Genomic DNA, 113,938 nt, shown 5'->3' with positions numbered 1-113,938 from the left:
TGCATGAAATGCAAGAACCTTTTACAGCAAAGATCACATTTTCTGCTCTTTGCAAAAATTTGGTCTAGTCCCACATTAGTTTGTGATTCTTTCCAGTAACCTCCTGCTTTATATTCCCTGTAATGCTTGTGCTTTTGGCCTCAGTCCAGTGGCAAAATGAGGTATTACTGGGCGTGTGTGCAATATAGGCTGGGCTATGCTAATATGAGCAGGAAGTGCCCGGTGGAGCAGGCATCTCCCTGCCAAGCCCAGGAGAGCAGCCTTGCCTCTCCTAGGGGGAGCTTTTCTGGCCACAGTCAGAAGGCATGAAGTCCTTAGTAACCCTACTGCTAGCAAAGTTGGTTTACTCCTCAATGTTTTGTCTTCTAAATGACAGTAAAAAGCTTATTTATGTAGAAAATGCAGAACATAACTCCTGCTGAAAACATACATAGATTCTCTCTGTAGGCTGAAGCCTCAGACTTCAGTGTAACAAGCTCAAAGTGCAGTCAAGGACTGCAAGCTACTGGCTCCATGTGGGAAGTGCCAAAAACACGTGCGACAATTGTTCTTCTTCAAAGCTACTCCTTTCTGCTCTTGGTAGTCCACCCAGCAAAGGCTTTCTCAATGAAGACAGTTCACCAAATAACTTTTGATCTTGGAATAAAGTCATGCATGTTGTGTACGATACAAAGTGCTCAAACATAAAGTGATAACAGTATGGAAGAGTTTTAAATGTCAAGGCATTTAAATGTCTTGTCCAATATGGAGCAAGGACACAGTGGCTTTCCTCTAAGTTTTTTGCATCTCTGTATGGCAAAGAAATTTAAGTTAAAATGTAAGATCCATCCCATGGCTGAAGTGTCTTTCCAAACACTATTCTGTAGTAGGTAATAAAAATAAGTATATTTTAAAAATATTTCCATTTTATTTATATAAATTAATTTACATTTTATTGCTTAGATTAAGATGAACAAAACTGAAGAATTGTCCATTCAAAACAACTTTAAAAAAATGGTACTTTATTTCCAAATGTAATAGGGAGAAAAGCACAAGGACAAACGCATCACAGTTCATTCTACTGACTGACATTCAGGTGGTGTCCAGTGTTGTGTCTCTTAGGAGTGCAAAGGGAAAAAAGAAAAAAAAATGGCAGGAAAAGTTTGTTTAAGACAGACCCTCACTTTTAACTGTTCCAGACATACTTATTCTTTGCCCTGCCCATCCTTTAACCATGTACACTTTTTACAGAACAGAAGAGACACAAGACAGTTTTATCTTACTGGAATAAACCTCTAAATATCAATGCCATTTTATTATTATTATTTTATGTGGGATTTGTGTTTCGGGTTTTGTGTGTGTGTGTCCCTGCTTTTAGCTTGAATGTGCAGTTCAAGGAATTCATAATCAAGGCTGTTATGGCTGCCAAGTGTTTCACGACATAGACCTTTCCCTACTTTCAACAATCAGAAGTGGACAAGAATCCTTCTAGTTACAGCAAGAGCTACTCAGCTGTGAGGGGCTGCTTAGTTTTGGTAAAACGTTCAGTACCTCTAACTATGATCTCATTTACTGGGGAAAATAAAGATCAAAATACATGTCTAAACATATATATGAATGTACAAAAATTTGCCCAAATATTGGTACTTATCTAAAAGAGACGGGTCCAATTTAAAAAGAAATAAATAATTATCATGGTTTGCTAGAAGCTCTGAATATTCCAAAACAGTTAAAAAAAAAAACACATTATGAAACCAAAGAACTGTCATTAAACACACAAGAACATACTCTCCAGTTTTCAAACCTCTCACATCAAAATGCTGGAGCTGTTTGAAAAAGTCTGTAATTGAGATTTTCCCACCTCATATTTGCAGAGTCAGTAAATCTGGACAGCTTTCAGCAATCCCAGATTAGTATCTGAACTCCTAGGATCAGCCGTATCAACAGACTTCTGTCCCTCACCAATAACAAGGGTGATAATTTCTCTCTATAGGTGTGTGCATGCGTGAGTGCAAACATCTTGCAAATAACACTCGAAAATAAGCCCTGTTAGACACACACGGAACTGCACATGCAAAGTCTTTGGCGTGTCCATGCTAAAGTGGAATTTGTGCAGAATTTTGTTGTACTCCAACAATTCATTTGATGAGTAAAAAATTGCATTATCTTTAATGCTGGAGTTCATAACATTGTCATTAGTCTTGAAAAATCTGGTTCCTTGTTGTAACTTTGCAATTAATAAAGTACTCTTAGTCAGCAATGACACAAAGTAACATCTACAACCCACCAGTCAAAGAAATTAGAATTTTAAAGGGAAAACAGATGTACAGGTATGCATAACAGCAAGTCTATACCTCACTACACAGTAGTCCAACATCTCAAACTTAAAGAAACATCAAAACCCACTTTCCTAAAACCCTTCAATATCCTAACTGAAACACATACAGTGTCACGCACAAAGGATGTTTAAACATTTTCCGATCAGGTGGCTTTCATTAACCCATAAACTCCCAGACTATGCATACTTGTCATACTTCAAACTGTGTCATGATGTACTTGAGCTATCAGGACTATGAGACCCTCTCCTTTCCTGAAACAGGCACATAAAACTTAGTTTTCTGAAACATCGAAGGATAAGCATGAGGAATCCTTGTTTTTATACACTTAAGTCAGTGTATTCACACACACACAGAATTGTAAGGTTAGATTTTTTACAATTAGCTCTTTTAATGATCTTCTATAAGTAAAGCCTATTTTCAAGTGTTTACATAGCTGTTTTTTCTAGGAAGTATATAAAAGTATCATTCTAGTAGTATATGTACAATGCTAAAAAGATAACTATCATAAGTCAAAATTTAGAATACACATAGTATATAAAAGGAAAGAATTATTGCATCATAGATCAAATCTGGTGGGCTTTTCAAATTTGATTTATAATAGGTTCCATAAAAAAGGGTAACCTCTGTGGGAGCAGTCTGTGTTTCATCAGCTACTTTAACATTTAAATACATTGGTTATTTACATACATGACAGATATGTGGAGGTACGAGTTTTGATTTTCTAGCTCTGGCTTCAAAGGATTAAAAAAAAATAAAATCTAACACCTTACACCAACCGAGACCTCAAAAAGAAAAACAATTAAAATTAGAAAACTCTGAAGTAGAAGCACTAATCCCCACCTTACAGGGAAGCAGTTTTTGTAGGAAATCACTAGACGCTTGCATGAGAACTGCTTTTAGTCTTCACATAAACTGGCAGGAAAGTTCAAGAGCTATATTTGAGTTTACCTATGCCCACAGAAGTTAAATGAAGTTATCTGTGCCTTAGGCAGGTATCGATGCCATGATGGAAATAAGGTGACTTGCTCTTTGTAGGTTTTCTCAGGAAGACCAATCATTTACTAAATATCTGCAAAGATCCAATATTAAACAAATTTGGGCTAACTAAGCCTGTACTGCTGCTGATGTACATCATTTTCTTCCCAAGAACATCTAGAATATCTAGTGCATCCAAGTCACTTCCCCATGTTCTCTCATCTACCCAACCCCTACAAAGTACACACTACCATTAATGCAAAGCTACATGCACTTTTCTGGCTGGCTGGCCACTGCCAGAATATATATATGATTGAGCTCTGAATATATACTGAATATATAATGATTGAGCTTTCCTCAACTTTTCTTCAGTGGGAGAACTAATTTCTGTTCATCGTTGTCCTCTATCCTGACCAACAATTTCTATTAACTCGGTTTTGCTACTGCTATCTTTCTGTCAGATACAGATAACAATGGCTAAAGAATTAAGAGGATACTAGATGAAAGACTTAAGAAAAAAAGACAGGCAAAAACCTTGGTCACACAAGGCTTATGTCTTTAGGAAAATTAGAAGAGAAATCCTGTGAAAAATGCCAAGTGTGTTTGACAAAGCATAGCTGGAGGGGAATGGAAGCAAGATTTAAAATAAGGGGTGACAGGTACTAGTTCAAAGAGACCAAACTGTGCAGTTCGTACGTCGCACAACACAGCACGCAAGAATATTATGTAAACTACTGGAATGAAAAGAGATTGCTGATAATGAAATGAAAATGAAATGAAAATGAAATGCTGATAATGAAATGAAACAACACAAAAACAGTGACAAAAATCCACACCTTCAAAAAAACATTTCTGAGTTTTGAGGCTTTGTAAAAAAACAGGTTATCAATCACATGTATGACATAAAATATTAAACTAGGACACCGAAGAAGCATATGTTTAAGTATACAAAATATCTACTACTGAAATTTAAGGAACCTCCCCCCTGTGAAATTCTAGTGCATCAAAACCAAACATCATTCACAAGCTCCAAAGCTCACCAATATATCTTCTGCAGTTGGATGCAATGCATTTATTTTCAGTAATACCTAACTTTAAAAGTACTCCTGATTTCAATCATCAAATACTTAAATGTGGCCCTAAATTGAAAAAGATAGGATTTTTGCCCTTCACAGAACAGATTAAGCTAAAATCTCCATCCCTTCATCATACACGACATTTAGGAGCCACTATGGCAATACTAATACCTCCTTTGCCACAGAGTAATCAGAATTATCATAAGATAAAGGTGAGCATCCAGACAAGTCAGGTCTGAGTCAAATGGCTTCGGCTCGACTTCAACATCTTTGCAAAGGGGCTTTTCAGCACCGTTAATGACGCCAGGCTGCACGAAACTGTGTGAAGCAACACTGACATCGAGTGGCTTCGCCTGGTATTTGTCTTCGATTCCTGCAGGGTCCAAGAGCGCCAACCAGATCTGATACTGTCTCATGGCATGATAGTTTTTGAACTGCATAATATCAACGACATGGTTTAATAACACAGTATGTTAAAAATCAAAGATCTGTTGCAGCAATAAAAGGTTCACTCACTGCATTTCAAATGTATTTACTGGTCAGAAATTTAAGACAGGAGGTCAATGGGTAGATTAGCAAGGTACCGAACCATGAAAGCTCCTAATGCTCAGGTACAGTCTGCTTTGAGCTCATCTAATGAATGAGAAATGCAAGTGCAGAATAGGCAAAAAAAAACAACATCTGATAACACAGCCATTGTCTTAAACTCCGTTCCTGTTGAGTTGCTTACAGCTGTGTGCTAATAAATTGCCACACAGGTGGGAAGTCATATTAAATAATTTTAGCACATCTAAAGTAAGCATAAGAAACCCAATAGCACCCATCTCAGGGAAAAAAATCTGTAAAGAAAAATATCAAATTTTTTTCTAGGTCTTTTATAGCAGCTGTTTGAAGGTTACCTTCAAATTTACCTTTGAATTAGTGAAAAAAAGATTCCCTTTTTCTTTTTAAACTGCAATAAGTGTCACAGAATGGACTGGAAACTGAGATATATGAACTTATACATTTGAGAATGCATCTTCATAGCCAAAATACATAAATATATATATACGTACATTAAACACAGAAATATTTTGTGGTAAGCCTTAGACTTAACACAGAATCATCTGTGTAAGAGCGATGCTGTTTAAGGTCTCAACATCAAAAACGCGTGTTGAAAAAATGTTTAAATCACAAGTTTCTTCAAATAAATAGGTTTCTTTTTACTATTTCACTTATCCAAATGTTAAAACAGAGTGAGTAAAACAGACTTTCTGATTCTGGAGTGAAAAAAACAACCTATAAGCCACACAATAAAAGGAGACTGTTTTAACTTTGGAAACCATTAGATACAAACTCAAGTGACCCCCTTCCCTTGTATACCTTATAGGCTGGTGGGTGCTCGGCAGCCTGTGGAATGGATCTGCAGAAGCAGGTCTTCACTGGTTTCATTTCTAGCCTTAACTGATGGAGAATGACATCGAGAACCTCTGCTCTCTCCAGATCTCCTTTCATTTCAAATTGATGGGTACTGAGCATTTAAGCACATCTTGAAGAAGTATCCATCCTCATGTCTGAGATCTAATCTGTAAACAACGATGCTGAGACCTGACCAACCAAAGGCTGTGGGACACTGAGGCACTGATGCAGCTGGGAAGAACAAACCTGAACTCTCATGACCTCTCCTCCTGGCGACTATGCTAAGGCACATGGAAAATAAGGAGGTGATTGGTGACAGCCAACATGGCTTCATTAAGCACAAATCCTGCCTGACTCATTTGGTGGCCTTCTATGGTGAGGTTACAGCTTTGATGGATAGGGGAAGAGCAACTGACATCATCTACCTGGACTTATCCAAAGCATTTGATACTGTACCACACAACATCCTTGTCTCTAAACTAGAGAGACATGGATTTGATGGATGGACCACTCAGTGGATAAGGAATTGGCTGGATGGTCACACTCAAAGAGTTGTGGTCAACAGTTCAATGTCCACGTGGAGGCCAGTGACAAGTGGTGTTCCTCAGGGGTCAGTACTGGGGCCGGTTCTATTTAACATCTTTGTTGGAGACATGGACAGTGGGATCGAGTGCACCCTCAGCAAGTTTGCAGATGACACCAAGTTGTGCGGTGTTGTGGACACACTGGAGGGAAGGGATGCCATGCAGAGGGACCTTGACAGGCTGGAGAGATGGGCCTGTGAGAACCTCATGAAGTTCAACAAGGCCAAGTGCAAGGTCCTGCACGTGGGTCGGGGCAATCCCAAGCACAAGTACAGGCTGGGCAGAGAATGGATTGAGAGCAGCCCTGAAGAAAAGGACTTGGGAGTTGTCGTGGTTTAGGCCAATCCGGCAACTCAACTCCACACAGCCGCTCTCTCAATCCTCCCCTCAGTAAAGTGGAGAGAAGAAAAATGTAATAAAAGGACTGAGGGTCAAGACAAGAACAGAGAAGGAGCACCCACCGACCATGGTCCCGGGCAAAACAGACTAGACTTTCTCAAAGCAAAACAATTTATTAAGTTACTTGAAAGGATAAAGAGAAAACAAAAACAGTTACTTGAGAGGATAAAAAGAAACAAAGCCAGATCTTATAAACAACACCTCCCCCTTCCCCCCCCCACCTTTCCTTTTCTTCCCAGTTCTACCTCCTCCCCCAGCAGCGCAGATGGAATGGGGGAGTGCAGGTCAGTTCATCCTGTGTTGTTACTGCTGCTCCTTTTCTTAAAGGAGAAGGAGTCTTTACACCCTTTTCCCTTGCTCCGTTGGATCCCCTACTCACAAGAAAAATCCACAGATTTCTCCAAAGTGAGTCCTACCCGCAGCATGCAATCCTTCCCCATCTTATTGCTCCAGTGTGGGCTTTACCACAGTCACGGATTCTTAGGGAGTTGTTGCCACTCGCTCTAGTGTGCGTTGTCACACGGACTCTAGATGCATCTCTACCTTGTCGTGCATCCCATGCTCCACGACCGTCCTCAGGCCCAGGCATCTCTTCTCCAACGTGGGCTTCTCCACGGGCTGCGAGTGGGTCTCTGCTCCACCGGGACCACCATGGCTGCAGGGGTTCCCCTGCAACCGTCTCACCACCAGTTGCAGGGGGAACTCTGCTCTGGCACACCTCATCCCATTTCATCTTCACTGACCTGGTGTCTGTGTGGCCGTTTCTCTCAGATCTTAGTCCTCTCTGGATGAACTCGGCCCAGCGGGCAACCCTGGAGCAAGGTGCTCTCCGAGTTCCCCAGGCAGCACTGCCACCGCCATCTTCAGCTGGTGGCGCTGGCCCGGCACGGGCAGATGCCCAGCAGGGAGCCGGGGAGCGGGGGAAGTGTCCTCCTCCCTTCTCTCCTCACTCCTGGGCAAAGCACCTTTTCCAGTTCCTTTATCCCAACTTAAATAGGGCAATTCGCAGAGGCGTTAATTGGCTCAACCCCGAGGAGAATGGGAGTCCGATCTGGTGGCCAGAACCGGGTCTGACCTGGTTCTGAAACCAGGGAGATCGCAGGGAGCAAATTTCCTCTCCTGCCACCAGAACTCCTTTACATCAACCCATCACAACATGAGCTGGTAATGTGCACTTGCAGCCCAGAAAGCCAACCATATCCTGGGCTGTATCCAAAGAAGCATGGCCAGCATGTCGAGGGAGGTGATTCTGCCCCTCTACTCTGCTCTTGTGAGATCCCACCTGGAATACTGCATTCAGCTCTGGAGTCCTCAACAAAAGAAGGACATGGAGCTGCTGGAGCAAGTCCAGAGGAGGGCCACAAAGATGATCCGAGGGCTGAAGCACCTCTGCTATGAAGACAGGCTGAGAGTTGGGGCTGTTCAGCCTGGAGAAGAGAAGGCTCCAGGGTGATCTTATTGCAGCCTTCCAGTACTTAAAGGGGGCCTGCAGGAAAGCTGGAGAGGGACTATTTACAAGGGCGTGTAGTGATAGGACAAGGGGCAATGGCTTTAAACTGAAAGAGGGGAGATTTAGATGAGATATAAGGAAGAAATTTTTCACTCTGAGGGTGGTGAGGCACTGGAACACGTTGCCCAGAGAAGCTGAGTATGCCCCATCCCTGGAAGTGTTCAAGGCCAGGTTGGATAAGGTGTTGGGCAACCTGGTGTAGTGGAGGGTTTCCCTGCCCATGGCAGGGGGGTTGGAACTAGATGATCTTTGAGGTTCCTTCCAACCCTAACCATTCTATGATTCTGTGATTCTATGACAGGGCTCCATTCTTCCTGGAATTCAAATGCAACCGCCTTGCGAGTTAGACAAACAGCAGATAAGTCTAAAATGTAACTGTGCAAAAAGTACAACCCACTGCTCCCAAACCACCAAAGGGTTCATACATCAAGTTACTTTTTACCTGAATTAATAGAATCTTCTCAACCACAGAACATTTAGGTGCTCACTGAGTATGGTTTGTCTCCTGAGAGAATTATTTAGCATCAACTATCATGAAACAAGCATTCCTGAAGAAGGGATACCTTCAAAGCCAGATCATGATGCTCAGGATGTTGTTCGGGAGCATTTTGCAAATCTGTAAGGATGGAGATTCCACAAGCCCTGGGGACAAACTATTCTTGTGCTTAACCCCCATCACTGCATTTTTTCCTCTCTATGTATTCAAACAGAATTTCCCTTGCTACTGCTCATGAGCATTGCCTCTTGTCCTCCTGCTATTCAACTCTGACAACAGACTGGCTCTGCTTTCTCTATTACCTTCCCTCACTTGTTCCTTCAGACATGAGACTCCCTTGCTTCAGTTAACTTCACTTTCAAGTGGACTGAAAAAATAAGGCAGTCTTATTAGAAAAATAACCACATATGAAGCTAATCGAGATGGTAATTGTCTTTTATATCAATAGACAACATAAATTGATTCCAAGCCTTCAGACATAAAAAGTATATCAAAGGGAAGTGCAACAAACTTCACTTTTAGTAGAGTAGTAGCAATGTGTGACCGAAAAGTAATTCTGTGCCACCATAACTCTACTGGTGATATGATGAAAACAGGAAAACCTTAGCTACCACCAGTATAATGAAAAAAATATAGTTTTACTAGTCATATAATAGATTAACAAAAAAATATCAAGGAAGAGGAAAAGAATGCTGAGATGTGGTATCACTATCCTTTTGCTTCAAAAGTGGTGGAGAAAAAAACACTTTCCTGTAGCATCTTCCGGGTTACCATTTCTTCCCCAAAACATACACTACATTAAACACTGTGGGCAATGTAGAAAATTTTTCACATTTTCTCTTTCGAGCGTTGCATCGTCTTTATGGCAGAGAAATGGATACTAAACCAAAGATTATCCCAATTTACATAGCCTTCCTTCAATAGTAAGTTTTTATTCCAACACTCTTGCAGAGAGATATCACTATCTGAATAATCAGCAATATCCTGCCTCTAGACCCTTTAGCAAATAAAATCCCTTCTTTTACGTCCCGTGATAATCTTATCACACTCCTTTTCCCCTGTGTGAAAGCCTCTAACTGCCTTGTTTCTTCCCACTCTTATGACGCACTGTACTGCTGCTGGGTATTTTATAGAGACACATCATTTGGTGCAAGTGTTAGTTAGAAAAACCTGCAATTTTAGAGTGTCCATATACTTTAGTCATTGGCTTAATTTCAGCCAGGTGAAATGGATACATAATCACTTCACAGAGCAAACTTAAGTTGACAGTGTATTTATAAGGCAGCATATTAATCCAGATCTGTAGGCTGTCACAGTATAAATCACAGTGGTAAAAACATACAACAGAAAATAAGGCCATTCAAAAAGGAAAGTCTATGAAGTACAATAATTAAAATTCAGTGTTTAAATAGCTAGTATCTTGCTGCCCTCAGAGATGGCAAACTGCTAGAATTCCAGGGCCACAGCCACGTGAATTCCATGAAGCCTGTGGGACAGCTAAAAAAGCTCTTAAGAATCCTGATCTAAAAGCATTAACAAATTTACATAGTACTTTGTTTCCTCATTTTAATTTAAAATATCTCAAAAGGTATTCTATGAGACTACTACCTTGCAGTCTGCATACTTTACAGAAAGTTTCACGAGGAACGTACAGTACATAGTAAATAAAGAAGGGGTTACTTTTCAAACCTAAGCCCTAAAAGACTTAAATGCTTTCCATCCCCAAAATTGTTGTTTGCCAAACTGACTTAGTAATCATCATTAAGTGCACATGAAGATCCAGTGTATTGTACACAATGCCATCCTCGTGGCTATGAAGTTAGAGAGAACAAAAGACTTCTGTGCTAATACTAGTCTGAATAGTAACATCAATCTTTTACTAGTTCTAGAAACAAGCCTGAAAGATTTATAGAGGCATAAGAACACTATTTTTCTAAACAACTTCACTACTAAAAATGATAGTAACCTCAGAAAACTCACTCAACAAACAGATATACTCGACTATCTTGCTCACTTCAACAAAAAGTCTCATCCTTGCTCAGGACTTGGTGAACTATATACACACAGAATACTTAAGATTGAAAGAAAGTATTTTAAAGTACCCCATACATGCATCCACAGCTTATAAAAAATAATAATATTAATTCCAAATGCCAACAGTTTAGAAAAAAGTCAAACTAAATCTCCCAATATACTTGCCAAGTGCTCTGAAATCAGGAACCTTCTTGTTATTTCTCCAGCACTTCCTTCCAAAGTGCCAGGAACAGAACCAACCCCATCTGTGTACGGTAAGTCAGAACACAGTGACTCGCATGCCAGGTCCTTAAAAAACCATGCAAATATAAAAAAAAAAAAAAAAAAAAGGAAAAAAAAAAAGATTGCTCATTCAAAGATGCCATCGAGATGAGTCCATATCTTATTCAAAGTTCCCACTATACAGATCCATATTCCCCAATTCCCAAGCTACAGTCCATTTTAATTTCCTTAAAAAACACAGAATAATCGAGATGACAACCGAACAAAATGCAGCTACTTGTGCATTTTATGCAACTATGTACATTTTATACAACTCATTATGTAAGAAAGCAATTCCATGTATGATCAGACTTGCATGGCCTGTATTCCACTATTTGGACATTTTTCCCCGGATTGTTACTGGTCAATAATTACCACAGAAAAATCTCTTCTAGGTGATCTTGAGCAATGCATTCTGTCTTCATACCTCTGCTTCATGTGCTAATTAAGATATACTCCTGTTCTCTTCTGATGTGATTGCTAATGACCTCATTGGTGAAGAAAAGGCTGTCATTTTACTGCTTTCTTAAGTATCAGCTGTTAATATCACATAATAGTAAATTAGGTAGTCTCAGTTTGAAAGCCTTATGGCTTTGAAACCTGTTCCCTTTCCTGGGATTCTAGGGAAATTATTTACATCGCACAATAGAATATGTCTCATTTTTCCTAAGAATATGAAAATGGCACCAACTAGAGGGTGGAGAACGGATGATAAAGATGGGACGATGTGCCTGGCGTGGTCGTGACGTACACTGTTCTGTCCTGCTTGAGGGAGAGGGGAGGAAGGATAAGACCCTCGGCTATGGTTGGCTAAAAAGAAATGGTTAAATCGTTATCATGACTGAATTGTGCACACTTTAATTAAATCAGACTTTTAAGATGTTTGAAAAGCTTGTTTGAAACGTTCTTATCAAGGCAAGAGAAAGACACCACTGCTAATGGACAACTGTTGCAGAACTTCAGTTGTTTTCCAAAATAATCAATACTTGCCCCAGACAGCTCCAAATCTTATGAAATTGTCCCCTCCCTTGTCACAGTGAGGGAGTACAGACAACTGAGATCGTTCCGTGTCAGTGCTCTCTCTTAAATACTCTAAAACTTGTATTTTTAAGATGTATTGCCGAAACAGAAAACCATAGATTGATTATATACAAATTTTTCAAATACATTTTGAAAAAATAATCAGGAAGACTGTGCTTTTCATTGTATATGCATTTAAAAATTTACATATAAACTTTAAAAATATTTTTTTATCATTTTCTCAACCTCATTATCTGTAATCCTATAAACAATGGAAACAAAAAACCCATGTCTTACTGAATTAAAAAAAAAAATGTCTAAAATATTAAACTAATTCTCATAGCAGTTATGGAAAGATTTCTCCTGACCCCAGTGATTGCTTAATTGACTGTGGAGTGTTTTGTTAAGTAAAAATGCACTTGAGCATATGGTTGGATAGTTTGCTGATTCAGGTGCTTAACAGTTGCTTTTGTCTAGTTTCTTATTTTCGCAAATGACGCAAATCATTTTCTTTTTCCTTTTCCCCTCATAGTTCCTTTTGTGTTGCTACTTTTGACATTTATACTTTTTAGCTCTCATGTTGATTTTGCCATCTCTTCCACTGGCTTACAATTCGTTTTCCTCCTCTTATGCAAGATTTCTATGTTCTGACTCTCACACTCCATACAGGCATTTCCCTTCCACCCCATTAAAACCCGTCCCATGTGCTCAAATGCACTGATGCAATTATTTACTTTATTTTTCTATCACAGATCAGTTTTGCACTTTCCCAGTTTATAATTACTTCCCTCAAATGGATTTTTCATTCAGAAATTTGCGATATTTGTAAAATAACATTAGGCAGAACGGTGCATAAAATAAGGCATATATAGCACAGATTTGTTGCTTCAAACTGTAATTACTGCGCATTAATTTTGCCACAGTCGAAATTGTGATAGGATTTCACTGGAGAGAGGGGAAGTTTTCTCCAAGATACAAAAATTAAAAAAAAAAATTAAAACACATCTTCAGACTATTTCTACAGAAAACCTAGTTACCAGCATGAGAGGGAGTAACTTAGATTAATTCAGAACACCTTTTCAGACTTCAAAGAAATCTGGTGTGTTCACTTATACATTTTGAATGAGAAACAAGACTAATTTCACCTACATGTACCGACACCAATTTGTCACATTCAACTACCAGCTTGGTCTCCAAGGACAGAAGAGCTCTGGGCATGCTTCTCTCTTCCATTTCAGATGCTCTCTGGCCATCCATAAAGGGAAGTGGAAAATGTTACAGACAACCTCTAGAGAAGGTAAAGCAGTGAGATGCCTGATGACCTTCCATTGCACAGACTGTAAAGAGCTAAAAAGGAGTAAAGGGAACCTACACTGGGAGACAAAATGTTTGGGCAGCTGTTAGAGTCGATACCTACTTTGCTGCACCATGACTTCATTTTCCAACTCTTTTTGCCTCCTGCTGCCTCAGCCATCTTAGACCCCAGTGTTTGATAAATGAGGGCCCTAACTGCCATCAAAGAATTATTTTATTTGCATGTATAATTAATATCTACCACTTTGATGTTGCCTTTATTTGTACATTTATTTGTAAAGTCTGTTATTTAAAGAGTCAACAGCTTAAAACTATGTCAATATAACATCAAACAGGAAACACTGTGAAACTTGATGCTGTAATGAAGCTGCATTTTGAAAAGGAAAATGAGACAAACATTTCAGTGTGACTTAGAATATCTACATTTAACAATAAAACCTGAATTGGACAGGAATTATTTTTTGCACATGAATTACAGAGAATTTTTAAAGTTTTACAAAATTCACTATGGATATATATTTTCCTGAGGTTTCTAAATGATAAACCTGAGTGTGTGGATGTCTTCCTACATAAAGACAAAGTTTGTGAAAGTGCCCACACGGATATTTGCTCTGTGACAGCACTGGTGTGAACGTCATAATGGATTTTGATTTATGTTCTACCCAAAAGAAAAGTACTGCATACATTACATACACTGGTCGAGCGTAAAAAAACGAAATCTGCATAGGTTCTCTTTAAATTTTTGAAATAATTGGCTTTCATATCATGCATAATTTTACATTATAGACTAGGCAGCTATGAAAATAGTCTGACTCTTCTTGATTTTGGAAATACAATCTAACAGCACATAAAACATTGCTTTCTAACGACCTTAAAGTGAAAGGGCAACTAAGGTCCCCCGACCAACTCTGGTTTTGCCATTTCCATACATTTGGGCACCTCTTGCTGAAATGTTCATATTCAGGAAGATGTCAGAATATTTGGAGCATTACTGAGATATCCCTCACAGTTTGCACAGCAGTAAAAAAGAGATTCATTGTCTCTCAGTCATTCTTCTTGTTCAAAGAGAGAAGATCATGCCAAAAGTCTCCACTGGCTCCATCATGAAGCCAAAAGTCTCCAGAAGTGTTTGCATTCCAGAGATCCTTTATTCTAAACAGAAAATCTATAGAAAGAAAACTGTACATATATATGGAATTTTTATTTACTTATTCTTAAGCCTTACAAGTATCTACTATAGAAGCAGTAGATTTAGAATTATTTCAGAAGAAGTAACTTTGGATTACATGAAGAAGCTTAAGAACATTTAAGCACATCCTTAAATTCAAGCACATTGAGAATCCCACTGAAATTACTGACTAATTATGTACTTACTTTTAGGAATATGTTTCCTGAATCAGTTCTGTCTTTGTAACATCATGATCATTTTAAAAGGGTGAAAAATAACAAAGAACTGTAATTGTTGGAGAGAAATTACATGAATAATCAGATTCTTAGCATAAAAGAATAATAATAATCTTGCTTCCGCATGATATCATCCATAGGAATAAAAAGAAAGGTAGAGTATAAATACGGAGCTTCTAAAGATAAAACAATTCATGCTATCTCAATGTTTTCCATAAGAGTCTCTGTAAATTTAACATTGTTCCTGAAAAAAAAACCCAAACCTCCAAACATTTCAAATCTGATCTGTTTTCTTGATTTTTAAGAATATACGTGTTTCTATATAAAAACATCTATACACCACATTTTAAAAGCCAATTTCAAAACTAAGAAAAAGTAGGACTTATAATGAAAACACTGGAACATATTAGAAGTAATGCTTTATGCACATCCAAACATTTTCTGCAACTTTAAAATTTGAACTCAAAGTCTCTAAATGAAAAAATGTTAATCACAACATCAAATTAAAACACATGGAAGAAGCTAGTCAAAAAGCAATCATATATGAATTGCTTATAGCTTGCCCAATAAAACCCTGAATAATGTTTATGCGATGTCATCTGCTTGATCTATCTGTTGCTGGAATTTAAACAGCCCAAACCACCACCATTACAGAGTTACAAGGAATAATTATGTATATGAATAGATTACTACTTCAGAATTCATTTTCTCTCCATCTGGTGTACATTTTATTTTGACCACAAATGAGGTACTATCCTAGGAAACTAATTAACAATTATTGTAAACAATACCAAAGAGAGCAATCTGATTGATCTACTGAGTGCATTCCTTGCTTGCTCTATGGCACAGCAACAGCAACCAGCCCGTGACCACCATGGGTAGGAGCACAGCACCGTCCCTGTTTCATTTCATCTTATTTTCATTTTCTTCTGAAAATAACAGACACTGGACATACTTTCTGAAGAAAAGCTGTAACACCAATATTTCAAAATCACTTTCCACAAATCTGTACCACAAGTAGTGCTGAATTCTTACTCTGTCAAACATCCTGTAAAGCTTTCATTTTTTTCAAATGGTGTAGAAGCCATAAAGGCGTCCAAGGGCACAATTTAAACTCAAATTTTGTCTTCGAAACTAATATTTAAATGTAAAGATCTTTATGACAGGAATCACCATTATCTGCTCTGTCATACGCAACACTGAGCAAGGAGCAGACAGTAATATTGCTGCAGAAAACAGAAGTTTTCTGAGACCACAAAAGCAACTTAGATTATTTTTAATTTAGGAAGAAGGAATTAATTTATTATTTGTACTGCAGTACAGTACTAACTGGGATTGGATTGCATGGAAAACATCCACACCAATAAATAACTGAGGGCCAGAAAACGAATTTAACATCAGACCCTTCAGCATCCACACTTATTCATTTTTCGCTCACTCCCTGGGTCCTTTGGGCTGCTCCGGGTAACAGAGCAAAGTTTGGAGGAAGGTTCACTCTGAAAACATAGTCAAAAAGCAGTATGGATAAGGTTACATCAGTTCTGTCTTTTTCTGCAAACCCAGTCCTTCAATGCTGTATCCCAGAAGTTTTTCCACCCCCCACAAACCCCTAAAAATCCTCATGCTGCGCTCTAAAGCATGCATACATGTCTTCACTTCCACGCTATGAAAACATTGCCCTGGTGAGTTGGGCAAACAGTCCTCAACTTATTTCAGAAACTTTAAAACGAGAGGAGCACACAAAGAATAACGGCTGTTTCTCAGAGCCGCAGGCACACCACGCAGGCTCCAGCGGGGAGCCAAAGACAACTGCTGGGCCATACAGCGTTAGACAGTGAAGAGCACCACGGACACCAGCCAGCCTGTGCCACTTGGCTTCAAGGCTTGGGGCTGACTACCCACATAACCAGAGGCAGTTTTGATCCTGAACAGCCTAAGGTTGAAGAGACAAGATGAATGGACAAACAGAGTGGCAGCAGAGGAAGACCACAGCAACTCCTGGCAGTGGGCTGCAGAAGCCTGCTGCCCTGCTTTCCTCGTCAAGGTCTAGCTGTGTGATGCATCCAGCCGATTAGCAACTCCTCACTTTGAAATTCAAGATACTGTTATTATTATTCCCTGTCCAACATTCCGTTTAAGTTTTTTAAAAACCTAACTCCGTTTCTATCCGTGGCTAATGTAACAAGAGATTTCAATTGCCTGAGCAGGGAGTTACACTGGATGGTCTCAGGAGATCCCTTCCAACTGAGACGATTCTGCAATTCTCCAGCTCCATGAAATGGATGACTTGTCAGTAATAACGAAGTAAGCACTACCAAGATGCCATAAAGTGATCCTCAAGTTCCTCACTCTTTTTGTATAGTGTTACCTGTGTCTACAGAAATGGGAGGAGAGCAACATTGAGTTGGGAAGTTGTTTATCTGTCATGAAATCCAGCTGTTACTGTTGGCTCGGAGCAGTTCCACTTTCAAAAGGCTCTTAAGAGATCTGGTTTCCCAAGGAGTTGATCATTTTCAACCCTTACTTCCACCACCTACATTGAGATACAAAATGCATTCATATTTGATGTCTTACAAATGCTTCATAAACCTATAAATTATAAAACAGAGTCAGGCCTTTGATTAGACAACTGTATAAGACAACAACAAAATATTAAGTTCTTCAGTAGAAAGTGCTGCAAGTCCTCTTATCTAGGATAATCCAGAATCAGAAAAACAACAAAGCTCTAAATTCCAAATACTTTGGCACTTGAAAATTCATTTACTTCCATAGAAATGTGTGCTCATGCTGAACAGCACACATTCAGGATTTCCTGTTCCTCAGTATTGCACATCCAAATGCTTCCTAGAGATTTATAATTCCATCTCCATTTCTCATCCCACATCTCTGTGTAGCACAATTCTCTTTCCTGTTGTACGATTCATCATATTACAGACAAACCATTTAACCTCTACGCCCTTATCTACCATAGCAAATCGGTGGCCTGTATAACGAGCAGAAAGATGCACCTGTGTTCAGCTGATAGCATTGGAAAGCAACCATTAATTCACAACACCTCATAAAAATTAGCCTGTGTAAGAGCAGATCCTTTACAACTCAGACATAAACAAAAGTAAAGAGTAACTGCAAATAGGTTACCAAATCATGCCTTTGTTTTGAAGACATTTGTCTTTTCCTGTATTCACTGGCATACAGAACATAAGGGCTAGTGCCCTTAAGCGACTTGTGTAGCCAGGACTAAAAAGTCAACTGTGTTCTCTTGAAATCTTGGACTAAGATGTTGCTCCAAGTTGTTACAGAATGTCAAACAACAATGACAGGAAAGATTTAAAAACATATGGATTTTCTTTTCCTCCAAATTTTAGGTTTGAATTACTGCTTCTATTTTTTTTTAAAGTGGCTCATCTGATTTCTATTATGGAATGCTTAAAAAATTTAATACACTGACAAGCTCAGCTTGCACAATGATGCTACAAAAACCACCCCAAAGGTCAAACTAAAGAGAAGAGTATTGTTGGCTGATGAAATATAATTATCGCATTCTATGCTGAAGTGTTTGAAAATAGTCCAATAAGTATAAATGCTGTACATTTTATCTAAATAATAATTATCTTCAAATGGAAATGGTAGAGGAATACACAATGTGATTTTTCTGTTATTATAAAGATTCCCAGTTCCTGTCACCACCACACTGACTTCCCTCAGATGAGAAAGATAGACAGAAAACACCTAAACAAAAACATCCTCTCCCAAGCAGCACAGACAGAAACATGTTTTAAAAAACCCAAACAACAGCGAAGTTCTCTCGTTTGTTGCTTTGCTTCCATGAGTTGTCAGAAGAATTTCAAGGCTAGAGGTATTTCTTGACCTAAAGTCTTAGCGCATTCCGATGCAACTCTCCAAATGAAATAAAGATCTGTGTATTTACTGTTATGATATATTTGAAATATCTATTTTGTTTGAACACATCCACAGAAGGATCAATCATAGCTAAAAGAAAGAATCATAGAATCATAGAATCATAGAATGGTTAGAGTTGGAAGGGACCTCAAAGATCATCTAGTTCCAACACCCTTGCCATAGGCAGGGACACCCTCCACTACACCAGGTTGCCCAAAGCCTCATCCAACCTGGCCTTGAACACTTCCAGGAATGGGGCATACACAGCTTCTCTGGGCAACCTTCTCTGGAAGACTTTCATGTTCTCTTTTAGTACTTCAAGTTACAATAACATATATTAAACAGCAAAAAAACTGCTTGCCACTTTGTCTAGCTTAATTATCAAGCTTAGCTGCTTTTCACTGACTTCATTCTATCCAACCTGGTGAGGTAATTTTAGCTTGCGTGGTATAAATCATTGGCAAGATTAACAATACATATTAAGATGATGTATGTTTTATTGCTGCTCAGCTAAACATGTCAGCTGAAGTAATTATGGCTATGAAGCTGCATTTATTTTTCCATAATGGGCCCTTTAAGTCACACACATTTGGAATGAGGCGTATCCACCTCAGTCTCTTTCAAGAGTAGTTTTTAACTGCATTACATCATTTAATATGGGGTTGAAAGTTCATTATCCAACACACAAACCATTTACTCCCAAAACTCTGTAACTTTAAGAGAATCTAGGGAAAAGCTAGGATTATCAGCTTTACAGAAAGTAAATATATGTGAAAGTGTGTCTTGAGGACTGGATGGCTGAGGGAGATGGCAATGGAATTTAGGACTTTCCATTTCCAAGTCACTCTTTTCATTATGTGCTCTACGAATAATAATCGAGAGTTGTTACTACAAACTATTTGATATTAGGTCCCTGGCCTGAGCCCAGATACTCATGGATGAAGTCCAGATTTTGAAAAAAATCACCATATGTTTGGGACTCTTACTGGCAGTCACAGCAGAGGCAGTAAGAACTGAACGTGCAGAGAAATCATTATTCTGAGATGGAAATGTCCTTTCAAAAGAGGTGAAAGGCATACAAAATGAAGGATTTCTGTGTAATAATAGGTGTAGATTATGTCCAATTAACAAAGTATTTGATGCCACATAACAAAGTCTGCCAGAAACACTCCATAATTGTTGGGACTGGTGCTCCGCTCCATGACGTAGATAGGCTCAGGGTGAATTACAAAAGTTCAAGGCATCCGCTGAGTGAGACAACTAATGCTGTGTGACAAAGTCCATTACTGCTGTCCAGCCAGTCCTATATAGCCTTTGTTTAACAAGGTGCAAGAAGCAGAAAACGCTTTAATGAGATGTGCAGCGGCTGCTAAATTGGAGGGAGGTGCAATCATAAAAAGATCCTTGGAAATATAAACGAAAAATCACAAACTGAAGTTCAAGTGGAAATCGACGGGTGCATTGCTTACCATCTGTCCAAATGTGGTAAGAAGGATAAGAATGGCATGGAAGGCTTGCCTAAAGGAATAAGCATCATGTGAGTTAATCCTGCTGAAACCAACACACCAGCATCGTAAATAGGCTGAATAACCAGAAATACCTTCAAAGCTGCTCTAGCCTGTCAGTTCGCTCTACCAATTAAAGACAAACTGAGTAGAAAACCCCAAACATTTCCCTCACTATGACCTAGGAGCCTGAACCTGAAGAAGCTGTAAAACTCAGTTCAAACTCAGAAAATCCTCAGCTAAAGAATTTCTGAGTAGCATGGTCCCTTTGACCAGCACGGTCACAGGAACAAGGGACCTGCAGCCTGAAGCAAACACCCAGAACAAGCGTTTCTCTTCTGTCCATGTCTACAGAGTTCTCAGTAGCCTTTCCTCCTCTTTTTGCACATACAGGACAGCACTTATAAAGTGAAAGACGGAATAATCTGATCTATCTGAAGTTAGTGCCGCTCTGAGCTAGATGTCAGTTTGGAGGACCACTAGAGATCTCTCCAAAACTAAAATATTCTATGAAAATCATGCTTCATATTTACTCATCTGTTTTGCACTGCATTTTAGTAAAGTGTGATCAAATTTTGACATTTTGCAAACCAACTGTTGGGAGATACTTGCTCAGTTTTATAATAACTTGCTATTGAGGCCACTGATACACTTGTCAAGAATTTTTTGCCCAACTTCAAGACCCACATTCCAACCCCACATTCCACCACCTTGCATTTTGATTTATGCCATTTTAAAAACAGGTTATTATAATTAGGAGATACAAAGTAAAGGATAGTTAATACATAACTCTAATCTTGGTGTACAGTCCTTCAAATACTTGGTTAAACTGTCCTTGAAGCCATTAACTGAACAAACAGAATGTCATGTGTTTTGTGTGCCAGTGATATGTTCAGAACTGACTCCAGAAATCTGCGTAACTATTGTTTTACTTTAGAAAATGAAATGAAATGAAAAAAAATAGTAGTAGCAAATATGTGGAATATGTGGGGTTTTTTAATATGTCGATGTATTTATCTATGTCCTTAGACAGATGAGTAACATGCAGAAACATAGTTCCATAATTTAAAATGTAATTTGAGTTACTTGGTGTAGTTATGGGTTACCTGTTCCCAGGCTTCTGTCTTTCAAAAACAAATGTTTGTGATATGTACTATAAGCAAAATGAGAAGTGAAGTTGCTTTTAAAATTTTTAAGGTTCTTCAGTTAAGATTTACTGACAGTTTTATTCTTGATAATATACTTAATTTGTAGAGTGCTTTAATAAATAATTTGTCAACTTTTATTTGAAAAACTGTAAGCAAGAGCTGTTTCATTGCTGAGTCTACTATTAAAACTGCTCGGTGATTTGCACTGAAACACTGATAGACAACAAAATTAAAGTACATCTAAAATCAGTCAAGTAGAAGACATTTTTATGTGTTAATCTCAGATATTCCGATTGTCTTTTGTCTCTTAAATGGGCTGAGTTTGACAATTTCTAGCTCTCCAGTAAACTGTAACTCAAGTGGCAAGATTAATCGAGTAGAGCGAATGAGGATTAGCTGTCTGATCAAAATACAAGAATTATTCATCAGAAGCGTGAGAGGACCATGTGCTCCTAAACTTTTGCAAAGGAAGATGAGCTTTAACTTAGTATAGCACATGGAACATCTGTCTATATTTCTTTATCCTTAAATAGCTTTTTAGTATGCAAAACAGTTGATGTAAACTGAAGCAGCAAAACCGCTTGGTTAATAAAGGTTGCAAACTTTTCTGTTGAAATAAAGAGAGGGCCTTAGGTTAAGGGAATTACACTGTAAGAATAATGCATTGCTTTAGAAAGAACCCATCAGTATCATTTTAAAAGAAGAGGTTGGTCCTCTGAAGACTAGTAATGAAATAATTCAAATATTCCATTTGCTATAAATAAGTCATTCAAATCCAACTATTTAAAAGAATTTTTCAATAACACAGAGCATTTTAAGAAACTTCAGATTATGTTTTTTATTGATGCACTTCTGTGCTATTTTCTCGGAGGATGTTCACTCACCTGATTTGTAGGAATGCATCCATGAATAAAGCAAAGACGTGTGTTGACAACTGGATGGAGGTTCGTTTTTTCATCATTCTAAAGGTGCATTTTCCATCATTTTTAATGTACTATTGTCAGTTACAGATTTTTTTTAACCTATTGGTGAAAATGAAAAAGAATGTTAACAGTTTTGGAAAGCCCACTCTTTGAAGGTAATGCCTTAGTTTGTGCATCTGACAAATTTTGACATTACATGCATGTCATGGTTTGAAGTGGGGGGGAGGTCCGGGTGGCAGAAGCTGCCCATCACACCGGACTCCCGTCCCCCTTGGGGCTTGAGCCAATCGGCACCTCTGCGAATTGCCCTATTTACGTCGGACAAAGGAACCGGAAAGGTGTGCCTGTGCCCAGGAGCAAGGAGAAGGGAGGGGGGCACGGCCCCTGCTCCCAGCGCCCAGCCGGGCCGGTGGCCTGGGCCGGGCCGGAGCCCACCCCATCGAGGATGGCCCCGACGGAGCCACTTGGGGAACTCAGGGAGAGCCCCGCTCCTGGGGTGCCCACTGGGCTGAGTTCACCCAGAAAAGACTGAGATCTGAGAAACGGCCATGCAGACACCAGGTCAGTGAAGACGGGACGGAACAACGTGTGCCACAGCTGAGTCCCCCTTGCAAGCAGCCCCTTGCAAGCAGCCCTCGGTGGAGCAAGCAGAGACCCACTCGCAGCCCGTGGAGGATCCACATCGAGAAAAGATGCCAGAGCCTGAGCACGGTACGCATCTAGAGTCCGTGGGATGACCCCCGCCGATGGGGAGGTGTTTCGTTAAAGGAGATGCCTGAGCCTGAGACTATTGTGAATCATGGGCACAGGTCGAGGCGCATTTACGCATTTACGCATTTTAAGTCTGTATGATGACCCACGCATCTAGAGTCTGTGGGACAACCCCCGTCGATGGGGAGGTGTTTTGTTTAAAGGAGATGCCTGAGCCTAAGGACAGTTGTGAATTATGGGCACAGGTCAAGGCGCATTTACGCCTTTAAGGTCTGTATGATGACCCACGCCACAGCAAGTGGCAACAACTCCCTAAGAATCCCAGACTATGGTAAAGCCCGCACCTGGAGCAATCCGATGGGGTAAGGATTGCATCTTGCGGGTAGGACTCGTGCTGGAGAAGTCTGTGGATTTTCCTCTTGAGTAGGGGATCTACTGGAGCACGGGACAATGGTGTAAGGACTCCTTCTCCTTTAAGAGAAGCGGCAGCAACAGCATGGAATGAACTGACCTGCACTCCCCCATTCCCTGCCCCCTGCGCCGCTGGGAGGAGGAGGTAGAGCCGGGAAGAAAAGGCGAAGGCGGGGGGAGTGGTGTTGTTTTTAAGATCTGGCCTTGTTTTCTTGTTATCCTCTCAAGTAACCGTTTTTGTTTGCTTTTCTCTTTGTAGGTAGCTGTTAATAAACTGTTTTGCTTTAAGGAAACTGAGTCTCTTTTGCCCGGGACCCTGGTTGGTGGGTGCTCCTCTGTTCTTGTCTTGACCCTCAGTCCTTTTATTATATTTTTCTCCTCTCCATTTTACTGGAGTGGGAGACCGGCTGCGTGGAGTTTAGTTGCCGGATAGGCCTAAACCCACGGCACTTGGTGTCATCAGCAAACTTGCTGAGGGTGCACTCAATCCCACTGACCATGTCGCCAACAAAGTTGTTAAACAACACTGGTCCCAATACTGACCTCTGAGGAACGTCACTTGTCACTGGTCTCCACTTGGACATGGAGCCATTGACCGCAACTCTTTGAGTGCGATCATCCAGTCAATTCCTTATCCTCTCAGTGGTCCATCTGTCAAATCCATGTCTCTCCAATTTAGAGACAAGGATGTCATGCTGGATAGCGTCAAATGCTTTGCACAAGTCCAGGTAGATGACTTCCAACTGCTCTTCCATTATCCACCAACACTGTAACCCCATCGTAGAAGGTCACCAAAGTAGTCAGGCATGATTTGCCCTTAGCGAAGCCATGCTGGTGTTGCGGAAGTTTTCTGGCTGCTACATGGGCTACTACAATAGAAAGCACCTGTGCCTCGTCAGGACAGGTGCTGTGAGTCACGTTGGTCAGCCGGAGACCACGTGACTCATGGATGGTTAAAGGCGGGGCACTCCCAAGAGGGAGTGGGGCAGTTCCCTCCTGGAGACTGGAGTGATAGGAGCCCCTGGAGAGTGTGAGTCAGAGCTCTCTGCTGGAGTGAGATAATATCGAGTTTGGATCAGCCTTCTGATCGTGAGATACATCGTGGTTGCAACAGCCGTTTGGTTGCGACCCACTGTGAGAAGATACAGGCAGTCTGCGACATGCTGGCTGTCACAAATCACCTCTTTTTTTTCCATGTGCCTTAGCATAGTTTCCAAGAAGATCTGCTCCATGATCTTGCTGGGCACAGAGGTGACTGACTGTTTTTAAAATCCATTGAACTAATCTGTAGTTCTACCAGCCAGTGAAGAAGGTGCAATGAAGGCTGCCAGTGAAGCTACAGAACAGCTCTCCCTTTTGGGGAACTCACCAAACCCCGAATGTTTGAAACTGCTGGTTACACAGTGCAATTCTTCAGAAGCATGAGGTGTAAAGACCCACACAAGTAAGCCCTGTACGAGATGTATATTGATACTTTTCATATTATTAAGTAAATTATGAGCTAGAAAAAGCAACAAATACTTACCTTCTTTTCTTTCCTGTTTCAGAAACGTATTTTAGCATAAGAATAGATCCCACGAAGTCACACACAATCCATCTATGTTTTGTTTCTGAAAAATAGGCTACTAGCTTAGTTCGCTGTCTCTCCCCTTGGCTACTCCTATAACTATTCCAGCCCTCATGTTTGTGTTCTCTCTTGCCTCAGTTCTTAGCCCAGATATTTTTGTCCATTTAATTCAGCTATCCCCAGTTAGCAACGACTTTCCCTGTTCTGCTTCTGGCTTTTTGTGCTCCAATGGGCTAGATCGATGAGCTGAGGCCAACTGTATGGGGTTTAACAAGGCTGAGTGCTGGGTGCTGCACTCGGGTCACAACAACCCCATGCAACGCTACAGGCTTGGGGAAGAGTGGCTGGAAAGCTGCCTGGAAGAAAACGACTTGGGGGGGAGTTGGTCGACAGCCGGCTCAATATGAGCCAGCAGTGTGCCCAGGTGGCCAAGAAGGGCAACAGCATCCTGGCTTGTATAAGAAGGACTAGAGCAGTGATGGTGCTTCTGTACTCAGCACTGGGGAGGCTGCTCCTCAAGTACTGTGTTCAGTTATGGGCCCCTCACTACAAGAAAGACACATTGGGGTGCTGGAGCACATCCAAAGAAAGGCAATGAAGCTGGTGAAGGGTCCAGAAAACAAGCCTTACGAGCAGCAGCGGAGGGAATTGAGGTTGTTTAGCCTGGAGAAAAGGAGGCTGAAGGGAGACCTTAGCACTGTCTACAACTACCTGAAAGGAGGTTGTAGTGAGGTGGGCATTTGTCTCTTGTCCCAAATAGCAAGCAATAGGACAAGAGGAAAAGGCCTCAAGTTGTGCCAGGGGAGGTTTACACTGGGTATTAGGAAAAATTTCTTCACTAAAACAGTTCTCAAGCATTGGAACAGGCTGCCCAGGGAAGCAGCTGAATTGTCATCCCTGAAGGTATTTAGAAGACATGTAGATGTGGTGCTTATGGACACGGTTTAGTGGTGGACTAGGCAGTGTTAGGTTAACAGTTGGACTTATCTTAAAGGTCTTTTCCAACCTAAACAATTCTATGATTCTGCATACAGCTAAAAGAAAAATGGTTCTTCATTAGATTTGTCATCTTTTGTTCCTCACTCATTCTGAACGCAAGGAAGCCTTATCAGGATTTGACAACAAACTATTGCCTATTTATACTGCTGAGGTTTTTTCTCATATTTTGAGTTTTATGGGACACATATGTATATAAGAAAGAATTATTAGTTTAAAATCTCCGTGTCTTTAGCTTCCTTGAAAGAGTATTCAAGCACCTTCCAGAACGCAATTATTAAAATGCATCTTGATTACTTACATAATAATTTCAAAAAAGGCATCTTGCTAAATGTTTTTGTAAGACATTATTCTTCAAAAGGACAAAAAAGTACTTTGAAAAAATAAAACAGCATTGCTCACATGTGAAAGGGTTTTAAGTTTTCTAGACAAACACAGCATCTTTAGACTCTTCATATATTTAATCTATTTAGGTATCATGACAAAATATTTGCTAAACTGATGAAGTTCAGGGAGCCTTTGTAGAAAACAGCTCCCTAGGAGTGCTTTTTTATCTTCTTACTATTTAAGCTTATGCACTCCAATTTTTCTAATTTGTAAAGACGATAAAGCTTCTCAATTGACATCCTGATGTATTTAATTAATCTGGAACATAGAGACTACATCAGTTTATTTTGAATTTTACCAAATATTTTCATCTGCATGAGCAATGCTTTTTATGATATACCTACTTATAACAAACAGAGACAACTGTTAATGTCTTCAGTTGTATTCAAAAGTACATATATAATGTACCTCTAGTGATTAATCGTAACTCATCTGCTGCTTTTACTAGGCATGTAAAACAAAGGAATTGGTGGGTTAGTATTCTTACTGGAGCAAGGAAAGCACAGAATACGCCTTCTATATTTCGGATCCTATTTTCGGGTCTACTCAGCTACTTACATAGATTAAATAATCAACATGGGCTGCTTGTCATTCATAAATACATCCCATAAGATCAGCTGAGCGATAGAGGAGGGTAGGTTGTGTCTTGAGGACTGAAAACAGAAAGCTGAACTTGCAACAATTCCATGGCCTGTAAAAGATGATGGTCCAAAGCATTGTCTTGTCTAGCCAGATGATGTAGATGGCACATTCTGACGTCCACTCTCACCACAGCCTAAAGGGTACCTCTGGGGCATTCAGCATTCACTCCTTCAGCATGAAGGCTGTTGCACCCCTGAAGATGCCACTTACCCAGCACACCTATGCAGTGTCTGATCAGGACTTCCCAGAACGTATTACACCACAATTTGCCTGCACTGCAACATCCTATCTTCTACAAAAGAGACGCTGCCTATTTCCACTTACTCAACTGTCACATTAGTGAGTTCACAAGCTGCCAGGCAACCAACAGTGACGGAATAAGGTTGGAGAACTGGACAAAATCCACAGCCCCAATACCAACCGCAAGAGGCTCCTATCTCATCTGCCGCCAGCGTACTTAGCTATGATAATTCTCACTTTTGTAACTCATAACAATATTACACTCAAGCAATATTACCACAACAGAGGTGGGGCCACCATCCCACAGCACCAGATCTGCCTGGTCATGCTGCTGCCAGCACCTGTTACTCCTTCAGTCAGAGTAGGAGCAGAGGGGATGTGTTCTGCATAGACTCAAAATCTCAGCCTTGTTTTTTTTCCCCCGGAGCTTGTCACAGCTCCTGTTGAACTGCCTGTCAAAAAGAGGAGACAGGAATGACAGAGCATGGACTGGAGGCAAAAAGTGCCTCTAGTGACCATTTTGCCTCCACACCAGCAGTTTTGAAACAAATTCCCCTCTTCATAGTGTTTTAGCTTTGGTGAAACATGGGAGAGCAGAGACCAGGTGCAGACTAAGCAAAGGGGACCAGGACCAACACTAAACGCCGTGTTTGGCTCCCAGAGGAGGCCGGTCTCTTCCATGTCCCAGTCTACTGCGGTGAGGCCCAGCTCAGCAGCTGTCGAGTTTATATATACATATACATATAAACTCAAAAGAAATAGTACTGTTTTGCAGGGAAAATGTAATCTGACAAAAAGCTAAATTCTGAAAAAAATCTCTCCGTTTCATTCAATTTTTATGTACAGAGAAGGTCAATAGTACTTTCAAATTCAGCTTTTGAGAAGAGTTCAAGTATAACGGCTAAAACACTGAGGACAAACTCTGTTTAGACACCATTTCATAAAGAGTAAAGCTTTGTCTGCTTGAATAGGACTAGTAAGTTGTCGGAGAATTCATACAACAGTAAGACCATAAAGACATAAAAAATTAGAGAATAAACTTATTAATACTAGGAATTAACAAGCAAATAATCTTAAGTAAAAAATAAAAAGTGATCACAAGCTTTGCCATAAATAAACCAATTTATTACTTTTTGGCAAGTCCCATACAGCATGAGTAAGGATCTTTCATTCACTATATTAAAACATCATTTCGCTTTATACAAATTGTAAACATCTTCAACAGGACAAACTGTTGGTACAGGCATTACATCATTCTGGCATCTTTTCTCTGTTAGTTAATTAAACAAGAATGAAAACTCAATAAACCAAAGAACTTTCTTCACAGGGTATCTATAAAATGCAGTATGAGCATTTCGTAACACATCAATTCCAAGCAACACAGAGAAGAGTATTTCTGACTATTATTTTTAGTGAACTTCATAGTGGTATCATGCATAGAGACACTTTCTCCATATGGTTTTATCCAACTTTTTGTTTGAAATTAAAAACATTGTTTTATACAATCAAGACAGTAAGCCAAATTCCACAGTAAACTAGCTGCTATAAATACAGCTATATTTGCTATACAGTATCAGATAAATAAGGATGTAAAAACTTCTGATTTGGTTGATACTTTGTTATGTTGGCAGGTACCAGTCTAAAGAAGTCATAATTCAAGTTCTGCTTGTCCAAAACCACCTGCTATAATTGTCTGATTTTTTTCCCCCCCTCTCTCAAAGTGCTTTAAATCAGACATAATCTGATCCTTAAAGTGAACACTTATCTCCTTCTTAAGTAAGAGCAGATTTTTCTTTCAAATTTATAAATCCCAGGAATGTCAGCTGCTGGCTAGCTTTACTGAAGGACTACAAGATGCACACTGTTAGCTCATAATCCTCGAATCAGGGCAAAGGTGTTTAAACTTGACATGAACCATTTTTCTCCAAATCAACTCATCAGCACTAAAACACAGACAATTATTATGTTATTGAGCAAGGCTTTAAAAACAAACAAACAAAACAAAACAACCATCACAAAAAAAAACATTACAATTGCTTCTATTGTTAAAAAGCCATTCCATTACAACTTTGGTTTCAGTATGCTGCTAATTTTGGAATCACATTTACAGTGACTTAAAGACAAAAGTCTAAGTTTTTAATGTAAAAAGTCAAGAAATATTAAAAAAAACACTCTTTAAGTCTGTGCATCACAAGGAGCAATAAAAAGAAAATTAATTCTTCTGCAGATCACCTTTTAAAGTTACTGAGAAAACCCAATGTGGTTATTTTTATACCTGTATGCAAACAGCTTTTAAGTATTATAAAACAGCACACTTTAGACCATGAAGTGCTTAGATCAGCAGACCCATAAATGATGAGTTCAGAGGAGTTTCACTACCTGAAGTTTGGACATTGAGGAGCTTTTTGCTTGAAAGATTTCTGAATCATTGAAATGCACAAATGCAAGACTACGAAGGATGAACAGCACAGTTAATTTGCATCAATGTTATGATGTACAGCCATAAACAACAATGCTCTTCCCACAGATTCAGTGCTAGGAACAGCATCGAGTTTTCAGTTTCTACTGTTAACAGCAAGGGGAAAAAAAAAAGTGAAGTCCTCGAACTTTGGAAAAAATTTTAGAAGAAAGTCCTTACAATAAAAACATTGTGCAACTCCTTCAGCCAAGTAGGATATTCTACTACTGGATTTGCCTCCAGCTCTTCCCTGCCCAAACAAAGGAGATCCCCACTACAACATTTAAGCTAGATCTTGATGGAAGTAAAGAAACACTGTAGAGAATATTCCACCAATCAAAAAAAAATCAACTATTTTAAATGCCATAACTCTTCCATGATCATCAAAATCTGCCAGAAATAACGTAACAGGAACTTTCAAGTAACCTTAATCCTTCAGCAGAAATGCAGATTAACCAAAACATTTACTACTCGGTACTTTCACTGCAGCATGGGATGAAGCTCTATTAAAACAAAATTTCTGATCCACACAGCCATTGCTTTAGAGATCTTCTAAACATGATTAATACCAACAAGTTCAAAATACTGTTGTGTAGTTTCAGTTTGGTTTTGTTTTAAATCAAGAGCTATTTCTGATTTTTACTGAAGCCTTGTATGTCTTTTTTTCATTTTTAATCCATTCCATTTAGTTTTATTCCAGTCTGTCTGGGAATTGTCTGGAGCCCAATGCATCAAGATGTGACTGTTATCCATGCGGATTTATGACTCTTGTATGCTAGCTGCCGTTTTCTGTAGCAGTATCTGTTAGAAGTTTTACAGAATTGTAATGTTCTCCTAAACCATAGGCATGTCTCATATACCTAAAAAAAAAAGTTACAGAATTAGTGTTCAGTTTAGCTAAAAGTATGTGCCATGCCAAACATCAACAGCACTGGAAGACAGCTTAAATAAATTCAGGCTTCAGCACAGAAAATATATAGGGTCATTAAACAGAAGTGTATTAATATAGACAGTTTTTCATTCTGGTGACTTTCAGGCACAGATTGACATACACTTTGAAGAGGAAAAAAAAAAGCTTCCTGCAACATCTTATATCAATTTCACTATTATTTTGTAATTATCTAACAGGTAAAATGACCTTGCAGCCTTCTATAAAGCAGTGACTGAATCATACTTCAGGCTGATTATCAGCATTTTAAGAACTCTAATTACAATCTTTAAACTGTGTCAATCACAAATGGAATTTCTGACCTGCAAGATCGTTATTTGAGCAGTGTTTCAACATCGAATACATAACAGAAAATAAAAGAGCAGGTGAGAATGAAAGCTGAGCTCTCTGCTATAGAAATAAGTGCACTAATTTTAGGAAGGGATAAAATTTCATACTTACACAAGTATTATTGGTTTGCCTGAATATTCTTCACCAACAATAATGGGAGGGGAATCCATTTGCACTACTTCAATAGGTGTTTGCAAAACGTGCGACAAAGCCCTCAGCTTTAAAGCATAAAAACAATTCAATAATAGGATTAAATCCAATGTAGAGAGGAGAGAGGAAGACATGGCATTTAGATTTAGCAGACATGAGTTCGGGCATAATACTTCAAATATTGTTAGAAAATAAACTATTAAAATAAGAAAAATTATTTCAACTTTTTAAACTTTCATTGAGAAAAGTTGCCTTAAATTAATCACTGTTTTGATGATACAACACAGGTAACACTGGGCTAGCTTCAGCAATTTGTAACTACTTTTTCGTAAAACAATAAATAAGACACAAACTAAAACAAATACATATTTTCTTAAGTTCTGGTTTACATTACAAAAATATAACAATGCTCAGCTCTAGTCAGCTTTGCTACCATCTAAGTCTGCATAATAAAATGCTTTCTCCTTCGAAAGTCTTCCCCCACTCATACTGTCAGTCTTTCTAGGGATATTTAGAACTACGGATTTCATTAACTTGCATGTCGTCGAACACATCAGAACAGCAGCACGCTATCAGAAAAGCTACTAATTGGGGAAAACAATTTATAATCATAGGAGAAAGCTCTGGATAAACTATTTCTGACTACGTGCCCTTATGCCTTCAGGTATTCTTTCTTAAGAAGCTCTTTTTTGAAGACACATACATCCATTTCAGAATTTTGCAAATAAAAATTATCAATACTTACTTCCAGCTGCCCGCCCCATGCAGCTGTATTTGCTATATCATCACAGTATTTTTCAAATTCATCTGCAGGGAAAGAAAATACAACTTTTAGTACTTCTCTTATTTGAGAACAAGCAACTGAGGAAAAATACTGATTGTACAATGAAGAACTAGAACCTAAAAAATCCAAACACATTATACAGGAAAATATGTAGGTTCAGTGAAGAGAAGGAAAAGAAAAGGAAAATACCAGAGGACAAAAAACCCGTAACTGTTTTAGAAAGAAAAATTAAGACTCAGGACAGGAATAAAAACAAGTATGGGAATAAAGGAACAAAAAGAAGCACAGGTCTGTATTTTAAATGTTTTATTCAGGAAACTGTTAACAACAAGCATGAAAGTGCATACTGTTTTCTTCCTGTTAAGATTCCAAGGGTGTTGTTTCAGACTCCAGAAAAGAATGTGATCGCAAGTAGCATGCTTAGTTCTTACATTAGGTAGTTTCAGGTATGTTTTTCAAATCTTGTAAGTACAAGTAGTTCAACCATTGGTTGGTTTCTTCTTTTTTTTTTTTTTTACAAGATTTCCAAATTAATGGCCTTGTTTTTAACCTCTGAAGTATTTATTATCAATAGTTCCTTTGTTAATAGCTAAATAAACCTTTTGCAGATCATATTCTACAGAAACCAAGCCTTCAAATTTATAAATTACAATCCTTCAGGATTCTGAACCCTATGAATAGATTCTGATAAAGAAATAACAGATTTTCTGAAGATTGCTCAGAATTGTTTTTTGTACATTCCCCTTATAACAGATTTAAGAGTCATAAGAAAACCACAACTCCCTGCTGCTCTGCAGAATTCCATTCAGTCTTCTCTTGGGGCACATTTATCCTGTGACAATTCTCTCTCTCAATACGACAAAGACTCTTCCTACTTCACAACAGCCCTTAGTCATCAAATGAGATCCACAGCAGTAACTATTAAATGCATGTAGCAGTAAGTTAAAAAAACGTCATTCGCATGGTGTTCCAGACACACAGTAAGAAATGAATAAATCATGTATTGCTCAACTAAGAAGTACATAAACTCCATTTAAGTGCATTTACTCAGCCTACACCAATGCTCCACACTAAATGCCTTTATATTTTTCAGTTTAGTCTGAAAGGGCTCCAAAAGACTTAGCGTAAACAGTAAAAATAAAGGGTAGAACAAGAAAAAGCATCTATGCAAACTATTATAAAATATATTTGTTGAATTTCACATTCATTTTTAACAGCTTTCCTATGTAAATTTAAAACATTAATATAAAAGTTGACAAAAAACTCATCCTTAACCTAGTAGACAAGTTTTTAATACAATTTAAATCACATCCCAGAACATAATTATCATCTTGCAACCAGCAAGTTCTGATTTATTTTTTTTTAAATGGGGAATAATTTTTGCTAGATTACTTGAAAAAAAAAGATAAATTACAAAGATTCAGGTGTACCAAGTTTCATTGCGGATCATAATTCCTTGTTCCACAGAACACAGCTGAACCAACAAAGTAACAAATTTCAGGAACAAACACCGTAACAGATTAGTCTCAATTCAGCTGTAACTGAGATCGAGAATTATCAGAAATAGTTATAAGAGTTTTTAAAATCTCTTATGCTACAAGTCTTACCTCTGGTATACATCTCTCCAGTACTAGGATTTGTAAGAAATGGCAGGAAGTCATCAAAGTGACTTTGCATATACTTCGCTGTTTGGTTCCTCAGAGTTGTAACAGTCCAGGAATTCTGGCGATCCTTGAGCTGATCTTCAATAGCTCTGTACATGCAATGGCCATCTGAAGGGATCTGTTTAATCTCCAAGTGTCTTGCTGCCAATAGGGAGGCAAGTTTCTGACTTTCAAGGTGCCTAGCACCTGTTAAATTTTCTATCTCAGCTTCAGCTATCCTTTCTTCTCTTTCTTTCTCCAAAGCAGCTTTCTTTTCCTTAGATCAAAACCACATAAAAATTACATCAAATGTTAAAATTTAGAAGATTCCTGTACAGTTCCTGGCTTAGTGCTTGCTTCTAACGCTTCAAATGTTTTCTCAGTACATTCACAACTGTGAATTGTTCTCCTGAATCAGTACTACCAAATCTTAGAGACCTATTAACCCAAACTTTTGCGAATGGTTAAGTGACCAATATATCCCAACTGCCTCTGACATCACACCCGAAGTTATGTGACAGGAGAAATCTTAATTGCATCAACGTGCAAAACCGCACTTTACAACACCTGTACAAAGGCTATTAATAGTAGTCATTTCTTCAGAATCAACTACTTCATCACATTGGCAGACAACTCAAGTATGGGAATTCTAATCCAACACCAGAAAATATTGCTCTTTCATAATGAGTGTGAGATCTACCACTTACACATATGATTGCATAATGGAGCTCACGTCATGAAACTGAAACTCCCTCAGGCTAGGTACTATACATCATAAACGACTGCTCCTAACCTAAAGGATGGATAAGAACGCATACACAGAAAACTAGAGGAGGTGTAATAATACATTACTTAAAAATCACTTTTATAGAATTCTTCCTAAGTTTACGCTTAAGTTAACAAGGGAGTAAGAGCCAAAGTAAACGAGCAAATAAAAAAGGAAGAGTACAGAGCATCTTTTCACTTCTACGCTTAAAATTCACCACAAATCAAGAGCAGACTGGTTTAGGTGACCACAATATAGGAAAACTAGACTACAGAGTTCCTAGTTTGCCTAGACATGGTGCCATGAATGAAGAACATCCTTTAATCATGTTTACAAGGCAGCTCTGCAGTAGCGATCGTGTAACCGGGGATGGACTCTGCAATAAAGCAGTGCTTCTCTGGCCATGAACCAACATTCGTGCAGCTATAATGAGAATGTTAATCCATCACAATTTAACATCTGAAGCTTAACGAGATTTAACCCTAATGGCCTGGACACCAGGTAGTGTTGCTTAACAACTGAAAAATTGACAAGAATTTCAGTATTAGCGTTCTTTTGTTAAATGTGTGAAGTTCTACTATTTGCGCATTTTCCATGTAGCATTTTTTACATTATTTTAATTCAATACTTTATTTCTTTATTAATGTTTTTAGTGAAAATCTTTTAAAATCATTTGTCATCTCCTGACCTGTTCTGATTCCCAGCTCATGGCTGAGGGTAAAAAAGTACAACTGTTCATAAAACGCTTGCATATCTCTAGGTATCAGCTTTACAGATTTTCAAGGCACCCAGTAGGTACAGCATCAATACTAAATTAGCCAGGTAATGTCCTCTGCAAAATTGTTTAACTTTGGTTACTACAGTTAAGTTTAAGTGAATATAACTTCAGTAAAATATTTGTAAAATTTTTAAATGTTAAGTCATACCCGCCTCTTCTGTGCTTTTGATATTCGAGGATGCTGGATCTGTTGCTCTACTCCTTCAAGCTCTAAATTTGCAACCCCATCAGCTATAGAACCTGTCTAAAAAGAAAAAAAAAAATCGTTATTATTTATGCTAACAAGAACATTTAACTGAGATGTGCATCTCCTGAAACAGTTTTAAGTTCTGTTCTTAGGTCATTCCAGGGTATATTTATGATGTTTAACCACAAAGATCTGTGTACAGCACAGAATCCAACAAAGCCAGAAGTAAAGCATTTCACAACCCAAACCACTGCCGTGCATTTTGTTACTTTTTCTGTAGTCTCAACAAAGAGACAGTTATGAACTGCGCATCTCAAACTTAATCCATACATGCTCTCACGCGTTGAAGTGCGTACACTGCCTACAGGCTGAAAGGGAGAGTTTTCCTCATCGTGCCAGCTGACTGAAGTACCCAAACAGCCATTATCAATTTCTGTGACAACTAAAACAGGAGAAGGCTCCACCTTCCATACCAAAGTATAACCAGCAGTTGGAAAAGACAGGGAGCTGACACTTCCCAAGAAAAATGACAAAGCTAACCCCATAATAGTATGAACCAGATGTCACCCTTGGAAGCATGGACATGTTTCAGAATAAAAAAGAATGAGAAGTGAAAGAAACTGTACATCTCAAAACAAAATCCTGTCAGGCAAAGCTGTGTCCAGGGCAAGGATTTTAGCTTGAAAGGTCCTCCATCATAAAGTTTTGACAGCTCATTTAGCACAATAAAGCAAACTCTCAAAACCAATCTACGATACAGGTAAACAGAAGCGTTATGTTTAATGCTTATGCATTAGTCATCTGCTCAAGCACCTGATTAAAAACTACAACAGAAGATTGTTACAGGGTCATCACTCTCGCAACTGAAAACCTTTTTTTCCCCACAAGAATTCTCAGCAGATCAAGTCTATTTCCCTAAAAGTCATTCAGTAATGTTTTCACTCTCATATTCAAACAAAAGTACATTCTGCTTAACTTCTTGTTAGGTCACTAATCAGAAAACACCTAGTCTAGAAACAGTAATGCAGACAGGTTTTTGTTTGTTTCTTTACAAGATTTAAACAGCCAAAAGACAAACACTGTTAGGGAAACACTTAAGGAGATGTAGAAGGATGGAGCATAAGCATCAGTCATAGACAACTGTATTGCACCAATTCAGCCATAAGCTCTATGCCCATTTAGGTAGAAAAAAAAATATATGAACAGGTCTACATGCACAAACGGTCCTTAAATTCAGGCACGTGATACAAATAGAGATTTTCTCAGTACTGGATATACAGAATTAAGTCTATGGATTGCAAACTCACTATGACAGGAGTTTCCAACACTCTACTTATTAATTAAGTGCTAAAACATAGGTGATTTTTTTTTGTCACACAAGTATTTAATAGTATCTAGTTTACTCAGGTGGTCATATTTTCTGCAGCTAAATTTGAATAATGCTAAGCCTCTGTGAAAAGTTAAGTGGTTTGCCATCAAACAGCAAACTGGAAGCATTTAAGTATGTAGCTATGTTGCCAACATGGCAGAACAATAGCATTTAAGAAGATAATTCTCATCATCACAGAAAGCATCTTCTTACAAAAAGGTCAGTTACATTGTCGACAGAATTGCAAGACAAAACACACTACAGCAGTCAAATGCCTACTGAAGGCCAACAATACTCTAGTAGTCTAAGTAAGATAAATAGAGTGAAATAATATAACAGGAACTTAGAAAAAAAATTTTACTGAGCTACAAACATAGACTTAAGAACAAAACCCAACAGCAATGCCCACCCACCGTAACAGCTGAATCTTTCCAAAGATTAAAAGAGTTACTAATACTGTGAGGAAAAGGTGAAATACTTTAAAGTGTACCTTCATTATAATTTTTAAAAGTTAAATAAGCCCTAACACAAATTGTTCTGTACAGTTCCAGTTAAAGTTAAGGCACCTTATTCTGCTCAGGTGAAGCTTCTTGCAGCTGTTTGAATTCCTCCTTGTGCTTCTGTTCAAGTTCTGCCTCCAGTTTGGCAACTTCGTCAGCCAGCTGTTTCCGTCTCTTTTTGTCATTCTTTGGAACAGCATTTTTCATGCCTTGAATTTTTGCTGTTAGAGAAGTAATGTAACAAAACGTTACTTCTAAATATAAATACTCCACAGACGTAGAAAAGAGAACTGCGAATAGCACAGAAAAAAATTTACGAATATCAGCATATAAGTATGTTTTAACTGCTCAGCTATGAGACTGCCTGCTGGGATCATCACATTTAAAGCAGCTACATTTTTCTCAAAAGATGCAAATGTTCTATCTGAAGAAGAGAAAACTCGTGTCAGGTTATTATCATAAATACTTATGAACTTCAGCCTGTTGCCTTCAAAAAGATTCTTTGGCCATTGAGATCTCAAATCCTGTCACAGGAAAGATGTGTAAATTTTTCACTGCGCAAGCAGCAAATTAAAAGTAAAAACAGAGTTTATCTGTCTTTAAAATAAAGTTTCTAAAAGCAAAACGGGTATTCAAGAAGAAACAAAAACAACCAACCCTCAACTTGCTTAAATTCCACAAGCGTTTTTAGGCTGTAAGTCAAGCTCCACTTCTCCAATCATAGACCAGTTTGGTCAGAAAGGACGTCCAGAGATGATCTAGATCAACCTCCTGCTCACAGCAGGGCTCAATTCAAAGCTACATTAGCTTACACTGACTCAGATTGATCTGGAATTTACTCAGATGACTGTTCAAAGTCTTCAGGGATGGACATTCTGCAACCTTTCTGGGCAGTTTTTTTTCCAATGTTAACCATTCTTGTTACGCAAAAATTTTCCATTTTTCCTCCCATGAGGATTTTTCTTGTTACCGCTTTCATTCATTGTCTCCAGTCCATCCTCTACGCTTTACTTTGAAGAGTCTGACTCCTGCTATCACGTAGTAGAAACTACAAACAGGTCCATTATAGTCTTCTCTTCTTCTCCAGGTTAACCAAACCCAGCTTCCACAGCCTGTGCTGTTACATGAACAGTTCCTGCTAGCTCTCATCACTTCTGCATTCACTGTTTTAGAGTTACAGCACCAATTATTTAACACCCTGCTTGCTTGCTACTCATCAACTACACATTTTCCTGTCCTTCACCCTTGACTGACACAATTGAGCTGAAGATGAGACCAATCATAATGAAACTTTTCAAGAGGAGGCAGTAAGAATGCTCGCACTGAAAGATTTATGTTAAGCAGTCAGCCCCACAGATGAATCAGCTGAGTATGACAGACAGAAAAGCAGTTTTGATCATAAAAAAATAACATAATGAGGGAGAAGGAAATTGGAGACTTACGAGGCACACACAAATACACAAGGAGACTATATGGGGGTTGGCAGAGACAAGGATCATCAACTGAAGGAGATGCTGGATTTTCAGAGGCTGAGATGCACCTGATACTAATTCTTACAAACTGTTTTGCTATCTGTCAAATTTAATCATTGTACTTAATAGATAAGTATTTTTCAAGTACGAAAATGTGTGCCTATAGGTGACTTGCCTCTCCTAACTGACAAGACTGGGGATATGTCTTCTGTCTATCCCTCTCACCTTTAGGTAGTGGAGGACTGCAATTAGATAACCCCTTATCACCTTCTCTAGGTGGAAAAACCTCTATTCCTCAGCCTCTCCCAATTAATGTGCCATATGCTCCAACCACCTCACCACAATGCTCGATTCCTATCCTTCTTCTCAATTTCAACCAAATTTGAGGGAGAAAAAAGCATCTCCAAACAGTAAGTTCCTATAGATTTAATGACAATACACAGCCCAATAGTGTTTCTCTTCTTCTTTAACCCTCTAACTGATAAATGGCTGCAGATAGGCCTATTTCATTACATACCAAAAAGGCCAAACAAGGAAAAGGCCATCTTAATATATCAGCAATGAGAAAGGCTTAAGAAAAAGGTTATGATCAACTACAAAACTCAACAGAATCCAGCTAACAGAGCTACTTAATTATATTGTTCTACTGTAACAGGGTAGGTAAAATGTGGCTCATAAACAGTGCATATGTAGCACTGTAAGACCACACAGGTCTCCTACTACAGATCCTTTACTCTGGCTGGGCAGAACGTGAAAGCTCGTTCCAGATCAACTGCCCTCTGAACGGAGAAAAACACAGCTGCTGGGCAGCGAGGACCCTCAGGCAGGCTTTTCGACCTAAAACGCCTTACAACAACGCACGTTTTTTAACTTAAAAGCAAACAGCAAGACGCTAACGCTACGTTAATGGTCTAGCGTTACGTTACGGCTCCCGGGCACTGCTAGGCTCACCAAGACTACATGCAGGCGAACTCAGCAGGCCGCCGGCATGACAACCACCAGGCCCAGCGCAAAGCGGGGCTCTGGCACCTCCGCGAAGGCAGCGCCGGGGCCGCTCCCTCCCCTTCCCAAGCCGTGCGGTGGCGAACGCGCCCGCCGCCGTCCCTCCCGCTGCTGTGCGGAGCTTCCAGCTTCGCTCCCGCGGAGCGTCCCCCAGGGGAAGGAAGGCTGAGAGCGGGACGCCGAGCCCGGCCCGCGTCTCCCCGCCACCTCCCCCGGCGGGGCGGGCGCGCGAGGGAGCCGCTCTCCCCTCCCCCACTCCCGAGCCTTCTCCTCCCTGCCGCCCTTCGCCGCGCCGTGGCTCCCCTCACCCTGGAGCTCCCGCTTCTCCTTGCGCTGCCGCTTCACCAGCTGCGGCAGCGGCCCATCGGCCGCCGGCTCCTCGTCCCCGGAGCCCTCCATGGGCGCCCGCGGGACACGCTCACCCTGCGGCGGCAGCAGCCGCGCGCACGCGCGCGTGACCCCCGACCCCGGCGCGAGGCAGGAGCCCGGCGCGCTTCCGGCGGCGCCGCCCCGCTTGGCCCCGCCCACCGCCCGCAGTCGCCCCAGCCGTGAGGTGGGAAGGGCGGCGCCGCGCGTCCCGGTCTTCCCACTCCTCCCCGGCGGCGTCCGCTCCTGAGAGAGTTCCTCCCTGTGCTGCCCGCTGCCTTCCGGGGCCGGCTGGTTTTCGAGTCGCCGCTGCCCCGGGCTCCTGAGTCGTCCCCGTGCGCCCCGCCGGCGGGAAAGGCGGCCTCTGCCCCCGCTCTGGAGCCCTCGCGTTACGGGCCTTGAGGTCGGGTCGCAGCAGGAAAAGGAAGCATTTCGTTTGTTTTCGGGTTGTGAGAGCACAAGAACAGCGTGGGAGGGAAAGGCTGTTTTTTACAGTTAAAGCGACTCCCCCTCCTGGTTTCTGTCCCCTGACAAAAATGACGGCGGAACTACTCCCTTTGATCGCCTGTCCGTTCCTGTACTTACTGTGGATGTGTCTTCACTAAGAAAAAAATCTGTATTTAGCTCAACTAGAGGTAAAATCCTGTTAAAGAGGAAGGGTGGAGGTGAGAAAGTAATTGATTGGGTTTTTCACATGATGCATCATGTTGAGGAAAAAGTAATTATTTAACCTATTCACTTTTGTGCAAAATAGACACACTGTGTGTGCAAGCTTTTTACCCAAAGTTACTTCAAGAGAAAAAACAGCCAGAAAGACTCCGGTTTTCCAAGCTGTGATGTTTGTGGTTTGTGTCTCCTCACCACTGTGAAATTACATCTCACAAAGTGTACATTTTTATTACAGTAAAATCTGAAATAATATCCAGATTTATATAGCAATACCTGGAAATGTATTTTTCCCTTACCTCCACCTGCTTTTCCAGTCTGTTAGAATAAAACAGATCACGGACCAGTTAGGAAAAAAAAAAAGTCTCATCTAAAAAGAATTGAGAGGAGGTCAATTGGCTTTTAGCTAGGAAAATGGGTTAGCACTGAAAAACACTAGGGCGGCCGTGTAAGTATTTCTGTATACTAACAGCAAATCTAGGATAAGGACAAATCCAGATTAGATTTGCCTTGACTAACATATATATGTACTCTGTATCAGTTTGTCAGTTACATATATTTGTCCACACATATATATACATGAATATGATGACATTTAATACACGTTCTTAAAAATGCTATATATTTAAAAATAATAAATACTATTTATACATTCTGTGGTTTAGTTTCTTTTAGAACTTCATAAAATTACAGCAAAGAAAAAAGTCATGATCTTTTTTGCCATAACAAGACACTGTAATTAGATGTTCAGACATATGACCCAATCCCATCCTTCAAGCAGGCTGAGCTCTCCAGTGTTTTGGGGGACTACAGGCTTAAATCTTTCAGAAAAGAAGGTAGCAGAGGCTCCTTCCTTCCGGTGCAACTGTCCCCAGTCAAAGGGGATACATCCAGTGAGGTCCCTGCAGTGACCGCTGGTTTTAGTCCAGACTTCTGCCATGTCTTTAGCAGTAATCGGAAACAGAATATAGAATAAATACCAAATAAATAAATACCTCAGGTGACCAAATGTGAAGTGCTAAGTGATGATGAAGGTAGGTTGATTAAAGTGATCTCACAGTATGAGAGTATGTTCCTCGTTGGAACAACACATTATCTTAATACAGTTGAACCCCAAGTTACGCAGGAACAGGGATTTTAGGGCATATTAAGTATGAGGGAGTGCATTTTGGAGAATAGCAGTATGATAAACGCTGGGGAGGTCATGAAAAAAATACCGAAACAGGTTGAAAACAGTGAACTCGACATTATAAACAGCTAACTGATGGCCAATTACTAGTTGAAAAAACCACACCATGGCAAGTTGTGAAGACAACAAGCATGCCAAAGGAGAGCAGCAGCTGAGCAAGAACAACCAAGGAACAGGAGGCAGCATTTGCTGAGACCTGAGAAAGTAATGCTGTCCAGTATCAGAAGGTGTGCCTGTGGCTTAGGGGATGGAGACGAAAGGCTGCTGGCTGTCTGGAAAGCATCTTACTGTTAAAGAAATTCTTTGTCCTAGGTTTCCTGCAGCAGAGTCTGAGACATCAGATTCCAGGTTAAAAAAATAAATAATTTAATTGAGTGGTACAGCAATAGGAGCAGCTCGAGCTGGGTGCCTCTGGAGAGGGACCCTGAACAAAGAAATCCCTGGACATTTATGCCCTTACAGACTATGCACCCATTCTTTGTGCACTGTTCACGCACCTTGCACATGACTCTTGGTCTTATAGTGACTTTTGGTCTGGAGTCTTCTTTGTTCCTTGTTGGATTCTTTCTCTGTCTCCAGGTGGGCTGTTAGCTGTTTTTTTTATCTGGATGAGTTGCAGCTTCTGCTAATAGTCATGGTCCCCTTATCTTCCAGCTTGCACTGGTCTCAGGGTCTCCCTTTGTGTAACTACGCAACAGTTCAAGGTAAGTTCAGCTTTCCTAGGTTCGCAGCTTGCACCCTAAGTCTCCAGCAAATTTAGCTACTAATGCTAAACAATGCTATTAATCCTAACAATTCTTAAGAGTGCTAAGCAAGGCTGTTCAGACAAAAGAATACAGTTAAAAGAATTCAGTTAAGCAAACTTAATCTGCAACATTTTAAAAGGAAAAAATGCTGAATTTGGGGGAACTGTCTTCAGGGAGATCCGCAGTCACGATGTCTGTGTGTGACTGCCAGGGCTGCAAGTGTGCCATCTGCCCTCCCTGCCTGTGCCGCTCCCTCCTGCTCTGCCTGCTCCAGGGGCCCTGCCTCTCCCTGTCTGCTTGCCCCAGGATCCCTGGCTCCTCAGGGACCTCTTGACCTGCCAGCTCATCACGACTGTGTATATCAGGGTTGTGTACATGCGTTTTTTCCCCCACAAATTCTGTGTGGTTTTCCTCTCTGATGCTCTTATAACAAAACACTTAAATAGCACTTACTGCAAGCTCAGCTCGGTTAATTATGATTCCTGGGTAGAAAGGGTGGTTTAACAGAGAAGGCCATAATGAAACATAATGCTTAGAATCTGAAAATAAAAAAAAAAAGATAACTGAAATCTGAGGTAACTAACTGTGAAGCACTTTATCTGGGATGTGATAGGTCCACTGCCACACCAGTCTTTAAATCAAGACTGAAAGCCTTCCTGTGGATATGCGTTAGCTCAGCTCTAAGTTATAGGCTGCATCCAAATTCAGAATTCAAAGAAGTCCCACTGGATTACAATAACGGCCCTTTCTGGTATTAAAATTTATGACTCATTAATCTGTTTTGCAGAAACTTGAACCTCCCATTGCAATCAACGATAGCAGTAAGATGCTCCGTACTCAGCAGTCTGTGTCACACACCGTGTGTTGGGTTCATGTGGTGGGGTTTAGTAGCAAGGGAGGGGCTACAGGGGTGGCTCCTGGGAGAAGCTGCTGGAAGCTTTCCCAGCTCCAAGTGGGACCTGCCTCTGGCCAAGGCCGAGCCCACCAGCGATGGTGGTAGTGCCTCTGTGATGATATATTTAAGAAAAGAAAAAACACTGCTGCAGAACCTGCAGAAGGAGAAGGGGGAGGCGCCAGCCTCGCCCCTGGCCACTCGCGTGGGCAACTGTTTGCGTTGCGCCACTGTCCCTTGCCTGGCGGTGGGGTAGCGGCCACAGTGGCACGGCCAAGGTGCCTCACAGGCCCAGCGCAGCAGTGGGGAGAGAGGGCTGAGACCTGAAAGAAACAGCCACACAGACACCGGGTCAGTGAAGATGGAGTGGGAGATGATGCCAGAGCTGAGATTTCTCTGCAGCCCGTGGTGAGACGGCAGTGGCCCCCCTGCAGCTTGGGGAGATTAATGGTGGAGCAGAGACCCACCTGCAGCCCGTGGAGAACTCCACACCAGAGCAGGTGGCTGCACCTGAAGAAGGCCATGACTCTGTGGGAACCTGCGCTGGAGCAGTCTGTTCCTGAAGGACTGGGCACCACGGGAAGGACCCACGCTAGAGCAGTGGGTGAAGAACTTCAGCCTGTGGGAAGGACTCACGTCGGAGAAGTTTGTGGAGAACTGTCTCCCGTGGGAGGGACCCCACACTGGAGCAGGAGAAGAGTGTGAGGAGTCCTCCTCCTGAGGAGGAAGGAGCAGCAGAGACAATGTGTGATGAACTGACCCCAACCCCCATTCCCCATCTCCCTGTGCTGCTGCGGGGGAGGAGGTAGAGAAATTGGGAGTGAAGTCGAGCCTGGGAAGAAGGGAGGGGTAGGGGGGAAAGTGTTTTTAGGATCTGGCTTGGTTTCTCGTTATCCTCTCTCTGATGTGATCAGTAACAAATTAAATTAATTTTTTCCCCAAGTCTTTTGCTCGTGACCATAATTGGTGCATGATTCCTCCCTGTCCTTGTCTCAAACCTTGAGTCTTTTGTTATATTTTCTTCTCCTCATCCCACCGGCGGGGTAGGAGCGAGCGAGCAGCTGCGTGGTGCTTAGTCGCCAGCTGGGCCTAAACCACGACACACTGTCAAAATTGAAACATTCAGAATTGAGGGACGCTTTTGAAATGGGACTGAATTATTGTCAAGTGAGTCACTGAAGTCAATGACTGAGGGTTACCTTTGATAACAACTGCCTCGGACAGTGAGTTAACCAGCTGTCCTGTTCTCTTTGTTTCGTGTTTATCTTCTGAGGAGGAAAGCATGAATGGCTATTTAAAGTATTACACTTCGACATTCTAGTATCTTTCTCCCAGTGGTTTCCTAGTGTTCAGTAAGCATGCTGAACACCAGGAAGGTCATTTGTTCATTGGTATTTTATAGGTAAGTTGGGGTAGAACTCCTGGTACTTCTGTCACTCTCTCAAAATCTTGTTTTGTTTTTTTGGTTGCAAAACTAAAAAGCTAAGCTGGCAGGCGGTTTTAATGACAGCAGTAAAGAATATCCAAATCTTACTCCAGCTAAACGATATAAAACTCTGGTCAAGCAAAGAAGCTTTTAGGTAAGCGTGTATCTTATTTCCTTCCATTATCTCCAAGATGTTTCTTGCTGAGCATTAAAGTGAATTATAGACCAGTTGTAGCCATACACAAAAGTCTTTTTTTTTTTTTTCTGGTTCTTCCAAGGTGTCTCTCAGACTCAAAACGCTCTCTCGCTCTCCTCTTTTCAAGCCTCTCACTCGTCCAGGATTGAAGTGTCAGTACCTACCTGTTTTGGAATCACTTGCCAGGACAGGCCAGGCATTGATCACTGGGTGGTAAGCAATTACACTGTGCATCATTTGTTTGTATATATTCTTATCATTGTATATATTTTTTTCTTATATTATTATTATTTTATCAGTATTACTTTTAATTTTATATTACTGTTATTATTAAATTGTACTTATCTCAACCCATGAGTCTCCTTCCCTTTTCCCCTTTAATTCTCTTCCCCATTCTCCGAGGGTCGGGAGGGTGATCAAGTGGCTGTGTGGAATTCAGTTGCCAGCTGGGCTAAACCAGGACAATACTGTTTTCTGAAAGTTCAGTTCTATCTGTAAGTGAACTAGCTGAGGTTCTCCTGTTGTCAGTTTATGTTTGCTGAAAACAGTGCTAACAGATTTTCGTAGCAGGACATCTGCAGCCAAGATCCTTCACCCTTTAAAGTGTTTTCTAATGATTTTTCAGCACAAATCTGACAAGCATCAGGACCTAATGCAAGTCTAATCACTTAATAAAGTCTATAATGAGTCACATTTATCAGTTAAACAAAATAGTGGGGTTTATTTCTGGATTTGACATTTTGGAGCTCAGAAAGCCCAGTATATTTACCTTTTCTGTTTGTAGCACTAGAAGGTGTAAAAAGAATCTCAGGTCTCTGTTAAGGCAAACAGATTCAGGGTCACTCATTATTCACAGTTATCTTACAAACGCTGGGATGCAGAGAAACTGTGGCTGTTACCTGGAGACGTCCCTGATTACGATGAAGACTGCTATTGAGAAATGTGCGTGTTAGTGGTAGCATAATTTTGCCAACCTCTGCAGATGTATTGTGAGCTTTGCAGTGTTTTGCTTTCTTAAATCACGGCAGTTGGAATGGAGAGATTTCCTGAAAAACCCACAAGTCTGGATTTTTGCGCAATTTTCCTGGATATATGACTGAGACATGTGACCTGTGTTTCACAAGAGGTGATTTGAATGCATTCTAAATGCTCAGAAACAATAAGCAAAAAGCCCAGCTCAAGCTCTTCACACTGCTTTTCAGTAGATTTTTTTTTTTTAAATTGAACAATTGAGATTTCCAGTACTTAAGTACAGTCACTTAATGCATTCAGCAGTGACTGTCAATCCGGTTTCACAAGGTTAGCGTTGAATGTCATTGCATTTTGCTGGTGTAGTCTTGGCAAGAATCTTGGCCAATAATCCATGCTAAACCCCTTGAAGCTGCTGTCATTTCACTATGGTCTTTATTTACTTTCTAGACTGCGGATTTGCCAAGTATAGCTCATGTTATTGCTATGAAACAATGAAAGTGAGAGTTGCATGTAAGCAGACATTCTTGTGCCAGGTAATCTTCCCAGATCTCATGATAATGAAAGAGAAGAAAAAAGGGACCCTAGATATTCCTTAAACTGTTAGAAAGTATAACTGGGCAGTTACTATAATCTCTGAGACTCTCCAAGTAGCAGTCAGTAGTAAGCATTCCAGCTAAAATTGTATTTTACTTGTACATAGACTTTGGGACAAATATATGATTAAATTTTGTACTGTGATTCATGCAATATAATTTCTTATATTAATAAAATACAATTACACCTTAGTATAGACCATTGCTGTCCAGCATACAGACCACGGGTTAATTCTCTCCATCATTGTCACAACTCAACCAGAAATATTTGTTTGTATCAGACAAACTGTTGGTGTACTTCAGCACAGAACCTACACATGCATGCACACCCAACAGCATTGGGGCGGTGATAGGGGCGGTTCAAGAGTAAACTTGCTGGATGACGATCCTAAATCCTGGTGCTCTGTGAATAGTTTCAAATCCCACCCAGTGTACAGACCCCCACATGTTTAGATCTGTAAGCAGGATCTCATCTACAATGCCGTGCAAAGAACTCATAGCTAAGAGTGAGTTTTTGCCCTATTAATTTAGTATTTGAGCACAAGAATGAGGAAGCCACCAAAACGGATCCTTAATTACCTATGATATCAGATACACCTTTAGTATGGACATGGCAGATAGTACGTTTGCCAGAAAATGTTTATTCTCATATTCATTTTTTTCCAAGTTGCTTGTCAGCACATGAGATTGCATCAGCAGTCCTGGCGCTGCTCCAGCTGGGTACGACTGGCCCTGCAGGCTGGTGGAGCATAGTCTGGCCAGGACTGCAGCACCACACGAGACCCATCCTCTAATCCCAACACTGGGCTGCTGTTACCTTCCACAGGGCTGAGTACTGGAGCCCACCTCTAGTGTTCTCATCTGCTGGGTACCTGGAGAGGGAAGAAAGGAATCTGCTGAAGTGCCATAAGGATAAAGAAAAGACAGGCAAAAGATTCAAGAAAGGAATCTGGAGACCTGGACATGGGGAAGGGAAATCTCTGAGAGCTCTGAAAGGAACGTTGGCCTAGAGAGGTGATGGTTGGAGAGGGGACCATAGCTATGACAAGAGGAAGGAAGGTCTGGTGCTTGTATAGAAAACAGAAGTGGGAGTTGGAGGAGGCCTGTTTGACAAAGGGAGGGGAATTTGGGGTACAGACTTTTTAGTAGGGCCTGTAGCAATAGGACAAGGGATCATGGTTTTAAACCAAAAGAGGGTAGATTCAAACTAGATATAAGGAAGAAATTTTTTACAATGAGGGTGGTCAAACACTGGAACAGGTTTCCCAGGGACAGTGTACATGCCCCATCCCTGGAAACATTCAAGGTGAGGTTGGATGGGGCTCAGAGCAACCTCATCTAGATGAAGAGGTTCCTGCTTATTGCAGGGCAGTTTGGACTATATGACCTTTAGAGGTCCCTTCCAACCCAAACCATTCTATGATTCTACAATTTTATGAATTTTAAAATAGAGGATGAACAATGGACTAGGACTAGTCAGAGAAGGAGATAGGGAACCACCGATGCCTATCACAGATAGGTGGAGTTAAGAAATAGCTCCAGCAAAAAGCAAGGCTGCAATAGAAAACTGGGATAAGCTGAGTGAGAAGCCAGAGAGAATCAAGGAATCATGCATGTGGAGGACAAAAGCAAGAGGTAAAACAGGGTACGGAACTGCAGTGGAAAAACATGAGTACTGGGGCAAGGAAATGTTTAAAAGAGGTTAACAAAACAGGTGAACTCCAAAACTCTGCAGTGCAATCCCAAAGCAAGTGGGTCACACAAATATTCTGATTGACACGCAGAGATGTTTCTGCACACGCTCCAAAGAAAACAACCATAGCGCGTTCAACATTTACAAACAAAGAGTTGATAAGTAGTTGATGAGTTTGGCAACAGAATTTTGCTTGCTCTTGCAACATGTTGGAGTGAACATCCTCTGCATGGGATGATTTATGACTGAATTGTGCAGAGGGATGAGATGGAGTAAGACAACAAATGATTAGACAATGAGCACAATTGAATTATTTGAAAAGGTGCAACATATATGGAGTATACAGGGCCTGGTAAATGAAGAGAATAGGTCACAGGACTCATAAAGCTGTACATTGTAACTATGGGGCTGTAAGTACGAAAGTGCTACTTCAAACATTTCAAACTAGTGTTGGTGCTTAGCATCAGCCATTTTTTATCCTTCTCTCAAACTGCTTCATGAAGTTTTGTCTGTAGATTTATAGAACCTATTAATAAGCACCTGCCAGAGCTCTCTATACCTTTGATGTGTATCATGTGGGAGAAAAAAAAACAACCCAGCAGTTTCCCCAAAACCAAAGCAATAAATAAACAGAGCTGATGTGTATTTCCATTCATCTCAGTAAACATTGCACAAAAATCCTTTTCCATACTTAAAAGAAAGTGGTACTTACAGAAGAAACTACATTATTCCTTCTGGGTTTATTTTTTTGTTTGTTTGTTTGTTTGTGGGAGTTTTTTGAGGAAGAAAGCTGCTTTTAGAGCTTGAATCTGTAGCACAACTGAATTTCCATGTCCTTGGAAATCCTAAATCAGTGCTTTGAACTCCAAACTGCTCAACTTCCAATAGCATGCTCTCAAAAATACGTTAGAAAATTGTATTCATTCTTGTTCTGTCATTTGTTCTAGTAATGTGCCCAGAGATGATGCCATGTCTGATCATTGTTAGATGCTAAGGACATATGAGGGAACATAGATATTATAAATTTCTTACAGGAGGTTGTTGGGATTTTTTCGTGATCTGTAATAGATAGCATACTAAAGACTTCAAATGATATGGCAGGTCATCTGGGAGGGGTTATGGAAGGAAGGCCAAGTTGGAATTGCAATAGCTGCCTGCAGGAAATAAGGGAAGTGGAAGCTATCCATACTGCTATATGCACATTAAATAGGAACACGATGCAAGGTCTTCTAGCTCTACAGGGAGAGAGCAAAATATTATAACTTAAGTGAGTAACCTGATAGCAAGATCACAAGAGAATTGTGTCATTGGCTCCCAAAGCAGATGCACATCAAGATAGCTTTTGCAGAGATACGCTGGAGCAACTAAGTCTCTCTTTTTTCCCCAAATAAAAAGATCCCAGGAATCATGTTTCATGCATTATGTGCTGAGTAACAATGTGCAAAGACTCCATATTTATTAGCTCTTCATTAGGAGAACTACTTATAAAGATGTTGCAATGGCATTAAGTACACTCATTTCATTGCACCTTTTTCAATTGTATGGATCTTGAAACTTGTTTACAGTACTGGTAAAGGGATTTTTTTCTATTCAGTTGTTACCTTAATTGCACCATTTTGCATTCTTTCTCCTTGTTATACATCCTGCATCTTTTCCTGACAATCTTAAGATTGGTCAATTGATAAGGATAAGTAGCTCCCTGCTTGCTCTGTTTTGACCTTTTCCAGGAGGAGATTGGGTTTTATATCAAAAAGCTGCAAATTATTCTTCTGCTGAAAATCACAATACTATTGGCATGCTTCTCACATCTTTTCCATCAATGAGAGAATGTCTTTTTCCACTTTTCCATTTTCAATCTGTACTGATAAGATCTAGATACAGATGAAAAAAATATTTCTGTTATTTTTATTCTTGTAACGGGAAATGCAGTTTTCTAGTAGCTGGAGTACCTCCAGGCTTCTAATTTGTCTGGTTTGTCACTGCTACTATGCTGTGATTAGACTAGCTGTTGCCACCCTTCTTGCATCACATGCTGAGAGACACACAATAGGACTCCATATCTGTAGAACTAAATTGTTTCTTTATGAAAAGAATCAGTTAAAGAGGTTCTGCAGGTGTAGCTAAGATTTAGATGCAAACATGCAAACAGTTTAATTTCTGGGCATCGACAGTAAACTCATCCCCCCCTTAACTTCTTTTCTTTCTCATCCAGTTGTGTGGAGTTTTCCTAACTCAGAGCAGTCTTGCAGAACGCTGAGCCATAGTGGAGCCAACCTCGAGGCACCCAGTGCTCTCCAATAATTTAATTTAATCAGATTTCCAACATCTGCACATTCTCTTCCACAGTAACATCTCTTTTGGCAGCTCTCAGTAGTAAAGCTTATGTTGGAGATAGGCCATCACCAGCATTTTCATTCCCCCAGTCTGATTTCAAATGTTTGCTTCCAAAGTGGTGACGATTCAAAGATCACCAGTTAAATATGAGTAGTCTTGATCCCATTTGAGTGTTATGTTAACAAATGCAGTTAAGTTTAAAAAGCAGCACCGTGCCATTTCAATCCACACGATCCATGTCTATGTGGAACAGTCTTTGCAATAGCATTTGCAATATTGTAATGAATCTACTAAGCATTAGATGATCAGCAAAACTGCTACTTATCTGCAATAGAGGATGATGCTCATATAAAAATAATTAGAGTAACAAGTCTTGTTGCTCTTTTTTATTGTACTGGACAAATCATGAACTTTATGTTAATCCTGAAATGGAGCAACTTTAATGACCATGTTGCATGAAATGAGTTCTGGTTGAAAGTGAAGAAGGCTGCTCATTGAAACTGAAAGGCAAAGGGAATTCAAGGCAGATGATTAATTACCCAAACTGGAGTTTGACCAAGATGCTGTTATTCTTGTGATATGTGTCATGGGATAGCTCGTGATCAAAAACTGTCATAACCTGGACTTCAATTTTAAGCTTCCTTCTTTACACTTAGTCTCCATTAGGTACCAAGAGGGTACAGCAACTCCATTCTTTCTCCAAGCAAAGGGTGCCATCTACTGAAGCACCAGAAGTAATTTTACCTGTTTTTCTTGGATGTATCTTATCTGGGCATTGACTAAATCTGATATTGCTTAGTTTCATGACCAAAGACTCAGAGGTGTTTCTGGCTAAAAAGTAACTCCAATCAAAACTGAAAAAAATGCTCAAATAGAAGCGTAACACAACATCTTGCCTGTTGTTCCCCCTAAACCTCCACCCTCAGAACTAAAAGTCAGAGATCAAATGAAAATCATATATGATGCCAACAGGTAGAAGTGTCTACAGATTTAGAAGTGTCTAATTATCTTTGTAATATTCATCTATTCAAGAACAGAAAAGAAAGTAGAAAAAAGGAATTGAAAGGTTATTCAAAAGCTACTAGTACACCACCATTTGACTGACATCAGCAAACAAATGGAATGATTTTACAGAAGGAAAGGATCTAGATACAGGTATTTTTTGAGTTGCAACCTCTGACAAATAATAAAGGAAGGAATCTTGAGCATATGTCATGTGATTAGGAGGAGATGAATATATTAAATTAAAATTTTTGAGTGCAGCAGATGTCTTCAAGATGACCAAGAAAGTGCTTAGCACTTAAGGTAATACAGTGATACGGAGCTGGGCTGGAAAGGAATTTAAAACCCATAAACAATTTTCCTGCCAATCAAGATTACATTTTCCAATGTGAACTGCTTCTGAACTGAGACTGAAAATTCCTCTATTATTCTAAAAATAAGGTTAACTAGAAATAGCACCAAGACTGTAAAAGAAATGATAGATGTGCAATCAGGGAAAGATGATAACAAGAATAAGCTTTACAAGAATAGCAGTTCCAGTTAGGAATAACAGAAGAGGTCTCTCTTTGTGTAAACGAAGACATCTTTACCATGATAATTTCTGTCTGTCACAATCTACTGTTGCAAAATTTATGCAATCCAGTAAATTGCAGCTTTCTAACAGCAGCCTCCATACATACATTTGCATGAGTACTCTGTAGTGACAGGAATAGAATATATGGGATAAAAAGTTACTAAAAATAGACTTGTCAATTCACCAGCCAAATGCTACACAACACTTTTGGGAACAGAGGGTGGTGACAAGCAGAAGCTGTGATGACCCCTCCTGCTGCTCCAGTGTGCTGCTCTCCTGCCTTTGCAGCCCCGCAGGTGGGAAGGAGTGGGTTGGAGGGAACAACCGCTTTCTGCAGCATTAGCTGCTGTCGACCTCCTAAGTCATCACTGAATAACATCATGTTCTTTGTCTGTTTTTTGCCAGTGGGAGTGTGACTTACCACACCACCGTAATGGGACGAGCAGTGTTGTTGATGGGACTAAAGATAAAATTCTTCAGCACAGAAGAGGTTCATATTTAATTCCTGTGCTCTGTAGACCTACTATCTAATTTCTGCTGTACGGAGAGGAATCAGCTTTTTCCCAAGTACAGATAAATATGGAACCACATGACGTTCCCATTTTCATGGTGCTTGTATACTTTTCCATATGAATAAATGACAGACAGACACTTACATTAAAAGAAAAGAAACAAACATCCCAACAAACTAACAGTTCCAGAGGTTATTGCACTGTTGTGCATATCAATGCTAAGTTATAGTCCTGTCTTATGTCAGAAGCCTGCGCTAGGTTGTGGCACAGCACAAAGACTTGTCAATTTGTCAAAACGTGCTCTCAAATACTATCCTGGATACTGTATCATAGATGTGATTATAGATTATGTTGCATTACCTTACCTGAAACCACATATGCAAACCTATAGTTAGTTATTTTTATAACTGATGCTAGTAATTATATTCTGTATTTCATACTATACAAAATAAAGTTATTACATTTTTCAGACTATGGACAGTAAAATCTTTTATCTTGTTATAGACTTAGTCCTGCAGCACAGGATATCTCTGCAAATGAAAATCATTAAAGGAGTTTGTGTACACTGTATATGCTGCTCCTATGCACCTCTCTGTATTACAGTTTTAAAAAATCAGCCAGGGCTTGTGTTAGCTTACTGTGCCTCTTCTAATGTAGTGGATCTGGGAAAATGTAATAAGCACTTTTCCTTCTATTTTTAGTGAATATACTTGCCAAGTAGCAGAAGAAAAATTAATGTATTTCAGTAACACAGGAAAAGAGACCTTAATACAAAGGCACAGAAAGCAATCTCAGAAAGCTTTAGTCGCAATTTACCTTCTCCTTCCCAGCATGGCCATATTCAATATCTGGCATCTCTAGAAATTCAGATATCTTAACAGTTAGCCATAGACTATAGCCAGATCCTTCAAAAATTATTTGGACCCACAAAAATTCTGCAAGCTTGTTAAAGCAGATTTGTATTGCTCTCTTTTAATGTCTTACTCAGTATCAAAACCAGCAGCAGGCGGGCTTTTCATTGTTTTCAGCCATTCTCAAGTAAGATTTTACCATCCAAAGGTTTAGGTGTATAATATGACTTTACTTTCTGTCTACTTAGATTATTATACTCTGCGTAGCATCTGAAAACGGTGCTCAGGCCGTGGTGGGGTGCAGAGCTGGGCCATGTATGAGACAAACGATCCCAGGGTTTTCTTTCCTCTTCCTTCAGCCGTTAGGAAGAAACCTGGTTTAGCAAACAGCCCTTTGACGGGACTTGAGAAAAACTCTATTCCATTTCATACACTACCAGTGAGATAATCCTGTATTATGCCTAAATATATATTTTTTTTATCTTTTATATGGTCAGGGTATTCCTCTATGTCTTTGAGGCTTGCAGTCTCTAAGCATTATTATGAAAATAAAAATAATAGATAAAAAGTCATTATTGGAGGTTGTTTGTTCTTAAATACAACACATAAATTTACTAGGTTACCTGAAAACAAAAGTCTGTAGAACACAAATAGACTCCATGCAATATTTTTTATACTTACTAGATGATCTTTGAGGTCCCTTCCAAACCAAACCATTCTACAATTCTATGATTCTGTAAGATTAACAAAGAGTTGTAGCTGTCTCAAGTATCGGTACACAAATACTTCTGCACTTGACAATGAGCTTCAACAGTTGCAGTGATTTTTCTCATACTAAACTAATTTGATTCTTTCTTTTATCTAGGGGAAAAAAAAAGAAAATAACCAATGAGGAAGAAAATATTTTCAAAATGAAGAAAATAAAACTCGAGCATTACTAAGCTTCTCAAAAGGTCACACTAAGTATGGCAAATTAGTAAAAATAGTCGAAGAAAGTATTTTATGCCCCCTTAATTTTGTGCCTCTAAGCCTTTCTAGTAACTGATGTGCTGTCTTGCTCAGCTCTCATCTACTTACTACAGAAGTTTATATGAAAAAACCCAATTTCAGGGCAGGAAGCTGCCTTGGCAGCACAGACAGGTACCGCAGTACGAGAGTGAGGCATACGCAGGATGTGCTGTCAAAGGAGCCTGGGGACAACGAGGCCAAGTGTAGAAGAACATGGTGATGTCTCTTTCACGCTGGCTTGTGCTATGGCACTGGATTCAGGTAGTGACGTATCCTCTGGGTAGTTCAGTCACTAGCAGGGCTGCGCAGGGCAGAGCATCCTACCCACCGGACAAGGCAGGATTTTCATAGAAGGAAAACTGCACAGTGGCATAATTAAATATGCATCTTAAGGCATTTGTGTGTGTGACCAGAGGAAGAAGAACAGGAAGAAAGTCTCACTGCCTAAGTTGTCTTCAGCCTGGCACTATGATTTTTAAATCCTTCCCTTTACAGCCTGAGTAACATCCGAAGGTTTGTTCCCAGCCAAATGCATCGCCTTGTTTCCCAGTACACCTTTTGGTACTTGCTGTTGTTTCTAGCTGCGTCCATCCAACTTCACTTGGCTACTGCAGCTAACGCTAACAGATCTACGCGTCAGGCTGCAAGGCTTGAGTTGGAAAGTCGTGTAGACCTTTGGCTGCCTTAAATGCATGGGCTCTAAATACAGAAAAACAGAGGCAGATGGCTGAACTATTACCTAATTTCTGCTATTTAGGCTGTTTAGCAGCTCAGGTGACTGTAGGGTTTTAAAGGACTCTGACAAGTCAAATCACAGGGGCTGGAGGAATGCTTTTTTTTTTAATTCCAAATAGGTACTTATTTAGATGACAATCATATTTCCAAGAATAAGTCAGCATGCTGGGATGCGTAATAACAATCATTCTCAGCTGTATGTGCAGGCTTCAGCTGTCAGACTGAGTTGTGACATAGCTTTCCCTGCGGGCTCCTGGGAGCGATGGGAAGGTTTTCAGTCTTCTTCTGAGGCACAGAACAGCAGTTCAGTGGAGAAGGAGGTCCCACACAGACAATTTGCTGTAATTGCAGCAGGATGGACCAGGTGTTGGTGGAACTCAGTGCTGCCTAGATGGCAGCTTTAACAAGACATAAACCCTTTTCTCTGTTTCCCCAAACAAGAAAAAGGTAAAGAAACCTGGTTGCAAATGCCAGTTCCCGCAAAAGAAAGCCTACGGCTCCGTACTTGTTGAAAACTGGGCACGTGATAGCAAAATCTTGGGCTGAAGATATGTCCTGACTAGTAATACTAAAGATCTTCCTCTGAGCTGCCAATGTCAGCCTCACAGTACCGCTGCAAGACAAAGGATTTTTGGGGGCACAAAACATCTGGAGCCCTAAAAATCCCCACAAAAAAAAAAAAAAAAGCTTTTAAGTGTTGATTTGAGCTTGAGAAAGCTCTTTTTAAGCTGACAGGAAACTGAAAGCTCCATCTAATTTATACCAGAAAAGCATCTTCCAAGTTAGTTGCCACATTTTCCAAGTTTGACATGGCATGACTGCATTTGTTGTATGACGAGGACAGTTGGCATAACACAACCAGCTGCCTTCTAGCATATTGTTCCTTATGTGGTAACATCAGAGCTTGCTCAAATTCAGAGTTTATTTCTTCAGGAAATAACAATGTTAAAAAAAGGAATTTTGTCCCAGATGAGAAAGGATTAACAATATTTCAAAATTTGCCTCAAAACTTTTTTTTTTCTTCTTTGGAAACATTGAAATAATCTATGAAAACACTGTGTTTTACCATCACAATATTGCCATAGTTTATTAATTCCATATTATAGTTAATCAAGTAAAAACACATCATTTAAATCTTACAGAAATAAAATACTTCAGCCTCCATTTAATTTAATGTTTTGATTATTTCTCATAGTCTCTCAAGTACATCAGTCAGTTTTTGTAGAACGGTTTGATTTCCTACATTCAAAATTTTTTTGGTGAAAAATAGCTGCCACAGAAAAATTTCATCATGATACAAGAAATACTATTTTATTTTATAAATTGTATTATTAAAGAAGGAACATGAACAGCTCATGAACTCTCAGGCCACAATCTCATCTTTACCTAGTTCTTACGAAAACATCTGCACGCCTTCCACGGAATGCGTTTCAAGAAGTGGCTCTGTTCTGGGCAACCATACCGTGGGGATGCCAGGTGGCACTTAGCAGTCATGTCTGCTTGTGTGCAAAGTAACTGCTTATCTTCTGGTATTACCGCAGCCTGGCAATCTCTGACCTGTGGACAGCGGAAGGACACGACACACGGGTGACAAACATCTGTCTTATCTCAACATAGGCTGAAAAATTCATCAGGGAAGGCTATTTTCCCTCTTTGCCAGAGCCTTCCACATAGTGCCCGAATGGGCTAGTGGAAGGAAATTAAGTCCTGACGTCCTCAGAGAGCTCAGTAACACTGGGAGAAAGACTTCTTGGTTGAGCAGCAGATTTGATAACGTGTAGATTTATCTCCCCGCGTCTACAGTGGCCTTAAGGGTTACCACCATTTCCACACCTCAATGGGCACTGCCTCAGTCGAGTCCCTCATTGCCAGTCTGCATCCCCAGACTCCTGGGAAAGGTGACTGATAGGAGTTCAATCAACTATAGCACTTCCCTGGTATTGGTATTTATAACCACTGCGTTTCAGGAAAAAGAAAAATAATCAAAAGCACTTTGTTTGGTAAATATTATTTAAAAAAGAAGGTCGTTGCATTCCTCCTCCAGGCACCTTCCTGCAGAACCCGCCCTCGATTAACCACTCGGTGCTACAGCCATCAGCGACGGGCTGAGAGTCTTCGGGGCTCACCAGGGCACGGCAGAGGAGGAAGGGAGGGAGGCGGAGGAGGGAGCCGGCGGAGCTGCAGCAGCCCGCAGGCCCGCAGAGCAGCTCCCCGGCCCGGCCCGGCCCGGCCCGCCGCAGCGGCGCTCCCCCTCCCGCCCCGCCGGAGGAAGCGCGGCCCTCCCCGGCCCGCCCCGCTCATTAGCCCGCGCCGGGGGGATGGAGGGAGGCAGGCCCGGCTAGCCAAGCCCCCGCCCGCTGTCCTTTCTCCCCGCCCCGGTCTCATTCATTCCCAGCCCCTTCCTCTGCGCTCCTGCTCCTTCCCCGGCGCCGCCAGCCCGGCCGCCTGCCCGCTCTCCCCGCCCCACGCCGAGAGCCCGGCAGCGGGAAGGGCCCTTCGCGCCGCAGCCATGGCCGCCGAGGGGGTGGACGAGCGCTCCCCCCTGCTTTCTGCGCCCGGCTCCGGCAATGTCACCCCGACCGCGCCGCCCTATTTGCCGGACAGCAGCCCCCGAGGTAAGGCGGCCGCTGCCGCCACCGCCCCCTTCTCGCCCGGCGCCGCCGAGCCGCCGCCCGCCGAAGCTGAGCCGGGCCGGGCAGGGGGGCGGCTGCCGGCCCGGGCGCCGCGGGGCTGGCGGCGGGGCGGGGCGGGTGGGCCCTGGAGGGCTCGGGGCGGGGGGGGCCGGGGCGCCTCCGCCCGGTTGCGGCGGCGCGGGGGCTCCTTGCGCCTTTGTCGGCGGGCGAAGTTACTCGCCGCGGCGGGGGGCTGCGGGGCCGGGGGTGACGGCGGGGCCCGGCCGGGAGTCGCCAGCGGCGGGGAGCCCTCGCCCTCCCTGGCGGCGGGAGCCGAGCTGGGGAACAACAGGTAACGCCGCTCAGGGCCGCGTAGGCCGTGCCCCGGGCTGTGCTCCGCGCTCCGCCGTGAACTCTTCAAAAGGAGAAAAAAAAAAAAAAAATAAAAATTAAATTGTTTGCAGTGGCAGAACAAGCCCGAACCGGTCTGCTTATTGTAACTCACTCGCATGTCGGAGCTTGCAAGGTAATTGTTGGACTTCGGTTCCCCCATTAATTAGGAGCGGGATTAAGTAAAAGATCCTTGGGTATGAGCAACGAAACTCGGCCCGGCGAGCTGCGGGGTGGCAGCTCGTAGAGGTGTCATGCAGAAGCGTCGGAGCGAGCGGAATAAAGTGCGCAGATCCCCATTTCGTCTCCAGTGACCGTGGAGGTGCGTGAAGCCAGCGATGCCAGCCGCTCAGCTCCTCTTCTGGCAGCAGGATAGGAATGACCAAGGGGCTCTGTGCAGTGTGGCAGCCCCAGTCCCAAACCACCAGGATGTCCTTGCAAACGCGTTTCAAGGCCACAGCTGGTTTTGGCTTTATTTTTAAAGCAAGTCAGATAATGTGGTTACAAATCTGGAATCGTGGCTTAACAATAGGGTGTTAACTTTCTTTAATAGACTTAGGAAAATCATGTTGTTGATCAATACTAGATATTTAGTAAGTAGGTTAGAAATTTTTACTTAGAAAATACAAATCAGGAGGTTTACAAAATGTGTTAATAGATTATTTTTCTTCCAGTTCAGCGTTTTAGAGCAGAAAGCAAGGAGGGGAGAAAGCTGAAGGAATCAAGACTAAATAAGATTAGCGTAGCTTTGCTAGCAGTAGTCTTTAAAATGCAAGATTACAGTCCTGATCTCACTGGCTCTAGTGTGTTGGCCCTTTCTTAAGGATTTTTATGTAATTATATAGTTTTATTACATATGTATGTAACTAGAATGCTACCAGTGAGTGTCGGTCTGTTTTGTATGATATTTAAACCTGAGCAAAGCCAGTCCTCTTTGCCTTGATATGAAAATGGATTATAGTGCTGTAGCTAGTGTTGACTGTTCACTTTCATTTGAATTGCACGAATGGGTATCAGCCTGAAAAACAGGAGAGGATGTTGTGGGTGTTTTTGCAATCAAATTGTGTAGGATTGGCGTCATCCCTTAAGTTTTGTAGTTTAAAAAGTCCATAAATCCTCAGTTCAAACTCTGGTATTTGGTGTTTTTATTCTTAGTAGTCCTTACTTTTGCATACGTTTCAATCTATTTTTAAGGTGGTCTTTAGAGGTTTAAAAAGTAATGAAAATTGGATCAGTGACTCTTGTTTGAACCCAGGGTAAAACTCATGACCTGGAAACAACCTGCCCCCCAAAAGCTCATTTCGGTTGGTAGCTGCGCCTTCTGTCCATGCCTGTAACGTGTGTTAGCTCGCTTGGCACCGGTGGTGGGGTGTGGTGCTTGAGATAAGTGGCTTGTTTCCAAAAGGGAGGAGGAAGCATAGGGCTTTCTTAAATGTCAAACATCTCTTCACGAGTTGAGGATCTCCTGTGTGATCAATCCACAAATGCTAGATAGCACTTCAAAACTGCTCTACAAAACTCAAAAGATATCTGCAGAACAAAATTTTGCAGAGCTATGACATAGACTGGGTAGCTCTGGTTCCCTTGCTCTGTCAGTTATCCCTAGTGAAAGGATCTGTGCAAGCTAAACCCCCTTTTTAGCTAACGGGCAGCCTTTATCTCTCTCCCTAGCACAAGTCTAGACATAGAGGGAAGCAGCGTTCTTGTGGGGAGGTTGGGTTTGTTTCCAAACCCCTTTCTGCAGAGCTTCCTTGCTTAACATCACCTGACTGATGTGGAGCTATGGAGGAAAGAGGAAGGAGCCCTTTGTCCTCCAAACTACCACCTGAACATACATTAACAGATTTATCCCTGTAATTATCTACTGTCACCCTGAGCTGTAAATTAGAGAGGCCATGCTTTGAAAGTAGCCTCCTCTTCCCTTGTTGGGCTGCAGCTGGGACCCAGCTGACCCTTTGGTTGAATCCTGGTAATGGCTCAGTGTTTGTTCTTCATGATGGAAGCAAGCAAGAAAAATCTTTTCGATGTGGATGTGGGGTGCAGTATTTAAGAAACTTGCCACATAGACAAAGGTTGGGACCATCAGCTCTGCTCCCTGCAGTAGGGTGGTTACTCAGTGCTTTTTTTTCCCTTCTTCCCCACCCCTTCCCATTTTTTTCAGGCTTTCTCAGTTATTAACTACCTCTTTCTGACATAGATCGCTAACTCTTTTTTCCCCTCACCTGCTCCATCCCAAGTCAGGATAAAGAATTTTTTTTTTTTTTTAAATCAAATAAACAAAACAAATCCCAAAACAAACTCATTTCTGTTTGACCCAGGTAAGCTGCAAGTGGTTCTCTGTGGTTTTTGCCCTTCCAATACCAAGGGAGGAAAGTGCACAAAAGAAAGTGTTTTCTTCCACTGCATCTCTATTCTGTGGGATTGAGGAGGGAGTTGCAGGGTTAGAGTCAATATACTGCATGGTAGGGCACTCTGCTAATCATGCTGAACTAATTACTGTTGGATTTTTTTTTTTTTTAAAAAAAGAAAAACTGATAGTATAGCTGTAAACTGGTATGTCAGCAGCAGGAAATTCAGTACCTCATGAAACGTGTCCTGAAACCTCTGGTGTGTATGTGAAACTTGCCTACCATCCAGTCACATCCAACATGATAGACCTTTGTGAACTGGTTTATGTTATAGTTAGCCTGAAATTCAAGCTGTCAAAAACCAAAAGTCATACCAAAGTACATGTTAACATGCTTTGAAAGCTGCCAGTCTTTTTATTAAGGGATAATAAGCAGTGAACTCTGAGACAATGCCTTTATTTTCCTTTTCACCGTCCCCTCCTCTACTTTTCTTTAAACTTAATTTTGGAGGCTTTTGCTGGTTGTTTTTTTGGAGCTCTTCCAAATGCACTTTTTCTTTAAGCACGAAGGTTGCAAAGCCAAGATAGGTACCTCCAGCTTTCTGCTCCATAGCGATTGTTACTTGCTGCAGCACCACTCTGAAAAGCAGCCATTATTCGCTTGCTCTCTGAAATTTGCTGAGCCAGCAGAACAGGAATGGAGAGGCTGCTTACCTGGAAGCTGAGCAGCTCCAGTGTGAAGCTGGAGAGGTGGCTGGCGGTGTCTATAGGTGCTCACACACCTCATTTAATCACAGTCCTAACAGTTGTCGCCTACAGGTAGGGTATAGAATATTATAAATGCCTAGAATGGTATAATTGCCAATTCTTAGAGTATTCTAGGATAATGGAACACCGAAAGGCTGTGGGGGGATGTTTGTGTGTGTGTGTGTTTTTACTTTGCAGTGTGCTTCAAGAAGCTGTTTGTGTTTCCTTAGTGCAGCTGCCTGGTGCCCAGCTGACAGAGTTGAGGAGTCCCACTTTAAATGGAGAGGATAAAGCAAAGAAGTTCTGTAACGTGACTTGCTTTTCAGAAAAGCAACCTCAAAGCTGGAGTTGAACTGTAGGGGTGTCTTGATGGAGAGTTTGGTATTTGGTCTGCTGGACGTGCCTTTTGTTTTAGGGCTGCCTATGCTGTGAGCCAGGGAGCGCGTCAGGCGCTCGCCGCGGGAGCGGTTATCCGCCTGTCTGCGGCCAAAGCCCCCTTGCAGCAGCCTTGGCTTTGCCCCTTGCAGCTAAGATGCTGCTGTTCCCATCATCTAAGTCACAAACCGGGTTTCTGCAGTGATCTAGTAGGCTTGAGATTGTTTCCAGTTGCCAAAGTGGCGGGGGGGGGGGGCTGGAGTGTTGTCTTGTTTGTTCAGTTTTGTTTGTTAAGGTCTTGTAATGTGTCCTCTCTTGTACGTGGCAGTCTTGTACTGAAAATAGGGTATCGCGATACTGCAAAATGTTGTTAGTCTTAACAGTTTTTGACTGGATGCTGTATTTTCTCAGAATGTAGTTCCCCAGAGACAGAAAAAGTCAGAACAACAGTCTTAAGTTACCTATTATTTCTTAAGGTTGTCAGTTTCTGCAGTGGTGTATCAAAGCTGAAGGTGTGATGTTCACTTCCTCAAGGAACGGAGCATTAGTTTGTATGTTGACTTGAGAATCGCACTGCTGCATGGAAGTTAATTTTATTTCTCATCTGAAATAATTCAAGTATGTTGGATGCAATTCTGAGACCCTCAAGATGTCCACTTTCCTTCCGCTGCCTCTGGGAGTTAAAACCAAGTACAGGTCCGCATCGTTTGTATGCCAAGTAGCAAAGAGAGAGTGAGCACTGAACAGCAATGCTGCTTCAAAGGTTTGTGATGATTTTTGGATCTGAAGGGCAGGCAGGGTTTCCTATTTCCCCCCCAGCATACAACATTCACTTTAACACAGAAGGAAGGAGTGATGAGTCCTTTCTTGTAGGCTTAAATTTAATACTTGGACTTGTCAGCTTTGATAGCAGGCTGTGATTTCCCTCACCACCCGTCCAGCAGATACTGTTCTGTTCGGTGCTGTTTGTAAACTGGAAGTAGATTGATCTCTCTTTGCTTCTCTGAAGATTTTATTGGCTACTCAGATGTAATTGGGAAATAATATATTGAAGGCCAAGGCTAATAATTTATAAGTATAAAAAGAGTGAACTATGAACTACTCACAGTATGCCCATTCCTTATTTGCTTACCTGAAGAGCCCTGAACGTCTTGACGAAATAAAAGCCAGTGCTACTACGTGCCAAACAATTGTGTCAATAAGCTTGTGAGAGGTTGCTGCTTTGAATTATTTTGATTCCATGGATTCTTAAACCGAGAACGATCTTGAGCATTTCCTCCCCAATTTGCCATGGGCTCAGGGCTGGCGAAGCTGAAATCTGCTCTTCCATGGGGGCTTGAGGCCACTATGTGCTCCCTTGTGTTAACCTGTCTTAAGTAACTTAACCTCCTTGTGCATTGGCTCTTGGACAACAAAATTATCTGGAACCCTTAAAAGCAGAACCTCTGAGGGTTCAGTTCATCTTTTTTCTTCAAGATAGCATAAATTTGCTGTTGTTGCACTCAAAGAAGCACTTCATGCCACTTCCCATACAACACCTGTTTTGTTAACAGGACTTTTCTGCATTTTTGCCTGTAGTGTTTGTTACTATATGTAAATACTTGTCTATAGTTCAGTCTCTGCAGATGTTTTAAATGCTGGTTACAGCTTTTCTGCCTACCTGTGTCTTGTTTCATCTCTTTGTCTTCAGAAGCCAGTCTCTGGTTGCTAGTCATCTGTGTGGGTTTGGGGTTTGGTTTTCCCTTACTCTGTCCAAAGACTTAAAGTTGGTTTGAAAATAAAGTTGCATAGATGAGCCTTTTGTCTGATCTGCTTTTCTGGGGTGACTTATGGTGTGTTTGTGTTGCTGGTATGCGTTATGTACAGCTACAGTTGATGTTGGGGTACACAGAAGTTGTGGGGAAGGAGAAAGCAGACTACCATTTGTCTTATGCTTATACTAACAATTAACTTTGATTTTTCTTTTTTCTTTTTTTTTTTTTTTTTAAGACTATGACTGTTAGAGACTGTCTTTGCCAACCATGTTTTAGGATCCTCTGTTTGGTTTTTCAATTGAGATTTCCTGATCTCTTGCAGCAGAGCTTCCTCCTCCGTACACTGCCATTGCAAGCCCAGATGCCAGTGGTGTTCCCGTAATAAACTGCCGTGTGTGCCAGTCGCTAATCAATTTGGATGGCAAGCTACACCAACATGTTGTTAAGTGCACAGTTTGCAATGAAGCTACGGTAAAATGGATTTTTAGCATTTCCTTTCTGTGGAGGGAAGGGCGGGGGGTTGAAGTACATGGTTCCTGCTGTCCCTGCAGAGGACCTGGTGGCACAGCTGACTGCCAGTGTAGCTATCGTGCAAGTTGAAGGGTTGCTGGCACAAGGGTGGCCGTAAGCAACTAGAGTGAATCTTCGTGCTGTTGATGAGGCTGAGCACGGTATTTCCTTCTGAGGCAGAGGACAAAAAGCAAAGATCTTGTTTAAGCAGTTACTCTTCTGTAAAGAAGGGTGAAACTGATTTTGGTGGGATGAAAAGAAATGAAGAATTGAATTATTTTAAGAGTAGAAGAAACAAAGCAACTAACCCACACCTCTCCCTGGATGTGTGCTTTCCTCCTGCCATACTATTCGGTCAACTTGTTAGCTTGCTAACAAACCACAACACAACAGTGTTGAAATGCAGAAATTGTAGGTTCTGTTTCAGTGATCAGAGCCCTTTTTGCTCCTCCTCCCCTTTTCTTAATTCAACTCTGCAGCTTTTGGCCTTCTGCATCTATTTTTTTTCCTTCCTGCCAGTTTCAGTTTGGGGATCTGATACTGCAGCACTCCACAGCTACTAGGGGCATTTGCATGAAAAACACTGGATTAGATTTATTTTACAAAAAGAACTTTAAATTATGTCCAGAAAACAGGAAGCCTTAAATCTGTAGGAAAAGTTTGTTGTTTTTTTTCACTTAAAAAGAGACAGTAAAGAACCTGCCATTAATACTCACTTTCCTTCCAATATATGATTTTTCAGGCCAAAGAAAGTATCTTGCAGCTTTTGAAAATTGTGATTTGCTGTGTGAAAGGGACCCAGAAGCTTGACTCCCAGATTGGAGAAAGATAATTTCAGTACAGTTAAAATAAGATTATAGTTCAGCAACGTCTACATATTTTCTTAGTGACTGAGAGCCAGACTGTGGTCCTTTCCCTGTTGAATAAAGACATTGTATGAGACAGGAGGCTTGCTTGATGTTTTAACTGTTTTTTGAAAAAATATACCACTACTTAAGTTCACATTTTAAAAAATAACTGAAGTTTTGAATTCTTCATTGCTAAAATATGAATAGTTTTTCCATTAGTTTGCGGAATCTCTTGTTTGTTCTAGTGAGGAAATTTGCACATCTTTCTCTGGGCAGAGACAGAAATTTTGTCTTGACTCCGAAGTTTCCTGTAAGAGGAACTGTATTTCTCTGTTAGTAAGAAGTTTTCACTGAAGTTGTTCTCCTTTGTCATACTGTTATGAAGAAAAAAGTGAATTGCCATGACTTCTGATGTGCGTTCTCTGGTGTTGTTTTTTTGTGTGTTGTTGTTTAGCCAATCAAAAACCCTCCTTCAGGGAAGAAGTATGTTAGATGTCAATGTAATTGTCTTCTTATCTGTAAGGATACATCTCGGAAAATAGGCTGTCCACGACCAAACTGGTAAGAATAAAAAACTGTAAGTGCCTTGAGATAGTTTTAAATATTCAAAACAAAGAGCACTGTTCCTTTAAAGAAAACTGAGAGGTTCAAGCCTGGGCCTCTGTACCTGGAGCATTACTGAATTAGTGCAGTGCAGGTTGTGATAGTGTCAATTTTGAATTTTTTTTTTAAGATTAAAGAGGAAAAAAATTTCTATTTTTCTGTTTAGTGTAGTCTCAAATGTATCTTTCCCATTTTAGCTACTTTATAAGGAACAAAGGTATAAAGAACAACAGAGGAGAAAATCCCTTCTCGTTTCTGGGACTTAACCTTTGTAATTTTTTGCAAACTTAATTATTGTAAACACACAGGTTTCTCACTTTGCCTAGTTCAGAGTGGGGACTTCAGAATGAAACAGGCAGGGGAGCAGCAGGTTGGCTTCCTTCCTGTCCTTCCTTTGTTTTGCTGAGTTTTCAGTCTCCTCTCAGCTCTTGACTTTAATTTACACATTTGCTATAAAAGAAACAAGTGTCGTTGCCGTCGTGAGCATTCTTACCGTTGGGCTTAGACTGGTAAAGATCCCACTGTGGTAGGAGTAATTAGAGCTGCACCACTTAAAATCAAACGGGAGAAACTGAGATGAAGGCTAGGTCTGCAGATACTTGAATGGAAGCTCTGCCACGCCAAGTGCCTTAGTCACCAGTCTGTGGGCTATTCTGGTTTTGAAATATAGTTTGAGACTTGAGGTGTGTGATATTTTTAAAATATATTTTTCTAAACGCAGTGTTGAGGAAAACTTCAAAACATCCTAAGTGTTTTCTGAGAGTGAAAACATGTTCATGGGATACTCCAGTTGTAATACATCATATGGTTGGTAACCAAGCTGAATCAAAAACTCCCTAATTTTACTAAAATAATCTCAGAGGCATATATCTCAGCAGCTTCCAGCTTCCCTAAGATAGCCTATGTGTTTGTCTTACTTGAAGATGAGCAAAATTGGGGTACTTTGAAAGAGAGAGTTGGGAGTATGCCCTAAATGGAAGGCTCCAGATTGAAAGGAGGTCATCCAGAATACAATTTTGGTTGTATATGGAGAGAGATGGAGTGCAGGTTAAATAATGCTTTAATTTTTCACTTCACTTTTTTTTCATGCTAGGAGGCCTGATCCTCATTCTGCTTTGAGTTGGTTAATTGGGGTACTGTCATTTTGGATGGACAAATTGTATAATCAAATTGGGGACACATAGAAGTAAATACTTACAAACTGTAAATACTTACAAAGTAAATTGATTGTACTTAGTCAACCTGGGGTGGTTTTGTTTTTTAGTTCACTCAATTTGAATGGAGTTTTTACGGTACAAATGTGGGCATGCTGCTTGTATTGACATGGTTGGCAGTAGTGTGGGAAGGAGGAGTATCAAACTTGGCAAAGAGAACTAGGTTATGGAAGAGTCCTCACTCTTTCTACGTGTTTCACATGGGTATGTACGTTCCAATTATGGGCTTGCTCAGCCTAGGTATTAAGATTTCATTTTCCTGAGAAGTTTCTGTCATATGATGGCAAGTCTTTGATCTCTATGGGGTTCTGGCTTGCATGGCTGATCTTACAGTGAAAGAGAATGTTTTCAAAACTGAAAAGGAAAATACTTTGGAGAGAGACCAAAACAGGGTGCATCATCTGTTTAAAAAAAAAAAAAAGCAGACTGTAGTTTAAAAAAAGCAGACTATAGTTTAAAAGTGTAAAATACTTAGTAATGACTGAGCTAATTACTTAAACACATCGTCCTTCTCTTTTTCTACCTTAATTACATGTACATCTAATGTTCTTAACACAGTAGACGCATCATTACTCTTGGTCCAGTAATGCTGATCCCAGAAGAGCAGCCAGCTCAGCCTGCCTTGCCAGTTCAACCAGACGGAACTAGAGTGGTATGTGGGCACTGTGGAAATACGTTCCTTGTAAGTAGAGCACCAGATTCTCCTTTGCACTTCAACATGCTATCGCTCAAGCAATTTGTTGTAAGCACTTTTAAGAGTGTATTGCCTCACTCTTATGTCGTCATTGAGGATCTAAAGCTGCTTTTGTGCTTGTATTGCTAGGGATGTATGGTCTGTGTTTGGTTATCTTTACGTGCGTTTCAAGAAAACTTCTAACAGTCTTTCTGTGCATGCATGGATAAAGCCCAAAAAAGCCAAGTCTTACTGCTTACTGATGCAAGAGTGGACAGTGCTGGAAAAGGAAGCTGTGCTTCAAGGTTCTGTTTAGACTTGAATGATGGTTATGTTCTGCAGTAGCTAAAAGAGCAGTTCTGCCATTGCTGTACGGACCCCTGAAAGCTGTTTGTTGTAACACTTGCCATTAGTGTATCTGTCAGTTGTTACAGAACTGGAGATTTTTGGTTATATGTGAGGCTGAAAGTTGATCTCATTTTTGAAGTGGAAGGATGCAAGAGTACTCTTTCTGTTGAACTGTTTGCAGCCTTTTGCATGGATAAGGGCCTGCCATACTTGAATTTTGCTTTAGGAACAGTCTTGGCAATACACAAGTAAGTTAGCTTTAGCTGCATGATCTAGCAGTGCTAGAATGTTTGTCAGGTTTGTGAGTTACAGGTGTTGTGGTTTAACCCCCGGAACAACTAAGCACCACACAGCCGCCTGCTTAATTCTCCCCTGGTGGGATAGAGGAGAGAATTAGAAGAGTAAAAGTGAGAAAACTCATAGGTTGAGATAAAGACAGTCTAATAAATAAAGCAAAAGCCGCGCACACAAGCAAAGCAAAACAAGGAATTCCTTCACTACTTCCCATGGGCAGGCAGGTGTTCAGCCATCTCCAGGAAAGCAGGGCTCCGTCATGCATAACAGTTACTTGTAAAGACAAATGCCATCACTCCTGACGTCTCTCACCTTCCTCCTTCTTCCCTAATACCATCATACGGTATGGAATATCCCATTGGTCAGTTGGGGTCAGCTGTCCTGGCTATGCTCACTTCTGTCTTCTTGTGCACCTGGTAGAGTATGGGAAGCTTAGCAACAACTAAAAACATGGGTGTAGTATCAGTATTGTTCCTACACTAAATCCAGAAGCATAGCACTATACCAGCTACTAAGAAAAAACATTATCTCTACGGCGTACCAATAACTAAAAACAGCAGTGTAGTATCAGTATTGTTCTCAGCACAAATCCAAAACATAGCCCCATAGTACCTACTACAAAGAAAATTAACCCTTCGCCAGCCAAAACCAGTACAGTGGGAAACGGCTGAGATAATGGTACAGCTGAAGGACCTGCATAGTCACCAGAGTGGTGTTACATTCTTGAAACAAAGGATCATAAGATAGATAAAGGCCAGGGAATACTTTAGTGCGTTTTGTGACAGGAAAAAGAAAACTTAGAGGACAGCACTCCATGTTGGCTTGTATCAGCAGTGAGAGAAGGGTTTGCTTGTGATGGGCTCTCTAATGGAGTAAACTTGTTCCTTCAAACCTTTACTTCAGGTTTATGGATCAGTGAGGTGCGCAATAATGGCTTAACTATTGTAGTAGATGATGAATGCAGGGAGCAAGAGATGGCTTTTACCTTCTAGCTTTAGCCAGCCTGGAAACTCAGCTTCTGTGAGAGTATTTTTGCCCTTTAATATCTCCGCATTGTAAAGCAAATATGTCATGCTAGATGCATCTCTTAGCAACTTGGTATCTCCTTTACTTTATTTGGCAGTTAAAACGTAAATAAAATGGACAAGCAAAGCTAGAATCCCTTGGGGTGGAAAAGTCAAATTGTCAGTTGCTTGTTCTGTCTTCTTTTGAGAGTATCAACTTATTCACCATCTTTCCAAGATTATTATTTTTTTCTTTTTTTAAATATGAAAGCATAAGTATGGGCTGTGCTTTCCCTGCCTTTACACGTGGGGAATGTTTTTATAAATTATTAAAAGCATGCTCCATGCTATGGAGTGCCTTTGAAGTTTCTCTGTCTCAGCTGGGAGAATGACTTTGTACTGAAGTGATACTGTAGCTGAACTATTCACTAGTTATTCACATTTTGTTCATCAGATTATTTTTTTTCCTTGGGTAACCTGATAGGAGTGATTTCTGTGTTAAGGTTTCCATTGTTTCTAGCAGATTTGGAGTTCAGACAAGTGGAAAAAGTGGTAGACTAGAAAAGGAGGGCAAGATGAGAGTTGAACTGTCCTGCTGAATCGCAATCTGATCTGGTTTGGGCTCTTTTGAGAGCTTCTAGACTTGGGCTGTGCCTGAGTTAGTTTCTGCCAGCAGTAAGTCATCCCTCACAACTCCTCTCTCAGGGGCCTCTGCCTGGGATGATTTGTGGGTGTCGGAGGCTGAGTTGCCTTTGGAAATGGTGGCAGGCAGTGGGGCAGGGTGTCCCTGTCCCCCTCTGCTACCATCCTGCTTTTGGAGAGACCCTCAAGGACAGGAAGCCAGGAGCAAGCCATGGAAGCCCCAGGCTGTCGGCTAAGCACTGTTGTTTGTCAGTTGTACTCTGTCAATTTTATTTTCTTAAAACTAATCAAATGCGAAAAGTATTTCTTCTAAAATAATTGAATAGAAAACACCTTAAATTCTTTAGAAAACTAAGAAATCTTTTAATCTGCAGTATTATGCTTTCCCAAAGGACCTAGGGAGAGTGGAGGGGAAGTTTTTTTGGCAGAAGCAGCTGTATGTAGGGATGTGCATGTATATATGTCTTTTTTTTTTTTTTCTCCTGTCTTGTATTGAATGCATTTAGAACTATTTTAGGCTCATAAGGAAGAAAGTTTGACATACTCTTCTTGTAAATCCTGTGATGGATGTCTGGTTTTGTCCACAGCTGAAACATTTAAGAGCTCTCCGAAATCCTCATCTGTGTTTCAGTACATCTAGCCAGGGATTTGGGCTATTGTTTAGTGTATTGTTTCAGTGGGAATAGTACAGTTTGTATTGTCAGAACGGAGCTGAATTTCATGTAACTGTAATCTCAGGTTTTCTTAGTAACATGAAACAAGATTAGATACCTTAAAGCATTCTGGAATACGCGTGAAAATACCAGCTTTAAGCTACTTGTTAAACCCACGAAAACTCCAAGAATTAGAATGTGCATGAAAATAACCTTTCCCAACTGTGATAATATGATCTGAATTCTTGTAGATTGAATGTCTTGTTGCATTTTTGCTTTTTTTCTGTAAATATTTCTGATGTGTGCAGAAGGCATCATAACAGTTAATGCTTGTGTTACTTCTAGGTAACGCTCAATGAAAACAGATTCTATTTTTTTTCGATCAAAATTTGGAGCTCAAATGCATTTGAGTTTGTATTATTAATAATTATGGCTAATAATCAGAAATATTAAAACAAATAAAACCCTAGAAAGACCATTAATGAGTAACTCTGGAAATCGAGTTGCCTACCCTGGAATAAAGCCAGTGTACAGGAGTGAAATTGGATTACAGATACATAAAATGTAAGTCCTGGATTGGTTCTACTTCTGGAATTGCAGTTCAAAAAGCTGAAAGAATAGCTCTGAAGAGACCTGTCTCCATCCCTGGTACTGACAACTGCACCTTATAACACTTTTGTTGTATGTAACTAAGTGAAACTGAGTAGTTTTTGACAGGGATGCAGGCAAATAGCTAACTTGCTCCTCTGATAGGAATGTGGAAGTAGTTAATGCTCCTAAAACACATTGCTCAGGTGGGGAGTATTACAGAAGCTTTCAGTTTATTAAGAGATAAAATACAGCTATGCTAAATCAATTTGGCCAAGTCTTTGTAAACAAATAAATTTTAAAGACCAACTAGGCAACTGGTATTGTAATTGGATACTTCAGAACCAGGAAAAAAAAGATGATGGATTTCTTCTTAGTGGAGAATTAGCCCCATTGGAAATAAATAAAACGGAGAGAGACCTTCAAGAGGCAGGAAGACGCACTCTACCGCGGATCAGAACCTTGCTCACAGCAAAACCTTCTCATATTGGCAAGGCATTACAAGCCACATCTTCTTTCTTTGCACATAAAATAATAAATTTCTTCTCGGTCTTGAAATGGTGCTGTGCTGTAGCTGGTCCTGTGTTCTGTGCGAGGAAGGGCTCTGATTCTGTTTGTACTTGTAGCAGTTACACCACCACTAGTCACTGCAGTAGACCTACTTCTGATTTCTCAAAGAGATAAGGAGGATCCAAATGGAGGCATTGGTGGTCTGTGCTGTAGGTTTTTCCCCTGCTAGTAACTTGCAGTGTGACTTTTGCATAAATTAAGAGGGGAGGGGAGAGAAAAATGATATTTAACCAGGAAACTGTTCTAACTGCCTCTAGTTGAGAAAGGCAGCAGAAGAGAGCTGCAATTACAATATAACTGCATTGCTTTCGCTACGACTTTTCCCAGATAGGATTTAGTCTGTTCATGGAAGGTTATGACCATACCATGTACGGTTTTATACATCACTTTTTAAAAATGTCATGTAAGTAGCCAATAGTGTTCTCCACTTTGTTGATATAAAACTTAGACATCTGCTTTCTAAAATACTCTTTAGCTAATCTTTCTGTGCACATTTAACTTAGTTTTCACAAATGATGCAAGGGTTGGGGAAAGATGAGAAAATACATCTATCTGTAATTGTGCCAAAGAAAACACATTTTATTTTGATTCAGGGTATATTCGTAGTTGTGGAAGTAAGAGGGAAAAAACTGTTTTAATATTATCATGTTGCCCGTACTGCGCCTGTGGATGAAACCACATTACGTCAAGCAAATCTTGTAATACTAAGGCAAGTCATGGGAAATTTTCACAAGGAAATCTCAATCCTATGTTGCCATTTATGGAAGAAAGCCTGAGAAGCAAAATGTTTTCACAGTGCCATTTAGCATGAAGTACAACAAACATTTTCTCAGGCTGTTTTTTCAACCTTTTTATTTTTCCTTTTTACAGTGGATGGAACTGAGGTTTAACACCCTAGCAAAATGTCCACACTGCAAAAAAATGTAAGTTCTCTCATAATTAACATAAATTAACTGTGAAGTTGCTGATGTTTCTTCTGTAAAAGCCTTTGGAGTAAAATGTGTCTGCCATGCTAATTGTTTTGCCATGCTCATCTGAATTTCAAGGCTAAAGAGCGTTATGTGTCCGTGAATTCTCCACTCCATATGCACAAATCAGTAACTTTGACAAATCCAGCCTGTTCGTTAAAATGTTCTGATTGAATTGCTAGCTGCTAACAATAGACAGGAATGGGTTGTTAAAATTAAGAACTTAAATCCTTGAAATTTTATCACTTCATGCAGTTAATCAAATGTCGTGTTTAAATGTACAACTTGAATTGCCTTATTGTAAAATGAGAAAAGGAAGTAATCTTGTCATAATTTGAAAGAGGTTTTACTGATTCCATAAACTCAGCAACTAACTTAACCTGTTAAGTATCTTAATGCATTAGCAAGTTTAATGTTTATGAATTAATGTGGAATAACCTGTCTACTCATTTGCTATTACTTCAGTAAGAAGGAGAAAAGTTAGAATACAAGAGCTGTAAGAGTTTTTTATGTTTTGTTTTTTTTTGTTTGGGGCTTTTTTTTTGAGTATTTGTTTGGCCTTTCTTATCTGAGGTTGGGAATGCTTAGTTAGTTTGAAGCGTTAAAAGTTACATTACTAACATACTTTAAATTAGTGTGGAATCTCAACCACAGTGTGTGAAATAAGACTTAAAAATATTACTTCTCTTGTCCTACTGATTTATTTAAATATTTGTCTTCCTTTGATATGCAAGTGTGACTTCAGTTAAAGGAGAAAATGTGTTTTCCACTGGGAATGGAGAACCACAGCTGCGTTGCATGTTGTAGGAAAACTAGCAGGTCCCTTAGGAAGCAGAAGGCTTAAGATAAATTCACTGTAGATGTCGGCATGGCCTGGCCTTCAGCAGGGATTAAAATATTTTACTGGAGTGTTTGATAGGGAAGTCAGTCTAGTGGTATGTGTAACCGAGCAGGTGTGGAGTAGTGGATATGTTCTAGATTGCTAGGTCAAATAAACTCATGGTCTTGACGAGGTATTGCTTTGCAGAGATTTTTTTTTTTTTTTGTACTGACTGTAATCACATTCAGTCTTTTCAGTCCTGAGGGGAGGGGTTGGTGTTTTGTGGTTTGGTTTGTTTGGTTTTAAACTAATTGCAATTATGGTTTATATTTTATCATGTCGCACTGGATAACTGACCTCAGCTCTTTTCTTGACTCTTCTTAGGTACAAAATTATTTGTTGTTTAACCTTAAAAAAACCCAACAAAAACCAAGCGAACAAAAAACCTAACCCACAAAATAACAAAAAAAAAAAACCCAAACACTCCAAGCAGCAGTCCAGAAGTCATACCACGTGATCTTTTAGTCTGTCCTCTGTTGGTTTATGTTGCTGGTGTTTTAAAATCCAGCTGGAGTCTAAGGATTTCTTAGTATTTTTGTCTTCAAAGTGCAAAGCATGCCACCTGTGTGTAATAAACCAGGAACATCTCTGCAGTGCACTTTGTGAAAATTACAGCTTGAGTGTCAACTGAGTTGCAGAATACAAAACGAATTTTAACAAATGGGCATTTCTGTCCTTGGGCTGAGGAGTCAAACTATGGAATATTATAATTTAAGCTTTGAATGAGTTGCTTGGTGTCTTCCCACATTTGAGATGCAATGGTCAGGAGTTCTGCACTTTCAGCAGCATAAACATTTCTAATGCATGGATTTAGGGCACAGAACAGGTGAGGCAGAGCTTTGAGTCGTGAATGATGGAATAAATAACTGCAGTGACCTGCTGCTTTCTATCAGCCCTTTGTCAGAGGTCATGGTACCTGTACTCCAGTAGTCACAAGGGAATGTGGGGTTCTTTATTTCAGCTTATTTATGCAAAACTTAATGTCAAATCTTTTTCTTTTTTTTCCCCTGTTTTAGAACCTACTTATTTTTATTTTAAAGGTCTGATGAAAATGATGAACCCTAATGGGTTTATAACATTTTTGTCCCATAAAGTGTGCAGGACCTTTAGCAAAGAGAGAGATGTTGGAACCTCATCACTACTATGGAGGCTAGTTTCGGGAGTAGTATTCACCTTCAAAATACTGACATTTGATCTTCCTCTTTAAAACCCTTCTAAAAAGATGTCTGAAATCCCGGCAATAATTCCTAGTATTTGGAGCACAAGAGACCCTGCATTCTTTCCTGTGCTACTGCTTTAATAGCCTCTGTCCCTTGTAGTGATTTTTTTTTTTTTTTTAACTTCTTCTAATACTACCTGATGCTAAATTGGCTTTGCTGTCTTTTATATCTGCTGCTGCCCAAAGATCTGGCAGGTGCCTTCGCTTCCTTCGCAGCAGCTCAGAACAAATGAACCACTGCCTTCTGGATAGCTTTGTAGAGACTTCACCCTCATTAGTCCCACAATAGAAACAGCTGCATCTGCGATTTAAAAATGTCGTTGTGACCCCAGTTTTAATATTTCTGAATGTGCTTGTCAAAGTTGCTGCAGTTGGTAGGTTTTGGAGTAAGGTTTCAACTTGCTTTATTCAAAATTAGTTTGGGTTTTTTATGTGTAATTTGGGATGGTAAAGGGGAAACCTCACTATTTTAAGTGGCCCAGTGGCCAATATCACTGTTGGGAGATGAAAAATAGATTATGATTTATTGGGATTGGTAAATATTCCCAGGTCTGTTCTGTGACCATAGAAACTGCATATATTTAATCTGTGCTTTCTGTGGAAAGAAAAAGGCAGTTAAAATTAAATTAAGACATTCTTTACATTTGCTTTTTGAGGTATTTGAGGTGATGGTTTCTCGCCCAGCCTTTCTTACTGGATAGGTGGAGACAGAGCTTGAGAGAAACATGGATGGAAAATACACATCACCTGCAATATTTCGATTACAAAAAAAATTTTAAGTCAGACAGCTCTGAAAGTGAAGGTCTCTCTCAAAAGGAACTTTGTGTCTGTGTGAAATACACAGTGCAGTAAATACCATGTGTGTTTTAGGTGTATTGAACATGACATTTCTACCAGCTTATCTTAAAGTATCCAGCTCTGTAATAGAATTAACTTTCTGAGTACATAGCCAGGAAATCCTGCAAAGGAGGGAATCTAAGGTCAATTTGGCAAGCTCAGAGTTCATCAGTTCAGCTTTTGGAGATGTCTCCTCCCTGTCCTCTTTTATAAAACTTGTTTTGTTTGGGTTTTTTTCCTCATGTAACTTGGAATCAGACCACATGTCCCTCTTCTAGAATGGCTGTAAAAGTATTCAGGATTGCTTTTGAGGAGCGTGGTGGTGGGGCGAGAGGGTGGTATAATACCATTATTTCCCCTACTGGTAATTCTCCCACCCTAATCACACCCCACACACCCCCCAGTCCCATCCCAAATGTGTATGGTGAGGCTTTCAGTAAGAAGTAATTTGCCCAGGGAAATTAATCAGCAGAAGAGTTTGGGGACTTTTCTTCTGAAAATGTATAGCAGATGGCTTGTGAGTGGTGAACCCTTGCCTTGCAAGATGAAGTTCAGCATGTGCTGACTAGCTTGAGGACTGTGTGTTTTGTTTGTTTGGGTTTTTTTGTGTGTTTGGGTTTTTTTTCCTTGGAGCATTTTAGAAATTCCTTGGAAAGAAAGAATGTTGGAGCAAAGCTGCTTAAACCAATCTATTTGAAGGCTTTCGAAGATGAATGCTTAAAAAAATTCTAGTCACATGCTAAGCATGAGGCCTTACTATGTGGTTAATGAACTGGAGCCAGAAATTTGGTCAGTCATATGACAGATGTACTACTTCAACAGTTCAGCAGTGCTTTCTTCTGTTATACATTTATGTTGAATATGTTGAACTGTCATGAGATGGAAATGAGTATCCCTTGCGTCTTTGAACACAGAGTACAAGCATCCCAGTATTTGCAAAAGCATGTTGATTTCTCAGAATGAGACGAAGTACTTAACTAATGATAGCATGCTTCAGGATGCTTCAAAACTACCTGTAAGATAGATGGTATGTCTTTTATGAGAGCACCTCTGCCTCTCTAGTGCTTTCAGTGGACCTACGTGTTCCCTGTGTTTCAATGGAATTACATCATGTTCCTGTTTTGCTCATTAGTATAGCAGTACGTGATTGCAAATATGTGACTCAAGATGTATTTGCTAAACAACACTGAGCTTCTGGAGTAATTCTTCAAACCTGGAGTAAAGAATGGAATGTTTTATATGCATTTTATATTCTGTTTGACTGAAGCACTGTGATAGTTAACGCAGCAGGTAGAGGCAAGGCTGTCTCTCTTGGGAGTTCACAGTCTGGATGATGAATGACAGAACTTCCAGGGGATTTATTTACCTTGGCTGTCATCAGTGATTAGTGCAGCTCATGTAAGTTGTGGCAGAACTCTAAAAAAAAATTGGAAAGTAAAAAGAACTTGTCATGTTTTTGAAGTCACTAAAACTGACTTAAACGTGTCTAAAGAATTTCAGTCTTTGGAAATGTCGAACACAAAAAATCTTCATTTTTGTGACTTAAACGGTTTGGGTTTTTATCTTCAAGAAATGAGTTAGAGTTTAGTCACTCAACAGTATTGAGTGTACTATTCCAGGAAATAGATAGTGCAGGTTGTTATTGTTAATGACATTTAGGGGTGGTAGAGGTGATTTCCAGTTAATTAGATGCAGTGAATGTATTAAAGCCATGTATTGATGTATTAAAAGTCTAAAGGATGTCTTACAACCCACACAGAAGCTGCAAAGCAAACTTGGGTTATGCAATTCAAAGGCTATTCAAGGTACTTATCTGGGTGTGCTGTGTGTATAGGAGGTGGACATGCTCAAACTGTAGGTGTGGCACCACTCTCTTTGTTGTAAGCAGCTAGATTTTTTAGATATTAGATAATCATCACCAATAGTTGCCCTTTAAAACAAACATATAGGCTGTCTTTTACTGCTTGGTATAATTGTAGACTTTGCCTACAGCTTTATAAACTTAAGATGGTGTATGTGTATTGCCATTCTCTTCCCCTCCTCCTGTTTAGACTGAACAGTTACTGTTTATGTAGTGTGGCTTTTTTTTCTATTAATTAAAATACCATTTATTTTCTAACAGTTCTTCTGTTGGAAGTGCACTGCCACGGAGGCGCTGCTGTGCATATATTACAATTGGAATGATATGCATCTTCATTGGAGTTGGATTAACTGTGAGTGATGTACTATGATCTACTTGCAACTGTGTGCAAGGGTGTGCATGTACAAAGGAGCTCCCTTCGTCAACCAGCTCTTCTTTCCCCAGCATTTTAGTAAAACTTCCAAAGTTTGTGTGGTTTTTGTCATCTCTATAAAAACCGTGGACTTAATTTTCTGAGTTAGCCAGAAAAATGGAATGTTCCTAAAAAACTTGTTCTGGCATTCTGACAGTCTCTTCTTCCTGATGTTAAATTTGACTCTTCATCTCTCTGAAAACTTCAGTTTTATGAAAAATGGTTTTACTTCACTGTAGAAATACTGGAACATCTTGTTCTTGCTAGGGGTCTCAAAACTTCCAGAAATACATATTGCTGTATAGCCAAGAATGTAAGTTCCACTGCAGCGGAGGTGAATGGGATTCCAAAATTGAGAAACATGTATATATGCCTTCATAATTTTTACAAGCTACAAGGAGTAAAACCATATAATAAGCTATTTACAAATTAAAAAGCTCATATTGTTGTTACTCAGAAAATGATCTGGCTTGCTTGGCTCTGAAGTATCTGGTACGGGTTACTAGAGCCAACTTTCTACCCAGAAAAGTACATGTGAGGAAATACCTGCAGTTGAATTCATATATGGGATTCTCATTATACCCCTAACTTGCATTATAACCTGAATAATTTTTTATGTGCGAGCTTAAATGAGTTAGGAAGGATTTTTCACTTTCCCTAATAAAAACAGTGACAGCCAGAAATAAAAACAGCGAGAGATGGATTTCTCTCTTTTTTTTTTTTTTTTTAAAAACCTTACTGAGCCCTCAGTAAATTTGTGGACGACACCAAGCTGGGAGGCTGTGTCGATCTGCTCGAGGGTAGGGAGGCCCTTCAGAGGGATTTGAACAGACTGGATCGTTGGGCTGAGGCCAATGGCATGAGCTTTAATAAGGCCAAGTGCAGAGTCCTTCACTTGGGGTATAAAAACCCCAAGCATCGCTATAGGCTCGGGGAGGAGTGGCTGGAGAGCTGCCTGGCGGAGAAGGACCTGGGGATGTTGGTTGACTGTCGGCTTGATATGAGCCAGCAGTGTGCCCAGGTGGCAAAAAAAGCCAATGGGATTCTGGCGTGTATCAAGAATAGTGTAACCAGCAGGAATAGGGAAGTGATCCTGCCCCTGTACTCGGCACTGGTGAGGCCGCACCTGGAATATTGTGTCCAGTTTTGGGCCCCTCGCTTTAAGAGAGATATTGAGCTCCTGGAGCGAGTCCAAAGAAGGGCGACTAAACTGGTCGAGGGGCTGGAAAATAAAACTTATGAGGAGCGGCTGAGGGAGTTGTGGCTGTTTAGCCTGGAGAAGAGGAGGCTGAGGGGAGACCTGATTACAGCCTACAAATACTTGAGAAGGGATGCTGGGGAGGTAGGGGAAGGGCTCTTTACATTAGTGATGGGTGATAGAACAAGAGGAAATGGGTCTAAGCTTAGTCAGGGGAGATTCAGGTTGGATGTTAGGAAGTATTTCTTCTCTGAAAGGGTTGTTAGCCACTGGAATAGGCTGCCCAGGGAGGTGGTTGAGTCCCCATCCCTGGATGTGTTTAAGAATAGGGTGGATGATCTACTTAGCGATATGGTTTAATGGGGATTAGGGACGGTTGGACTGGATGATCTCTAAGGTCTTTTCCAACCTAGAAATCTATGAAATCTATGAAAATGATGCGAATGTTTCTCCGTGAGGTGTGTCCAGAGCCTTGGATAGCCTCCATTGTTGGGAGGTTTTTGGGGCTTAGCTGGGTTAAAACCCTGAGCAACTTGATGTGACATTAGAGTTGATCCTGCTTTGATTGGGAACTTGGCACTAGAGACCTCCTGATGTCCCTTCCAAGCTAAATTATCTTATGATTGTGTAAAATTAAGCTAATAAAATATTTGATTTATCCTTATCAGAGTAAAAAGGTGCTGAAATGCTTCTCCTTAATATAATTTCGTCCTCCCTGAAGAGCAGGTAGTGCTGTGTATTTGACACTTTGTTTCTCTTTTTAGGTTGGTACACAAGATTTCGCCAGGCGATTTCACGCGACGTATGTTTCTTGGGCTATTGCTTATCTCTTAGGTTTAATCTGCCTCATTCGAGCCTGCTACTGGGGAGCCATTAAAGTCAGTTATCCAGAGCACAGTTTTGCGTAGAGAGATTGTTAGATTATAGCGGATGAACATCTAGTAATTGTGGATATTACAACTTGGACACTTTTAAAACCTTTCCTGTAAGGATTCTATTCTGTTCAAAGTAGTTTTAAGACTGGGGGTCTCCAAGAACAAATGTTCATTGCACTACATAATATGCAAATAGTTTGTTTTGCTGCTAGATTCCCTAGCTCTGAATACTAAAGCTGCGTTTACATGTTCATAACTCTGTCTTTATAGGTGTTGAATTTTATTTCAACAGACAGTATTAAGTTTTACATTTCCTTTGTTATGTTAAAATCCGTCTGCCATTTTTCTAGATGATCAGTAAGAATTCAAAAGCAGGAGTGTTTATAAGTGTTTCTACAGTAGCTTCACATTTGTACTTAACATTTTAACTAAAATTATATTAAAGTGGCTTGCTTTAAAACCTAAGCAATAAGCATTTTGCTTGAACTGCTTACTGTATCTTTTGCCTAAGATCATAGTGACCTTATTCAGGAAATGAAAGTTATGAGTGTACTTTAAAAGACTGACACTGTTGCTAGAGAGACATTTGTAAACACTGTATGCTTTGAGATTTTTCAGGTAGAGAGATGCTATTTTGGTAGTCCAATTAAATTTCCATTTATCCAGGATTGGATTTCAGTTAGGATAAATGCTTTCTTCTCAAGGATCCTGGGACTTAGGTGTTTGGGTTTTTTTTTTAACTGGCGAATCCTAAAAGCCATGCTCGGATTATGGAACTTAACTCTGGTTATTCGTACAAGTTCCTTTACAGGGTCTAAGGGAAGCATTTCATATGACTTGTTTCGTAACACTTTAGTGTCACGTAGGTGACAGTAAGATTGTGATGGGTTGCCTCTTACTTTCCTCTGATCATGTCAGATTTTCCCTGTTCGGGAGAGTTATGCACTGGTCACTGCAAAGGGAGACACTGTAAATTCACGTTAACTGCTGTAATAAGAAAATGAGTAAACTATTACTTGGACCATTCCATCAAAGTACACCTGGTCAATTTAGCACTGACTTGCTACGAGAATACGGAAACAGAAAGCTTTTTCTAATGATGTATTCACAAAGGATTGAGGGACCAGTTCTTGCACTGCCCATCTTTATAGTTTTGAACAAGTTTTTGCTAAATTCGGAAGGAATGTCCTGAGTGATTTAGATGACTGTAGTAATTTAGATAATGGGGTCAGATGAGTAAATTTATGTGGATGTTTCAGGGATACATGTAATTTAAATTATCTATGTTCCTGCTAGGACAAAATGATATTCAGATAAGGATTTTGGAGCACAATAAATGTAAATGATCAAACTGTAAATGATCTGTCTTTGTATGATGCTAAATGTATAAAAGCAGTAGCTCAGGATTACAATGTACCTTTTACAAATAAACTAATAAAGAAATAAAGATTATTATTCAAACTTCATATATTTTGTTGTTTATGTATGAATAAAAATACACAAGTGGAAGAATTTCTTAGTATGAAACACAAACAGCAAAGGTATCATGCAGCAGAGGTGGGCTCTGCCTTTTTGCCAAATGACAGCCTCAGGAATATGGTAGAGCAAGAATAAACTGCTGTTTTTCTTGATGTTTTGGAAAGAATGAAGAAGTAAATAAGGATGAGACCACTGTTGGGATTGTCTTCTTTAGTCAGTGGCTTATTGAGGGAATATGGTAATAGACCTCCTCTTTTCCAAATGCTGTTTACATCCCTTCACTGTAGGGATTTGCTGTGCTTGTTTGCATCTTAAACCTTCAAATACTCTTTTCAGTTGTCTTGTATTTCAAAATACTGTCTGCCCTCCATATCCTGAAATAAAGTAGGCTGGGGCTGTACAGAAAATCATCCACTGCTTTTGTAACTTAAGTGAGGGTGGGGAGGGAGCCTGTGTATAACATTATATTCATGAATCAAAGGAATTTGTACTCCCCCCCTGCCCTGTATTAAGCTGTACTTTATTTCCTATCTTGTGTTTCTCCTTTTTCTTTTCAACCTTTTTGAGCAGAAGGGAAGATAAATGGACAAAATAATTTATTTTTGTCTGGATCAGGATAATAGCACGATATTTGCTACTGCTTCCTTTTGCGACGTAAACCATTGTAGTCATTTCTATAAAATATGAAATGTGTCATGTCATTAAACTCCAGCCACTTTTGGGTACATAAGAATCATGGTATTTTAACTGTTTAACAAAAATTAATGGTAGAATCTGTAGGATCTCTACAAGGGACTCAAATAGATCTGGCTATTTGTGGAGAAGGCTTCTATGCAGACAGGCATGATGTTCTGTTCTGAACTACATCTCAATCCATTAAACTTCTCTAAACTTTAAGGTTTTAAAAAAAAAAAAAATCCTGTGCACACTGACCACTAGAAGAACTTTCAGCTTTTATAATCATTCATTCATTTTGTTGACTTTTAATAGTCTTTTCCTCAGTGTATTATTTTGGCCTTAGATGAGGGAAAGGAGCTATCTGAATTCACAACGAAGGGCTTCTGAGCTTTCAGGTTTTATCTTCCTCCTTCCCACTGAAGAGTTTTGATATAAACTGAGTGGTGTTGACTAGGAAACCTTCAGACCTTAAACTGTGTTTTGTTTTTTAATTACAAACCTACTGATGAGTGAATGTTTTCCTGATTTTGTTTGTACTCCTCATACGTGTCTCTATGTCGTCCTTAAAGACTAGAGGGTAGTGTTTCTGAAAACTAGATTATCAGGAGATCTGTGTCACGAGTAGCATGTTGAAAGAAGCTAGAGTTTTCAAATCAGCCTGATTTTAAATTCACCATGAAGTGCTTAGAAGATGCTGAAGCAACCATTAGTGGTTATTGCTGAGAAATGGATGATGAGTAATATTTGCTTTTTCCTGGTCTTTCAAACATAGTGTATGTCTTTACAAACAGAGGGAAAGCCAAGGCAGCACCTTAACATCAAGTGCTAGAAAATCCCTGTAACTAACTAGAATGACTTTGATAATAAATAGGTGAGTAGCAGCAAAGATGACTTGTCATGTGAGATCAATCTAACTGCCTTTTCTGACAGCGAAAAAATACTGCACGGAATGCAGTATGCCCTCTAAAACTATTTGTGAAATGTTCTTCCAACGAAGCTTGAGAAGCACATCACTAAAATTATTCAAAGATGGTGATTATCAAACTGGAGGATGTGGCAAATACATGCCAGCTACTTGGAAATATTTAATATTTTTGCAAAGTTAGTGTGCTGTTTACTTCATCTATTTCACTTCTAGCTGATAGAAATGGAGAGCAAGCTGAACAACTGGCTTGGGTTAACCCATCCTGATTTCCTACTTATTTTCCTTCTTACATCTGATTCAGATTTAATATGCCAGGGACTGGGCTTTCCCTTTCAAAAAAATCTATTGTGGAGAAGTAGATCAATGTTGAAGCAATGAGTATGACTTAACTACTTGCAGCAGGAAATTGTAATCGTAGCATTTAGTACACTGTGTAATGGTTTGAAAGTTGGACTCCTTTTATATTAAATACCCCTTCATACCAAAGATTATTTTCTTTATAGTGGAGTGTTAAACCATGTTTGTCTCATAGCTGTATTAGAGTAAGATGTCCCCGTTTCTCAGCCTTCCAGTTGTGTCTGTCCCTATAACAGGGCTGGGCAGCAGAGCTGTATGGCTGGAGGAGTGTGACCGACTGCACTGTACACCCATCATGGGACAGGGTGGGGGAAGCCTGCTTGAAAATAACTTTAAAAGTGCCTCCTTAATTCAGGCTTCTTCCAGTGATTTTAGTGGTACAGTCAATATGCAGCAGATTGCATGAAGGTGGAGGAACAAAAGGCTGGAGGTCGTGAAGGTGAGGGGAGGGAGGAATTTAATCCGATTTAAGTTATTTGCAAGATTCTGTTGTGGTTATTTGAGCCAACAAGAAAAGAATACCTAGGCTCAGTTTCCTACAGCTTTAACCACAAAAGGTCTTTTCTTTTAGGACAATAAAGCTACTTGTTAGCCTGATTAGCTAGCAACTCATCATGTTACACTTCACTAGAAGCTGGAGAAGTCTACCAGGGAGGTATGTATCCCTGTATCACTTTTTCTGCTTTTATATTCATCTGTAGGCATTCACTGTTGGCTGCTTTTGGAAGAAAGGACATTGGGCTAAACAGATTTTGAATCTGGACCTGTTTTTATGGTTCCTTTTAAAAAAGTTATTAGCAAGAAGTGTGTTCAGCTGAGTCTTGTGAACAAAAGCAACAGATAGGACAGAGCATGGACGGGAAATTGCTGATCCAGATGACAAGTTGTATTTCATTGCAATGATTCAGTAAAACGATTATCAAATGTTTTAAGAACACTTATTGTAAATAATGGCTAAAAGATAAAACTGGATAAGAAGCGTGGGTTCATCAGGACAGTTGTGTATTACAGTTTTACCCAATAACAGTGTATCTTGTAATGGACAAACAATTTATTTCACAGTAAATGTAATACTAACTTTTTTGCATAGCTTTGTATCAATTTGTAATGATGTGGTTATAGTTCCAGCTTGAATTTCAGTGTGCTGCTTAGTGTTTATAAATACCTGAGGGAGGGACAAAGACACTGAGGTTAGAAAAACACTTCTAAGGGCATGCTTCTTATTTTTCTTGCAATATTTACTAGGGAAAATGATGTGGTTGCTGGAATTTCAAGACTGATTTGAATAAAAACTCAGTGAGAAAGAAGCTGCTATTGGGCCAAATGACATACAGCATCTTACCTTCACAGAAAGATCAGACTGAATTTCTAGTATTTACAAAACATCTTCTTTAAACTGTCACTGTTGTTAAACAAAGTCTCTTACCTGTGTATAATACATCTTTCTTGTCATACTTTCAATTTGTATAAAAAATTGGTATAGTTGCCTAGATAGGAAATAGGTAGAGAACTTGATTTTTACATTATTTGTTTCCAAAATTTTGCCTATGTAGTATTACTGGAGTATTTTGAGTCCTCTTTATTTTTGTAATGTGATTATCGTAATTTTCTTCAGATATTTTTATTTTTGTATCTGTAACTGCTACTACTGCGTGTAGTATCTGTGTTTGTCAAGCTAAACTTTTGGAATACTTCAAATTCTTGCCTACTTAAGGGATGCCTTTACAACACACTGAACATAATATCTAACCATTTCAGAGAGATAAAACATAAAGCACCTCGAAGAAATGAATCTTTAATAACAAAGATTTCTATTGAACCTCAATTTGAATGGTGTAACACACCTCCTGAGAAGGTTGCCCAAGGAGTCTTCCCTTCAGAAATCTGACTCTGACAAACTGTCATTCTCCATTTTTTTTTTTTTTTCATCAAAAATTACTCAGCTAGCTGTAATCAGTGCTGAAGAGGGCTGAAAGAGCCTACGGTGCTAGTTTGTCTATCTTTCTTACTTAGGAGTAAGAAAACAGTACTTTACATTCCTTTTAACATAAATGCACACTACTGTTATTTTGATGGAAAGTTCTAATGAACTAGAAAGCATGCTTTAAAAAATATTTAACTTACTTAACTTTTCCACCCTCTTTAAGAGCTTTGATTACCTCTTATTTCTGTTTTGATGCTTGTAATGTCAAATATTAACCTTTTAGAACAAAATTTTCTGTCCCAGTATGTGTCTCAGGCGTATTTTCTGTGCAGTTTCACTTTAAATAGTACTGTTTTCCCAAGAATGAGAGCAGGGGAAAAACTGTTTATTTGTTTATGCTTAAATAAAACCACACAGCCAGAAAATTCCAGCTCTCTCTGCCTCATGCTTTGGAGCAATTTGGCAGGATCAGTTGGCATTGTATCAGGCATGTTTTCAGCTCTCCTGCAAAAGTGAGCTGAAATATGGCTGAGTGACGAGACTTAGAAAAATTTCACCTATATGTTCTCAGCAGACATTTGTTAGAAGTAGTCAGCTAAAAATCTCAGAAGATCTGCTTTATACTGGATATCTGTTTCCTCTGACTGGTCCAACTGGTACCTTCATTCTGGAGGTGCAGGAAGTACATAGGGCTTTCCTGTAACTCCTCCTTCTACTATACCTGAAAGAAGAAAAGGACTGCCTCCTCCAGTACTGCGGACTGTTTTGTTTGCAACTGGGCAACATGAAGGAAGGGGAAAAAAACCAAGGAGTGTGAGAGTGAAAAAGCAGCTTGGGTGGGATAGTGATACAAAAACACAGGCAGAAGACACAGTCCTCCAGAGTCAGACCAAGGAAGAGGAATAGAAGAAATCACACTATGGAAAATAGTGTGGAAAAATGATATAGAATAATATATTTTTAATATATATACACTATATATTATATTTATATTTTATATATCTTTTGATATAAAAATATGTAAAAATGTGGAAGAAACGCCTAATTTTTTAAGAACATTAAACTCTGCTTAAGCCAACTTTATACAGACTGCTACTTTTTTTTTGCATGGTATGCCTTTTGGCATAATGTTTAGTCCACAGAGGATTGCAGCATCCCTGAGAAGATGCTTATAATATTCCCAATTGTTATCCACCTGACTTCGCAGCAAAAGGATGATGGATGGAGAGAACCTTGGCTACGAGCTGGCCTTCTGGGCTTAATCTTTGATACCGCCACTGCCTGCACAAATCTATCCTGTATCAGGTAATGGGAGCTGGAAGACCTGTAGAAGCAAGGCATTACTCTCTCAGGTTAAGAACGGACTTGTGGTTTCTACAAGTTCCCTCCATCAGCACTGTCCTATGTGACTGAGGGACCTTGGAGTTCCAGGCAGAAAACGCCTTGAGCTTGACAGCACCCAGAGACATCCTGCATGTCCCAGGAAAAGGGGGAGATGATAGAAACTTTAGAGGTAAATCCACCCCCAAAGGGCCAAAGCAACTTGGAAACAAGCACTACACAGGCAATCTTAATTTTTGTGGTTTTTAAATTATAAATGAGTAAATGTCACTTACAAAGCTGTTGCATTTAATGTTGTATTTATATTGTCTAGACTGGCCACTGAGAAGCTAATGGAGCTAAGCAAAATTGTTAAAAATGCATGCACAGTACAAAACAAAAAAATCAGAGCCTGCTATGAAACAGCTTAGATTTTCCTTGGAGAGCTGGCTCTCACCAAAAAAAAAAAAAATTCTCATCGTTGTTATGCATCAATCCTAAATTTGTGTGCAGTCAGCCCTCTTTACCAGCCCTGACAAGGTTGATGAAATCCTCATCACCATAAGCATCTCTCTGTACCTACTGTCTTACACAGTGCGAACATGAGAACTGTCCCCAAACTAATGAATTTTACCCTAATTAGAAATACACTAAAGTGGTCGCATTTACATATTGCTGAACAGAACAGATGCTGTAGGTTTCCTGAAAAATCACTAGAATCTGCGTTTCTATTCAAAATACTTCCAGTTTTGTTTAAAATGCCCTGTCGCCAGTATCAGAGGTGATAACGCAATAGACTTCATCGACTCGTAGGCTTGCGGAAAATTAACGCCTTTTGTGACTGTTAGTGAAAAAATGACATGGCCTTACAGATGGGTTTTTCTTTCCAAATTTGGAAAATATAATGTAGCAGCTATTATTGGTAATAAAACTTCAGATGTACAAACATGCTATCGTTTACTTTGTGAAGGCAGAAATCGTGTAGTCGTAAGGCACTATATAGTTCTACTATATACAACTACATCTATGGCAGGAAGGTCAACAGAAGTCCTTTTTCCCAATTACCAAAGTAAAATTAGTGACGATAAATCTTTTTTCTTTATTTTAAAGTAAAAGGCAGAAAACATGATCTATTGAGTATGTTGTGATTTTTAAACCAATTAAAGCAGGGAAAATGTTTTCTGCAGCCCTTCTGTTTCAACAAAAAGTTCTCACAAATTAGTGCGATTGGCTTAAAAAAAATTAAGTAAATACTTTTCTATTTAAAGAAATCCAAACTGAAATCTTGGGATGTAACTCATTTTGGGAGGGAGTAAATGAAATTATAGACAGAATATATGAATCATAGAATATTGTAGCCGCCCCTAATTCAGGCTTTGTCAAATGCACTATTGAATTTTTCTACGCTTTTAGCATCAAGAAGACAGAGGAGGTCAAGAGCGTGGAGAACTCGATGTCATGCTTCACTGCATGTGGGAAAAGCAATGTTTCTGTCACGCACTGCCAGCTGTGCCACTGCCCTCCTCCAGCCCAGAGAAGCAGCCTGGCTCGAACGGCAGCCAGCCAGGAGCACAGTGACAGGAGGAAGAACTTCCAGCACTGACAAAAAAGACGGCGTTACCATTGCACGATTTATAATCTTGTTATGCCCAAACCAGCCCATGTATTTTTAATACAGCATTAAGTGTATTGGACTGTTGCTGATACCGATTTGATTTCTGGGAGTAGGCAGAGGAAGAAGAAAATGATAAAATTGACAATTTTAATGTTTATGTTTGCGAAATTTAATTTACTTCCCTACTAGGATTATCTGCTTTTAGGTTCACACTTGTAAGCGCACAGGCTGGCTGAGCTAGAAAGCTTGAATGGAATTTTCAAATAACAGCAGATCCCAATCTTAGCTTGAAGCAAAACCTTGGTGTGAGCTGATTTAATGGGATATTTATGTGAGCTGACTGAACGCTAAGTTTCCTATTTCATTATTACTGATGGAATCTCTGTCATTCTTCTAAGTCTATAATCTTTTCTAAATTGATGAGGAGTAGATGCTTTAATGAATATAACCATTCCTTTCTCTTTGATACTCTTTTGAGTATCAAATATTGATACTCAATAGTATTGATACTATTTTGAGTGATACATTTTCTTTTAAGTACAGCTATCCATAATGTAGCTTCCGTGATGGTCATATTGCTAACTTTGCTGGGATTCAAGACATCAAAAGTTAAGTTTTAATTGTCCTGCAAAAATGGTATTCCTGAGAAGAGACTGATACCGCTGGAGTCCTCGGAAGTCACTTTCCAGGAGTGAGATCAGACTGAACAACAAATTCCCGATTTAGGGCAGCACATTCTTAATGTTCAGAATGGGATACTAACATCTGTATTCAGCTTTCAAAATGTGCGTATCTGCCCCAGATTTGGGGCGGGGGGAGGAGAGAGGGTCGCAGCAGCTCACTAGTTGTTTAATTTCTCATTGCAACTCATTTTCAAAAGGTACTAATAGACTTTGCTGAAGAGCAGATGAGGAGGCTCCTTTCAAAATCTCAACTTCCTAAATGCTTCCGTGCTTAATTAAAAACTTTGGATTAAAAACGAAATAAATCTGGAAATGGATTATATTTGTTGATTAAACTACAGTTGATAAGTTATTTTAAAAACTATTCCAGAAAAGTTCAGGTTTCTCATAAACCTTGGTTTTAATTGGCAGTGGTAGTTAAAAGACAGCGTGAAAAGTGAAATACTTGCCTAAAAATCTTTTCTATATGTACAACCTCTGAGGAGGTTTTTTTTTCTACATTTTATACACACAGAGACTTTTTTTCAAATTTCTTTCACTACACTTGTATGATAAACATTAAATGGATTAAAGCTCTTCGTAAAAATATTTATCCAAAAATATTTTTTAAAAACTAATAATATAAGCTGCGGTAGAAAAATATAAAATAGAGAGATATGAGGTACTGGTATAAATTTGTTTCAGACCCAGGCAAAGTATTACTGTAATACTTTTAAAGTCCTAGATAATAAGATTTATAAATGAAAGCAAAGGAATACCTGCAACTACCTTGTGGGGCCAAATGCCTCTTTAAGCATATGCTCAGACAAGACTGATTAACGAACAGCATTTCCTACACAGAAATGAGAATTTTATCTAATTTTTTTTTATGTTACATTTTAGTTTTAGTAAGATGAATCTAAAATCCTTTAGTTTTTGCCGGTTAGGGGGCCACGTTCCGTGCTTATTCTCAATAACATCAAAGACTTCAACTGTTCATTTTGCAGGCAGTTAATTTCTTTTTCCAATTCATATACTGAAAAAGAGACTATTGCTTATTCAAAAAATCAAATTAATTTTGATTCCTGTGGTGCTTGAACGGCTTCAGTTCCAGAATAGGCTTCCTAGGCACTATTTTTGCTTTTTTTGTGTGTTTTTTTTTAATTAATTCTATGTTTGGTTAATGACAGTGACAGTTCTTTTGTTTATGCCCTGCTCTTGTTCCTTTTTCTCATTTGCTGTTTGCTGACCTTTGCTTTTTCCTTACCTTTGCCAGCATTTAAGAGGCAGACAGTAAATTACAGGATAAGATCCAGAGCATCTGGGTAAGAAAAACCAGCTTCTTGGCCAGAACAACCTGCTGTCCCGAGTTACGTAAACAGCTGAAATTTGATGGGCCCATTGCTACAATGAAGGGGCAAGCTTAGATAACTGAGAGTAAGTAAACAATGAGTATATTGGAGCATAAACTACACAGTTTCTGGCTTCTATTAGCAGGGTAATCTCCAGTAGGCAATGCCAAGCCAAGCTCCACAAGGCATTAATTTTCCCTTGTTGCATCCCAGTGCAAGTCTTCACTTGCCAGAGCCTTCCTGCTTCTGGCAATTAGTCCCTACTGCTAGGAGCCCCTGCCCAGGCAGGAGTTATTTCACTAGCTCTATCAAACTGCTATTTCTGGTGGAGGAAAGGCAGCTGCTAAGTGCACAGATGATACTCCCAGTGCTAGAGTTTCTTCCCTACTCCTCTTAACTGCTGTTTCTCAGGTCACTTCAATGCGCTACCTCTGTTCTCTCGTGCTAGTCTGCATGGCAAGAGATTGCAGTGCCACGCAGTGAAGCACAGAATGATGTTCTGACGTTTTTGCCGTTTTCAACAGCACAGACAGTAGCCAGGGAATCTCTGTGCTGTGTGCATGCTCCAGACTCTGTTTTAGGACAAGGCTATGGCTCGTCCGCTGCCTCTTCCAGAGGGAACAGGGAGCGTGAACTGCAAAGAAGCTGCAGTAGTTCTCCCTGTCCTTTTCCACCATTATAACATCTGCTGGACATTACATGAAGCGTTATCTGCCCTGCAGTATACATACAGGTGCAAAGACAGAAAGGGCTGGAAGCGCATTTGCTGTACAAAGCTTTTAAAACCCTGATCCACACGCACATAGAAGAGCACGGAAATGGAGACGACGCATTACATACTGCAGAAAGATCAATATGTGCTAACGTTACACCGACTGCTGCCTTGATAGTTCATCGTTACAAGCTGTCAGATATACACTACCACCTAGAAGAAGAGTGAACTGACTTAAGACAGATACTAACGTGAAAGCCATAGAAATATTAACCGCTTTCTCTTATAAGTAAATTAAAATTTAAATGGAAATATAAGTAAGAAACTTTATTCTTTTACTTACAAATCAGAAAAAGCATCTAGAAAAAGCTCAACAAGGTCAGATTTATTCCATTTCAATATGTGGTAATTTGCATTTAGTAATTTTACAATAATATATTTCAAGGTGACAAAGCAAATCTGATTTTCCAGGGTGCATGACAAGGGATTAATTTACAAAGGATTAATTTTCACTTAGGTCATTCCTACCCTCATATGTATATACACGCATCTGAGCACATAATAGCTTTATTATCTTGAAATCGTATTTCCTATTTGGCATGTAAACTGAAATTGTCAACAATTTTGATTACCATTTTTCCCCACAGCCATGACATAAACAATTATCACAATCGAGAAACACGAACGCACAGTTTTAATGTGTGTAATTTTTACAATCAGTATTCTTATGCACAGCTAATACGTGTTTCCTTGTGTAACATTCCAAGCTTTGGGTTTTTTTTCCTGTTATGTTCTTGGTCCTGACTTTTCTATTCCCATCTTACTGTATATTTATTTATCAGTACAGGTTTTGGTGGCGTTTGCTGAATCATGCTGATTTAGTCTGTATCTAAAGGTAGCAATGTCTTAGTCATAAGACACTATAGATACTCCTGATATTAAAAACTATGACAACAATCTCAATCACCATAAGAACTAAACCTAATTCCCATGACTGACATACTGGAAAGCAAAATTCTGCATTATGTTGGAGCATGAGCTAATTTCTCTCAGAGGCTAACTCCAGCTTATATAAAGATTTTTAGGTCTTGAAATTCAACTATGATAGACATATCAGATGTAAGAACTCAGAGTAAAGGAACTTATATAAAATAGTAGGTGAAATTCTGGTCCAAACCCAGAAAAAAGGTGCAAAACTTGCACTAAATTCATGAAGCCATGATTTCAAAATTCTATTCTCCCAAAGCAAATCGAACTCTTCCAGGATATTATTATCAGCTATTAAATGTGTGTCTTTCTCTGTGCATATATAAAAACATATGAGAGAAATATATGTGGTGCTTTTTTAAAAAAAATACGTCTACTACTAAGTGAATGTGTACAGAGATTATAAAACTTCGTTGTTCTGAGTAATGATAGATGTGGATGAATTTTTATTGATTGATTCATGTAGGACCAAAAATCTTTCCTAACTTCTCTTTCTTGTTAATACAAAAAAGTAAGCAAACTGCAGGTATCTTTGTACTCTCTGGCATCCTCCTTCATCTACAAAGTTAGTTCATCAAGCTGTTAGCCACAGTCTAGCGGTTTTCCTTCTCTAGGGATCGACGGTCCCATGGCATCTTCTTCCACTATGCAATGCAACCACAGCAAAACAAAATCTGAGATGTGCCCTCGACATGCCAGTTCCTTCAACAGAGGCACAGTTTCGCCTACCAAAACCGAAAAGGCAGCTCTGAGAAGCATGCCATGCCTGTGCTGGTCCAGGCAGTAAGAGCAGACCTTGCTACAGGTTCTATGGGTGTTTCTGCCTTTTAATTTGCTGGAAGCTTCTGGGATCCCCTTCGAGAAGCAGGACATGCAGGTGTTTTTTCAGAGCCTACAGTATAAGGCCAGTTGAAATTTTGATGTCCAGTGTCTGCAGTTACTGAGAATATTCAATTCACACATCCTGAAAGCAGTGTTCAGTTCAGGTGTGGTAATTAACCTCTGCAATTCGGTACTGCCATCTCTCAGTGACGAGAGATGAGCAAGGCAGCCTTCCTCAAAAAAAAAGTTTAATTTTGATATATCTTTTATATATTTATTTATACAATTCTTTTTATTTGACATTTGGGGATTTTTTTAGTACTTGTATGGTGCCTTTGAGCCATTTCTCCACATTCGCAGAATTCAGAATTTTGAAGAAAAGTGTTGAGAATCTGTTATAATTAATGATACCGGAAAATTAATTTTAAAGAAAAGTATGAAATCTTAATCCATGGGAAGCATGACAGTTGATAGAAGTGAAATAAGTTTTGTATGTGAAGAAAATATATTTGCATAGATTAATGTATCTAGTATTATATGGTCATAAACATTCAAACCCATTTTTAGTTACACGTGGTATGCACTAAATACAGCAATAGCTTCCTACTTTTAATTCAACAGTTCCTCTAGTCAAAAAGAACAGCATTAATGCTCATCATTAATATCCTGAATTCTCAAATCTATTGAAAGAACAGCATCAGTATAGTAAATAGCTTAACTGCAGGAACCCGCAGGGAGTAAAAAAAGCTTTTGCTTTATATCCCGGTGCTGCCATCACAGGACAAGTCACTAGTTTAGCTGAAGTAGCCACTTCACAAACCTACACCCGAAATACTCTGTGTGCACACGTACACATTTACATGTAAATTCTTGTCTCTGTTTGTTCTGTTGACTAATAAAGCATATAACATTGCAAATAATGGTTTTTTGTTTGTTTTGTGATGAAATTACTTTGAAAATGGCTTTAGGAAGAAAGATGTCTCCCCAAAAAGTACTGCTAAATAAATCACAATTACATATGCAAACAGGCTAATTTCATTTGGCTGCACAGCTGAATGACAAATTACAGGGAAAATGGCTTTTTAAACTCGCAGCTACAAGTCTGCCCCCAGGCTGACCCAAGAGTCTTTTCATTTCAGCACAAAGCCATTACTTTGCTATTAAGTGTCATCCATTACAAAGCGAAAATCATGTGCAATTGCAATTACAATTACATGGTTATTTAGATGTGCAATTGCTCATGTTTACACGTGCAATATTGATACTGTCTTTCATAAATGTTTTATGCTTTCCTGAACCATATGTAGTAAAGGGAGTAAGTGTGACTGTGTGGCTTTCTGCAATCTATGGTCTTCAGGAGCACAAGCAATATGTTAAAAAAAAAAAAAAAAAAGAATCTCTCTGATTAGTTTGCAGAGTAGAAAAAGCCAGTTGTGTTGGGGGTGGGGTTTTTCTACATATATGTGTTTTGTTCACACAGAAATAAAACCTGTAGTATTTATATTTTGCTGTATGTAATAAATCTCTCTTGGCTAGACCTGTCATTAGCTTTTTAAATTAATTATTGTATCTATCAGGTATTTGTGAGAACACCAGATTATGATCAAGTTATGTAAGAACATCACCAATACCAAATGAAGTAGAAATTTCCAGTAGGGTAAATACCAGCACCAGGCAAACTGGGAGGCAATTGATAAGGTGGAAAAAATGTTAGCTTATGTTTTCATTTCCCACAAACAGAGCAGGATTCTCTCCAGGCACAGGCAAAGTTGCTTAAGGCAGCAGGTTGCTGGGATCTGCAAAATGGCTGCGGTCCAGTGCTCCCTCTGCCTACGCCAGACTGCTGGAAAGCTGGCCTTTCTGCTCCTGCTAGTATTGCCAACTCATGGGCAGCAGCATGTGAGGTGATAACTATGCCTGCTGGGACAGTCACTGTCCAGCCATTACCAGCCCTAATATTCCCATCTTCCCAGCAGGCCCAGAAGTAACAAGCTTTCAAAATACCTGGCACACTCCATTTCTTTTCTCTTGCCCTATTTCTGCTCCTGCCCCTTCTCCTTCCTTACATATTAAAAGCAGCAGCCCAGTCTACAGCCCCTATGAAATATACAAGTGAAGTTTTTTATTGTTTGATCTATCCTTAGCATACGGATGCTACAAACCTGCAAAAATACTGGAAGGATATGTAATTCTACATCACTGTACATGATATCACTTTGATATGTCAATCACAAAAAGGGCTGTGTTGATCCTGTGAAAATCTGGTTTTCAGCACCTGGCACGCTTCTCTCAAAAACCACAACAGCTCCATGAAAAAACGTGCCCTTATCTGAGTTGCCCCATTGACTTTCTTGTCAGCAACTGTTCTGGAGTAGCAGCAGACATTTATGTGCACTTACATATTAATAATTGATAATTAGTGCTTATTTAGGTAAGGGAAATGGTTGAAATGAATAGGGGAGTAACAGTTTTACATGATAATGTGAGAATAGATGACGGGTCAGGAGAAACATGTATGTCTGAGTATAAACTAACTCACTTGGGAGAAATTACTTCAAACTAGACTTTAAAAGGCAGCAAGTGGGTTAGCGAGCATGCAGATGTCTGCAAAAAGAATCTGATGGTGCATCATGCGTGAACAGTTCAGGAAACTGAAGGCCCTGATGAGAAACATGACTACGCTTTGTGGAACAGAGTAGATCTAAGGACAAACAGACTTAAGTTTTGAAAGAGCAGGGAAATCTCATTAACTACCAACAAAAGTAGAGAGGAAGAGTATGTGGAGGAGTGCTTTCTGTTCAGTCAGTAAATCACCCAGACACAAGCTGACTCCCAAATTGCACTTTTTCTGGGCATTGCAGTGACGGAGAGCAGGTATCACGACAGCAGGTATCGCGACGAGGGACACGAGGGATGTGCCTCAGTGAGCGCACAGCCCGCACCGCCCCTCCATCACACCGACCCCCGGTCACACCGACCCCGGGCTTCTCCCTCACCCTGAGGAAGGGGCTCTGCCCCGTAACACAGCCGAGTTTCCTACAGTTTGTGCCGCTTGTGCACTAGCTGCTATTTTTGCACTAAGAGGTGACATACACTTTAATTATTAAAAAAAAACCACCACCCACAAACACCAAGAACTTCCCCCCCAAAAAAAACACATCACCACAGAGCACTCAGCAACCTGAAACGGCAAAACTTCGAAGGCAAGCGTGAAAGAATCCACCAAAGATCACTTTACAGACGACACCACCTTTATTTCTAGTCTCTCTCAGTCCCGACACAAGAGGGAGCGGCGGCAGCACCTCATCTCGCCTTCCCTGTTGCCTCCCTTGGCAGGGCCGACACCACCCGCCGGGCTTAGTACCGCACCCTTCAAGGCTGCACCCGCTCCCCAAAGCACAACAGGCAGCGGGAACACAGCGCACAGCCCCGCGAAGGGACGCAGAAGACACCCCCCCCTCCCCGCCCCCCCCACCCCCTCCCACCCCCTCCCACCCCCTCAGGCTACAACCGCCGCCCCGACCGCTCGGCGGCGCGGCCGTTAAACGGCCGTTGGCGCCCGACGCCGCCGGGCACGCGGCTGTGGCGCGAGCCGCCGCGCGAAGGCCGGCCCGCCCGCCCGCCCGCCGCTGAGGGAGCGCGGCGCCTCGCAGCCCGCTCGGGGTACGGGGCAGAGGCGCTGTCCGCGGCCGGGGAAGCCGCCTCGGGAGGCGGTTGGAGGTGGGCTGGGGCAGCCCTCGGGAGCCTTCGGCCCGAAGGGGGGCCGGCGAGCGACGAGGTGGCAGGCAGGAAGGCCGCAGGCAGGGGAGGCGGCTGGGCCGGGCCGGGCCAGGCCGCCGCGGGCCGCTAGGTGCTGCGCAGGGGGAGGCGGCTCTGGTCAGGCTGGAGGAGAGCGGCGTCGGGCTGTGGTAGGCGTTGGGGCCCTCTGGGTGAAACTGCGGTGCCTCTCTGGGCAGGGGGAGATGGTCAGTTTCTGGTTCCTCATGAGCCTGCTGGGCTCAGGGGATTTTTCACAAAAATTGTTAATTCTCTTTCATGTGTTGAGGAAACAGTCTTCAAAAAATATGTCTGATGAGCTCTCGTAAGCTGCTGTGAATGTCCAGCTTGTTAAGATGCTCAAAAAAAGATCACAGAGAAATACTGCTAGGCCCAGTTGCTGCTGCAGAAGGCTTGCTTTCTGGTGGGCAGGTCACCAGTCCGAGTAACTCCTGAGAAGCAATGTGGTCTTTGTAAGGGGGAGGTCCTAGGTACAGGAGGTGCCCCTGCAGCGATAACCTCTCCTGGAAGCAGTTTGTTTCTCAGCTATTAAGAGTAATTTGTCTCCACTTTTCTTTATATTAGTCAGATAGAATACTGTATTAATCCAGAAGGTTGGGCTCTATAACTTGTTGAGATCTTTTCTAGCCTCTGCCTTCAACTTAAAGGAGTCAATAGAGGTGCTAGAACACTGTACTTGATTTCAGCCCTGCCCAAACTCCCCTCTTCTCCTATTCTGTTTTGCTTTCTTTGGAAGTGTGTGGTTTCTTAGACGTCCTCCTCATGGAAATTGGGGGGGGGGGGGGGGGGGGGGGGGGGGGCAAAATACATTGTTTTGCAGGTTATTTTGTTTTCATAAACAGGAGAATGCTTTAAAAAATACAGGCATGTTACAGTTTAGAAGGTAGCCAATCTCTTAAACAGTTTTTCCTGTTTCTAAAAACTGCATTTACAATCAGGGTATGGAGGAAAACTTTTTTTTTTCAATCGTTTGATGCAAATATCATTACTGCATTGCTTTATGCGGAAATTTAGTATGTAGTATAAATACAGTTTAAACAAGCATTCCTAATCTGCATAAAATGAATTATATAATCCATGTCAGTATTCTCAGTTCATTCGCCTGCAGGAATTTTCATTGTTGCTTTTGACTACAGCTTTCCAGTCTTTCTTTTTTATGTTAAGAAGGTAGGAAAACCAGAGAATCAAACCAGAACTTTTTTCCTAGCTTTAGTTGAACTGTAACGTTCGGGCAGTAACTGTTTGACAATTGCTTTCTAGACCTGAATGAGTTCAGACTGGCTATATTGGACAATTGTTACTTAAATATAGTAAAAGCTTAGTGTTCAAGGTCAGAAGATTATAGCATAAGTAGATGATTTTTTTTTTTCCTATAATGCAAAGACCAATTGAAGTGCGGCGTGATACTGGATCGTGTTTTGAATAGCCTAACTTCTCTTTTCTGTGCCATACTGGAATTGGATAATAAGCTCTACAGTTTTAACTCTTGTCATGATAGTTTCCTTTGAATCTTTTTTGTTAAAACAGTTCTTCTCTTGTCTTGTGAAGTCTCTTAGAGAAAACAGAATTTAAGTACCATTATTATTGTGTTGGTGATTGTTTCTGCTATTCTTTTTCTCTAAAAGAAGCTGAAGTTCCTTCAAATAATGAAATCTTCCAGTTGACAAAAGAGATAGGTATGAGAAGGAGAAAAATTAAGATACAGATATTAAAATTAAGGCATTAATACTGATAGTTTGCTTACGGTGGGAGATTTGTCAGCCCAGCACCACCTTAGCTGTTTTGGTGCTTCTAGAGCAGCTAAACTGAGTGGGAAGATGCAAAACTGTATTAATTTAACTACAGTAGATATTAAAAAACAATTATGCAAGTTTATATAGATGTGTAAGGAACTTCTGTGTAGATAGCAGACTGCAAAGTATACTCTGATGTTAATTAATTAAAACCCCATTTAATTAAATTGTTAGAAAATACGTTCATTTCCATCCTGCATCCCCATCTCCTTTCTCCAAGCGTACAGACAGACATACAGGAAGAAATTTTTTTGAGAAGAAGCTAGAGTAGCTTGATTGGAAGGACAAATGGGAGAGATGTCTGATTCTGTATTTATGCAAATTTTATCCAGCATATTCTATCATCTAAGAAAACTTCTGTGTTAGGTTAGGCTTTTCTTCTTTTCCTGCCCAGATACTAAAATATAGTATATCCACTTGTCAAATGCAACTAATAAGTGGTAGATAGACTGTTCTTCTCACTTAACATCTGTGTGTGAAACTGAATGCTCTGTATTGATTTCTGCTGCTTTTTTAAAGAGTAATGCTTCAAAATGTTAAAGGGAACTAAAAGTTTACTGGTACATCTCTTCAGCCAGCACGACCTGTGAATCATCTGTCTTCTAAACAAGGTGAGTAGCATGGCGAAGATACAGTTCATTTTGCCAAAGCTTCAGCTACTTTTAAGGAAATAACAAAGATGTGTAAGGTGACTTGGAATTTATTTTTTTTTTAAATGGTTTTGTTCAAACTGCAGTGATGTATAAGTATCTTGCCGTGTGTTGATCTTACTTCATCATCTTTGTGATAAAATCTTGATTTTAAACTACATTAGGTTTATGCAGAACTCTTTTTGGGGGTGGTGGTCTGACTCAGCATCTGAAATTCTGCCTTCAGAAAGCTGGATCAGGCTTCTCTGTTAAATTTGGATTTCTTGGGTTAGTTGACTACTATTGAAAACATAACATAGTTTAACGAATAGATTCTTGTTCAGGTTTTATTGCAAGTACAATATACTGCACTGTACCATTCTTACCTAGCCTTCATACAAGTTTAAAACAAAACAGCCTCACAAAAAAGTCATGCAGTATTTATGTCAGGTGCGTATATTTTGGGTTTGTTTTTAAATCTCTGTATGCCTTTTAGATATTGCAGTATTGCAGCTATTATTATTGTTAAGTTAAAAATTTTTGGTGGCCAGAGAAACAGTGACAGCAATGATGATGTGGTCAGAAGCGAAGTGACATGCTGAATTTTTACTTTGTTTAAAATTCATGTAAGAAATGAGAAATGGTGCTATGGTGATTTGGAGCTTTCAAGTTTTGAATAAGTGCTCGTATAATCTCTTTGCAGTTGGATTTCAGTAATGTTTTTGTGGCGAGCATCACAAAATAAAAATATGAAATCTATTTAAAATAATTCTTTCTTAATGTTATCTCTTATCTTCATCAGCATCAGCCATTGCGTTAAACTTTCAGACCGAATTACCTAGCAACACTGAAGTATGTTTGCAGAGTAAGGTTGACAGGGTGAGTATTGAGTAAACAGTAGATGACAAAGTTGATGGAATGTGTTCCTAGAGTGCTATAAATTGGAGATCAGCTGATCCCTTATGTTACTAGATGAAAAGTAACTGTATTTCCAGCTCGGAATGTCCTTGATTCTGTATGTTATAAACCAGCAGTCTTAGAAGTGTTAAAATGAGGTAGGAGTTTCAGGAATGCCTTTCCTGATATTTACATGCACTAGTAGCTGAAAAATACATCTTGTGAGGTATTTATTTAAGAGTCTTCTGAAAGTCTGTGTGGCATTTCTTTAGTCTTCATTGGATTTAAGACAACTATTTTAAACATAAAGTACACATATTCAGTCTTATTATGTGTAAAGAATAACATTAGAAATATATTTTTTTAATATTTATTTTTGTTAGCACATGCACAAATTCATTTGAGGCAGCAAACTTCACAAAACTAGATAATTAAACAGTTTCAATGCATTCTGTAGTTTTGTTTCATTGACTCTGGTAGACCAAGCAATAAATAGGCCTTAGTGTTCAAAAAAACCAGAAGCACTCTAGTGCTTTATTTGCAGAAATACTTGGTTTTAGACATGGCACAATGTGTCTTTCAAACTTGAAATTGGTTGTAACTGTTTGCTGCAAAATGAAGTTTGTAGTGTTTTAACTGGAATGCTTCATGTTTCATAGTCTGAATTTGATATTCTGTTGATGCTGATTTAAATGTTCTTCAGAGGGTATTGGTAGTTTTAGGGTTTGGGGTTTTTTTTTTGAGATTAGGCCAAGTGTCCCTTCATTTTTTATTTTAAAAGAGATCTAATAATCCTGTAGTCCGTAATTTCTTGTATGAAGCATGTGGAAGCTACCTTTGACTTTTTTAAAGATCAAGATGTTGGCTGCCTATCCTTGGTCACACATAGGGGAATTCACAGTTACGCTTGTCTCTTGAGCAATGTGTGTTTAGAAGAACAAACTTTTCCCTTTTAGAATAGGCCTGCGGTCAGCAACGTTGTAGCACTCAGTTTCATCAATATTTGGCTACTGGTAGGTAGATACTGCATTTCTTTCATGTTAATGTAGCTGTATTTGTTTTTTTTTTTTAACTTCTTCTTTGGCTTAGGATATTGAGAAGGCTTTTTGACTGTCAGCTGTTTCATGGGTACCTCCAAATACCAGCCGATTAGTACCCTGTGAACTTGTTGATTTTAGTTGATGGACAGCGTTGGCCTGGAGGCTGGCATAGCAGCTTCACAGAGTATTTTTTTAAGCAGGAACGTTCAGTAGCTAGTTCTGCAGATACTGAGACCTGAATGTGATGATAGAAAGTTGTCTGTTATTACTCTTTAATGAATCTTGCCTAACATTCTGTGTTTAAAAAGCATCAGTGACAATACGGGAAAGCTGTGCAGTGTTATCCATTTGCTCTTTGGCTCCTGATGATGGTGAAATCATGTCCCTCTTCCTGGAAAAATACGTATATTTCACTTCAAGAACATGTTCTTCAAAATTGTATTTCAGGGGCTTTAAATCTTACTGCCTTTTTGGCAAGACAGTAATAGTGCTCTGTACAATCATAAAACTTTCATTATCTTCCATCCCCTTTTCTTCCTCCTTTAATATATTTCCTTTTACAGAAGATAAATGATCACACCACTAAATACACTGTAAGGTGAAAAACAAAAACAACTGTTGACATAACACTTAGTATTGCTAAAGGAAACCCAACTTTTTACAGCTTTTTACAACTTCTTATACCAGTCATGGTCTTATATAGCAATGGTCTATTAAAGAGAGAATAAATATTCAAGTTGCTGTAGGTTAGGATACAGGACATGCAGATTGCTTTTTGGAATGCTTGATGAACAGTGAAAATTTTAAAAAGTAAAGCAGACCGTATTTAGAATCATAGAATCATAGAATGGTTAGGGCTGGAAGGGACCTTCAAAGGTCATCTAGTCCAACCCCCCTGCAAGGAACAGGGATATCTCCAACTAGATCAGGTTGCTCAGGGCCTTGTCCAACCTGGCCTTGAACGTCTCCAGGGATGGAGCATCCACCACCTCTCTGGGCAACCTGTTCCAGTGTTCTACCACTCTCATAGTAAAAAATTTTTTCCTAATATCCAACCTGAACCTACCTCCCTCTATTTTAAAACCATTACCCCTTGTCCTATCATAACTGGCCCTCCTGAACAGCCTCTCCCCATCTTTCCTGTAGGCCCCTTGAGGTACTGGAAGACCGCTATAAGGTCACCCCGGAGCCTCCTCTTCTCCAGGCTGAACAGCCCCAACTCTTTCAGCCTGTCCTCATAGGAAAGGTGCTCCAGCCCTCTTATCATCTTCGTGGCCCTCCTCTGGACCCTCTCCAACTGGTCCATGTCCTTCTTATGTTGGGGACTCCAGAACTGGATGCAGTACTCCAAGTGAGGTCTCACGAGGGCAGAGTAGAGGGGGAGAATCACCTCCCTCGACCTGCTGGCCACGCTCCTCTTGATGCAGCCCAGGATGCGGTTGGCCTTCTGGGCCGCAAGAGCACATTGCTGGCTCATATTGAGCTTCTCATCCACCAGTACTCCCAAGTCCTTCTCCTCAGGGCTGCTCTCGATCCAATCACCACCCAGTCTGTATTTATGCCTGGGATTGCCACGACCCAGATGTAGGACCTTGCATTTGGCCTGGTTAAACTTCATGAGGTTCTCACAGGCCCACCTCTCCAGCCTGTCAAGGTCCCTCTGGATGGCATCTCTCCCTTCCAGCGTGTCGACGGCACCACACAGCTTGGTGTCATCGGCGAACTTGCTGAGGGTAAAAATTGATTATTTGCCACTAACTTTTATAAATTTTAAAAAATAGGCGTTAGAGACAGAAAAAAAGTCAACTCTGATGAACTAGGTTGTTACAGCAGGGAAAGAACTGAAGAAGAATCTGGCAACCAAATTCTCCAAACTGCTTCATGCAGGTGTTTAGTATGCACACTTAAAGCTGCTTAGACTTAACAGGAAAAAAGAATCATCACTATGGCACAGCAGGAGTGCTGGTCAGTATTAGATTGAACTCTGAGTAATCTAAGGAACAGTGAATTATAGTATTAAAACTAAGTTCTGAGGAACTTACAGTCTGAACATTCTACTTGTTAATCTTAGAGAAAGTGAAGAAGAGCCACTGTTAATAATGACCACAGTGATAGTGCTTGTCTCTAAGATGTTAGCCTTGATTTTTGGTCTTGGTGCTTATGAATCCCTTTGCTAAATGAGAGAATCTATTTCTCTTTTGGTCTTAAGGAAAGTCCTTCCTGCCTTTACTGTTCCCCAGTGTAGCAGCTTCTGTCTGTGTTCTGGGTGAGATAGAGAAAAGAAGGTTATAGTTGTGTTCTTTTTAAAAACTAGCAATAGCACTGTAAAATTCTGTCTGAAAGATTTCTGTCTCAAATGTGCTTACCTATACTGCCTTGTACCTTGTTTTACATACAAAAAGTATTCCTTTTTGTATGTAATCAAGAGTAGCAAATGTTCTACAGGTTCAAATTAAACTTCTCAGGCATTTTACCTTACCAGTATTCCTGTTTACAGTTTACTGCAGTTATTTTGCAGGACCTTCATCTTTCAAGTTAGAGGTGCATCAGCTGTTAGAAATAGCTACAGTTCTGACTACAGTTTAGTTTGTGCAAGACTGTTTCTTTCAGACTATTCTTACACTGTAAAGACTGATTCAATTGCAAGGAGTAGAAAAAATGAACAGAACCCAGTTTTCTTAATGCACATAAATATTAATTGTTCAAAATCTTGATGACTGGTGAAAGCAAAATTGATTACTAAAACTGTGCTACAAACTGTTATTTTTAACTGAGAACGTAGAAACATACATCCTTATTTTAATATGTTTGAAGGAAACAAGATGCATAACTTAATTTTGTGAAGTATATAAGAAAATGTTTAACTCTTTCCTCCCAATTTAGGTATCTGAAATGACTGACATGAAGATCTTAACTCAAACTATGATGTCCTGTCAACCAGGACAGCATGAATCAGAAGCCAAAAAAGGTTAAAATATTGCATGGACATCTGTGTCAGAGTTGTATTTTTCTGGATGGAAGACAGTTGAACTTTGAAGAGATGTGGCCAGCAAGAAAGCTGGAAAGGGACTTTTTTATAGGGCCTGTAGTGATAGGACAAGGGGTCTTACAGGAGGCCTGTTATTCCTGAAGGAAAAACTTCTTTGCCACCAAGGACCAGAAAGAAAGTTTATCTCTTCTTTGCCTAATTCCTTTCCTCTCATTTCTGCTCTTCTATAAAATAGCAGCTTGTTGTGATTTAGCCAAGCCGGTAACTAAACACTGTTCACTCCCCCTCCGCCACCCCCAGGGAATGGGGAAGAGAATTAAAGGAGAAAAGGGAAGGAGACTCGTGGGTTGAGATAAAAACAACTTAATAATATATAGAATTAATAATTTTAAATAACAATAATATATGAATACATATACATAATGACAATAATATCTACAAACAAATAACGCACAGTGTGATTGCTCACCACCTCGTAATCAATGTCTGTCCCGTCCTGGCAAGCAATTCTGAAACAGGTGAGTCCTGACACTACAATCCCACATGAGTAAGAGGCCCAAAAAGAGAATGAGAGAGAGAGAACTCCGAGAGACTGGGAGTGTGAGAGTGAAAGCCCTTGGAAGATAATTCCTGGAAAAGTAAGAGCCCATCTTCCTGGTCAACTCTCCTCTATATACTGGCGTGATGTTGCATGATATGGAATACTCCACTGACAATTTGGCCTCAATCTTAATTAAATTCAAAACATAAGAGAAGTTCTGGGCCTTTTGTCCCGGCCGTGTTCTCCCCTGAGCTGTTGTGCTCCTGCACACTGGCAAAACATGGGAAGCTGAAAGGTCCTTGATGTCTCAGCACCAATATAAACATCAGTGTGCTATGAACATTCTTTTGATAACAAATCCCAGACTAAATCCCAAAACAGAGAGCTCTTCTAGCTGCTAGAAAGAAAATCTCCGTCCCAGTCAAAACCAGGACACAGCTTAAATACCGACACGGACAGACATTATATCTGAGGCTATGCTGGAGTAGAAATAGTGGTACAAACTTGAATGATCACATGCATGTTCTAAGCAAAGCCCCTGACTCTTGTTTCAAAACTATTTCATTGATTTTAATCCATTCAACAGTTTGCATGCAGCAGATCTCATAATTACTTTTACTGTTGAAAGAAAACAACTTAATAGCTCCAAGAAAAGAGACAATCAGTTTTGTTTTCTGTCTCATAGAAACATGGCCCACTTTGATGTGAGGTATAAACAGATTTTCTTCTAGGGTTTCAAGACCAGTTTATAGTGTTTCTGTAATTAAACAAGATGTAGGGAGTCTGTAGTATAAAGTTCGATTTATCTTTTTGCGTTCTTTTGTAGAAAAACAACAAACTCTTATTAGCTTGGAATACTCCTCAGTATTTACTAAGTCAATTTGGTAAAATTAAAGTGAAATCCTATGTGATATACTACAAATTGTCCTGATGCAAGGTCAGACTTAAATTACTTCTGTTTTTAATACTTATCTTATATTCCACATGCAGCATTTCCACCCTTCTATAAGAAACCAAATTGGTTCTCTGAATTCCCAACTTTAAGGCTTTAAACAACAATGTTGAACTTAGTAATTTTGTATATTCACAGAAAGGATCAAATACAGCAGAGATTTCCTTCTGAAACTTTCAAGTGTTTCTCTCTCTCAGAAGAAGCCAGAGTTTCTTCCTGATCATCCAATTGTACTTGAAAAGCCAGTAAGTGCATTTTTCATATTAAGTGAAGCTATAAAAACAGTCATGGAGGTTTTGACAACCTGTTGATAGGAAACATGTTTCTTCAGACTGGCCTGCCAAATTGATAAAACCTTCAAAAGGCAGATTGTGCAGTTCAGCTCTGTTACTTTTGTACGTAACTTAGTCAGTATTTGACATCTTACTGTGCAGGTACCATATAAAGGAAAAGGGTTTTTTCTTTGTTTACAGGAGAAAGATCAGGTGTGTTTCCAACTTTAAAGTCAGTATGAAATCATATTAAAGCTTTCTACTATGAAATCACAGTACATAGCTTTGGTATTCTATGTGAATTCCACCTCTGTCATTTCAAAATAAAAGAACAATCTTGATGAATTTCTGGCTTGGTGAAAGTCTGATTCCTGTGTTAAGTTGTCCATGCATCAGAGTCCACTACAAAACTATTAATGAGCTTAGTGCAATCTGTGTTATCATTATCATTCTGTTCTGTAGTGTTGTGGAGAACTGAATAGAAATGAATGTGTAGGATATCCAGGAGTGCCACCTTAACCATTGAGATGAAATAATCCTCAAATAATTTGTATGCTAAGAGAAAAAAAAATCTGATGGTTCGCGTTCCACACACAAAGTGTGAGAAATGTTCTTGGGTAGAAACATTATAATATCAAATCAGGCCACATACGAAGCTGCTTTTGAGGCTATTGAGGTGTAGTTCTTCTGGAAATAGGATTCCTATCCTGCAGAAATATGTCCATATGACTACTGTGTTTGCCATAATTTGAGGCAGTTTTAAACACTTAAAATTTCTATTGTTTGGGAAGAAACAAGTTTAATACATGGCAGTAATCAGCCTTTCCTGATCATAGTTTTTACATCTTTCTGTTATATTTATCCTCAAGATAAAAGCTTTACTTGTTTAAAAACCTGCCTGCAGATAGGGAAGTTTAAACTCTTGAGTTTCCTTTCATTTCCCCTCCCCTCTTCCTTCCTGTCACTTGAGTTTCTAAGGGAAGCAAATTTTTGATGCTACATACACTTACACATGGTTATGTTCATAGGCAAGGAGGACCTCCGCAGAAACGGAATCAGTGGATGAATGAACTCGAAAATTGCTCATGACATGGCTAAATTGCAAATAATTTGGGGAGAGGGAAAGAAGGATAGTAAAAACTGCATGTTTTAAACTTTAAGAGGTTGTTTTGGATCTGGAGGATCTCTGTCTGTAGGATGATGTCATAAGTGTATCCAGTTATATATAGTCTTGTCTTTGAAGTAGGAGTACCCTCATTGTTTGTGAGGCCTGCTCTTAAAATCTTTCCTCTAATTTGTGTTAGTCGTACTATGCAAGTCCTCACCTGCATATGCTAGTTTATCATACAGATAAAAAAGCAGTGAGTTTTGTGATTCTATTCGGCTGCAAAAGGGAATGGGTAAATTACAAACCCTTATTAGTCAGGATGTTGTGTTAGAATAAAGTGTGTCACTTCGCTATCAGTATTGGTGTCTTAAGCACAAATACGGACGGTTGAGTAGGAAGCGAAGGAAAAAAATCTGTTCTCAGTAGGAGAAATCAAAAGCTGGTGAATTTGCTGTCTGATCTTGGAGTTAATGTTGAAAAGGGTATTGCAAGAGTAACTGGTCTCATTACTATGCAAAGGTGGTGATATTAGCTTACCAGCCATACTTCAGAAGTTAGTTCCCACATTATAAGTATGAAACTTGGTTAGTGATAGTCTGTATGTTTTTTTCTGAATTGGCTAGAATAAATGTTTTACTGTTAATACAAGATAAAACTATCCATTGTTGTATTCTGGTGTTGAATTTTAGTGTAGACATTTAATTTTTAGTAATTTGAGGTTTGTTTGGAGGGGTATTAACATGAATTAAACGTATAAGTTCTTGGGACATGGACTGTCCTAAGATGTATTTTGTATGTCTGCATGAATATAACAGCTTGCTTGTTCATTAAGCAGTTAGCCTGTTGGATAGGAAGAGATAAAAATTACCATTGTTTCCAAGAGCATTGTAAGATCTCAGTTCAAGTAGATGAACCTTGTTAGAAATCCCATTGGCATATACTGAAATTAAAATTTTATTTATGGGATACATGAGCCCTACCGAAATAGTCACATTCTATAAAAAGACTGAAGCAGTTGGAGTTGTTGAGTTTTCCTGTATGGGAATCCTAATATAAGAATCTGTCAGTAGAATAGAAGCTGAATCTTACTTACCCAAGAATGGTTTAGACATGACTTGACCTGTCATTTAATGGATCTTACTTTTCAGGTCTTACATGTTAGTGTGAAAAGATACGTGTTGAATTTCAAGAATGAGGAGCAATAAAACACGTTTCAAAATTAGAAAAGAAAAATCCAATAATTGAAAACGTTCTGTGGGACGAAAACCTGCATGTTTCCTCTTGTGAGTTAGCTGCATCTCTTGGGAAACATTACTAGTGAGACTTTCATGAAATACAGGACTGATTAGTCAACATGAAAATAGGAGAGGCATCTGTTCAGAATGCAGGGTTCATTGGTGTGTAGCTTCTCTTAAATCAGTGACACTGAATAAGCAATTTTTCTATCCAGGAGAGCGTTTATCTCCAATGAGAATAGTCCTGAATTCAATATTCCATAAGACGATTGAGCCTGTTACGGATTTTACTTAATACTACTTATAATATGTAGATCGGAGGAAAAGCATTTTGGCATTTTTGACCATGTAATCTGAGAACGCACCTGGAATCCAAAAAGTGACGATAAATTCAAAACTAATTTATCCAGAAAAGGCTGTGATTTCGGTCTTCTTCAGGTGCAATATGGTGACATCGGTCTGTCATGTTAAATTGCCTGCTTTGTGTGACACCTGGGTTATTGAGACCAGATGCCAGAGTTTGAGCGTTCTGCACTGAAGCAGAGAACATGCTGATTAATAGTGGAAAAGCCTATAGGACAAGTACAAATAGCTTTAGTTTTGATGCAAACCATGTTCCCAGGTGCTGTTTCTTTCTAATCTGTTTAGTGATAAAACAGAATTATAATCTACAGCCTTGTTTGGGGTTCCTTTTTGCTTGTTTGTTTTTCTTTCCTAAGCATGCTTTTGGTAGCTTTTAATGAATTTTCCCAGAATCATTTAGTTTGGAAGGGACTTCTTGAGATCCCCTAGTCCAACCCCCCTGTTCAAGCAGAGTCAGCTGGAGCAGCTTGCCCAGGGTCATGTCCAGTCAGGTTTGAATATCTCCACAGGCAGAGACTTCACAATGTCTCTGTGGAGAGATTGCACACCTGTTGCAGTGCTTGGTCACTCTCACAGTGGAAAAGCAATTGGTTTGGGGAGGCTGTGAAAGCTCTGTCTCTTTCATCAGATCTTATCAGATGTTCCCATTAATTAAAAATAATAATAATAATAAAAATCTTCCTCATGGCCTTTGTGATTTCCAGAAGGGTAGGAGAGATGCAGACTACTTTTAAGGACATCCTGTAGCAGGGCTAACATGATAGTGAGACATTATCTGAGTGTTGCTGTTCCTGAGATCTCTAAGGTAAGTGCTGAGGTGGATTTCTGTGCAGTTTGTGGCATCCTAATAACAAGTCATCTAAAGGCAGTAGTCTCTTGGTAGAGCAGTACCAGAAATTATAGTGGAATGTTTGTGTCCTGATGATATAATTGTTCAGGACTTGTTTTTCAGTGGAGTGTGCAAACCCACTTAATTTACTTACACTGAGCAGTAAGTGGTTTTCAATTGTTCCATATCCATCCTCTTTTCTCTGCACTTTAGTTTCCTTTCATGCAGTAGATTCTGTTGTTACATGGGAAATTTCGGTGTGTTGATGGATCACGTTAGCCATTCTCTGCGTAGAACCAGAAGGATCGATGAGATGAAGGTGTAATTGAATGATGCTTAGAAGAGGCAGGAGGAGGCCTCCAAATAAATTTCTAATGAGGAATAGATAATCCTACAACAGTCAGTGAGCTTATATTTAGGAGCAGGTGATTGTCAACAGTTTGCTGCTGAATTGAGTATTCAGGTGGTTCTTAACTCATCTTAAGACTTCCCTAGTTCTGAATTTTTGCAGTCACTGCTGAAGTATATGCACATCTATGAGTGAAAGCTGTATTTTCAGATGGAAAAAGCTTCCTAGGGTGACTTGTACAAGGGAGATGTGTTGTTACAGTTAGCGGGCTGTGGTTGCATATGTCTTGAAAGACATGGGGGTTTTTTTGAGATGTGGGGATCAGGGCTGCCTATACATAGCTCAGCATTTGAACTGAACTGATATTACTGGGTTGACAAAGTCTGCCAGGAAAATTTCAGGTTAAGTCTCTATGATTAATGAAAGTAGAACTATTTGCATTAATGAAAAAAGTATATCAAATTGTTAAATGTACATGGAGTAGAAAAAGTTCATAAGCAGACCTGCGAGAACTTGTTTTAAATGATCTCTTACAACTGAGTAATTAGTTTGTTTCTCTTACAGGAAAAGAGCAACCATTTTATTGACATAGGTAAGAAGTGACAAGTTGTTTGAAGATGAAAAATCCATTGATGAAGGAGCTACATATGATGTAGATCTTTAAGATTTTTGAAGGTACTTGGATGCCTACGGATGAAAGTAGGACCCTATGATACGTACGGAAATGCCTGTTTGTTCTGTAATTGCCTGGATGCTTTAAAAGTCAAAATGTTAATTTGTAATGCCTGAGATGGTAATACAATTATAGTGAAAATAAATAATTTTACGTTTTGCTGTGACAGAATTTTGTCCTTGAATTGTCTTCGTTATGTAGCCATATAATTTGTCTGACCGTAAATTCTAAACCAGTACTTGACTGGGGCTTTTCTCCTGCTCTCACGTCTCTTCCTTAGCAGTAATAAAGGAATGACAAATACTGACTGTGTCAAATCTCAGATGTCTTAGGGTATGTACTCCTCTAGCTTATATTTGTATTTAATTTTTTTTAAGCTTCACTTGCTTACTTTCTTTATTTGAAATCTCCATCTTAACACAAGACGTTCCTTAATATTTTCTAGATACATACCTTCTTTCAAGGTACGAAGTCTCTTGCTACTAACAGTTTCACTAAATGAGACATCATCTCTCATCATGGATCAGAACAAGAGAACTGTCTATGCATTGCATTCTTTGGAGTTCTTTGTAAAGACTTATCCAGTGTTTTTGAATTTGAAATATGGAAGTAATGGGCAAAATTGAGGAACAAGACAGGTTTTAATTACGTCTTATGAGTAAATGAATATACCATACATAGTTAATTCTATAACTTTTTTCATTAAATTAGGATAGTATTTAATAGTGAAGTGGAAAGCAGTAGTTTGAGTATTTCCTGAAAGTATCTTTCAGTTGACAAGCATGAATAATAGTTATTTTGTATGAGTATAATTACCTTCAAAACCTGTAGTCATGGAATCATAGAATGGTTTGGGTGGAAGGGACCTCAAAGATCATCTAGTTCCAGCCCTCCTTCTGTGGGCAGGGACACCTTTCACTAATAAGGTTGCTCAAAGCCTTATCCAGCCTGGCCTTGAACACTTCCAGGAAAAGAGCATCCACAGCTTCTCTGGGCAACCTGTTCCAGTGCCTCACCACCCTCAGAGTGAAGAATTTCTTAGATCTAATCAAAATCTGCCCTCTTTCAGTTTAAATCCATTGCTGTTTGTCCTGTCACTACGGGGCCTACTAAAAAGTCCCTCTCCAGCTTTCTTGTAGCCCCTTTAGTTACTGGAAGGCTGCTAGAAGGTCTCTCCGGAGCCTGCTCTTCTCCAGGCTGAACAACTCCAACTCTCTCAGCCTGTCTTCATAGAAAAGAGGTGCTCCAGCTCTTGGATCATCTTCGTGGCCCTCCTCTGGACTCACTTCAGCAGGTCCATTCCTTCTTAAGTTGGGGTCGCCAGAGCAGAACACAGTACTCCAGACGCACAATAATGTCATATATGCACTGAAGGCAATTTGTAACCTGTGTCACAAATTATAATGGCAGCTAAGTGAGAATGTGTTGAATGGTAATCGCATACCGTGCAGAAAACGTTCAAGTTGAAGTTGTTAGGCCCTAGATATCTTTCCCTGAATTATGGAAATGAACTTGTTCAATTCAGTTTCATTTAACAGTTAGTCAATTAGTCAATTAAACAGTAAGTTTAACAGTAAGTAAATTAAAATAAGCTTGTAAGTATATTCTATTTGTATGTTGTTTACATGTAATATTACAAAGAACTGAAATCTTTTTTGTTTGGTTGGTTTTTAATCACTGGGAGTTTTTTAGAGTGAGTCCTATGGATCTTTTTCCCCAGTATGCGTTGAAGGCAATTTCTGTGTGTAGCTCTCAAAACTCTTAATTGAGATTCTCAACTTGTTTGTGTATGATTCATTGAAGTGTTTTTTACTAGCAAATATTAAAGGAGAGTAACTGTTGGAAGGACACGTGACCCGCTAGAACTTTTTCCCCCTCAGCACGTAACTGACATGAAGTTCTAAAGCAGGTTATTTTAAGAATAATTTTGACGTAGTTATCTGGTGAAAAGGAAAAATGTTGTAAACTTCAGTGTATTGTGTCAGTGTTCACTTAAGGATTTACCCTGCAGCAGTGTCGCATGTCACTGTATTTCACAGAATCACAAAACGTTAGGGATTGGAAGGGACCTCAAAGGATCATCTAGTCCAATCCCCCTGCCGGAGCAGGACCACCTAGATCAGATCACACAAGAACACGTCCAGGTGGGTTTTGAACACCTCCAGAGAAGGAGACTCCACAACCTCTCTGGGCAACCTGTTCCAGTGTTCTGTTACCCTTCTTCCTCATGTTTAAGCAGAACCTCCTATGTTCCAGCTTATATCCATTTCCCCTTGTCCTATCATTGGATGTCACTGAGAAGAGCCTGGCTCCATCCTCATGACAGTCACACTTTACATATTTATAAACATTTAATGAGGTCCCCCCTCAGTCTCCTCCAAGCTAAAGAGACCCAGCTCCTTCACCCTTTCCTCATAAGGGAGATGCTCCACTCCCTTAATCATCTTAATCATCTTTGTGATTTTCCCGTAATAATTTCCTTTGTCAGTATATCAGCAGTGACAAAAGAAAAAAATAGCATACACTAGACAACATCTTGGAATAGGAAAAAAGCTAGCCAGATCTTCAGGAGTAGGAGTAGCTTTACTTTCACTTTGCTGAAGACAAGAAACCTTTGAACTTTCACTGATCTGTCATTTGTGTGTGTAAGATAGCTATTCGGTGCCTTTTTAAGAATGAACAGATCTGTCATTGGATCCTGTCAATATGGGAAAGCTTTGGACTTCAGGTTAAAAGCATTCACTTTTGCTGAGTTACTGTAAACAAATTTGAAGGTGAAATTTGCCTCTAACTTGGGCACCTGAATTTAGGCATGTAGGTATCACTTTCTGACATCCACATTTGCCTAGGGAGCTTAAGCTCCCTTGACTTTATTACCAAAGAGTTTGATTCAGTTGCCTAAAGGTAGGCATCTGGTGTCACCTGAGACGTAAGATATCTGAAGTGGCTGCATGGGGCTGGCATAAATGACACACGACCTATAGGTGTCCTTCATGTCCTTCTCAGCTGGGAGGTGAAGACCAGTTGGGATACCCTAGAGCATCTCACATGTAGGCAACTAGTTTTGCCTCAGCATCCATTGATACAATAGGAGCTAAGGTGCCTTGGTTGCATGCAGGTACCTAAATGTGACACCTTTCTTAATCTTGAGGTCAATGCTGGTCATGGTTTCTGGAATGTGGAACCTTACTGCAATGAAGATTGCTCATTTGTAGTCTAAATTCCCCGCTTTTAATTGCATACAGTAATGTGCTTGTTGAGTTGAAATAAAAATAGATAAATCCTACAGTGAGGAAGATATTTTACTGAATATGACTTAAGTTACTTTTGGATACTGTTTGTAACCTTGGACTACTCAGTGAGTGAAGAGAGTGGTCACTTAGCGTGTACAGCTTGTCAGCCTGTCATGGAGGTGTGAGGTTACAATAGTCGTTCATTCTTGGGCTGGAGGACACACCTATTGCTCAGCTGCAGGGGACAACAGCAGGACTTCTTAGGGAAGAAAGTCTGTCTGCTTCCAGGTTTATGGCTATTTATGCTCTAACAGTGAGCTGCCAGTGACCTAGTGAAAATACTTTCCAAGTGTTCAGAGCATTGGGTTCACAGCAAGTTGATTGTGAGATGTTACACCTGTGGATTGAAAGCGGCTTGACAGGCAGACATGTTTCCTCTTGCGAGGGTAGGGGCTAGACGCTGTGGAGAAAAACAGGTACCGCCTTGTCTTGTGGGCAGAAAATTTCCTGTATGAGTGAAGTTCTGTATTGACACAAAAAGTTGTCCCTACGTTTATTCTCCTAATTAATGGCCTACAGCTTCTCTGAAGTGTAAGTTATTGATGAATATGTGTGTTCATGTCTGTTTCTTCTGTAAAAGG

At 40.0% G+C, this 113,938-nt stretch overlaps 3 protein-coding genes across 3 annotated transcripts; 2 read left to right on the top strand and 1 right to left on the bottom strand.

Annotated features, from left to right (window-relative positions):
* Positions 1-28,355: 28,355 nt before the first annotated feature.
* Positions 28,356-40,009, bottom strand: OTUD6B (OTU deubiquitinase 6B). The gene is made up of 7 exons (XM_086609453.1): positions 39,916-40,009; positions 37,200-37,354; positions 35,226-35,321; positions 33,498-33,810; positions 31,852-31,913; positions 31,068-31,174; positions 28,356-30,537 (listed from the first exon to the last, which is right to left on the bottom strand). Exons 1-7 carry the CDS (start codon positions 40,004-40,006, stop codon positions 30,453-30,455), a joined length of 909 nt encoding a protein of 302 aa, XP_086465579.1. The 5' UTR covers positions 40,007-40,009; the 3' UTR covers positions 28,356-30,452.
* A 17,862-nt stretch (positions 40,010-57,871) lies between these two features.
* On the top strand, positions 57,872-81,250 carry PIP4P2 (phosphatidylinositol-4,5-bisphosphate 4-phosphatase 2). Its single transcript, XM_086609452.1, has 7 exons — positions 57,872-57,977; positions 63,910-64,058; positions 65,400-65,506; positions 67,321-67,444; positions 72,405-72,457; positions 77,561-77,651; positions 79,674-81,250. Exons 1-7 carry the CDS (start codon positions 57,872-57,874, stop codon positions 79,815-79,817), a joined length of 774 nt encoding a protein of 257 aa, XP_086465578.1. The 3' UTR covers positions 79,818-81,250.
* Positions 81,251-98,710: 17,460 nt separating this feature from the next.
* Positions 98,711-109,994, top strand: C3H8orf88 (chromosome 3 C8orf88 homolog). Its single transcript, XM_086609451.1, is given in 5 exon segments — positions 98,711-98,798; positions 99,625-99,695; positions 103,637-103,721; positions 105,374-105,480; positions 109,956-109,994. Coding segments are annotated over 5 exon segments (390 nt in total).
* Positions 109,995-113,938: the final 3,944 nt, after the last annotated feature.

Source organism: Tauraco erythrolophus, chromosome 3 (assembly GCF_009769465.1).
Source record: "Tauraco erythrolophus isolate bTauEry1 chromosome 3, bTauEry1.pri, whole genome shotgun sequence".
Taxonomy (NCBI): domain Eukaryota; kingdom Metazoa; phylum Chordata; class Aves; order Musophagiformes; family Musophagidae; genus Tauraco; species Tauraco erythrolophus.
The sequence above is the reverse complement of the archived record's forward strand: the minus strand, read 5'-3'. Positions and strand labels throughout refer to the sequence as shown.

Excerpts from the sequence above, each read along its gene's own strand:
- OTUD6B (XM_086609453.1), bottom strand. The coding sequence starts at position 40,006 with ATGGAGGGCTCCGGGGACGAGGAGCCGGCGGCCGATGGGCCGCTGCCG. Across the intron at positions 37,355-39,915 it reads GGAGAAGCGGGAGCTCCAGG|CAAAAATTCAAGGCATGAAA; the intron begins GTGAGGGGAGCC and ends CTTCTCTAACAG. Across the intron at positions 30,538-31,067 it reads GGCAAACCAATAATACTTGT|GTATATGAGACATGCCTATG; the intron begins GTAAGTATGAAA and ends TTTTTTTTTTAG.
- PIP4P2 (XM_086609452.1), top strand. The coding sequence starts at position 57,872 with ATGGCCGCCGAGGGGGTGGACGAGCGCTCCCCCCTGCTTTCTGCGCCC. Across the intron at positions 57,978-63,909 it reads GCCGGACAGCAGCCCCCGAG|CAGAGCTTCCTCCTCCGTAC; the intron begins GTAAGGCGGCCG and ends GATCTCTTGCAG. Across the intron at positions 64,059-65,399 it reads CAGTTTGCAATGAAGCTACG|CCAATCAAAAACCCTCCTTC; the intron begins GTAAAATGGATT and ends GTTGTTGTTTAG.